Here is a 144,179-nt window from a genome sequence, read left to right as displayed (position 1 = left end):
ACACTTCCAAGTTCCGTTATGTTGGTCAGAATTATCTATGTAAACATACCTAGAAGTATGCTAGTGACTCTAAAATCTCTACAAGTTGGAGGTTTTATGCAATTTTTTTTTTTAAGAAAATGCTTAACCACTCCCCCACACTTAAACCTTACATTGTCCTCAATGTAATTGAATCCTCCTAGTAAAGTCAAGGTGGAAAATCCTAACATGATATGGAACAAGAAAAATAAATAAAAAAATAAAAAAACAAAAGGATAAGAAATACTAAACCAATGGGTTGCCTCCCACGAAGCGCTTGTTTTAAAGTCGACGGCCCGACTTAGCTCATGCTTCACATTACTCCTCCAGAGGGAGCACATCTCGAAGTCCAATCACGTCCACATGATCCATTGGAAAGTTTTCATAATATGGCTTCAACCTATGGCCGTTGACTTTGAAAGGTTTTCCTGTTTTGTCGCTAACAATTTCAACTGCACCGTGATCATAAACATTAGTAACAATAAATGGTCCCACCCAACGGGACTTAAGCCTACCGGGAAATAAACGTAAACGAGTATTAAACAAAAGAACTTTTTTTCCCACAACAAAACTTTTCCGAGAAATCATCTTGTCATGAAAAAGCTTGGTCTTTTCCTTGTAAATCCGGGCACTCTCGTAAGCATCATTACGTATCTCCTCTAACTCATTTAATTGCAACTTTCTTTTCTTCCCCGCTTCATCATACTCCATGTTGCATTTCTTTATCGCTCAATAAGCCTTATGTTCAAGTTCAACCAGGAGATGACAACTTTTTCCATAAACCAACTGATATGGAGACATACCAATCGGTGTCTTGTACGTCGTTTTATACGCCCAAAGTGCATCATTGATCTTAAAGCTCCAATCTTTCCTTGTTGTATTCACCGTTTTCTCAAGAATGGACTTGATCTCACGGTTTTAAATTTCTGCTTGTCCACTAGTTTGTGGATGGTAAGGCGTACCAATCTTGTGTGTTATGTTGTACTTCTTGAGGAGAGCGTGGAAAGACTTCTTTAAATGTGAGCCTCCATCGCTTATCACCACTCTTGGTTTACCATGCCTAGTGAATATGTTTTCTCTTACAAAATCACAAACAATTTAAGAATCATTAGTTTTTGGTGGCTCTAGCTTCCACCCATTTCGAAACATAATCTACGGCAAGAAATATATAAAAGTTTCCATTCGAATTGACAAAAGGGCCCATAAAATCAATACCCCACATATCAAAAATCTCAACGGCGAGAATTGGTGTGAGTGGAATTTGATTTCGAGCACCTAGATTGCCCGTTCGTTGACATCTATCACACGATTTACAAAAAAACATATGAATCTTCAAACAAGGTGGGCCAATAAAATCCACTCTCGAGAACTTTGAGAGCGGTACGTTTAGCACCAAAATGGCCACCATAAGGAAGAGTGTGACAAAAAGAGAGAATGGATTGAAATTCGGAGTTAGGTACGCACCTTCGTATTATTTGATCAACGCCATATTTCCATAAGTATGGTTCATCCCACACATATTGTTCTTAAGTTTCATCTTTTGGAAGTTGGACATTATACTAGGTACCTTTCTTGTCACCAAATAATTCATTATATCCGCGTACCAAGGTGTTGTTTCTTCCAAGGAGAAAAGTTGTTCGTCCGGAAAGCGGTCTTGTAATGGAAGTTCTTCTTAAGACATAACAAGTCTACTAAGATGATCCGCAAAAGTATTCTCCACACCTCTCTTGTCTCAAATTTCTATGTCGAACTCTTGTAGCAATAGGATCCACCGGATTAGTCTTGGCTTAGCTTTTTTCTTCTTTATTAAGTGTTTTAGTGCGGCATGATCGGAATACACAATAACCTTTGTGCCCACCAAGTATGATCAAAATTTTTCCAATGCAAAAACTATAGCCAATAACTCCTTCTTTGTGGTAGAATAGTTGATTTGTGCATCATTAAGGGTCCTAGATGCATAATAGATAACATGGGACAACTTTTCCACTCTTTAACCCAAAACGGCTCCAACCGCATAATCACTAGCATCACACATTAATTCAAATGGAAGATTCCAACCCAGTGATGTTATAATTGGTGCACTTGTCAACATTGCCTTCAATTTGTCAAAGGCATCCTTGCATTCCTTGTTGAATTCAAAAGGTACCTCCTTTTGTAATAACTTGCACATCGGCATGGAGATTTTGGAGAAATCCTTGATAAATCGCCTATAGAAACCTGCATGGCCAAGAAATGAACGGATCTCCCTCACCGAAGTGGGATATTGTAAGTTTCTTATTAAATCTATCTTTGACTTGTCCACTTCGAGCCCTCGAGAGGACACAATGTGACCAAGTACTATGTCGTGGTTTACCATAAAGTGATATTTCTCCCAATTAAGGACAAGGTTTGTGTCTATGCATTGTTTAAGAACTAGTTCAAGGTTGTCTAAACAACTATCAAAAGAATTGCCATAAACACTAAAATCGTCCATAAATACCTCAATGATGCGCTCCACATAATCCGAGAATATACTTACCATGCATCTTTGGAAAGTAGCAGGTGCATTGCAAAGACCAAACGACATCCGTCTATATGCAAACGTTCCAAACAGACAAGTGAAAGTGGTCTTCTCTTGGTCCTCCGGTGCAATAACAATTTGGTTGTATCCCGAATAACCGTCCAAGAAACAATAATGAGAATGCCCTGCTAACCGCTCCAACATTTGATCAATGAAAAGTAAAGGAAAGTGATCCTTTCGGGTTGCGGAATTAATCTTTCTATAGTCAATGCACACTCTCCAACCGGTTTGAACTCTTGTAGGAACAAGTTCATCGTCTTGATTTCTAACAACCGTAACACCGTACTTCTTTGGTACCACTTGTACCGAACTAACCCACTTGCTATCGGAAATTGAGTAGATTACCCCACACTTAGCAATTTGAGTATCTCTTTCTTCACAACCTCCATCATGGGAGGATTAAGCCTACGTTAAGCATCACGTACTGGCTTCACGTTCTCTTCCATTAGAATCCTATGCATGCACATGAAGGGACTAATACCCTTGATGTCCGCAATTTTCCACCCAATAGCCATTTTATGATCTTTCAAGACTCTAAGCAAACGGTCTTCTTGTACCGGTGTGAGTTCTTTGCAATAATCACCGGAAGCTCATCTCCATCTCCCAATAACGCATATTTCAAATGGTCCGGAAGTGGCTTCAACTCTAGTTTAGGCGCCTTCACAATAGATGGTACAAGTATTTCATCATTCACGGGTAAAGAAATATATGAAACATTACCCATTTTAGCTCCTTGTAATGTCGCCAAGGAACCACACATCTCCACCAATTCCTTAGAGATTTCAACATCCAAATTAGACAAGACGTGGACGTCCAATTCAATGCTCTTTTGCAACACCATATAAAGTTCGTCCTCTTGACTCAATTCCACCATTTGTTGCGCTAATGAACTAATCACATCAATGGAGTAAACGGAATGCACATCACTTGGGTAGCGCATGGATTCAAATATGTTAAAGTGTATTATTTCCTTGTCGAATTCCATAGTGAGTGTACCCTTATCAATATCAATCTTCGTCTTTGCGGTCTTCATAAATGGCCTCCCAAGAAGTAAACAAGTAGACGACCGGTTCTCATTATTGTCCATATCCACCACGAAGAAATCAACCGGAAAATTAGCTCATTCACTTGTACTAGCACGTCTTCTACAAGTCCCTTAGGATATATGTTAGACTTGTTTGCTAATTGGATAATAACTCTTGTCTCTTTCAAAGGTCCAAGATTCAAGGAGTCATATATATCGGCCGATATGACACTAATGGAAGCTCCTAAGTCAAGTAAAGCATGTTCAAACCTTTTAATACCAATAGTGATTGGAACCGTGAAACCACCGGGATTCGTGCACTTTGTAGGCATCTTCTTCAATAGCATAGCCGACGCGCTCTCGCCAACTTTAGTAATTTCATTATCAAGCAACCTATCCTTCTTTGTGCATAATTCCTTCATGAACTTAGCATACCTTGGCATTGTCTTGATGGCCTCGATGAATGGGATGTTGATTTCAATCTTCTTGAAGATATCCATGAGTGCCTTGTCTTGAGCTTCTTTCTTGGATTTAGCAAAACGACTAGGAAAAGGAGGTGGAATAGTGAAAATAGGAACCGGTTCCTTAGATTCGGCGGTTGGTGTTGAATCCTCCCTTGGTGCGACTTCCTCCTTGTCTTTGACTAACTCTTCACTAGCTTCTTCATGATGACTTGGATTCTCCACTTGTCTTCCACTCCTCAAGGTAACCAAATTTAACATTCTCTCTTGCATTCACAAATGGTTATGAAGGAAGCTTTGTAGATTCTTGAGATTTCAATAGGTTCACATCGGTTGCCAATTGTCCCATTTGAGTTTGTAAATCCTTGATGGACGAATCGGTCTTTTGTTGATTTTGTTGAAACAATGACGTAATACCTTGCATCATGACATTAAGCTTATCATCTATCTAAGATCCTTGTTCCTTCACTTGAGGTTGGAATTGTTGTTGAGGATGAAAGCGTGGTTGTTGGAAACCACCTTGGTGCACATATGGATTAGGAGCCGCCAGTTGCTTGTTAGCATAACTAAAATTAGGGTGATCCTTCCAACCGGGATTGTAAGTATTGGAGTATGGATCGTACCTTGGCCTTTGATTTGGAAACAAAGTATTTGCTTGTTCCAACTCTTCATCATATGAAGGTATGATAACCGCAGGCATCCTTTGCATCATTATCTCCATGTTACCCATCCTTTGATCAAGGTGTGATGATGAATCACTAACTTCATGCACTCGCCTAAACATTGGTTCTTCTCTTGTGTAGAATTGTTGCGAGTTTGCAGCCATACTTTCAATCAACTCTCTAGCTTGGTCCAACGTCTTGTTCATTAGTGCACCACCACCCGCGGCGTCAAGAAGAGATCTATCACTTGGGTGGAGAGCTTCGTAAAAGTATTGGAGGATCATAACGTCACTGAATTGATGGTGTGGACAGCTTGCCACCAATCTCTTGTATCGCTCCTAACATTCATACAATGACTCTCCCACATTTTTCTTCAATCCACAAATCTCCTTGCGAATTTGAGTAGCTTTTGATGCAGGAAAATATCTCTCAAGGAAAAGTTTCTTCATCCCATTCCATGTTGTGATGCTTCCGGAAGGCAAATAATACAACCATTCCTTAGCATTGCCCGCCAAAGAGAACGGGGAAGCTTTCAACATTGCTCCATCTGCATCAGTCTCCGGTGGAAGCATGGCCATGACTATGGTATAGAAGTCCATAAGATGTTTGTTTGGATCTTCGTTCACCATGCCATGAAACTTTGGTAACTCTCTAATCAACCCCGGCTTGATCTCGAAGGTTGAGTTAGTTTGGACACACCATTGTTGTGTATCGAGCTTGTGAGAAGCTAGGTCCTTGAGTGTACGATCACCCATTGCTTCTTCTTATATGTTTGAATCTGCGAATTCACTTGATGAAGAAGGAGGAAGCGGAGTGTTAACCGCTTGAATGAAGTCCTTCAGTAGAGTGTCGGATCGAAGACGTATACCAATTGGACTCGTTTTGCCCTCTTTAAACATTCACCAAAGATATAGTACCTGAAACAAGATTCTCAAAAACTAAGTTAGATACGATATAGAATCTAACAAAGCAAGAATAAAGCAAAAAGAAAAAAATAAAGCAACTAAAATCGTCCGCTGCTCCACGGCAGCGGCGCCAAAATTTCGTGTCGTAACAACAACAAATTAATTAATATTTTTTCACTTAATTAACAAGTAATATAGTGTATCCAAATTCGTTCCTACGAGGAGCAAGAGGTTTTAGTTGTTTAATTGTCACAAAAAGGGAGGTTTGGGTTTTAGAATTTATAAAGAAAAAGAAAGTAAATAAAGCAATCAAAAGTGTAAGTTGAAATCAATAAGACAAGTTCGATCAAGGAATCGTTCTTCGTTGCAAAACAATGATTCAAGTTATGTTCTTTTCCACTTTTTATTAGTCACAGATTATCACCAACCGTCGGATAGCAGGTTCGCTTAGCTAACCCCAAAATTCCTTGTTTAACTGAGTAACAGGTCCGCTTAGTTATCAGATTCTATTCAAAAGAACCACATTGAGGTTCGCTTACAAGATGTAATTCCCCGAATGCATTAAGATTTATGAATTTAGGTTTGGTACTAGTAGTTAGACTCGGTTCGCTTGGTCCACTTTCTAGCGTTGTTTTCACACACAATAGCTCCACAGAATCCCTCTGCAAGGTCTCGTGTTTTCTACTTGTGTAAAGTGTCGAGAATGATTACGTTTTTCCTAACTTCTACTAGCTTTAGGTCAAATTAACAAATCAATTTAGCGTGCACTCTAAACAATCTATCAGTCAACCATGAATGTATAAACATTCCTATTAGTAAAAACAAACGATAATCATGTGAAAACTTCAAAGTAGAATTGAAACAAAAACTCAAATTATATGTTAAGAACTAGGAATTCATCCTCAATCAATAGAAAATTAGCTACTCATGCTAAGGAGTTCACACAAAGAATAAAGAAAAGAGAAGTGTTGTGTGTGTAGAGGTGTGCAAAAGTATCTAGAGAAAAGAAGAGAACTTCTATATTTATAGGCTTCAATTTCCTTGCAATCCTCTTTGGAATAGAATCCCTTTCCCTTTCTAAGTCTTCTTTCCAAATCCTTGTCTTTCTCAAATCTTCCATCTTCACTTTCCAAATTCAAGTCCAATTCCTCAGACCCATGAGTCTAGATGAGTCTAGAGAATTCTTCACAAATTTCTGTGTTTTTGGCCGCCTGAAAAGTTCTCGGGACCACCGGAATTCGGTCGGAAAAGTCACCATCGGTGACCTCAAATCTGTCGCCGGCAGCCTGAGTCAAACTAACAGTCTTTCTGGGTCACCGTCTTCTTTAACAGTATGAATGACGACGCCGTTATTTTGTCGACTCACCTGGATCACCGAGTTGACTCGCCTGAATCGAAACTCGGCCGAGTTCTGTCTATTTACAGGATTTTCTCAGGCCAAGTTCAGTCCTTTCTTTCTTCACCTGTTAAGAAATCCTATCATACATCTAGTTTAGCAGTTCACAAACCATTCCATCATTCCCTGTAACTCTCAGCTGCAATATCATCTTCATCTCCCAATTGCCTGCTCTTGCAGCATAAACTCCACCATTGTAACAGCTCAATTCTTCATTACAAACTCAAACTCCATCTGATCTTCTTTGTTGCTTAGTTCCTGCTACTATAAACTGGAACCATTTCTTTCTTTAGTTCAATCTTGTATTCAAGCTGCAATAACACCAACATGAACTGCATCTTGAACCCCATAGCAGCACACACAATTTCATTCCTTCTCAGCATTCATCTCTGAACTCAGCAGCGTCATCACCATCTCTTCTATTAATTAATCTTTCTCTTCAATCAATAGAAACTCGAAATGAGTTTACCCATTTTCAATTAAATGGAAGCTCTCGTATTCACAGATCGAACCCATCTCAGACCATCTTCAATTTCAGCGCAAACCCAATCTCAATCTCTTCTTCTCTGTTCAATTGATCAACAGCAAACCCTCCATCTCTATCTTAGATTCAGAAGCAAACCCTCAATATCTTCTCTATCGATTCCATCATCTCTGTCTTCAGAAACCCTGTCAATTCATAATTTCTTCATCTGATTTACCAGAAGAAGCAAACCCTAACTCCATTCATTCACTGCAACTTTCAATTTCATCTCTCCACATCAATCTCAGATCCCCTTCTCGGATTTACAGCAGCCTCAGTTCCTTCTCGATCTAATTTCTCCATTACCAACACCATCTTCTTCGTTCTTACACTTTCCTCTCGAATCGGATCAGCAGATGAGCTGTTGTTTTCTCCTCTCTCTTTTTCTTAAATTCAGGTGCTAATGATTTGGGACGAGACAACGTTTAGGGTTAGTTATCATTTGGGTGATGGATTCAGACAACCCACCTGTTTAGATAAGGTCCACCCAGATGGCAACCTCCTTAACCTCAGCTATCATGTGTTTAGTACTCCTCCAAATAAAGTTGCCCCTTAACCTCGACTGGGCTCCATATAGTGTTCCCTTTAAAATGACAATTGTGCCTTTCTTGCTCAAATTGGGTAATTTCTTCTACTTTTCCTCCATGCGACTCCAGATTACCTAATAACTCAAAAACACGCATAAAATACATAATTCACAAGAAAAACAACAAAGAAAGCATAAACAATAGATAATAAATAGGGTGTATTCTACACCTATCATTTAGATTATATAACCAATGTTGGATATAAGGCATTGTGTGGCAACACATATATGTATAAGTCCTTTTTCTTGGAACCGAAGTTTGCGAACTTTGTTGATCAAGAGAACCTGAACAAGAGCCGTGAACTCAGTCCGCGAACCCAGTCCGCGAACTGGCGGAAGTTTTCGACCCGAGAATATCTGTTGGAGTTTGAGAACTCCTTCCGGAAACTTAAGTCCGCGAACTAAGTCTGCGAACTTAAGTTGGTTATATCTAAAGACGATTGTTTGTGAACTTATTTATATTAACTAAAGAATGCTAAATGCAAACCGTGGCTATAAAGTTCATGAACCGATTCGAGTGAATCAAATCGTTTTTGCTTCGATTGTGTCTTGTGTAGTTACATAATATTTCCTTGCAATTGAACAACTCTCTAACTAGTTCATTTGAGTCATTTGAACTAGTTATGGTGAAGAAGAATATGGTTGATATGAAAGTGCTCATATTGCTAACCATTTTGTTAACTATTATTGAACCAACAAATGTACATGTTTGGGTACGGGACACAAACCTAAAATCATGCATCTCATTTGTGTGTAACAAGCTAAGTTTTCGATCCAACGGTTGAAAGATATTAACTTGAATCTAATCAGGTTTTCATATAACGGTGAATATTGAATGCTTTGTTACCAAGCTAACATTGATTGCAAACCTTGATTTGAAAGACTATATAAGGGATAACTCTAGCAACTGGGAAACCTAATCCCCGCACCTCCTATGTGATACTAGTTGTATTAGCTAGAGTCGATTCTCCTTTAACCTTAGGTTTCTTCTTGTAAACCAGGTTAACGACTTAAAGACTTCGTTGGGATTGTGAAGCCAAACCGATACTACTTTCTCGTAGTTGTGTGATCTGATCTTGCATCTTCTATCGTTTTGAGTACAATCGTAACGATTGTCTTGAGGTTTATATCTCCGATAGGCAAGATAGAAAATTAATCACAAACATCTTCGTCTCATCGTTTGTGATTCCACAATATCTTCTTTCGCCGCGTCAATTAAGATTGTTGTGAGGTGATTGATAATACTAGGCTGTTCTTCGGGAATATAAGTCTGGTCTATCAATTGGTTCCTGTTCACCTTGATTTATCAAAAGACGGAACAAAAACTTGTAGGTATTTCTGTGGGAGACAGATTTATCTACTCCTGTAGACTTTTCTGTATGATAGAGATTTGTTTATTAAAGTATTCGAATTTGGGTCGTAGCAACTCTTAGTTGTGGGTGAGATCATCTAAGGGAATCATGTGCGTAGTATCCTGCTGGGATCAGAGACGTAGGAGCATACTGTACCTTGGATCAGTGTGAGATTGATTGGGGTTCAACTACAGTCCAGACTGAAGTTAGTTTGTAGTAGGCTAGTGTATGTAGCGGCTTAATACAGTGTGTGTTCAATCTGGACTAGGTCCCGGGGTTTTTCTGCATTTGCGGTTTCCTCGTTAATAAAATTCTGGTGTATGTGTTATTTCTATTTCGGATTATATTTTGTTATATAATTTAAATATCACAGGTTGTGCGTTAAAATCAATCAATTGGAAATCCGACCTTTGGTTGTTGATTGAAATTGATTGATACTTGAACATTGGTCTTTGGTACCATTCAAGTGATTTCTCTTGTATTCAATTACACTCGCAGAGTTCTATTTGCTTGAGAAAGAATTGAATCAAGAAAGAGAGATATAACTCTTTGATATACTTTATTAAGATTGAGTCTAGTTGATTCTCTTGAAAGTATATTGGAGTTTGTCCATACAAATTGCTAATAGAAATATTGGGTGTGGTTGTTGTACCCATACTCTTTCAATTGGTATCAGAGCAGGCAAACACGTTCAAGACCTTACAAGTCTGTGTTTGTAGCGATCTGACTCTATGGACAGTAAAGTCTCTAGAAACTCTTCCCCAGGATTAAAAAACAATCGTAGAAGAAGTTCTAATAAACTGGTTATTCTCCAGAAAAAATTGGATGGACAAATCCGGATCAACTCTGATATCATAGAAGAAATTGCAATGCTTAAGGATTTGAAATCCATCAAAATTCCTTTGGTGGATCTGAATAACTCCAGTTGTTCCTATCTGAAGAACAGTCGTAAGTCGGATAATAAACAATGTTCAAGTGTTGTGAAAACTGATATGACTCAGAACTTCTCTGACTAATTTAAAAGTGTTGGCCCATGTTTGTTTTGTGATTCCTCCAATCACTTTCAACATACTTCTATGTCCTTTCAAAAAAGCCTAAAAGTTGAAAGTAATCTTCACACGAAAACTAAACAACTTAGTGCTTCTCTAAAAGGACGTACAAAACTATTAGGAAACCCTAAACAGGAAAGTACTAATAGTATGGGAGCTTTTGCTTTAAAATCAACATCACCCTTTCAATGGTTTCTTGACAGTGGATGTAGCAGACATATGACAGGTGATCTCACTTGGTTTGTTTCTTCAAACGACTGTGAAGGAGGACCAGTAACATTTGGAGATGAGAGTTGTTGCTACATAAGAAAGAAGGGAATGATCAAACTATCCGGCGTACCTGAAATCCATAATGTAGTATTCGTAAAAGGTATGACTGCAAATCTTCTTTCTATTAGTCAAATCTGTGACAAAGGACATCGAGTGGTCTTCAATGCAAATGGATGTGACATTGTAGACAAAACTGGGAAAGTAATTTTTCAGGGAACTCGTGGTAAAAACAACTGTTATCTTCTGGATACTCAGTTCAGCAATCGTCTTCTAACTAAGATCATTAACAAAGAACTTGTTAGAGGTGTTCCCAAAATCAATGCAAAGATTGAAGGTGTATGTGGTGCATGTCAAAAGGTTAAACAAACTAAAGTTCACCATAAATCATCTCGAGATATTATCACTAAAGCTCCACTTGATTTAATTCATATGGATCTCTTCGGACCGATTCAACAACCTATTGTTGCTGGTAAGAAGTATGCTTTGGTTATGGTAGATGATTACACCAGATTCACTTGGGTTGCGTTCCTATCTCATAATAATGAAACCCTTGATGAATTCAAGATTATTGTTAAAAGAATCCAGAACGAACAAGGTCGCAAACTAAAGAAAATTAGAAGCGACCGTGGAACTGAATTCAAGGACACTAAAGTGTTTGAATTTTGTGATGAACTGGGAATCATTCAACAATATTCTCCACCTATTACTCCTCAAGCTAATGGAGTTGCAGAAAGAAAAAACAGAAACATTCAGGAAATGGCCAGGGTAATGCTCCATAACAAAAACTTACCTTTAAGGTTTTGGGGAGAAGCTGTCTTTACAGCATGTTATTTGATCAACCGTGTCTACCTACGGTCTAAAACCCCAAACACTCCTTATGAGTTGTGGTACGGTAGAAAACCCAACTTGCATTATCTCAGAGTGTTCGGAAGTAAGTGCTACATCTTAAAAGATCGAGAACAGAGAGGGAAATTTGATACCAAAAGTGATGAAGGTATCTTCCTTGGCTATGCTTCTGATAGTCGTGGTTTTCGAGTGTTTAATCTCAGAACCCAGGTCATGATGGAATCTGCTAATGTTATCATTGATGTTATTAGTGATTTTCATTATGATAATCCTCCTGCTGAATTGCCTCCAACTGAGACAATTGAGAAAGTCAAAGAAACACCCGAATCAGTTAAAGTCATCCCAACTGTTGTTGATCCTGATATTAGTGACGAGGAGAAGAGCATTGATCAGGCTACTCCGGACGAACAAGAACGTGTCCCTCCACGACACCTCTGGGTTCAAAGGAATCATGATCCCAACAGTGTTATTGGGGGAAGAGATTCTACAGCTAAGACTAGAGGACAACTTCAAAATATTTGCAATTTTGGTTGTTATCTGTCACAAGTAGAACCAAGAAATATTGATGAAGCTCTTAGCGATCCCGTTTGGGTGAATTCAATGCATGAAGAGTTAAATCAATTTCAAAGACAAGACGTATGAGAACTTGTACCGTGTCCCTCCAATGTTAATATTGTTGGTAGAAAACGGATATTCAAGAACAAGTCTGATGAATTTGGCACAATTGCCAGAAATAAAGCCAGACTTGTCGCTCAAGGATATTCCAAATTGAAGGTATCGACTTTGACGAAACCTTTGCTCATGTGGCACGCCTTGAGTCCATTAGACTTTTATTAGCTCATGCTTGTTTTCTCAAGGTTAAGCTTTTACAAATGGATATAAAATCTGCATTCCTAAACAGAATTTTAAAGGAGGAAGTCTATGTTGCTCAACCTAAAGGATTTGAAAACCTTGATTTCCCAGATCATGTTCTTAAGCTCAAAAAGGCATTATATGGATTAAAGCAAGCACCTAGAGCCTGGTTTGAAAAACTTACCACTTCTCTTATTAGGAAAGGTTTTTCAAGAGGCGGAGCTGATAAAACTTTGTTTACCAAGTGGAGTGAGAAAGATGTTGTAATTGCTCAAGTCTATGTAGATGATATCATCTATGGTTTAACTTCTGAGAAACTTGCAAAAGGTTTCCAAGTTTCACTTGCTAAAGAATTTGAAATGAAAAATGTTGGTGAATTGAAGTTCTTTTTAGGATTACAAATTCAACAACATAAGGATGGAATTTATTTATCTCAAGAAAAATATTCAAAGGATCTTGTTTCAAGATTCGGTCTGGATAAGTCAACTCCAAAACTGACACCTATGCCATCTACTGGTAAACTGCACAGAGATGAGAAAGGAGTAAAAGTGAATCAAAAGTTATATCGATCTATTATTGGTAGCCTTTTATATCTTACAGCCACTAGACCTGATATTTATTTTAGTGTTGGTTGTTGTGCTAGATTTCAGGCTAATCCAAAGGAATCTCATCTTGCAGCTACAAAAAGGATCATACGATATGTCAATAACACAGTCGGGTATGGTCTATCCTACACTTTTGATACTAACACTAACCTTTCTGCTTATTCAGATGATGATTGGGCAAGATGTGTAGAAGACAGAAAAAGTCCATCAGGGGGATTCTACTATGTAGGACTGAATCTTGTGGCTTGGCATAGAAAAAAACAAAATTCACAATCCCTGTCTACATGCGAAGCAGAGTATATTGTTGCTGGGTCATGTTGTAGCCAACTTCTATGGATGAAAAAAATGCTGGCTGATTATGGAATTGATACCGGAATAATGAAGATCTTTTGTGATAACTCTAGCGCGATTCAAATCACTGAGAATCATGTTGAGCACTCAAGAACAAAGCACATTGATATAAGGTACCATTTTATTCGAGATCTCTATGAAAATGGTATCATCAATATGGAATTTTTTCCTTACGAACAACAGTTGGCTGACATTCTCACCAAACCATTAGACACTGATATATTTAAACACTTACGACAGTCCATTGGTGTTGTTTTGGTTCATTAGTTGCTTCCATAACTCTTGCCCCTGTGCTTATCTCGATCTTTTAGGCAATTGAGTTTGGAACTCCAGTGAGTGTTTACTTCAATTCTGCATTTGTTTCTGTAGGTTGATTTTCTGTCAGGTTATATTTTAGTGTGTTATGTCCAAAGAAATCCTTCTTTTCTTTTGAAATTAAGGTCGCTCTTGTCGTTCCTTCGGGAATGACATATAATGGGGGAGAGTTCTTAATTGAACTTGTGCTTAATTGCCAAATCTTTGTGGGGAGTGCGGCTATGGAATATTATAGGGGTTATCTTGTATTTTTATAAACTCCTTGATGAATGCATTTAGCTCCGGCTTTATGATTGCGACTAAACAAGTTGATATATGCTTTCTTTTGGTCATGAAATGTCTCTTTTGGAAATTTCATTAGGATCCCGTTTTCGTACCTTTGCCAATTTTATTGACAAAAAGGGGAGAATTAAAATGTAGTTCACACTATAAATACATATGGTTTTCGGATCATTATGTAAGGGGGAGTGGTTTCCATGTGAAATGGAGTATTGACTAAGGGGGAGTGATACATATCACCGTAGTAGTATTGTTAAAGTCGTGATACAATTGAACTTTGATGTTATATAATGATACTATGACACTGTATAACAATGATTGAGAACTCTTGTTTTCTCGTTGTTATAGATATGGATTTTCAACAACGATGATGCTGAACTTACAACCTTTAGGATCATTGGAGTACTTGGAAGTGACGAAGATTTCGAGTAATCTTGAAGATTAGGCATGTGGAATAGGAGCTACAAAAGTTAATTAATTTTTTTTTTTTTGTATTCCATTTAGGCATGGGGAGATTGTTAGAGCATTTCTCGGTCGAACTCGCATGCGTTGCTATCTCAAGCATGTTTGTCAATGTTAGTGATCAAAACTATAAGTCTTGATTTCTAGTCTACTATATCAAAGTCTCGGACTAGGATATAAAGTGTAGTTGAGCTCAAGAACTTCATGGAAATCATCATAAAAGACGAAGGACTACTCAAGGAACTGGTGGAACTTCATCGACTAAAAGGTATGTGGAGACTTGAACTTATCTATCACTCAAAAGTCTATCTACTATATCTCCTATCTTGAGACAAAATTTGTTTTGCTATATAGACTTTGATTATACACATTTGCTATTTCGAGCCGAGTTTATCTCTCCTATCTATTTCTCGAAATATGTGTTGGTAAGCTTTCGCTTTGGCCAAGTTCATCTTTACCTAGTGACGAAAGTCATGATATGTTTCAATCACTTTGAAAATTGTTTTGCCGAAAAATGGTTTGTGAATAACAACTATATAACGTCCTCTAAGAATGTTTCAATGATTGAAATGAAAGTTTAGATTATATAACCAATGTTGGATATAATCATCGTGTGGCAACACATATATGTATAAATTTTTTTTCCTTGAACCGAAGTTTGCGAACATTGTTGATCAAGAGAACCAGAACAAGAGCCGTTAACTCAGTCCGCGAACTGGCAGAAGTTCTCGAACCGAGAATATCTGCTGGAGTTTGAGAACTCCTTCCGGAAACTTAAGTCCGCGAACTAAGTCTGCGAACTTAAGTTGGTTATATCTAAAGACGATTGTTTGTGAACTTATTTATATTAACTAAGGAATGCTAAATGCAAACCGTGGCTATAAAGTTCATGAACCGATTCGAGTGAATCAAATCGTTTTTGCTTCGATTGTGTCTTGTGTAGTTACATAATATTTCCTTGCAATTGAACAACTCTCTAACTAGTTCATTTGAGTCATTTGAACTAGTTATGGTGAAGAAGAACAAGGTTAATATGAAATGCTCATATGGTTGACCTTTTGGGTTACTATGTTGAACTAACATACACGTACACGTTTGGGCACGGTTTTCACCAACCCAGTAAACGTATATCTCAAGTGTGTGTGACAAGCTAAGTTTTCGATCTAACGGTTGAGAAATATTAGATTGAATCTGAATCAGGTTTTCATCTAACGGTGAATATTGATTGCTTTGTTACCAAGATAACATTGATTGCAAACCTTGATTTGAAAGACTATATAAGGGATAACTCTAGAAACTGGGAAACCTAGTCCCCACACCTCCTATGTGATACTAGTTGTATTAGCTAGAGTCGATTCTCCTTTAACCTTAGGTTTCTTCTTGTAAACCAGGTTAACGACTTAAAGACTTCGTTGGGATTGTGAAGCCAAACCGATACTACTTTCTCGTAGTTGTGTGATCTGATCTTGCATCTTCTATCGTTTTGAGTACAATCGTAACGATTGGCTTGAGGTTTATATTTCCGATAGGCAAGATAGAAAATTAATCACAAACATCTTCGTCTCATCGTTTGTGATTCCACAATATCTTCTTTCGCCGCGTCAATTAAGATTATTGTGAGGTGATTGATAATACTAGGCTGTTCTTCGGGAATATAAGTCTGGTCTATCAATTGGTTCCTGTTCACCTTGATTTATCAAAAGACGGAACAAAAACTTGTAGGTATTTCTGTGGGAGACAGATTTATCTACTCCTGTAGACTTTTCTGTATGATAGAGATTTGTTTATTAAAGTATTCGAATTTGGGTCGTAGCAACTCTTAGTTGTGGGTGAGATCATCTAAGGGAATCATGTGCGTAGTATCCTGCTGGGATCAGAGACGTAGGAGCATACTGTACCTTGGATCAGTGTGAGATTGATTGGGGTTCAACTACAGTCCAGACTGAAGTTAGTTTGTAGTAGGCTAGTGTCTGTAGCGTCTTAATACAGTGTGTGTTCAATCTGGACTAGGTCCCAGGGTTTTTCTGAATTTGCGGTTTCCTCGTTAACAAAATTCTGGTGTCTGTGTTATTTCTATTCCGCATTATATTTTGTTATATAATTGAAATATCACAGGTTGTGCGTTAAAATCAATCAATTGGAAATCCGACCTTTGGTTGTTGATTGAAATTGATTGATACTTGAACATTGGTCTTTGGTATCATTCAAGTGATTTCTCTTGTATTCAATTAGACTCGCAGAGTTCTATTTGCTTGAGAAAGAATTGAATCAAGAAAGAGAGGTATAACTCTTTGATATACTTTATTAAGATTGAGTCTAGTTGATTCTCTTGAAAGTATATTGGAGTTTGTCCATACAGATTGTTAAGAGAAATATTGGGTGTGGTTGTTGTACCCCAACTTTTTCACATTCTGTGAACTCTCGCCTGCATTACTCACTAGCGTATGGTTTATTGAGTATTTTCCTATGCTATATTCCCTGGCTGAACCCTTAGTATTGGTACGACATGACAATTAGTCTTCACTCGCAGCTGGGTAGCATGAATTTCCCGAAGTATCAAAATTAAGGTCTGCATGAAAATGCTCAATCAGAAGACGCGCTAACTGCTCTCTGGGAATAAAATAATTTTGTGTCAACGCACATAATTTGTTAAATTTGTTCATTTTTGTGATAACTCACAAGATTCAAGTTTTGGCCCAATTAATGTACAAACATTAGGTCTTTTGCGCATTGTGCAAATATCTCGAACCCTATTGGTCGAGGCCAAACCTAGATAAACTGGGAACTAATCCGCCATGGAGCTAGTAGGAGCAAAGTCCTACCAAAAAATGAGAAATAAAGAAGAACTGTGGAAAATGGGAGCGACAACAAAACAGGCACGACCACGCCACATAACTGGTCGGTCCGCTCCAACAGGTGCCGCCTGTGGCCGCTAGCCACGCTCCATGTTGCCCTTGCCAATCTCTTTTTATATCGACCAATCAGGCCGCCCTAAATATGCCACACACATTTAGAATGAGGCCGGCCCCACATTGCTTGCCGACCCTCTTTCTTATCAACCAATCAGGTCTCTCTAAATGCGCCACATGCACATGGAATGTGGTTGGCCCCATACTTGCAGACCCTCTTTCGTATCGACCAATCAGGTCGCTTTAAATGCGCCACACGCACTAGAGATGTGGCCACGCCACATGATTGGCCGGCCCCCTTTCCTGTCGACCAATCAGGTCGCTCTAAACCCTCCACACGCATTAAAAAGGGCAAGCCGCACCAAATGGACGCCATGCCAATTAGCTAACCAACTCGGCAAACCGCGCCAACATGATTATTGGCAGGCCACGCCATTCCGTGGCAGCAACATGCCAACATGCCATTCTGTGGTAGCAACATGACAACATGCCATTTCGCGGCAGCAACATGCCAACATGCCACAACAAGCACAGCTACGTGCTAAACCCACTTTTTGTTCATGGCCAAAGCCATAAAGGACTTCAATCAGGGTATTCTAATCAGAAACACGACTTTTGATTTAGTGGCATTAGTCGAAACCCTAATTTCTAGTTGCGGCACAAATTACGCCACTTTGGCCCCACAACATGCCACGAGCCATGCGGTGATCGAATTTTATATAGTGGTAAAGGTTCTCGTTCACTCATACTTGTTGGGAATTTGTTTTAAGACTTAATACATAAATAAGGAAATTATATACAAAAATCGTGACGGGATGAAGAGATGACTGGGACTCGGGATTCCACCAATTCTCACATTCATGCGGTTCAACTATTAATTCCGGACAATTAAAGCTCATAAAATAATAAATATCGACTCTACATTTTTGCCAAGGTAGATTCTGTAATGAATTATATGTAAATCACAAGCATGACGCATCAAAAGTACCTAAGACTAATCATAAGGGACTACTACATCGGCTTCGTAATCATAAGGGACTACTACATCGTCTAATACGGTGGTATCTCTAGTCAAATCCTCGTCCTTTTGAATAGGTGAATAATTATTAAAATTGTTTGGATTTGAACTAGAAATAATATTATCATTGTACAACTCAATTGGAGTAATAAATTCCTGATCACTATGCCTATATGTGTCCGATTCTTCATCAACACTGTCCTCATCATAATCATTATAATAACATGAAAATGGTCGAACCTCATCTAAAAAAGTAGTGTTACCAATTCTAACCTCGTCATCTTGATTATGCAAATAACTATCCTCATTTTCAAAGGTACTATTGGAAACACTGTATTGGAAATTAAGATTATTTCGAGCAGTTCTGTTATGGGCCTCTAACAAAAGTTTTTGAGTCGACTCACATGACTTCCTGATTGAATCTAGGAAAGAAAGTTCACTCGTTGCATTGCTTTCGTCCATAACTAAGTTATTCATTTCTGCTAACTTACGTGTCGACTCAGCTAACTTACGAGTTGACTCTAGTAGAGAGGAATTTTGCTCGTATGACCAGTTGGCGTGTGGATAGTAATTGGGCTCACCATGGTATGAACCATAACCTTCAAAATATTGGCGTTCCCAACCACTATCCACACCATGGCGGAAGTAATATCCATTTTGAAAATCAGTCTTATATTCGTTGTATGGGCTATTGTAATACCAGTTCGACATTCTCAACACAAAATAAACCCACTGACAGGGGATTCGCGGGTGTTCAGAAAAAATTACCTCCCGTTCCAGACGGGGGCTGAACCGTTGAAGTCGACTCGGGCCACGACTCCTATGTCATGTACGAACCCGAGGGGACGAGACGGTATCGTAACCGTCGTCCTTCCCTGCAGCAGTTTTATTTAAACGAACCCTTCCTTAGGGTTTTAAAAATAATAATGTCCAATGTCCAAAAATAAAGTCCAAAAAGTGTCCAAAAATAAAAAGAAAAATTACAACAAATAAAATCCTAATTACAATTTCAAAAAGAATAAAAATAAATAACACTATATACAAAATTTTCTTCTTCACTCCGTTCAGATCTCTCTTTTCTTTCCTATTTTGGCTTTGCTTTTGTTTTCAACACTTTTTCTTTTTCTTTCGCTCCGTTACAAATCTGAAAGCAAACAGAATGCCAAAACGCGTAAAAAAGAACAAAAAAAAAAAAAACCTAAAAACAAATCTATACACAAGTCCGCGTCGTCGGCGCCAAAAGTTGATCGAATTTTATATAGTGGTAAAGGTTGTCGTTCACTCAGACTTGTTGAGAATTTGTTTTAAGACTTAATAAAGAAAATAAGGAAATTATATACAAAAATCTTGACGGGATGAAGAGATGACTGGGACTCGGGATTCCACCAATTCTCACATTCATGCGGGTCAACTGTTAATTTCGGACAATTAAAGCTCATAAAATAATAAACATCGACTCTAAATATTTTCCAATGTAGATTCTATAGTGAATTATACGTAAATCACAAGCATGACGCATCAAAAGTATCTAAGACTAAGCATGCGACATCTAACGAAATCACAAATAATCAAGAAAAATCATAAATCAATTATAATAGTGCAAATATTCATAAAGGAATTAAATAGAATTACCACACGCATGAAGAATGGATTCCTCCGTCGTCCCAGTGTTGGGGTTTAGCTCCTCATGTCGCAAACACACCCAAAAGATAGAAACATGGATCAAAAGGTGTTTTTATTGGAAATAATATAATGCAGCGAGTTTGTAACAGGGATAACTTTACAAAACCAACCGTTACAGAGAAACCCTAGCAGTACTGTTGCGAATTCGAAATAATTGTTACAAAAGTTGTTACAAAGATAATGAATTTGAAAGATAAGGTAGCACTTTATGTGACTGTCTTTGCCTGTTGTTATCTGGTTTTCTTCTCTACAACTCCTTCTGTTCTTCACTGCAACTTCCCAATCGGTCCCCTCAACTCCCCAAACTCTCCATCCCCTTACTTTGAACCTCAACACTTTATTTATACTCAACAGGGATGAGAGATCACGCGTAATAACTCTATCTGATCTTCTTTTCTTTTCTGCTGTTGCATGGGAATAATTTTCTTTTTCTTTGATCTTCACGCGTCTTCTACAACTCAGCACACTCCAAACAAGATTCTGCACGTATGTTTATCCAGTATAAGTCGCCTCGGCACACAAAATCCTCCAAACATATCTCAACTGACTCATGGAAGACTCGAGATATCTACGTGTCTTGTTTTTCTCCAACCGTGAAAATATTCTTCTTTCCTTGAATCCAACTGACTTACCTATCCTGTTTCAGCATAACAGGATATCTCCAATTAAAATCCTCGAAAAAATCTCACGGAATCACCAACAAATCTTCCACAGAAAATCACGGAAATTTGAACCATTATATCTCGTACTCCTCTGTTTATATTTATCTGAATATCCAGCCAATTTTAATCGTTTTTATCACTCTTACCAACCCTGTTCGTCCGAATAGAATAACCACAGTAAATTCCAGTGATTGAGTCTCTTTAAATCACGACTAAAAACTCAACCCTAATTCTGGTTCGTTGCTGCCATATTTTCCCGCCAGTTTTCTTTTCAAATCAAGGAAGAAGATGGAGTCCCCTTAACCAGTGACGGGGTGTGATTAGCAGGTGCCCAACTAAGGTGCCCCTTAGTAATTGAGTTGCCCTTATCCAAAAGTGAGAGTCCGAATAACATGCGCCCTCCGGGTGCCAAAATCAACTTTTCGAGCCGAATTTTCCAAAAATGTTTATTTCCCAAAAATGCCTACAAACACATAAAATACCAAAATTTAGTGCTAACAATATAGAAAATTGAGGACAACTTAGACACAAAAATGTGTCTATCAAATACCCCCAAACTTTTTATTTGTTAGTCCTCGAGAAAATTTATTCTAGAAAATAGAAATCATTTGAACCCCTGGGTGGCCCTAGTAGAGGAGTGTTGTCTCCGGAGGGTTTACCAGAGGTGTACCCACAAAACCTTTACTCCAGACCCTAGCTATCTACGCAGAACCTTGGATGGCACTAAAGAATCTCCTTGGTTGGCATACTCTCATTGACTACAGAAGGAAGTACCCTGATGCGAAATTCCAATTGTTGTACACGAGTTTGCACTCAAGCATACTAAAATTCATATAAAGTGACAGAGCTCTACGCAGATAGTTTTTGGACATCATAAACCGGAGTCAACCAATCACATGGATAGATTAAGAAGATGGATGTATAGAAAAACGTAGATGATGTTGACTAAGGTGAACATATCCTAATGGGCTGAAATACTGGTCTGGACTAATATCAACACACTGGCATATACAAGGGAACCAGTGGTCGATAATCCTAACTCTAGGTCAACTCAACTGGCATATACAAGGGTACCAGTGGCCGACTTTATTGTATTTATTCCGGTTGGTCTGGTGGTCTGGTCTCAATTTTTTTTTTTTTTTTGTATCTCAGTCACTATATTTCACCCTAGCAATGGTAAAAAGAAAAATAAAGAAGTGATCAGGATTCTTTCGATGTTTCCATCACGAGGATATGGCGAAACTACCATGTTTTCTTTTCGAACACCTGAGCTCTGTGCTTTTATGAATAGACTCTTCTAGATGTTTCCATCTAATCAGATTGGTTCCTCAACTCCTACAACCAAGATGTTCCCATCCACTTAGATTAGTTAGTGCCAACCTTAATAAGCATAAATTTCTAGTCTCTGGAGTTTAATTATTGCAACTAAGAAGTTTCTCCCATACCCCCAAACTTAAATCTAACATTGTCCTCAATGTTCTAAAGATGAAATTAAAATCATGAACAAGGAGAAACTGTTACCAATTGAAGCAAAAGAGATAAGGAAAGATATTACCATGTCGTATGAATATTGGGTTACCTCCCAAGAAGTGCTAAGTTTAAAGTCTTCAGCCAAACTAAGCAAGGATTAGTCACCACGAAGAATCATTTAGCAACAGCCGGAATAATTGCGGGTCATCTGAATCAAAAAGTGTTACCCAAAAGAAGAGATAATCACAACAAACCATGAAGATACTGAACATACCATTATTTAACTTTAAGACAACAATATCTAGTTGTGGTTCAGGTTCTATAACTGGGTCTAGATAAAAGGTTTTCATCAGGTGGACTTCCTCAAAGGCAGGATCCTGAAGGTCAGGTTGTAGAGTCTGGAAATACTCAACTAAGAATTTAGAAGCACATAAAAGTAACCTGAATAACTGGGGATCCTCTAAGTCAATCAAATTTGACTTACACGGCTGACCATAATGAACGTGGTGGTCTTCCTTAAGCAAATGTGTCGACCCTAATCTCCTAAAGTAATTAGGTTTAGTCTCAAAACTCAATATCTGACACATCTGTAACTCATATGTTCCCACATTTGGTTGAAAAATATTTGGTGGGAAAACAAAGTCAATCTTGGTATCATAGCCTGGGTTAACCACATCAACCAGAGGATGGGTTTCTAATAACTGAACTTCCTTATGGACATCACTAGGTTCTGGAGAGCTAGTATGAAGGTAATCTGGCACAATGGTTGAGGCACATATATCAAGTCCCAAGTAAGGGATCTCTACAAGAGTCAAAGGTGAAGCAAATGGAGAATGATAATCACCCCCAAACTTAGAGTGTTCAGTGTCTCTAGATAGACCGGTCACAATTTCCCTAATTTCTAGGTCATCAGATTCCTGAAAATGGTCAATTGATTCTTCTAAGTTATAATCGGGAGGTACATCCTCACTCATATTTGAACTCTCTACGAGCCTATATTCTTTGTCTAAGACTAATGTTTCTAAATCGCTAGACTCTAAAACACTATTCTCAAAAGAAACTCGTTCCTCAAAACTATCATCGGCTTCGTAATCACAAGGGACTACTACATCGTCTAAAACGGTGGTATATCTAGTCAAATCCTCGTCCTTTTGAATAGGTGAATAATTATTAAAATTATTTGGATTTGTACTAGAAATAATATTATCATTGTACAACTCAATTGGAGTAACAAATTCCTGATCACTATGCCTATATGTGTCTGATTCTTCATCAACACTGTCCTCATCATAATCATTATAATAACATGAAAATGGTCGAACCTCATCTAAAAAAGTAGTGTTACCAATTCTAACCTCGTCATCTTGATTATGCAAATAACTATCCTCATTTTCAAAGGTACTATTGGAAACACTATATTGGAAATTAAGATTATTTCGAGCAGTTCTGTTCTGGGCCTCTAACAAAAGTTTTTGAGTCGACTCACATGACTTCCTGATTGAATCTAGGAAAGAAAGTTCACTCGTTGCATTGCTTTCGTCAATAACTAAGTTATTCATTTCTGCAAACTTATGTGTCGACTCAGCTAACTTACTGATAGACACATTTTTGTGTTTAATTTGATCTCAATACTATATATTGTTGGCACTCGAGTTTGTACTAATTTTGGTGTTTTATGTGTTTGTATGCACCTTTGGAAAATAAACATTTTTTGGAAAATTCGGCTCGAAAAGTTGGTAAAAGCCCCGGAGGACACGTGTTATTCAGACTCTCACCGTTGGATAAGGGGCACCTCAATTACTAAGGGGCACCCCAGGTCACCCCAAAGGCAGCTTCTATTCGCACCCCAGTTCTGGTTAGGGGGAGGACATCTTCTTCCCAAATTCAAAAACCAAAAATTGGCGGGAAAAAAATACTATCAACTGGCAGATGTTTTGTTGGAATTTTTGAACGTGTTCTAGGGCGATCCAATGGCTGATTTTCGGTAGGAAGTTGTGATATGTCCTAGAAAACACGTTTTGGGCTTTTGGTTCGATCAAATTTGGCCAGAATTAGCTGGATAATTCACGGAATGAAAAACAGGGAAACACGGGTTGGACACGGGATTGGAGAAGATTTGAGCGTGTTCTGCTAATGCATGATGGCTCTAGCAACATTGTGGGTCGTGTGTAAACATTTCTAGAGTGACCAGGATGGAAATATACGCGTGAGAAGCTAAATCAGGGAAGAAAATATTCCCAGAATATTTTTTCATCAAACCGAGTTAAGAGAGAATTATCTCGAGTTATAGCGAGACTTCTTGATCCTGTGGAGTATATATAGAGTGCTGGGGACTCATAGAAGGGGTGTCGAGAGTCTGGGGGGCTGAGGAGAGCCAAAGAAGAACAAATTCGAGTTTTCCCAAACTCGGTTTCTGCTGCTGCTGATGAACATGAAGAACACGAAGAACGGACCTGCACCAGCAGTCGTTTTTCTACAGTAATAACGACTCACACCTGTGGGTCGTACATCAGGCAGACTTATTTGCTATAGCGTTTGCGACACAGCTGCAGCAGTCTTATTTTGTCACTGAGGGTCGTAGTTCTCTGGTTTGTAACAAATATAATTGTTACAAACCCAGTTTTATTGTATTTCTCATATTCTCATCATTTGTAAACCATTTTTGAGCATCAATGAAATTCTTTGAGAGGTTTTCCAACATGATGAGCGGCTAATTATCTCGTAACCAAGGCAATGGATGAAGCTATTCACACATGAACAATGGGTAACTATTTCATTTTCTCTAATATTTAATTATAATTCACTCAGTCACTGCATTTGCAGAGTTCTTAAAAGTTTACATAATTTTCTTCATTAGTTGTGATTCAATTAGATAGGTTATGCTTTGGTTAGATAATCTATGCTTAAGGGATACAATTAATTTTTGAGAATATGTTTGATTATTTGTGGATTAAGAAATAAAGGATTAAAAGGATAATTAGAGTTATGAAATATTTGACATCATTCATGTGTAATAGTGGATTCTAGTGTCTTGGTTACCTCTCGCCCACTTTGTTAATATTTTTGTCTATAATTTTATTAAATCTTTAAATTTAATCTTCACAAGTCCGAGAGTTTGAACCTCATTACTACAACATCAAAAAAAAATCTTAATCATCTTGGCGCCGCCGACGCGATTTGTGCTTAGGTAGAATTTTTAGGTTTTTTTTATTTCATTTGTTCTTTTTACGTTTCTTTGGGTGTGTCTTTGTATTACAGGTTTGAAGTTGGATACTAAAGACTTGGAATCAAAGCTTAAAGCCAAAAGAGAAGGAAAAAGACAAAGCAAAAAAAAAAAAAAGCGAAAAAAAATTAAAAAAAAAAGAGAGAATTTATTTTATTTTTTTTAGAGACCTTCCATTTTTTGTAATTATTTTTTTTTCTTTTCTTTTGCACTTTATTCGGACTTTGGACTTGGACAAATTTTTTTTTAAACCCTAAGGAAGGGTACATTAAATATAAAACCGTTTGCAGGGAAGGACGACGATTACAATATCGTCTCGGCCCCTCGGTTTCGCACATGACATAGGAGTCATGGACCGAGTCGACTTCAGCGGTTCTTCGCCCGTATGGTACGGGAGGTAAGCTTCCGAAACACCCGCGAATGCCCTATCAGCGGGTTTATTGTATGCCTTAAGGTGAATATATGCTGAGGATTCAAATACGGTTGTTTTAATTTCCTAGTAAGGGGCAAGGCCTGGCCAAATTAAGATAAGGACTCGGATTTCATCACCGTTTCCTTCTTGCCCGCCTTAGGAAAACGAAACCAAACGCGAACCTAAGCTTAAAATTTTGACTAGAACGAGACTTATAGGGTAACGAGCTTAATAGGAAAGTCGTTCGAAAAATATTGGTTACTCTTTTGAGCATACTTTGAAGTTCATGATGGTTTCTGCGAGTTGAATGCGTGACTGTGCCGCCTTATAATACCGGTGAGACCTTAAGTATCAAAGCTCCTCGCATCTTCCCTCGTCTCAATTCAACTTACTTAAACTCGGATTGATTCTAAAGAGGTTTGCTCAGATTGTAACGAATTCCTTTCGAAAGATTAGAAGCTGGTCTAGAAACAATCTAAGTGGATCCATCATGCTTGTTGTTTGCTAGATTTTATAGGTTTGATTTGGTCGAGTCATCCTTGTTTGTGATTGTGTAGAATTCCCTTGCGGTTAGGATGTCGAACTGGTATTATAATAGCCAATACAATGAGTATCCGACTGAGCAGCTTGGACATTATCCTTTTTATGACCATAGTGTGAATAGAGATTGGGAACGCGAAACTTTTGAAGGTTATGGTCCATACCATTGTGAGCCCAATTACTATCCATATACCCACAGGTCATATGAGCAAAACAATCCTTCTATTTTCTCTAGAAGAGTCTCTCAAGAGTTTCAATGAGTCAACACGGAAGTTATTTATGAAAGAGACTTATAATATTCTTCTCCCAGAAGAGTCCGTAGAGCGGTCAACTAAGATATCTCTAGAAGAGACCCTCAAGAAATTTACTGAGAATACAAATAGGATTGTGGAAAAACTTGCTCAGGATAGTCTTGATTTCCAGTGTAGTTTTCCTAATACCACCCTCGAAAATAAGGATAGTTTTTATTCACATAATCAAGATGACGAGGTTAGAATTGGTAACACTACTTGTTTTGATAAGGTTCAATCATTTTCATGTTATTATAGTGATGATTATTATGAGGATAGTATTGATGAAGAACATGAAATATGTAGGCATAGTGATCAGGAATTGGTTACTCCAATTGAACTTTACAATGATAATATTATTTCTAGTTCAAATCCAAATAATTTTAATAATTATTCACCTATTCAAAAGGACGAGGATTTGACTAGAGATACCCTCGTTTTAGACGATGTAGTATTTCCTGTTTACAAAGCCGATAATGATTTAGAGGAACGAGTTTATTCCGAGAATAATGTTTTAGAGTCTAGCGATTTAAAAACAATAGTTTTAGACGAAGAAGATGAACTCGTAGAGATGAGTGAGGATGAACCTGACTTAGAAGAATCAATTGACCATTTCCAGGAATCTGATGACCTAGAAATTAGGGAAGTTGTGACTAGTCTTTCTAGAGACACAGAAAACTCTAAGTTTGGGGGTGATTATCATTCTCCATGTGCTTTAACTCTTAGAAAGTTCCCTCGTGTAGGACTTGACATTTATGCCTCAACCATATTACAAGATTATCTTCATACATGTTTTCCCGAACCTAATGATGTCCATAGAGAAGCTCAGTTGTTAGAAACCCATCATCTGGTTGATGTGGTTAACCAGGCTATGATACCAAGATTGACTTTGTTTCCCACCAAAAACTTTTCTTCCAATTGTGGGAACATATGATTTTCAGATGTGCCGGATATTAAGTTTTGAGACTAAATCTAATTATTTTAGGATATTAGGGTCGACACATTTTCTTAAGAATGACCATTATTATGGTCAACTTTGTGAGTCAAATCTAATTGACTTAGAGGATCTCCAATTATTCAGGTTGTTATTATGTGCTTCTAAATTTTTATTTGAGTTTTTACAGACTCTAGGACCTAATAATTCAGATCTCACTTTTGAGGAGTTGCAGCCTAAAGAAATTTATTTAGACCCTTTTATAGAACCTGAACCTGAACCACAATTAGATGTAGTTGTCTTAATCAGGAAAATAGGTAAGGGCATGCTAGTCTTGTTCATTTTCTTGGTTTACTGCAGTTTCCTTTGGTCAGCTCTATTTGGTTTTGAAGACCCGCAGTTATTCCGGCTACTGTTATACGGTTCGAGTTGACTAATCCTTTCCTAAGTCTGGCTGAAGATTTTAAACTTGGCACTTCTTGGGAGGTAACCCATGCTCATGCAACATGGTAATATCTTTCCTTAACTCTTTTTCTTCAAGTGGTAACCGTTTCTCCTTGTTCATGCTTTTAATTTTATCTTTAGAACATCGAGGAAAATGTTAAATTTAAGTTTGGGGGTATGGGAGAAACTTTTTAGTTGCACTTTTGAAACTTCTAGCGTCACATGGTATCCGGTTAGCTAAGTTTACATACTGTTTCTCACCGAAAAGATAGAAATTGGAATGCTAGAGATAACAACTTATTGAGACATTAGAGAAAAAGACATTGAGATCCTTGAAATTCAGGAGAGAACTTGTTCCTTTTAGAGGGTAACCGTGATGGACCTAACCATACATGATGTAAAGGCAAGTAGGTAAGGAAAATGGCAGAAGGACAAAGCAACCTCACAATGTAGTCTTAGTTATTGGATTGCGACTCTCTCTCAGTAGAAACTTATCATCATCAACAAGCGGAGCGACATCAAAATCTATGAAGAAAGTTGAAGACGTTTTAGGTTTAGAAGCAACAATAGAAGAGAATAATTCAAAAATCAAAGTTGAAGTTATAAGAGCAAATGATATAAGTTGTTAGAATCCATGATACCAAGACATCACAAGTTGCGAAGATCCAAGTTTTGAAAGTCCTTCTCTCATGGCCATGTAAATTTTTGTCTTGTAATTTTTTGTTTTCAAAAAAAAAATGAAAAATGAAAAATAAAATAAAATGAAACATCATTACGTTCTTTTTGTTCAATAAGGCCATAGGGAAGAATAAATTTATAAGTCAAACAAGAAATCAAAGAGAAGAGTTAATTTTCAAGGTTCTATGAGGTTCGAGAGTTTATCATCAACAGTTGAAGACCGAAAAGGCGTTGTTTCTACTGAGCACTGTGAGAGAGTCGAAGAAAGATGCATTTTGGCTGCTTTGTTAGTCTGCTTTCAATCTGGCACAAAATCTTTCTAGCACTGGTTTAACTCATCACACGTGATTAGTCCAGCTGTGTAGCAGATGTCCCTCTCATTTTTATCTCTCTCCTAATCTTATCCAGCTGTAAAGCAGCGGACGCATCTTACAATGTTTATCTAGTTGTGTAGCGGATATCTCTTTATCTAGCAGTCGTGTGGATGTGTCTCCCCTTTTCTTAAGTCAGCTTTAGAGCTGACACCTTTAATTTCTCTGGCATTCTACTTACTTGGAGATAAGTTGAGAATATGTATGTCCTCATAGCTCTTTGGATACTTGTGACCAATTAGGAGTAAAGGTTTTGTGGGTACACCTCTGGTAAACCCTCCGGAGACAACACTCCGCCGCTAGGGCCACCTAGCGGTTTAACGGCCTGCTGCACGTGCTAAGTGTAGTCTTTTTATCTTTTCAAAAATAAATTTTGCTCGAGGACTAGCAAATAATAAGTTTGGGGGTATTTGATAGACACATTTTTGTGTTTAATTTGATCTCAATACTATATATTGTTGGCACTCGAGTTTGTACTAATTTTGGTGTTTTATGTGTTTGTAGGCACCTTTGGAAAATAAACATTTTTTGGAAAATTCGGCTCAAAAAGTTGGTAAAAGCCCCAGAGGACACGTGTTATTCGGACTCTCACCGTTGGATAAGGGGCACCTCAATTACTAAGGGGCACCCCAGGTCACCCCAAAGGCAGCTTCTATTCGCACCCCAGTTCTGGTTAGGGGGAGGACATCTTCTTCCCAAATTCAAAAACCAAAAATTGGCGGGAAAAAAATACTATCAACTAACAGATGTTTTGTTGGAATTTTTGAACGTGTTCTAGGGCGATCCAATGGATGATTTTTGGTAGGAAGTTGTGATATGTCCTAGCAAACACGTTTTTTGGGCTTTTGGTTCGATCAAATTTGGCCAGAATTAGCTGGATAATTCACGGAATGCAAAACAGGGAAACACGGGTTGGACACGGGATTGGAGAAGATTTGAGCGTGTTCTGCTCATGCATGAGGGCTCTAGCAACATTGTGGGTCGTGTGTAAACATTTCTAGAGTGACCAGGATGGAAATCTACGCGTGAGAAGCTAAATCAGGGAAGGAAATATTCCCAGAATATTTTTTCATCAATCCGAGTTAAGAGAGAATTATCTCGAGTTATAACGAGACTTCTTGATCCTGTGGAGTATATATAGAGTGCTGGGGACTCATAGAAGGGGTGTCGAGAGTCTGGGGGGCTGAGGAGAGCCAAAGAAGAACAAATTCGAGTTTTCCCAAACTCGGTTTCTGCTGTTGCTGCTGCTGATGAACATGAAGAACACGAAGAACGGACCTGCACCAACAGTCGTTTTTCTACAGTAATAACGACTCACACCTGTGGGTCGTACATCAGGAAGACTTATTTGCTACAACGTTTGCGACACAGCTGCAGCAGTCTTATTTTGTCACTGAGGGTCGTAGTTCTCTGGTTTGTAACAAATATAATTGTTACAAACCCGGTTTTATTGTATTTCTCATATTCTCATCATCTGTAAACCATTTTTGAGCATCAATGAAATTCTTTGAGAGGTTTTCCAACATGATGAGCGGCTAATTCTCTCGTAACCAAGGCAATGGATGAAGCTATTCACACATGAACAATGGAAAACTATTTCATTTTCTCTAATATTTAATTATAATTCACTCAATCACTGCTTTTGCAGAGTTCTTAAAAGTTTACATAATTTTCTTCATTAGTTGTGATTCAATTAGATAGGTTATGCTTTGGTTAGATAATCTATGCTTAAGGGATACAATTAATTTTTGAGAATATGTTTGATTATTTGTGGATTAAGAAATAAAGGATTAAAAGGATAATTAGAGTTATGAAATATTTGACATCATTCATGTGTAATAGTGGATTCTAGTGTCTTGGTTACCTCTCGCCCACTTTGTTAATATTTTTGTATATAATTTTATTAAATCTTTAAATTTAATCTTCATAAGTCCGAGAGTTTGAACCTCATTACTACAACATCAAAAAAAAATCTTAATCACTTACGAGTTGACTCTAGTAGAAAGGAATTTTTCTCGTATGACCTGTTGGCGTGTGGATAGTAATTGGGCTCACCATGGTATGGACCATAACCTTCAAAATATTGGCGTTCCCAACCACTATCCACACCATGGCGGAAGTAATGTCCATTTGGAAAATCAGTCTTATATTCGTTGTATGGGCTATTATAATACCAGTTCGACATTCTCAACACAAAATAAACCCACTGACAGGGGATTCACGGGTGTTCAGAAAAACTTACCTCCCGTTCCAGACGGGGGATGAACCGTTGAAGTCGACTCGGGCCACGACTCCTATGTCATGTACGAACCCGAGGGGCCGAGACGGTATCGTAACCGTCGTCCTTCCCTGCAGAAGTTTTATTTAAACGAACCCTTCCTTAGGGTTTTAAAAATAATAATGTCCAATGTCCAAAAATAAAGTCCAAAAAGTGTCCAAAAAAAAAAGAAAAATTACAACAAATAAAATCCTAATTACAATTTCTAAAAGAATAAAAATAAATAACACTATATACAAAATTTTCTTCTTCACTCCGTTCAGATCTCTCTTTTCTTTCCTATTTTGGCTTTGTTTTTCTTTTCAGCACTTTTTCTTTTTCTTTCGCTCCGCTCCAAATCTGAAAGCAAACAGAAATTCCAAAACGCGTAAAAAAAACAAAATAAAAATAAAAATAAAACCTAAAAACAAATCTATACACAAGTCCGCGTCGTCGGCGCCAAAACTTGATCGAATTTTATATAGTGGTAAAGGTTGTCGTTCACTGAGACTTGTTGAGAATTTGTTTTAAGACTTAATAAAGAAAATAAGGAAATTATATACAAAAATCTTGACGGGATGAAGAGATGACTGGGACTCAGGATTCCACCAATTCTCACATTCATGCGGTTCAACTATTAATTTCGGACAATTATAGCTCATAAAATAATAAACATCGACTCTAAATCTTTGCCAAGGTAGATTCTGTAATGAATTATACGTAAATCACAAGCATGACGCATCAAAAGTACCTAAGACTAAGCATGCAACATCTAAGGAAATCACAAATAATCAAGAAAAATCATAAACCAATTATAATAGTGCAAATAGTCATAAAGGAATTAAATAGAATTACCACATGCATGAAGAATGGCTTCCTCCGTCGTCCCAGTGTTGGGGTTTAGCTCCTCATGTCGCAAACTCACCCAAAAGATAGAAACATGGCTCAAAAGGTGTATTTATTGGAAATAATATAATGCATCGAGTTTGTAACAGGGATAACTGTTACAAAACCAACGGTTACAGAGAAACCCTAGCAGTACTGTTGCGAATTCGAAATAATTGTTGCAAAAGTTGTTACAAAGATAATGAATTTGAAAGATAAGGTAACACTTTATGCGACTGTCTTTGCCTGTTGTTATCTGGTTTTCTTCTCTACAACTCCTTCTGTTCTTCACTGCAACTTCCAAATCGGTCCCCTCAACTCCCCAAACTCTCCATCCCCTTACTCTGAACCTCAACACTTTATTTATACTCAACAGGGATGAGAGATCACGCGTAATAACTCTATCTGATCTTCTTTCCTTTTCTGCTGTTGCATGGGAATAATTTTCTTTTTCTTTGATCTTCACGCGTCTTCTACAACTCAACACACTCTAAACAAGATTCTGCACGTATGTTTATCCAGTATAAGTCGCCTCAGCACACAAAATCCTCCAGACATATCTCAACTGACTCATGGAAGACTCGAGATATCCCCGTGTCCTTTTTTTCTCCAACCGTGAAAATATTCTTCTTTCCTTGAATCCAACTGACTTACCTATCCTGTTTCAGCATAACAGGATATCTCCAATTAAAATCCTCGAAAAAATATCACGGAATCACCAACAAATCTTCCACAGAAAATCACGGAAATTTGAAAAATTATATCTCGTACTCCTCTGTTTATATTTATCTGAATATCCAGCCAATTTTAATCGTTTTTATCACTCTTACCAACCCTGTTCGTCCGAATAGAATAACCACAGTAAATTCCAGTGATTGAGTCTCTTTAAATCACGACTAAAAACTCAACCCTAATTCTGGTTCGTTGCTGCCAGATTTTCCCGCCAGTTTTCTTTTCAAATCAAGGAAGAAGATGGAGTCCCCTTAACCAGTGACGGGGTGCGATTAGCAGGTGCCCAACTAAGGTGCCCCTTAGTAATTGAGTTTCCCTTATCCAAAAGTGAGAGTCCGAATAACATGCGCCATCCGGGTGCCAAAATCAACTTTTCGAGCCGAATTTTCCAAAAATGCCTACAAACACATAAAATACCAAAATTAGTACAAAATTGAGTGCTAACAATATAGAAAATTGAGAACAACTTAGACACAAAAATGTGTCTATCATGCGGGACCCATTAAACCCTAAAAATGGCACTATGTTATGGCCACCCATGGCTATTCTTGCGCCTGTGGCCGTTCCCACACGCGCTAATTAGGGTTTTGGCATGCCAAACCCTAATTTAGGTAAGGTTGCTACGCCAACCATGCCAAATAATGCTACCTAGGGCATTAAGTTTGATACGGAGAGCCAATATTGTCGAGCCATATTTGGGTCCAACACCAATATGCTAAGATATAACGACCACGGCTACGCCAGGCGCTATCGTGCCACTACGCCACTGGCATGTGCCAATCGCGCCACTACGCCACTGGCATGTTCCAATCGCGCCACTGTGCCATTGGCGCCGCTATGCCATCACAAGGTGCCAACAGGATGTGGCCATAATCAACGGCAACCTTCTCTCATAAACTGCAATCTCAGCCGTCCAACTTCGCCACTGAGTTAAACGGCCTATAATAAGTCTCAGGTGGACAACCAAAACTAACCTAATTGCATCACACACCATTTTCCTACGGCAGGTATCATGACTTAACTTGCCACACATGATTATCCGCCATTTAGCTGGCGTAGGATTAATCATAATAGCCAAGTATTGCACACAAGACCCACTCAGCAATCTGCTGCACTTTTTCCACGAAAATACTCAAGACATCAAACATGTCACAAACTGGGGGATGCTCATCAGGGTATTGGTCTGGCGGTTTACAGCGTGCGGCGTACAACACGCCTATTATAAGAATGTGTCAGGAAAGCGGATAGTTAGTGGCGGCATAAAGTAGTGGGTGTAAACTAACCCGTTTCCCTTCATAGTGGAGACGTGGTTCCTAACATTTACACATTACCCCACTTCTCCATCACTCAACCACTTCCACTTCCTACGAGATCAAGGTGCATTCAATTATGACTTGTATAAATAGGTTTCTACCTATTTCGACCAAAGGACAAGAGAGTTTTGGTTAACAACAACACAAGTATCCAGAAAAACACTAAGAACTGATAACTTATATTCCTCAAGTCAGTTCCAAATTCTGATACAAGTCATAGAACAGTCACACCCTCAAAATTCAATATTTTAATCTCAACACCTTCTTCGCTTCCCTACCTAAGATCAACCCTTCTCCTTCACTTTGTGACCGAAGTAAGACTGGAATGACCATTTCTTGGTTTAGGCCAGGATTGTACAGATTGATCTCTCAAATCTAAAGCACTCCCGTGCAGTGCATTTGTTTAGGATTTAGATTCGTTTCTCGGCGGCACTCCCAAATTTACTAAAACCATCAGGATCAGTTTTTACCCATAAACACTTCCTTAACCCCACAAAGAGATTACTCCATTACAAAATTAAAAAAGAAAATCCTAAACTAGTACAACACTCGAACTCAAACCAAAAATGGCCATGCCATAATGAATTCTCTTTCCCTCTGCTTTCACCACTATTTATATAGCTTTCAAAGGAAACCACTTTCATTTTCCATTTCCACTGCCACATTATCGTCCAATAAAAATGTGTCACATGTCAAATAATCTAATTCTCGTGCACTTATAATTTTCCTTATTTGAAAATTATATTATTTTTTATTAACTCCAACCATAAAGAGTAATATTATTTCCATATATTCTTCATATATTTAATCCCATCAATTACTTCATGTAGATTTCTTACCTATAACATATTTATTTGCTTTTTTATAAAAAAATATCTTCAAATATCTTATAAATGATGTCGACATAATTAGCCATATTTGTGAATAAATGGGCTCCACACTTTCTACACACGCATTGGCACGTTTACCAAACCAATGATATAATTCTCCATGCTCTTCCTTTCGGGCTTAGTCCATTCAATTATAAATCACTTTATTTCCTCCATTTTACCAGCAAAATTATGTTTTCTAGTTTATCGAACTTTATTTCCTAAAAAATGCAATAATATCCATACTTATCAAATATGTACAAAATGGAGAACTAATAAATATAATTTGAGTAGTAAATACGCAAGAATTAAGCACTTATCACTCACATGAAACGTAACATGACTAGAAGATCCGAACTCTTTAAAACTCTCACTAATGATCATAATCAACTTAGAATATAGCTCATACCAATGCGTGACGGTGACCTTCCAAACTATCAAGTTCAAACTAAGAACTTGTGAGTTGTATCTCTCTCGTGATAAGGATTATATGCAACCAAGGTGGAGAGCACTACCATCACACGTCCAACAAGACAAAGGTCAAGAATTTTATCGGAAGATAAAGATCATCCAAAGTTGCGCATTGCACACAATACAAGTTCAAGTCAAAATCAAAGACCAGGCATCAATTCCCGCAGTTAGGGGACTATACATAGCCATAAAGTCAAGATGATATCAATTTCACATCTGGTCAAGTTATGCGTTAAAAGTTGTTCACCCCATAATACTTGCTACCATGCCCTTAAATAACGCAACCAACAAAACCAGAACAGTAAAGTTCAGCTGAAACCCTAATCATGAGCACATATCCGGAGAATCCCAGCAACAAAGGAACACGTATAATCATAGAACAATCAGAAAACAATCAAGCACATATCCGGAGAATCCCAGCAAATGGAGTTGCACCATTTATATAATCATCAATCATAGAACAATCAAGGCTCTACTATGAGTATGATACTTAATATAGATGGTGAAATTTCGACAAAGGCAAAAATGATCATTTAGATAATTTTTCGGACTAGGGAAATCATTTTACCTGTTCTCGAACCAAGGGCAAAAAGTGATTCTAATGAAATTTAATAAATTGGAAAAATGGTAATTCCATAGTTATCCTCAAGACTTACTATAAAGCCAAAGCTCGTGATCTGGATCTTGAGTAAAATACAAGCTCAGTCTGAATCTCTCGAATCTCTGTCTAAATGCCCGGAGCCTCCATTCCATATGGTAAGCCTTAACCCTTACGTCATGAGCTTCAATCATCTAGGATTAAGCTCAGTACTCATGGGCCAAACTCAACTCTCATGAGAGAGACTCGACTCTTGGTTTACATAAACAACCTCAATTACTAGCACATACCCGCGATATACGCCAGTCATATCCTCTATGAAGCCTCATGAAGCGTCCACAATTGACTCATAACTCACTCCTACCCAAGCGTATAAACTGATTGCTAGTACATCCCGCGAGATACAACTGGTCATGTCTACTTTAGAGGACGACTCAAGTATTACCTCGGGTTAATGAGTATTACAGTCTCGCATGATACGCTGGTCATTTTTTCCCAAGGCCTTGCGACAGACTCCTAGAACATCCTTTCGAGATACACTGGTCGTGTCTGCTCCATAATATTGACACAATCACGACTAAATCCTAGCACATCTCTGCGAGACACGCTAGTCAAATAAAAGTGTTTTCATACTCTCTTATAAACAAAAGACATTGTTAGGCATGTAAGCCACACCTTTAGTATCTTGAACACGTCTCAGCTGACTCTATGAGACTTGAACTCCAGAAGAAATCCCAGTCATCCTCATGAACTCTGAGCACTACTACCTCATCTTAAAGTCCCATACAGACATGAGACTCATGCACAAGCCTCTTCCTCACCCCACCCCCACCCCCCAAACATGCTGACGACTGGCAAGATGAGTCTGAGTCGCACGAACTTACCAAAAAACGTGGATAAACCTCCTTGAGCTTCGCGTGCTCATCATAGGGACCCACAATCAAGGAGCCGGCCTCCACAAGCCATATGTAGTCGTTCACACATAACTCTCACGTTCAACATACGATTTTGAGCATTTCTTGACCTTATCTACATAGAACATTCGAGGCAACAAAAAACTCTCCCAAACCGACCACATACACATTAGAACGCGATTTGCCTCCCAAAAACTAACATGATGGACTATTTGGGTGGGTTGTGTGTGCGGTCAGTTTTGGGTAGTTTTTGTTGCGGTTTGCTAAATATTTTAAAAATAAATTGAGATTTCATTCGTTTTGAGTTACAAAAATATTGATACAACAAAAGCATGTGATTTCATATAAATCCTAAGGTTACTTACAAGGGAAACTCTTCTTTGCCAGTGAAACTTACCTTCCCTCAAAAACGAAACAACTAGCTTGACCCTTTCGATCAATAGAGAATTGTGCACAGCGAGAAGCACATCCATAAAATTCCTTTTAAAGATTTGAATACACCTTAATAAATAATATTTGGAATTCTATAACTAAAAAGTTAGGTTGGGAACAAAAATGAAGAATGATATCTACAAGCAAAAAAGTTAATGGTGTTTGGATTCACCTTAAGAAGTATTTGTTCTACTTTTAGAAGCAAAAAGAGTCAGAAGTTATTCTGGGAACAAATTTGAGAACGACTTCCAAAAAACAAAAAAGTTAAGCATTACGAAGCATTATTTTTTACTCTGACTTCTAGGATTGGATTCTTCTTCAGGAGCACTTCTACATCTGGTATCCAAATATCCTCAAATTTTGCTGATAAGGCGTTTGGATACACCCAGAAGTCGAAAATCCAGAAGTTAATTTGGCAATAGAATTTAGAATGATTTATAGAAGAAAAAAAGTTAACTTTCGCGAAGCATTTTTTTTTTTTGCATCTAACTTCTGGGATTGACTTCTGCTTCTGGTATCCAAACAATCTTACAGGGTGTTTGGATGCCATTTTAGAAGTTACTTTTCGACTTAATTAATTTTGGGAACAGAATTTCAAAATGACATCTAGAAGCAAAAAAAATATACTTTTCGCCAAACATATTTTCTTTAATTTTGACTTCTGGGATTGACTTCTACTTCCGGAGAATCTGCTTTTGATATCCAAACACCCTGCTTTTTGTGAAGCATATTTTCATTGCTTTTGCTTTTTGAGATTACACTTCAGCTTCCGGAGAAGCGAAAATACTTTTGCTTCTGGTATCCGAATACCTTGTAAAAGGCACCAATAGGTCTGCTTGTAAGTTTTTTTTTGTGCATTTATAAATTCCATTGTGTTATAACAACCGTTGGATGGTGGTGTTCTAGAGTGTTCTTATTATTTATAGCCGTTGATAATTCCATTGACTCCCATAAAAGAAAATGAAATGTCTGAAGAGAGAAGTTTTTTTTTTTGGTTTCCTTCTCGCTGCTCAGAGTCTTCTCTTTTTCTCTCTCTAGAGAGAAACCCAACACTTGGTGGTGTACTTGGTACCCTATCCTTTTCAGACTAATTCAATTGTTACCGGAGGATTAAAAATTTAGTTTAGTAAGAAGAAGTTGATCAAATTTAATAGATTCCAAGCTGAATTAGGGAAATCAAAAACTTTTGATCCGATTACTTCTATCAAACTGGAAAATAAGTTGCAAAGTTTTGTATGAGATAGATTGAGTTTCAAAGTTTTGTGTGAGATAGATTGCATACGTTTAATGTCCAAACACGATATATCTATTTCCCAAGATACCCTCGTCTCAGTTGGCTCGTCTACGCTTGATCTCGACCTAGTCAAGCAAGATTTCCGGTCAAATTTCGTCTCGGCGATATTGCACATTTTGTGTCAATTAAATGGCAAGACTGGAATTCTCGGCGAGATCTCGACCGAAACAGACGAGATCGACTACACTGGTACACCTTGAGAATTTACTTTTCAATTTTAATCGAAAGATTAGAAGTTAGTTTGTCGACAACATTTCAAAATGACTTTAGAAACAAGTAACCTAATTTTCTGCGAAATAAAATCTTTTTGCTTTTGACTTCAGTAATTGACTTCTGCTTCCGGCATCCAAACATGAAAATTTTTTATTTTAGTTTTTTGCTTTTCAGTTTTAGATTAAGTTTTGCTTCCGGCTTCCAAACATGAAGAATTTTTTTTTGGGACAATTCTGCTTCTGGCATCCTAACACCCTGTAAGAGGCACCAATAGGTTAGCTTATAAGACTGTTTTGGGTGCCTTTATAAATTTCATTCTGTTATAACAACCGTTGGATGGTGGTGTTCTAGAGTGTTCTTATTATTTATAGCCGTTGATAATTCCATTGACTCCCCATAAGAGAAAATGAAATGTCTGAAGAGAGAAGTATTTTGTTCTTTTTTTGGTTTCCTTCCCGCTGCTCAGAGTCTTCTCTTTTTCTCTCTCTAGAGAGAAACCCAACACTTGAGATTCTTCTCTATTTCACACATCTGAATCGAGTATTAGTAAGTAATTTCTTCTACGTCTGTTAATTTTTTCTTCATTTTGTTGATTCAGTTTGTTATTTTATATCTTTCAATTTTTAGGTTTTCTTTTGTTGTTGTAAAATTCTAGGGTTTGTGCGTAAAGTCAGTAAGTTGTTGGTTTTGAGTGAAGAGTCTCAAAGGGTGGTTTAATTCTACTGTGTCTGCTGCACAGGGCATGTTGTTGTTGTTGTCGTCGTCGTCGTTGATATTGTAGTTATTTTGATTTCAATTTTTTTTTTACCGAATGGGGTTTTTCGATCTGTTTTTGTATTTAGTGAGTTGTTTACAATGCTGGGTTGGACTTTGTTATGCTTGGCCAAAATTGGGTTTTTCTACTTTTTTTGTTTTATTTTTTTGTTGGTGGATTTGGGGATTTTTTGTTGTTGTTGGTGATGAAGAAGACTCAATTAGGTTGCTGATATGTGTTAGGGTTCAAGGGTTTTTATTGTTTTATCCGTCTCTTGTGTTTTAAGTATTTGCATGTTAGTTTGTTTCTGTTTTGTGTATAATGGTGTGTATTTTTGTGGTTCTGTTTATTAGTGCTTACACTAAGTTCTTGTATCTTATCAGGTTTGAAATCTAGACCGGGGGTTGGGTTTCTTTTGGAATTTGGAGTGTCTTGGATCTAAGGTTGCTTCATTTTTGAAGGTAAAACTCTCATTGTTTATAGTTGTAAAAAAATTGCACCCACTGTTTGTCTGCTTCCGGTTCTTTCCTTGTATCAATAATCAATATGGACTTTGCACAGGTGGGCTGCATCTTGGTTCATTAATAAGACTTTGGGAGGACAGATATGGGTGTTGATCTGTTCTTTCAATTGTGATACAGAAGTTTTGTTTTGCGCCGACTGGTTTGAACAATATATAAAGCAGTAACTACCAGTGTTTTTCAGCTCCTGAATTTATCAATGGAGTGCAACAAAGAAGAGGCTGTAAGAGCCAAGGAATTGGCTGAGAAGAAGATGGATAGCAAGGATTATGTGGGTGCTCGAATGATGGTCTTTAAGGCCCAAAAACTATATCCAAGTATTGAAAATGTCAGTCAAATGCTAACTGTATGCGAAGTACACTGTTCTGCTGAGCACAAAGTAGTTGGGTCGGAACCAGACTGGTATGGCATCCTTCAGATTGAGCAAACTGCTGATGAGGCATCCATTAAGAAACAGTTCAGAAAGCTTGCCCTCCAGCTTCATCCTGATAAGAATAAGTTTCCCGGTGCAGAAGCTGCCTTTAAATTGATCGGTGAAGCACAGAGGTTTCTTTGTGACCAGTCAAAAAGGTCACAGTTTGATCAGAAGCGTAAGACTATGAGACCTGGTCAACAGAGGCAGTCTCAAAATCAGCCAAGTAGGAATAACTATCCGAGCAAACAACATTCTAATCCTGTGGCTACTGGTACAGCCGCACAGTTCGCACGCATGAATCCTCACCAGCAAAAACAGCAGACCCAACCATCATATGCCAATGGCCAACAGACATTCTGGACTGCATGCCCTTTTTGCAGTATAAGGTACCAATACTACAGAGACATTATGAACAGAGCTCTTCGCTGTCAAAGTTGCATGAAACCTTTTATTGCTTATGATTTGAATAATCAAGGGATACCTCCTGGAGTTAACAACCAGCCAATGCCCCAAAAGAAAGAAGCCCCGAGTCAGAATGGTCAGAAGTTTACGTCAGTAAATCTACAGGGAAATCGTGGCAATGTGCCACCAGTACCACAGCCACCCACAATGACGGGAAGGGATACCGCGGCTGGTAGGGCACCTAAACCCTATGCAAAAGAAGACGTGAATGTCCATGTGGAAGCTGGAATGAAAACTGAACCTAAACCTCTGGGTACCAAAAACAGGAAAAGAGGAAGAAAGTCCGACTCAGAAGAGGAAAGTGACAGTTCTGAAAATGAAAGCAGCTGCGACATGGAAGAAGATGGTGATCACAAATCTGGGCAGAATCCTGGACTCAACAGTGGTCGTGATACTCGCAGATCATCTCGGCAAAAACATGATGTTAGTTACAAAGAGAACTTGAGCGATGATGACGATGTAGCTAGCGGATCAAGACGAGAGACTACTAAAATGAATGAGCCAGTGGATAAAGATAAAAGGAAGGTCCTTGAAGAAAGTACACCAGATGGAAATGCTGAAAACTGCAAGAATAATGGAGAGGAAGTAGCTGAAGATGATGGCAACCATGAAGGATCTGAACCCACCGTCCTTGAAGTTGCTGATCCAGATTTTTATGACTTCGACAGGGATAAGAGTGAAGAATGCTTTGCTGTTGATCAGATGTGGGCCATTTTTGACGATTTAGATGGTATGCCCAGATTCTATGCTCGGATAAATAAAGTATATTCGCCTTTCAAGGTGGATATCACATGGTTGGAGTTTGTTGCTGGGGATCCAGGTGAGACTGCTTGGAAGAGAAGTGGGTTACCCGTTGCCTGTGGTAAATTCAAACACGAGAAGAGTGATACAATTGAAGATGTAGGTACATTCTCCCATAAGATTGTCTGGGAAAAAGGTGTTCGAAATACTTACAAGATCTATCCCCGAAAAGGTGAAACATGGGCCCTCTACAAGAACTGGAACATCAAATGGAGCTCTGATCCGGACAACCACAGTGAGTATGAGTATGAATTTGTAGTTGTCCAGTCAGATTACACCAACGAGTCAGGCATTTTGGTTGCACAATTGGTTAAGCTAAAAGGTTTCGTATGCCTTTTTAAGCCAACCAAAACCAATGGCATGTCTTCCTTCCAGATACCATCTAATCAAATGTTAAGATTCTCTCACAGGGTTCCTTCATTTAGAACAAATGGTAGAGAACGAAAAGATGTTCCTGAAGGTTATTTTGAACTTGATCCCGCTTCCTTGCCCAGCAACCTTGAAGAAGTTTCTGATCACATTGATGGGAAAGCTGAAACTGTTGGTGGTGAAATTAATGGTTCCTTAAAATCTGTATTAGAGGAGAAGCCTCATATGCCGAAGAATGACGTGACGGCAAAAGCTGAATCTAATATGCCGAAGAATGGGGTGACAGCAAAAGCTGAATCTATGACACCAGGTACTTCAGATGGTGTGACAGCAAAGGCAGAGAGAGCTCCTGAGCAAACTCCTTCTTCGCCTACTATAGACCCTCAGGAACTTCCAGAGTCGGTCTTTTATTCCTTCGAAGATGACAAAACTGAAGAGAAACTTCAAGCTGGTCAGGTTTGGGCTTTGTATTGTGAGTTGGATGGCTTGCCCAAGTACTATGGTCTGATTAAAAAGGTTGAATCGACCCCGGAGTTCAAAGTGAATATACAATGGCTTGAAGCTTGCACCCCACCAAGGGGTTTGTTGCAGTGGCTTGACAGTAAAATGCCCACATGCTGTGGAGTTTTTTCTAGTGGTGACGAAATGGAGTTTGATGACACTGCTTCTTTCTCTCATCTTTCAAAAGGAGCCGCACCTGTAAAGAAAAACAACTATGAGATCTATCCAAGGAAAGGGGAGGTGTGGGCAATATACAGGAATTTGAGTTCCGAATGGTCTTCTTCTGACCTCCAAACATGTGAGTATGACATAGGCAAGGTTGTAAACGTGGAAGGTACAATGAAGGTGTTGGTTTTGGAAACGGTTTCTGGTTATGACACGATTTTCAAGGGTCAGATGAAAGCAGGCTGTGAATCCATACTTGAAATACCACGACGTGAATTGCTTAGATTCTCTCATCAAATTCCTGCAATCCAGTTGACTGATGATAAAGTAAGAACCTTGTTGACTGATGAAAAAGTAGGAACCTTGCCTGGATGTTGGGAGTTGGATCCCAAAGCAATGCCTATCTGTTTATTTAATTGCAAGTGAAGAGTCAAGACTGTTAGAGACATGGTGACAAATAGCCCATGTGCTTGCTCCTTTTTTCTTCCTCATACATATCTGTCATGTTAGCCGACCTTGTTTCTCCATTGAATGGGTCTTCAGTTTGTTTATGGAAGCCATAGATGGTGGCTTCAACCATCGATTTTCTTTATGTAGAAACCTGATAGTATCAAGCAGAAGAGTGAAGGTTGTTTGGGCTGGTTTTACATTTTGGTGTACAAGGTCCGTGTTCTTTTCGGTCTGCTGCTCAGGATTACTAGTTGATTTCTTGCAGCAATACGGGGTTTAGCAATTTATCGTTTTTTATACGCGGTATGGAGAGAATGTCTTCTGTCAGAATGAGGTATCCATCTCATCTGCATCTTCATGTGGCTTTATTTTATTTGCTCTTCATTTGTTTCACCTCATGTCTTACTGAAGTATTATTAGTTTTAGTAGTATGTAATCAGTATGCTGGTAGCGTATTCTGTTATGCTTCCTTACTTTAGGTGTTACTTCAGCAGATCTATCTCTGCTGGGATTTCCAGCACATGATTACTTTAGGGTCAGTTGTACATGTGAAAACTCTGAAACTTTTCTATGAAATTTTAGAAGTTTTTTGAATTTAACTGGATGTAATACATGTGAACAATCTTTCCATTTTGGCTTTTATAAGTCGAATCTCCTAATACATGGATAGGGTTCCTATTCCGACCAAGGAAGAGCAAACTTGGTGAGTGATTAATTGGGGATCAGAGATATGAGGTGGTATTTTACAGATTGTGGCCTGACATCAGCCCTGACTTGGTTAGGTCATGGCATTTATCAATTCTGTAATTTGATTAAACTATCTTATTGCGAAAGAACTAATGTTGAGCATTCATATGGAGTCATTGACCCTTTTTTTTTTTTTTTTACTTTGCTGTAACTTTCATGTGTTTGATATTGAAGTCACACCACAAACCCTCTAAGTAGCAAGTTTGAAGAAGACACTTTCATGGTTTGTTGATTATGGGCTATAGTTTAGTACTTCTTGGAAAATTTTGGGTTTTTGTATTTGGTAAAGGCACTAATATTAAACCTGTGTGTGTTTTCTTGGATAAAATTGTTGATTTATTGTGTTCCCTTTTAATGACTTCAATGAACCTGGAACACTTGCACCAACTGCAAACATGTCGTGGATTTTTTTCTAGCATCAGTTTCGGATTTTTATCCATCACTTGTATGCTCCCCCGAAGCCAACAAGCTTAGTTTGTTACCTAAACTGGATGACAAGTATGTCATCTAAAATAGAAGCTCTGATCATAAACGAGTTTTTTTTTGAAGCATTATAAACGAGTTAAGTGATAATAATCACCTATACCATGCGATCCATCCACTGCTGCGAATCCTTGTGCAGTTGATTCTAGCACATGCCTTCCCAGAGGATTTTTTCTGCCAATTGAATATTACTGCCGGTGGGTTGGCATCAACAATCATAAACTCGTTTAGGTTCTTTATGGCGTCACATAATATACGTCTGCACACTTAGAATTGGAGCCGGAAAGATGGGTCAAATCAACACCCTGGGCTTGGCCAGAGAGGACAACTAATCTTCGCTGTTACCATCTATTCTTTTTGAACGATTTTTTGAAATCATGATTTTTTTGGGACCATGGTTCTATTTTTAGTAAGACATTTAGAAGTAAATCTAGGTCACCCCTTATCTAGACATTTATATTAATACCTAAACTATCCTCCTGATTAATTTATATTAATACCTAAACTATCCTCCTGATTAATTTTGGGTAATGATTAGTGAAATCATTAGTGAAATGATTAAATTAAAGAAGTAGAATTATTGAGAGAGTAAAGTTAGAGAAGATGAAGATGAAAAACATGGAAAATAATTTTTTTTTCCAATTCACTAAGCTTGAGTATTCAAGTGATGATAGCTCATCCGATTCTTCATCTCCATCCTCTCCTAGAGTATTTGTTAATCGTCACAATGATTTAGATATGAGTTATTTCTTAGATGGTGAGTGTATTCTTCTACAAACTCGATCTCAAGATGAAAATGATGGATTTTACCGACCACAACCGGAGGAAGAATATTTGGGTCCCCAAGTATGCTTCAAACTTAGATAATGGTGGTTGAATTGGTCCAAATATTCATAAAACTGTAAATTTTTGTAAAAAATTCCTGCTAGGTTTAGGTAGTTCGGTTACCAAGTGTGAAGAACATGTAACCGAACTCGGAGTTCGGTTAATAAATGTCAAGAACATATAACCGAACACAGAGTTCGATTTCTTTCTTCAAACACGCAGGTAGCCGAACTTTAGTAATAAGATTTACAGAAGTATGTTCGGTTAGTTCGCAAACTTCAACGCAACCAAGTTCCCAACCGAACTGCAGGTTAAAAGTAACCTAGTGTTAGAAGTTCGGTTGGTTCACAAACTTCAACATATTTTGCGAATCAACCGAACTAGGCTTATATATGCATATATGCAATTAGGCAAACGTTCGGTTACTACGAAATTTATTTCTTGGCAAATTAGGTAGAGTTCGGTTACGAAGTTTCAAAGGTAGAGTTCGGTTACAAAGAAAACTTAACATTTTTGCGAACGAACCGAACTTTTGAACTTCTCATTATTTTCGTAAAGTAAAGTTCGGTGATATTATTTTGCGAAGGAACCGAACTTATGGACTTGTGTTGTTCTAATAGAAGGAGTTCGGTTAAAAGTCTTTTTTCTAATCAACCGAACTCTGAGTTCGGTTAAGAAGAAATTAATTCGTGATAACCGAACTTTTTGCGACGAAACCGAACGTTTTGCGAGGTAACCGAACTAAAAGTTCGGCTGAGACTTGTTTTTTGCGACGTAACCGAACTTTTCTCTGAAAAAAAACCTCCATTAAACCTCTCTGCAACTTCCATTTTCAACTTATTTAGATGATTACTTCTCATTTATTCGACCAAAAACGAATGACAAGTAATGGGTTTGTGTGAATATCTTTGTTAATGTTTTGAATTAAGTTATATATATAGAGGTGGTGGTGGTTGGTGGTGGTGGTAATCGGAGGTGGTGGTGGTAATCGGTGGTTGGTGATGGTGATAATCGGAGGAGGTGGTGGTGGTAATCGGCGGTGGTGGGCGGTGGTGGTGGGAGGAGGTGGTGGTGGTAATCGGTGGTTGGTGGTGGTGATAATCGGAGGTGGTGGTAATCGGCGGTGGTGGTGTGAGGAGGTGGTGGTTATATATAGGTGGTTATTAGGTTGGTTTTAAATTAAATTAGGTTAAGGATAGATTAGTCACTTCAACGTTTTAGGACACCCTTATAACTATAGGAAAGGTGGCCTAATAAAACCATGATCCCCTCAAAAAAAACCATGACCCCTAAAAAATCATTCTTCTTTTTTCATTATTCATGTTTCCGGACCTTTTTTCTTGTTATAGTTTTCTTTGCTATTATTTGTGAACTTCCTAGAAAAACCACTTGTGACCTACTAGTCTAAGCCAGAAACTAGATTCCGGCACCTGAAACAAGTTATTATCAGCCAGAACCAGCAGCTACGTGGTTATTAATAGAAACACCACAATTGATAGTGGTTCTGGAACTGTTGGTAGAGGGACGGATCATAGTATAACATTGCAACATCACCATCACCACCACCATTATTATCATCTCCGTCGTAGCCACCATAGCCCTCGCCGTTGTAGACCTGTGGAAGGGACAACAGACAGGTACGGCCGATACAAATGAAAACATGGATGACTTGAGCAATTTATCATCTTCTGCTGCTTTAGCTGTGGGAAGTGGAAATGGTTCCCTAAGAAGGAAAAGTAGTTCATTTGCTGGTCTCAGATAAGAATCGTTTTGGAAACCCGACCCTGAGAGGACTGTTGGAATATTTTCAACGCCGCTAACCAAAGGGGGGTCCTGGGGGGCATCGCCCCCCAGGCTGTGGTCGACCTGACAGGTCAGGTCGTGGGGGTCCAGGGGAGACTCAAATTCCAAGTCAACTTCTGGATGGATTTTTACATTAGGGGGTGCTGCTGTGTCTTGGAGTTCCAAGAAGCAGACTTGTGTTTCTGATTCAACAATGTTGTCAGAATTGATAGCTTTAACTGATGCATGTAAGGAGGCAGATTGGCTTAGAAACCTACTTATGGAAATTCCTTTTTGGAAGAAGCCAACTCCGGCGGTCTTGATTAATTGTGATAATCAAGCTACAATCTATAATGTCTCTAATAAGACTTATAATGGAAAGTCTAGACATGCAAGTCTTAGACACTACATGGTTAGGCAACTACTCAAGAGGGGAGTAGTTACGGTTAACTTTATTGAATCAAAGAGAAATTTGGCAGACCCATTTACGAAAAGTCTACCAAGTTCAGTGGTTTCAATAAAAAGGAAAGAAATGGGACTAAGGTCTGTGAAGGAAGTTTGATCTCCCATAGCAGAAACCCAACCTATGTTTTGAAAAGGATAAACAAGGTTCAATGTGGTACCAACAAGTTATGGATGTGGATTATGGAGCACTAATATAAAAACTTCCCATTTCTTATTAGTGCTGGTTTCTGCAAGAAAATAGGATGGATGTAAATCCTTAATGAGTCTATGATTAGTAAAAGGTGTATCGCAGAAACACCTTCGAGACTTACCTATATGAGTATGGAAATAAGGCCGTTTCCTAAGAAAAGAAGACCGTTCTCTAAAGAAGACTCATGAACAAGGATATAAGCACATGGCCATTAACGTGCTTGGCTACAGAACACATGATTTTATGAAATCAATATGTGTGGAGACTCCGGTTTTATCATAAGGGGTACTTGGTTCAAGACTGGTTTCACCATAGAACCTCGATAAGGCTTTTAGTTTCTTACACTAAGTGAAGGTTCAAATCCAAAAGATACCTATCATTTATGTGTTGATTTCAACGATGATGCTTAGTCTCAATTGTGCTTGAACTACGTTGGCTTGATCCCACTCGGGTACGTAGGCAGTCACTTCGGTGATGCAGTCACTCTGATTTAAAAGTTTTAACTTTGTTTTATGGTTTTTGAAAATAGGGGGAGAATGTTGGAATATTTTCAACGCCGCTAACCAACGGTTTTATTTGGCCGATAAAAGCCTGTTCGAAAATTTCGAATCCAAAAGACACCATTGATGTCTGTTGATGAAGGAACCTGACGTTTCGTGAATAGAAACCTGTTGGCGAATAAAAACCTATTCCCAACAGAAATCAGAAATCTCTTTGTGTGTTCTTGATTGAATCAAGGGGTACAAACCTTGAATTCAGTTTTCGTTGCAGGGCTTTCATTGTATCCTGAAGGCAATATTTCGCATACCTGTTGTAATCGCCAATTGTTATTGGGAGGGTAGAAATATTTGTCTAAAAGAAATTTATACAAGCCTTGAAAGTTTTGGAGTGCAACACTTTCTTCTCTGATTCATTCATCCTTTGTGAAACCCATTTTTTTTCCAACAAGGACACAGTATCAATATGGGGAAACAAGTTACCCTTATCAACTTCAACCATCAGCTCCGCCAGTACCTGAAATATACTACACCAGTAATTTACATCAGCATCCGGAACCATCACAACCACCCCCACCTCAAAAAACACGGTCACCTCCTCCACCTGCAGCAGAGCGGAGAAGAGCAATCAGATGGAGAAAACGTATAGAGATGCCACCAGCACCTCCATCATGGCGCCGTTTCACTTTCTATCATTGCCTCGAGCAAAGAGATTCATGGACTACTATTGTAAACCAATACGCCGATAAATTTGATTGATTTTGTAATCCATTTGTTACGAATCCAACATGACTACAACTACTCTACCCCAATTGATTAAAAATTTCAGTCAAACCCTCAAAAGAAAAACTAGGCATGAAGAGGGAGATACTTGGTCAGCCAAGTGTGCCACCAACGTGGCACATATAGAAGGCCAGATTCATCTAACCCTCTGCAAATCGATCTGGTTTGATATTCAGTGTGCCACTACCAACTTACTCTCAAGTCTCAACTTAAAAGGAGGATTCTACGTACAACACCACAACATACTGAATTGGGTCCAAGGAAACAGAACGCGAACATCTTAACATAATTTCAATGTGATTCTTGAAGTACGATGATATTAAGTTACCACAAAATTGGTTACAAAGACCAAAAACAATAATTCCTGAATAAAAAAGACAAACAAAAAAAAAAATACTGTTTAAATATCCAAGCATCTTTAAGATACTGTGCAAATAACTAAACTTGGATGTTGCACCCAATCTTTCATCTTTTACATAACTAAATTTAATGCAACTACCTGAAATACCCTTTTAACTTTTTTTGGCACGTCACCCATATGAAAACAGAATACTGTACGTTTATTACACTGTACAGTACCCGCCAATATTTACTGAATAGTTTCCATTACGCTTCACATGTTTATTAGTACTCATCTTAGAAGCAGTTACAGAAAATTTAGAACTCAGTAACACAGAAAAATTGTATTATATCCTTCCAAAAGATATTATATAACAACGAACTAATGGCTTATAAAACTGAACCTTGACCTAAATTACCAAGAACGCAAAACGTAAATTAACTTCTGTGATAAGACTTCTTACTTGCCTTGACATCTTTGCACCACTGAAACAACCCCTAATCCAAACTCTTATAACATCTGTGTGTTGTTCCTTGTCTTAGCTGCCAACGTAGTTCCCATGTTAGAACTCTAGCCATATCTCAATGCCTTTGTCATATCTCCTTCCTTGACTCTTTGGAAGACTCATCAGCATCCATGGAAACTTGGAGAAATCAATCGATACAGTGCTGAACTTCAAGTTTTGCAGAACTACTCACTCAGACCTTTTGACAAACACCTAATATGTATTTGTGATGGGAGCAAAACTCAACAGAACAGGTTAGAGCAACTGTAACCGATCAAAACCCTTCCTCATAAACTTAACTGAAATTCAATTATGGCTGGAACTCTTCTTGCCATTCTTCTTCAGTCACCCAAAAATAGCACCACATTTCCTTGTTTTCATTATTCTGAACGAAAAGACATAAGCTAAGATCAGTAACATATGTATGTCTAAACTCTAAACCAAAATTATATACTAACAAATATATATGCAAGCGGTAAGCGCTATTTTACAACAAGTGAATGCAACAAAGACTGAAATTGTGAATCTCATTTGTAGCGGCAGTACCGTCAGGACAATGAACACTTTTCCTAGTGGTAGTAAGATAATCAACATAGATTGTCGTTAAGAAAGTAGGACTTGTAACAAACCATAAAGTATTCCATCATTTGCGGTTTTATGGCATGCTTAAATGAAATAATCAGTATTTTCTTGAAATTGCTCAAGCACTTCTGAATAGCCTTTTGCTTTCCTTTGCAACACAAACTTCAACCAAAGCAAACTCAAGTATATATTATGCTTAACGAAAAGAGTAACCATGAATTTAAAATTTGGTTACTGGCAACAAAAAAATCATTAAAACATATTGGAACTTATCCGCTCAACTATTCAAATGGGGCTTTAAACTTCAAATATGGTGGACATTACTATAAGATAGGATGTAACTATTCGAATAGGGTGGATGCAACTGGTTACATCAAGTGTTACTACCATTCAACATAGGACGTAACTGGTTACATCCAGTGTTACTACTATCCGACACAAGACGTAACTCCAGTGTTACTACTATTCGACATAGGACGTAACTGGTTACATACAGTGTTACTAACATTCGACACAGAACGTAACTGGTAGCATCCAATGTTACTACTATTTGAATATAGTGGATGTAACTGGGTACATCCAGTGTTACTACTACTCGAATAGAGCGGATGTAACTGAGTATATCTAATGTTACTAGTATTTCGGCACAAGATGTAAAACATAGGTGAAATAAAATTCAACACAATGTAAAACAAGATAAAACTGGTTTCATCTTAGTTTAAACATGATTGAACTCGATTAAACCCAATTTTAACAAAGATGAAACTAGTTTCATTTTAGTTTAAAAATAGGTGAAACCAAATTCAACCCAATGTAAAACAGGATGAAACTCGTTTCATCTTCGTTTAGATATGAATGAAACAAAATCCAACACAATGTAAAACATGATGAAACTGGTTTCATCCCAACCTAAATATCAGTGAAACCAAATTCAACAAAATTTAAAATATGATGTAACTGGTTTCATCCTAGTTTAAACATTGGTGAAAACAAATTCTACCCCATGTAAAACAAGATGAAACTGGTTTCATCCACATCAATCAGTATAATATAAGAAGCTATTAATTCCATCAACCAGATATAAACAAGTTTCATCTGATACAGATAATCATAAAGTCATTACAACAACACCCTAATTTCAGTAGAATTAGGTTAGAATCATCATGGTACTGCAAGTATATATCTCAAATCAGTTTGTACAAAAATAAAGAAAAACAAGCCAATTAAAATCAACCATTCAACAAATCAATCATACAATTCAGAGAATAAAATCAAAACACAGTTAGGGTTTCAAAACTTACGATTCTTGGAGGCATTTTGTGGAAATAATCGATTGAAACTTTAAAAATCTTTCATGTTGTAGTTAGTGTTGGTGTTTACAGTCGGAGGAGAAACCAATTTCAATTTCAATAATGATGACGATTTTACTGTTGACGGTGCAGACGAAAAGATGAAGTTACTGAATTTTGTGATGTTACTTTTGATGGTGAAAGATGATAATACTGAAAGTGGACGAAGATGGTGATGTCGTTGACGGTGGAGAAAGCAATTTCAACAATGGAGAAGATGATGGTGGTGGAGAAAGGTAAGATGACGGTGGTGGAGAAAGAGAACGGTGGTGGAGAAAGATAAGATTTCTTTTTGGAATGGCGGAGAGAAAAGAATATATATGCTTTCTACTGCTGGTGGTAATTGGCTTTAGATCTGGTTTTAATTTGTTTCTAGAGACGACGGAGAAAACGAGAAAAAAACATAAAGTATTGTGATAGAAAGGGTATTTCAGCCGGTTTTGATTTTAATTAGGTTTCATCCATTTCACCCAAACCACTATTCTACCCGTCCATCTTAACCAGAAAAAGAATTTTTTTGGCCAAATATCCCATTTTCTGTTAAGTTACTAATACATCATTCTAATGTTTTACCGGTCAAATAAATAAAAAAAATAATACTCTAATGGCATTTGTAGGCTATATGTTGCGAAAGACTAGCTAGGCGAACAAATCTCCCGTGGGCCCCTAGATAATAAAATGCCCTAGGCGCAAAAATGTGAATAAAATGCGTCGCCTAACACAAACAAAGCCCCAACTGGTCCAACAGAAGCTATTAAGTTGGGCGGATGAGTTACAGCTGAACAAAGTGGAAGTGGAACGAGACTGTCTCTCCGCCTCCGACAATAACATACTGTCATGATACCAGAATGTCTACAACTATTTTTTGGCTGTATTTAGCTTTTAGTAAAATTAGTTAGCCGTTTTTACGTCGGTTAATTCTGCTGTAAGTTTTACTTGTACGGATTCAATCCTAGCACGCGTGCAATCCGTGATGTTTAGGGTTTCGTCTAGTCCCTTTCTCTTAGATAACCTGTACCTGAAACACAGTTAGGAGATGAAGATTAAGTTAATGAAGGCAGTACAGTGATATTGAGTTACTTGAATGCTTAGAATACCATCTCATCTTCTTTATTATCTCATAAAATAACTCAGTACATCACACATACAAATAGGGTAACCAGGAAGCTGATATATGCTCTGTCCCGCCATGATGAAAATTCATATTTTACATGGACCATATCAAACTGTGCACCTTCATCCGTACTTGCATGAGCCTAAGGCTGCTCGGTTTTTTTTATTAGATTGTTCGAACAAAAAAAAAACAAAAGAAACTGTTGTCGTCCCATGGATAAGCAATAGCATCCATAGAAATATGATTAACACAAGATGTTATAGGCTAGCTAGCAAATGGTCCACACTCCAAACTGACCAACGAAATTAATATCAAGGAAGAAAATTGCAAATCAATAATGTGATTGTGAAGATTAGTCAAAATAAAAAAAATAATTAACTCATCACTGCCGGTTCTGAACCAAGTTGCATGTCAATCAAAAGAATTAGAGCAGAAAAAAAAATTTCTTGAATTTATTCGGTTAGAACAATTTATAAACACACAACTTGTAACTACAGGAAATCCGATAATCACACCCAAGTGATAATATGAAACAGATAAACTCTTAAGTATTGTTATTAAGAAATGAACTATTACACATACAAATGCAAGTAAACCCCAACTTGGAGAACAAATGATTTTCTCTCTCTTAAGTTTTTCAGACAAACTCTTAAAAAGATGTCTTTCTTTTACAATGACCTCCGGTCCTTTTTATAGGGTTACATAGTGGAAGACAACTAATAAAGTCTTTTATTTTAAGTCTATTAGGACGGTACGATCACACCATTTTGTAGTCATCGCCCTTTCCTTCAAATGTTTGTGTGATTCTTGTGACGTAATCAGTAGTGACATAATGGATTTATGCTCCTCGCCCTTGAAATCACGTTGTTGAGTGTCTTTTTCGCTTTCTCATTGGTTGAGCTATATTTTGTGTCCACATTTTGCCTCTTCTCGCACTGATTTTTCAGAAGAAAGAATGGTGAGAGAAATCTAATTTATCGCATCAATCCTGTCCTTTGGTATTCTCTAGATCCACTGACATTATTCTGCGATTCATGTGCAACCGCCTACTCGTGTTGACTATGTTCTTCCCTGATTGACACATCTTTAATTTCTCCCCCTTATTACCGGTAACCGCCTTCTCCTGTTGGTTTTCTAATAAATGCGAATGAGAGATAAAATATTTCAAATTTTTATCACGCTTTCCAATTATTTTTTTTTACCTTATCTTCTCTTTCATCTTTTGCAATTTTCTTTTCCTACTATTGTTGCTGATGTTGCTAATCCGTCTTCCCACATATATTTCTGCTTACTGAATCTCAGATCACGATTATCAATTTCCTTCCACGGTTCCGATTCTGCCCTCTTTTATTATTTCTGTCGCTTATGTTCTGATCTGAACGAAATCTTGATCATCAAAATTTCTAAATCAAAGCTTCTTGATTGGATTTTCTTCGTTTCATTATTCCCATACTAGATCGCCCCGAGAGCAAGTAAAAGGCCACAAGGGGATATCCAAAGATTTAAGAATGAGTTGGAGCCAGAAGGGATTAGGTTGATGGTTCCTCCAAATTCGACTCACACCACAGAATTGCATCTGGAATGGATCGCTATTGAACAATGGAGTGATAAAATGGTTATTATTTCGTTGGAACAACTTCGCGCTGGTTTGCCCATTCCTCTCTTTAGTCCGAAGCTTCCCTCTTTTATGATATTCTGTCGCGCATGGAAGACCCTCAGGAGAAATATCAATTGTGTGCGGATGCTATCAGAATTTTGGTCGAGTATTCTCGTCGTGCTGCTGGTTTAGGCTTTCTATATCCAAAATATGCGAAGTCTTATAATCATGAAGAATTTACTGTGCAAAATTTCTTCAAGCATTACTGTGTCAATCTTGTCGCCCATGAAGATAGGCGTTGGAGAATGCGCTTCATGCGACAAAAGAATATAGCTGAAAATGAAAGAATTATGAGGGATGTTGATTTTCATAGCGCCTCCAACGATTCCGCTCGTTTCTCCGGTGATCCCTCTTGGATGAATTTTCCCCTTATCATTGAGGGTCCTTACATTTGGGGTAGGAATGCAGTTGGATCTGATCGCATAGGACCTCCTGAAGGCTTTCCATTTCCCAATTATAATCCCTGGGTGTTCAACTGGCCTGAGGAGGCTAAAGAGGTAATTATTATTAATATTCGCATTTCACTTGTTTATCTTCGCGCTTTGCTCACTGATGTTGTCTATTTTAAATGAAAAAAAGGAAGAAGAAAGAATTGCGCAAGGTGAAGTCCCCGCGCTCCAAGAAAGTAAGAAATAATTTATGTCTCGCTTTTAAACAATATTTTTCTCTGTTTCTTACTTATCTTGGTGTTTACAAGACAAGTCTGAGGATGATTCTCCTAGCTCTGAGATCATGGTTCCAAATCCAAGAAGGATCGTCTTAGTTCCATGGCAAAGGACAAGGATCAAAGTTCAATCCCAAGTCCTAAGAACAAATGCGCTTCTAAAGGGAAGAAAGGTGCTCTGAAGGCCAAAGATTTTCAACCGAGTCCTTTGACCAATCAGACCCCTTGTCTGAATACTCCTTCTACTGATGTGTTTGTATTGCATGAAGATATCCATTTGACTTCTCACCTAGGAGGTCCTGGGAATGAAATTCTTCTTAATAGATCTTCTGGATAATTGCCTCGTGCTGGCACATGCCCATTTTATTCTCAAGATAGAGTTTTTGCTCTTAATGATGGTTGCCCGAACACTGAGCTTCTTTCAAGGATCTTCAGCTCCGCTCTACCGGTTGTTAATGATCCCGCACTTGCTCAGATATGCGACGCGATGATGAAGCTTTGTGTTGATCCTTCTTTGGATCCTGATTCTTTGCGCGATGTTGCCTCTGTTATGAGTCCGGAGCTTCATTCTGCCTTTGAGATTTTGGTAAGTCCTTTTTGTTGTCCATCTTGCTTTCGATGGTTGTCATGATTTATATTACTAACCTTTCCATGTTGATTCAGAATTCTCGACGATCTGAGGTCCTGATTCGATATCAACGCGAAAGAATCCGTAATCTAGAGGGAGAGGTTTCTAGAGCTCAAAGAGAAGTAGCTTCTCGTGATGCTACTGTGGTTAACCTTCGAAAAAGGAATTCCCAACTCTTGGGTAGGTTTTCCATTATCTTCGCCTTTGATTAATATCGCGTGTTTTGATCTTGTGTTTTTATTCCTGTTAATAATCTTTGCCTGCAGAGGTTTTCAACCTATCAAATAAAGCGTTTGACTTCTCTATTGAAGATTCAATCCTCCTAGAGCACTTCAACTCTATGCCTGATCGTTAGATATTTTTGACTTAGAAATTGATAATATGGAGGATGTCAAATTGAAATATGAGGATATTAAGTTTGAGTTTAGAAAAACACTATCTATCAATGAGACTCTTAAAACCCAACTTTGCTGTAAGAAGGGTATAATTAAGAATTTGAAAGAGAAAAGAGATGCTTTGTTAACTGAAAAGGATCAAATAATCACTAAGCGTACCCAACTTCTAAAACAAGTTCAGGAGGAAACCTTTAAGGCAATCATTTCTAAAAAAGAAGGTTGTTCCGGCAGATTTCCTCAGCCAGCAAATGCAATATTTTTAGTTGTTTTAATTGCATATGATGCTAATCTCTTTTACTTTCCTTTGCAACGTCTGAGAAGAATCATCTTCAGAAGATTGAGGATCTTTCCAGAGAGTTGGACTCGCTGAAATTAACACTTTCTTCCAGGAATTCCAAATATTCCAAGCTTAAGCGCACAATGATAGTTTCTGTTGCCAATACCATGAGGAATGCCTTGCGAGAGAGAAACAAACATTCTCGATCCATTGCTGACCAGATTTGCACCAAGTACGGGCATCCCGACTTGACCTCAAGCACCCTGAGGTTTCAGAAAATGAGGAGGTGGAAGATATCTCCAGCAACGATAATGAGGAAGATGAAGAAGAGGAAATGGAGGGTGAGCATGAGGAAGAGGAAGAATTAGGAGAAGATGATGAAGAAGAATGTGACGGAACGGAAAATTACGCCTGGCGCGCCTGGGCGCGCAGGCCATAACTCCACAGATGCGCCATGATGATGCTACAATCGGGGCCTTAAAGCTAGGAAAATTCACATTCATTTTCTTTGCAAGCATGCTCATGGAGCATGATGCAACTAACCTAGATTCCACACCGTTCCAACTTCTCCTTGTTCTGCAAAGGGTGTAAAGACTTGAAGGCTATGGCCGAGGCACCTTACATGCATATCTGGCTTCCGAGGCACCTTACATGCATCTATCTGACTAACTGTCATACTGCCGAGTCTTGTCCCGGCATAAGGCATGCCTTGAACTTACACATAAGCCATTGAAGGCCCAATACCCCTTCTTTATTTAGATTATGCATTACTGAAAGCATGAACTTTTCTTGATCGTTCCAAGGGTGCTGTGACTACTAATTTTCCCATAATATGAACAACTCAGAGAATCTAATAGTAAGTAGTATCGATACCTCAGTTGAACTGATACTGTTGAGTAATAAAAGGTACGTTCGTAATGAGATCTGCTCAGAAGATCATATACTAAGTAAGTAAAGATACTTCGATAGAGAAGATGCTAAGAAAATAATGGTATCTCTGTAAAACAGAGACAAGTAAGCAAATAAGCTAAATAAAGAGATATCTCAGATGAACAGAGACAACCCAGAGAACAGAGATAACTCAGAAAGCAGAGATAACTCTGAGAACAGAGACAACTCAGTAAGTAAATAGTTAAGTGAGAAGATAATATAAGTGCAACTAAGTTAATAAATCACACAAGAGATTACGTGGTTCGGTTAATCTTAACCTACGTCCACGGGTAAAGATGATAAGTTTATTATTGATCTTGTTACATTTGGGTGGAAGAACTCCATTAAAGAATGTATGCAACTCTAGTAAATAAGAAAGAAAGTAGAGATATGAGTCTTTTCTCTAATCCTAGCTCACCCAAAAGTCCCATTTCTCTTGAGATGATGATGGGTATTTATAGCTCCACATGCATCATGGATATATTTGGTATCTTATGTTCCATCGAGATCTGATGGTCCTTGGTGAATCTAGTACCTTCGTTGTCCCCCCACCATTTCCAATCAGACGATGCCGCCTTAGCTTCCCCCACGTGCCATTGTGAACTGTGAAACCTCCGTACAAGTTATACCTTCGTTGGACGCGTACCTTCGCCAATCATAGGATGCCACGTATTATGAGCCCACGTGGTTGACGACTGCGCCTTCGTACTAAAAGCTTTGCAGACTGCTCAGCTACCTATGACAGACAGACACACCCATGTGCCTATACTACAACCTATTGCTTAATAACTAAGCAATCTTGGTAGTGATTTGGTGTACTCCGTTGTAGCGTACTTTGATACTCCAACATTTAACATTGCGCCACACGTTGATAAAGATAACTTCATAACGTAGCATTCTAAGAAGAGATGTAGTGTGCGTTGTTGTAACATAATAAGTTACTCCACCTTTAATGTTGTGCCATGTGGTACAAATTTTTTTTGGTATCTATAGTTTTCCCCTTTTCTTGAGGGTTGTTTGAAGAACGATCCTTAAGAAAAATTCCTTATCCTCATTCGTTTATTTCACTGAGATATCATCGAAGTATTGACTTGGTTAGATGAGATACCTTCGGGTAAATTTTTGAGGTACCCGTTAGTATCAAAATAATTCTCTTAGATACCATCGAAGTAAACTCGTTGTAGTACTGTTAGAGCATAGCTCGGTAAACCTCGCATGCGTTGCTATCTCAAGCATGTTTTTCAATGTTAGTGATCAAAACTATAAGTCTTGATTTCTAGCCTACATAGCTAAGTCTCGGGCTAGGATAGAAAAGTGTAGTTGAGCTCAAGGACTTCATGGCGATTCATCATACAACGACGAAGATCTATACAAGGAACCGTGGAACTTCATCAACAAAAAGGTATGTGGAGACTTGAACTTATCTATTACTCAAAAGTCTATCTCTTCTATCTCCTACTTCTTATGAGACAAAAGTCATATGCTATATAGACTAGATCATAAACATTTGATATTTCGAGCTGAGTATTCATTGCTTATCCTATTTCTCGAAATCGTGTGTTGGTAAAGCGTTTCGCTTTGATCAAGTTTATCTTCACCTAGTGACGAAAGTCATGAAAAGTTTCAATCACTTTGAGAATTGCTCTGACGTGAATCGGTCTGTGAATAACGGCTACATAGCGTCCTATGAGAATGTCTCAATGATTGAAATGAGAGTTTCGATTACATAACCATGTATTCCTTGAACCGAAGTTTTCGAACTTTGTTGATCAAGAGAAATCGGGAGGATTGTGGAATTGGCTTTCCAAGTCCGCGAACTATCGGAAGTTCTCGACCGAGAATTTCTGCTGGATTTTCCAAAACTCGTTTGTGTGCTAAGTCTGCGAACTCAGTCCGCGAACCCAGTACGGGAACTGGCGGAAGTTCTCTTTCCGAGAATTTCTGCTGAGTTTGGAAAACTCAACCGATTAACTTAAGTCCGCGAACTTGTTTGTGAACTTAAGAGGTTATGATCTAAAGATGTGCCCTGAACATGAAACATTAAATTACTAAAGAATGCTTTATGCAAACCGTGGCTATAATGTTCATGAGCCGATTCAATCGAATCGAATAATCTTTTTTTCAATTGTGTCTTGTGTTACATAAGATCTCATAGCAATTGAACAACTCTTTAACTAGTTCATTTGAGTCAATTGAACTAGTTATGGTGAATAAGAACAAGGTTCATATGAAATGCTCATATGGTTAACCTTTTGGGTTACTATGTTAAACCAACATACACGTACACGTTTGGGCATGGTTTTCACAAACCCAATAAACGTCTACCCAAGTGTGTGTGACAAGCTAGGTTTTTCGATCTAATGGTTGAGAAATATTAGCTTGAATCTAAATCAGGTTTCCATCTAACGATGAATAATGATTGCTTTGTAACTAAGGAAAAATCCTGATTTGAAGGCTATATAAAGTAGATATCTAGCATTGTGCAAAACTAATCCCCACACGTCTGTGTGCTACTAGTGCGCCCGCTAGAGTCGATCTCCATTAACCTTTGTTTTTCTTCTCTAAAATCAGGTTAACGACTTAAATACTTCATTGGGATTGTGAAGCCAGACCGATACTACTTTATCGTAGTTGTGTGATCTGATCTTGCATATTCTATCGTACGAGTACAATCGATTGATTGGCTTGAGATCGTGAGAGTTCTCCGATAGGCAAGATAAAGAAGTCACAAACATCTTCGTCTCACTATTTGTGATTCCTCGACAATCCTCTTGTGTAGTCAGGAAGGATTGTAGAGAGGTGATTGATTAATCTAGGCTATTCTTCGGGAATATAAGACCGGATTATCAATTGGTTCCTGTTCACCTTGATTTTATATCAAAAAACGGAACAAAACCTAGGGTTTATCTGTGGGAGACAGATTTATCCTTTGATAGACTCTTCTGTGTGAGGCAGATTTGTTTATTATCAAGTATGCGATTTTGGGTTGCAGTAACTCTTGGTTGTGGGTGAGATCAGCTAAGGGAATCAAGTGCGCAGTATCCTGCTGGGATCAGAGGCGTAGGAGTACAACTGTACCTTGGATCGGTGGGAGACTGATTGGGGTTCAAGTATAGTCCAGTCCGAAGTTAGTTTGTAGTAGGCTAGTGTCTGTAGCGGCTTAGTACAGTGTGTATTCAATCTGGACTAGGTCCCGGGGTTTTTCTGCATTTGCGGGTTCCTCGTTAACAAAATTTCTGGTGTCTGTGTTATTTCATTTCCATATTAAATTTTATATAATTGAAATAATACAGGTTTTGCGTTCGTGATCATCAATTGGAAATCCAACCTTTGGTTGTTGATTGATATTGATTGATCCTTGGACATTGGTCTTTGGTACCGTCCAAGTATTCCTTGTATTTGATAAAGACTCGCTATTGTTTTTATCTTGAGTAAAAATCAAATTAAGAGAGGGATATTAACTCCTTGAGAAACTTTTATCTAGATTGAGTCTGACTGTCTAGTTGATTCTCTAGCAAAGTATTTCAGAATTAGTCCATACAGATTGCTAAGCGAAATATTGGGTGGTGTTTTTAGACCCCACTTTTTCAATAGGTATCAGAGCAGGCAAACGCATTTAAGACCTAACAATTCTGTGTTTGTAGCGATCTGACTCTATCGACAGAGGTGTTATCTCTATTAATGTACGACCAGTCTTCGATGGCTCCAATCACTTTTGGTGGAAAATTACTATGCGATATTTTCTTCAATCGCGTGATTTTCAATCATGTGTATATGTGGTGAATGGTTATGATGCGCCCGTTGTTGCAGCTGGAGACGGAACTGTTCCCAAGAATATTGGTGAATATAATGCTGCTGAGATTCTTGCTACAAAGCAAAATTCTGAAGGGTTAAATGCTATCATACATGACATTGCCCCAAGTCTTCAACACCACGTGTCTAATTGCACTAGGTCTAAAGATGCTTGAGATATCTTAGAAACCATATTTGAAGGAAACTCCAGTGAAAAGGAAGCTAGGCTTCAAAACCTTAATTCCGATTGGGAGAACCTTCGTATAGAAGATGAAGAAACATTTGATGAGCTTAATCACAAAGTGTCTGAAATTTTTAATGCATCTTTTGCATTGGGTAAGACTATTCCTGAAAAGGACATTGTGATGAAAATTCTCAGATCGCTGCCATCTAGATAAGAGTCTAAGAAGCATGCCATCATTGAGGGGAATAACCTCAATAATCTTTCCAGAAACACCTTGATTGGGAAGCTAAAGATCTTTGACCATGAGCATACATCCAAAGTCGGTAAGGATGTTGCCTTTAAAGTACAAAAGATCTCTAAATTACTTTCCAAAGGTAAAAGTGTTCATGTCTCTGAGGATGATCAGTCTGAGAATGATTTTTCAGATGAAGACCTTGACAAGTCGGTCTCCTTGATCACAAGACAGTTTAGGGATCTTCTATTGAAGAGAAGTAAATGGTTTTCAAGAGACAAACCTAGGTCATCAGACAAACCTCACGGTCGCGTACCTCCTAAAAATAGGGATGCTGACGAGGATGATGACGAGGACATGCCTCAGTGCTTTAAGTGTTAGGGTTTTGGCCATTTTGCTAACGAATTCCCAAATCGTAGAAAATACACTGGGAACAAAGGTCTAGCTGTAACACTTGATGAAATGTCTGAAACCTGTGATTCCGATGAAGATAGGAAATCAAGTGTAGGGCTCCTTGGTGAAAACATCGATTTTGATACTTGTAGAATTACATATATCAACCTCAATGGGTTCGGAGAAGAAGGAAACCCAATCAAGCTGGAAGATTCTCTAACTGGAAACCCTGTCAGTAATGTTTCAAGATCTATTGTATGTATAGTTGCTTGCACATCTCAGATGCCTTAATACTATCCAAGTTTGACGTGCTCGTTTTGTTCGATGAAGGGATACAAACTATCAAGGTGTTACAAGTACAAGCACCAAATAAGGCACTCCAGCAAACTTCAAAGAAGAGCAGATCGATTAGCAAGGAAGCTGAAACTTGCTCAGAAGACCGCCGAGGTATGTAGGATCTTATCTTCGTCTAAGAAGTTGGTTTCCAGGGATAGAGTAAGACCATTTGAAAAGAAAGTATGGTCGAATCGTTTTGATAGACATAAGTCTGAAGATTTCTCCCTTGAGGAAAAAGATGGACAAATCGTTGTTCATCGCAACACAACTTGATTGTGTTGTTGGGAAAATCTTGTCTCATGTGCCTGATCGAAAAGAGACAATATTGAGTGCTGATTCAGGCTTCAGTAAAGTTTTTCCTTCTTTTCTTAGATTTGTTATTTTTTCTGTCTATCAAATAAACTAAAGGGTTATTATCGACAATTATACTCTTTATAGGGTTTTAGAGTTGGGCGTATACGAACATGTCAATAGGTTTCGAACCCTACATTCCTTTTTCCTTTTTGACATCCTATATAATATTGCTTGTTGATTTAGGTGATTCAATCACACAAATCCAGTTGTTTATAACTGTTCTCAAAGCACCATGTCAGATGGAAAGGATGTCAACATGATTGTTAAATCTTCAATCAAGGAAAAAGAAAAATCTTCTGTTTCTAAGTCCCTGAAAAGAAAAAGAAGGAATACAAGAAATCCCAGGGCTGTGCCTTCTAACTCTCAGAAGTTTTCCGATGTTCTTGATGAGTTGAAGGAAGTAAGAAAGGAGATTCGTGAAATAAAGGCTTTTGTGTCAAAGTCCTTAGAAATTCAGAGAGCCTTGGTACGACATAATCAGCCAAGACAGATCGTTGATATAACCTCCTATCTTCGTGAACCGTATGTTCCAATGGTTGTTGACAACAAGGAGTTCGGGAATGATGTTGAATTTCTCAAAGGCATTGTCGCACAGGATGTCTTCTTTTTGTATTAGTTGGAAGAATAACTAGTGCTTTGAATATCGATGATTGTGACTACACATAGCTATTTTTGTTTTCATCTTCTTATGTTATTTTTTAGGTTTATTGGTTTTAAATTCTAAAAATATTTAGAGGATGATGTTTATTGCAATATTTTTATGGGATATGTATTGTTTGCGTCGGTGAAGTTGAAGGTCCCATATTGCGGTAAAAAATAAAGTCGTTCATGAATCGATATTCGTATTGATCAAAGGACGAATGAACTTTTGACATATACAAAAGTTATGCCTATGCAGTCATGTATTTGATGGAAAATAGGATAAAATCTTTTGTTGAACAAGGATAAAGTATATTATGTCGTTATGATGGAAAATAGAATAGATCCTTGTATGTTATCCATGGTATTGATCTTCATTGATCCATTTTATTATGTTTTACCATGAAGGCTCCATTGGGTGTCTTATGTTGAGCACCTTACAACTAAGTCGATTTACCTTGGCTTTGTTGGTTGTTCCATAAGATGCTATATGTCGAGCATTAGAAACTAAATTAATCAACTAGTTTGGTTATTTAGTTAGTACTCCATAATTTTTCTTTCTTATGTTGAGTACATGTACGGTTAAGGTTGTCATATTCTATGATGAACTTAGTCGGGGTTCCATAAGTTCTTTTATGTTGAGCCCAAAATAATTAAATTGATTACTTCGGTGATTAGTTTGGTTATTTGTATTCCAAATAGATTAATTATAGTTTCTCTTGTAATTAATCTAGTCGAGTTTTCATATATTCCACAAGTTCTTGTGTTGAGTATATGAAAGGCTACACTATCATGTCCTTTGGTTAATGTAGTCATATATTCCGTAAGGTTTTCCTTATGTTGAGTATTTGAACGGTTAAGTTAGTCATCTCCGTGTGATTGACTTAGTCGTAGCTCCGTGAGTTTACTTATGTTTAGCACTTTCAATTAAATTGATCACTTTTGTGGTTTGATTTAGTTGCGTATTCCAATTGAATTAATCATGGGTTTACTTGTGATTAATTTGGTTGAGCTTTGGATATAGAAATTCATTCCTATGGTTTTTGGTGTCCAATAAAAAAAATCCTTCTTTTCTTTTGAAATTAAGGTCGCTCTTGTTGTTCTTTCGGGAATGACATCAAATGGGGGAGAGTTCTTTTGAACTTGTGCTTAATGGTAATATCTCGCGGGGTGTGCAGCTGTGGAATTTTATAGGGGTTATCTTGTATCTTAAAACTCCTTGATGAATGCTGTTAGCTTCGGCTATTAGATTGCATCTAAATGAAGTTGTACCTTTGCCAATTTTATTGACAAAAAAGGGGGAGAAATATTGTAGTTCACACTACAAATACATATGGTTTTCGGATCATTGTGTAAGGGGGAGTGGTTTCCATGATCGAGATGGAGTATTGACTAAGGGGGAGTGATACATATCATCGTAGTATTATTGTTAAAGTCGTGATACAATTGGACTTTGATGTTATATAATAATACTATGACACTGTATAATAATGATCGAGAATCTCGATTTGTCTTAGTGTTATAGCTATGGATCTTCAACAACGATGGTGCTAAACTTACAACCTTTGGGATCATTGGAGTACTTGGAAGGACGAAGATTTCAAGGAACGTTGAAGATTAGACTATGGAATAGAAGCCACTAAATTTTATCTTTTTTGTATTCCATATGTATTAATAGTTTTGTCACTAAAATTGACAAAGGGGGATATTGTTAGAGCATAGCTCGGTCAACCTCGCATGCGTTGCTATCTCAAGCATGTTTTTCAATGTTAGTGATCAAAATTGTAAGTCTTGAATTCTAGCCTACATAGCTAAGTCTCAGACTAGGATAGAAAAATGTAGTTGAGCTCAAGGACTTCATGGCGATTCATCATACAACGACGAAGATCTATACAAGGAACCGTGGAACTTCATCAACAAAAAGTTATGTGGAGACTTGAACTTATCTATCACTCAAAAGTCTATCTCTTCTATCTCCTAATTCTTATGAGACAAAAGTCGTATGCTATATAGACTAGATCATACACATTTGGTATTTCGAGCTGAGCATTCATTGATTATCTTTTTTCTCGAAATCGTGTGTTGGTAAAGCGTTTCGCTTTGATCAAGTTTTGTCTTCACCTAGTGACGAAAGTCATGAAAATTTTCAATCACTTTGAGAATTGCTCTGACGTGAATCGGTCTGTGAATAACGGCTACATAGCGTCCTCGGAGAATGTCTCAATGATTTAAATGAGAGTTTAGATTACATAACCATGTATTCCTTGAACCGAAGTTTTCGAACTTTGTTGATCAAGAGAAATCGGGAGGATTGTGGAATTGGCTTGCCAAGTCCGCGAACCCATTCCGTAGACTCAGTCCGAGAACTGCCGGAAGTTCTCGAACGAGAATTTCTGCTGGATTTTCCAAAACTCGTTTGTATGCTAAGTCCGCGAACCCAATCTGTGAACTGGCAGAAGTTCTCTTTCCGAGAATTTCTGCTGAGTTTGGAAAACTCAACCGATTAACTTAAGTCCGCGAAATTGTTTGTGAACTTAAGAGGTGATGATCTAAAGATGTGCTCTGAACATGAAACATTAAATTACTAAGGAATGCTTTACGCAAACCGTGGCTATAATGTTCATGAGCCGATTCAATTGAATCGAATCATCTTTGTTTCAATTGTGTCTTGTGTAGTTACATAAGATCTCATAGCAATTGAACAACTCTTTAACTAGTTCATTTGAGTCAATTGAACTAGTTATGGTGAAGAATAACAAGGTTAATATTAAATGCTCATATGGTTAACCTTTTGGGTTACTATGTTGAACCAACATACACGTACACATTTGGGAATGGTTTTAACAAAACCAGTAAAAGTCTACCCAAATGTGTGTGACAAGCTAGGTTTTTCGATCTAACGGTTGAGAAATATTAGCTTGAATCTAAATCAGGTTTTCATCTAACGGTGAATAATGATTGCTTTGTAACTAAGGCAAAACCCTGATTTGAAGGCTATATAAAGGAGACATCAAGCATTGTGCAATACTAATCCCCACACGCCTGTGTGCTACTAGTGCGCCCGCTAGATTCGATCTCCATTAACCTTTGATTTTCTTCTCTAAAATCAGGTTAATGACGTAAAGACTTCAAGGGGATTGTGAAGCCAGACTGATACTACTTTATCGTAGTTGTGTGATCTGATCTTGCATCTTCTATCGTACGAGTACAATCGATTGATTGGATTGAGATCGTGAGAGTTCTCCGATAGGAAAGATAAAGAAGTCACAAACATCTTCGTCTCACTGTTTGTGATTCCTCGACAATCGGTTTGTGTAGTCAGGAAGGATTGTAGAAAGGTGATTGATTAATCTAGGTTGTTCTTCGGGAATATAAGACCGGATTATCAATTAGTTAATGTTCACCTTGGTTTTATATCAAAATACGGAACAAAACCTAGGGTTTATCTATGGGAGACAGATTTATCCTTTGATAGAATTTTCTGTGTGAGACAGATTTGTTTATTATCAAGTCTGCGATTTTGGGTTGCAACAACTCTTGGTTGTGGATGAGATCAGCTAAGGAAATCAAGTGCTCAGTATCCTGCTAGGATCAGAGGCGTAGGAGTACAACTGTACCTTGGATCGGTGGGAGACTGATTTGGGTTCAAATATAGTCCAGTCCGAAGTTAGTTTGCAGTAGGCTAGTGTCTGTAGCGGCTTAATACAGTGTGTATTCAATCTGGACTAGGTCCCGGGGTTTTTCTGCATTTGCGGTTTCCTCGTTAACAAAATTTCTGGTGTCTGTTTTATTTATTTTCCGTATTATATTTTATATAATTGAAATAATACAGGTTGTGCGTTAAGATCATCAATTGGAAATCCAACCTTTGGTTGTTGATTGATATTGATTGATCCTTGGACATTGGTCTTTGGTACCGTCCAAGTATTTATTGTATTTGATAAAGACTCGCTATTTTTTTTAGCTTGAGTAAAAATCAAATCAAGAGAGAGATATTAACTCCTTGAGAAACTTTTATCTAGATTGAGTCTGACTGTCTAGTTGATTTTCTAGCAAAGTATTTCGGAGTTAGTCCATAAAGATTGCTAAGCGAAATATTGGGTGGTGTTGTTAGACCCCCGCTTTTTTAGGTACCATTGAAGTATTGAAGTATTTTGCCAATGTAGAGAAGTATCGAAGTATTTTACTGAGGTACCTTCGAAGTATTGAAGCATCGAAGTAATTTACTGAGGTACCTTCGAAATAATTTGCTGAGGTACCCTCGAAGTATTGAAGTAATTTGTCGATGTAGAGAAATATCAAATTAATTTGTTGAGATACCTTCGAAGTATATAAGTATCAAAGTAATTTACTGAGGTACCTTCGAAGTATATAAGTATCAAAGTAATTCACTGAGGTACCCTCAAAATATTGAACAAGGTTCTGATGCTAATATTATCACACAAATATATGAATGTTTGTATGTATGCAAGCATGTACGTATGTATGTATGAATATGTGTATATATGTATGTATGTATGTATGTATGTATGTATGCATGTATGTATGTATGTATGTATGTATGTATGTATTTGTTTACGAAGTCCACACCTTCGTTAATAAAAGCTGAGACTGGGATAATGGTTTTCACCCCTTTTAAAAGCGGAGCCTTCGCTCGCTGCTTAGGTATTTTTGCCATCATTTTGACCAGTCGGCACCCGAGCAAGATATAACGTGGCCAGAAGGTATCCCCTCATAGCATGTAGCTGAGTTTAAGCTAAGTTTGAACTTATTGCTCAGGTGTATATTATTTACCTTTTAGTTTTTCTATCGGCTAAGGTGACTCTAAGATGTCTCTTTACTTGCCTGGTATGAAGTTGTCTCCTGGTGTACCTTCGTTGTTGTAATTTGACTCCTTTGCAATGGAAGTATACCTTTTGGAACCTTTGTCGTTGGTTAAGCTTTTCGCGTATTGTTGTACCTGCGTAAATAAAAATACATACATAAGCCATTTGGTATTTTTCACCTTTTGGTAATGTGTGTTATAGCATTTTGCTTGCTTTGCTGCATGATATTTATGACATAGTGTGTCCAGTTTGTTGCACAATCAAGCCATCGCTCGGTGCTAAGGTATGATTAACCTTGGTGGAACATTCAACGTCCTACCAGAGTATCCTTTGGCCAGAAGGTACCATGGTGGCGAGGGTCCCTATGTGGGCAATAATTTTCCTGTAACCCTACGCGTTCAACGCGAAGGCTGCTTTACTTCGATAGGGTATCTCTATAGGGGATATATTATTTTTTTCTTATGCCTCATAAAAGGAGCAATCGCCCCGAGGATCCGAGATTGACATGCACAATTATGCCTTGGATTGCCTCATCGTCAATTCTGATGGTGTCATTTCTAACCCTTCGTTTTTGTCGTCAATTCTGACGGTGGGTGTCAGTTCTAACCCCTTGTGTTTGTCGAAATCCAAGCTTTATATTGATTGCTGAGACTTATAATACCTCTTTCCAGGGTATATCACAGTTACATATATAATTATACTCCCTCCGTCCTAGTTTACTTGCCAAAATTGGTTTTTGCACACATATTAAGAAATGTAGAGAGAGTATATTTTTTTTCCAAATTTACCCAAGCTAGTATTTAAGATGCATAGTTTTTACATATCTAGTTGTTTGGTTTTTACTTGAAGAATTCAAAACAAAGGATATATATAGAGAGGAGAATTTAAGATTGTGTATAGGAAATAGAATTACACAATTCTCAATACTAAAACCTGATTCCAACATAGGGGTAAATTAGGATAAAAAGTAGAAAAATATGAAACTTGGCAAGTAATTTAGGACAAAAAAAATCCCCAATTTTGGCAAGTAAACTAGGACGGAGGGAGTATCATATAAAGATAGCATACCTTAAAGTTGTATTATCTTCAACATGTATTTGTTGTCTTTGATTGATGTTGTAGAGGCGCCATGATTGATGTATGTTTTCCCCTTTTTGCTTTTGAAAGCTGGGTCTTGTAGATTTTGAAAGGAAAAATATTTGCATTTATGGAGCCTTCGTCCTTGAGGTTGCCTCCTTGTCTGTATCAGCTACATGTTTGTCCTAGGTGTCACAGGGTACTTTGCTTGTAGCAATATGCTCCTTGTAGGCTTCGTTATGGTTGTAGTGAGTTGCTCTTGCAGGCTTCGTTCCCTTGCACTAGTCTTTGGCACTTCATAGGTTCCTCAGATGGGAGAGTCGGGGTATTTCTGAGGCTTGGGGTATGCGTATGTATATAGACTTTGTTCATCGTTGTGTCTGAGTTGTGCACTTGTAGGTATACAAATGTATAATGCTTCGTACATTTCTAGGCTGGGAGCATTGCAGTAGTGGTGGTTGAGAGGTTGTGTCTTCTTATGCGTCTTTGTGTGACTCCTCGTAGCTGAGTATGAGTTATATCCTGGTTGAGTATGCATACACCTATACACATGGGCTTTGTTGAGTTGTACATTCGTAGCTTTGGATTGAATAACATTCTTTGTAATGGTGAGTCTGCCTTTAACAGGATTCGCTCACATGTATGCCTGACGGTGGTGAGTCTTTCTTTAAGGGGCTTCGCTCCCATGCATGCCTTCGGATTCAGACTTAAGTTGTAAACTACAACCATTGCTGATGTCTTTAGCTCAAATTATTATGACCTCCACCTTCGTTTGTAGGTCCGGTTTGGGGGGATTGACCTTCGTTGATGATGTTGATGCTACATACCTTCCTTTGATCCCGGAAACTCGAAAAGCGATAAGCTTAAGAATTTCAGACAAACGAAGCTTTGTCCTTCCACGCGAGGTGTATTTTGAACCTTCGTCCTTACACTTCGTATTCTTCCTTAATTGCTCACACTCAGATTTGTACGAGCCAAGGACAGTCTTCCGATGACCTTTCGTTTCTGTATTTTCATTTGGTGGAGTTATCACCCTCCTGAGCGTTGTTAGTGTTTGTATCCTTAGGCGAGGGAGCTCCGGGAACCTTGAAGTCTTCGTTCTTCACTTCGTTGGTATTCTCCCATCCTCTTTTCCTTCCATGTTGTTGTTCGGCGGCTCTTTATTCGTTCATCCTTACCTCCGCTAGATTGCATAGCCTTGCATCCTGTTGATCTCCCTTGATTTCCATATGAATATACTCGAGCCAAAGATAAGCTCCGTTATTGCCCCTGGATGCTCGTAGTTAGATATGTACGAGCCAAGGGCATCCTTCATAATTATCTTTGGCTGTTGAGAATGTGTATAGATACATTCGAGCCAAAGATAAGCTCCGTCTTTGCCCCTGTATACTCGTACTTAGATGCGTACGAGCCAAGGACATCCTTCTTAACTGTCTTTGGTTGTTGAGAATGTATATAAATACATTCGAGCCAAAGATAAGCTCCATTTTTTCCCATGGATGATCGTATTTAGGTATGTATGATCCAAAGACCGCCTTCGTAATTGTCTTTGTCTGTTGAGAATGTTTATGAATACATTCGAACCAAAGATAAGCTTCGTATTTGTCATTGGATGCTCGTACTTAGATATGTACGATCCAAAGGCAGTCTTCATAATTGTCTTTGGCTGTTGAGAATGTATATAAATACATTTGAGCCAAAGATAAGCTCCGTCTTTTCCCATGTATACTCGTACTTAGATACGTATGAGCCAAGGGAAGCCTTCGAATTGTCTTTGGCTCTTGAGAATGTATATAAATACATTCGAGCCAAAGATAAGCTCCATCTTTCCCCCTGGATACTCGTATTTAGGTACTATGATGCAAAGTCAGCCTTCGTAATTGTATTTGGTTGTTGCGAATGTATATGAATACATTCGAACCAAAGATAATCTTTGTATTGCCATTGGCTGCTCGTACTTAGATATGTACGAGCCAAAGGAAGCCATTGTAATAGTCTTAGAGAACATGTATGGACACGTTCGATCCAAAGATAACCTTAAGAATTTCCCTTGGATTCGCGTACTTAGATACGTATGAGTCAATGTCACTCTTTGTAATTGTCTTTGGTTGTTAAGAATGTGTATGAATACACATAAGACAAAGATAAGCTCCATCTTTGCCCCTGTATAATCGTACTTAGATGTGTACGAGCCAAGGACAGTCTTCGTAATTGTCTTTGACCGTTGAGAATGTATATGAATACATTCTAGCCAAAGATAAGTTTCGTCTTCTCCCCTGGATTCGTTTACTTAGATACGTATGAGCCAAGAATAACATTCGTTTTTGTCTTTGGCTGTTGAGAATGTGTATAAATATACACAAACCAAAGATAAGCTCCATCTTTGCCCATGTATACTCGTACTTAGATACGTACGAGCCAGGGGAAGTCTTCGTAATTGTCTTTGGATGTTGAGAACGTGTATAATACATTCGATCCAAAGATAAGATTCGTATTTTCCCTTGGCTGCTCGTACTTAGATATGTACGATCCAAGGACATTCTTCGTAATTGTCTTTGGATGTTGAGAATGTATATAAATACATTCGAGCCGAAAATAAGCTTCGTATTTTCCCTTGGATGCTCGTACTTAGATATGTATGAGCCAAAGGTAGTCTTCGTAATTATCTTTGGCTGTTGAGAATGTATATAAATACATTCGAGCCGAAGATAAGCTTCGTATTTTCCCTTGGATGCTCGTACTTAGATATGTACGATCCAAAGGCAGTCTTCGTAATTGTCTTTGGATGTTAAGAATGTATGTAAATACATTCGAACCAAAGATAAGCTCCATCTTTACCCCTATATACTCGTACTTACATATGTACGAGACAATGGCAGCCTTCGCAATTGTCTTTGGCTTGAATGTGTATGAATACATTCAAGCCAAAGATAAGCTCCGTCTTTGCCCCATGATGCTTGTACTTAGATATGTGTGATCCAAGGGCAGCCTTCATAATTGTCTTTGGTTGTTGAGAATGTGTATAAATACATTCGAGCCAAAGATAAGCTCCGTCTTTGTCCCTGGATGCTCGTACTTTGGTATGTACAACCAAGGACAACCTTCTTGTTTGCCTTTGGCTGTTGAGAATTTATATGGATACACTTGAGCCAAAGATAAGCTTCGTTTTTTCCTCCTGGCTTCGTTTATTTAGATATGTACGAGTCATGAGCAGTCTTCGTTTTATCTTTGACTGTTGAGAAGAACCAAAGATAACCTTCGTCTTTATCATTGTCCTTGACTCTTGAGAAAGTATAAGGGTACGTTAAAGTCAATGACAGCCTTCGTATTTTTCTTTGGCTGCTGAGAACGTATATGGACATGTTCGAGCCAAAGAATAACCTTCGTCTTTTCCCCAAGCAGTTCGTACTTAGGTACGTATGGACCAAAGACAATCTTCATTTTTGTCTTTGGCTGTTGAAAATGTAAATAAATACGCTCGAGCCAAAGATAAGCTTTATTTTCGCTCCAAGGTTTCGTAATTTTGACCTTCGTATTTCCGTTTTCTAAGAGTAAAGAGAAAAAGGGGTAGGGTACGTTCATAGTAGCCCCATTATGGAAATAAAAAAAATTAAGAGTTTAGTATAAAACTTAACAGACATATGTTTGCTGAGTTCATATTTAATAGAACTGTCCAATGTTTGGGACTTAGTTTCTAAATGAACCTCATATTCAAAGACGGCAGAGAGTATTGCAAGCTGAGTAAAAGAAGGCGTATGCGAAAGAAAACAACCCTCAACGCAAAAATAACCTTAGGGATTTTACTCCAAAACATTTACTGAGGTACCTTCGGAAACAGAGGTATCCAGATCCAGAGAAGGTTTTCTCATGAGCAAGCAAATAACAATAAAATAATAGTTTTTTTTAAGCTTTGAAAAATGTTTTTAAAGGTGTTTCTTAACCACTTTTTGTAGATCCGTAAGATTTCAAGATTTCTTCGAGGTTTAATACTCGAAAACTTGTCAAAGAATGATAAATATTCACTAGGAAGTGAGATCTATGCCTCTTATTCTTAGATCTGATCTTCTAAAGAAGATGTAAAGAAAAAAGATGATGAAATGGCAAATATAACGAAAATCGAGAGCTTTTCGGTCCAGCTCGTTTCTAGCGCCAAACTGTGACTACTAATTTTCCCATAGTCTACGTAATATGAACAGCTCAGAAAATCCAATACTAAGTAGTATGGATACCTCAGTTGAACTGATACTGTTGAGTAATAAAAGGTATGTTCGTAATGAGATATGCTCAGAAGATCATATACTAAGTAAGTAAAGATACTTCGATAGAGCAGATGCTAAGAAAACAATGGTATCTCTGTAAAACAGAGACGAGTAAGCAAATAAGATAAATAAAGAGATATCTCAGATGAACAGAGACAACCCAGATAACAGAGATAACTCAGAGAACAGAGATAACTCAGAAAACAGAGATAACTCTGAGAACAGATACAACTCAGTAAGTAAATAGTTAAGTGAGAAGATAATGTAAGTGCAACTAAGTTAATAAATCACACAAGAGATTACGTTGTTCGGTTAATCTTAACCTACGTCCACGGGTAAAGATGATAAGTTTATTATTGATCTTGTTACATTTGGGTGGAAGAACTCCATTAAAAAAAGTATGAAGCTCTAGTAAATAAGAGAGAAAGTAGAGAGATGAGTCTTTTCTCTAATCCTATCTCACCCAAAAGTCCCCTTTCTCTTGAGATGATGATGGGTATTTGTATCTCCACATGCATCATGGATATCTTTGGTGTCTTATGTTCCGTCGATATCAAATGGTCCTTGGTCAATCTAGTACCTTCGTTGGTCGCCCACCATCTCCAATCAGACGATGCCACCTTAGCTTCCCCCACGTGCCATCGTGAACTATGAAACCTCCGTACAAGTTGTACCTTCGTTGGACGCGTACCTTCACCAATCATAGGATTCCACGTACTCTGAGACCACGTGGTTGACGACTGCGCCTTCGTACTAAAAGCTGTGCAGACTTCTCAGCTACCTATGACAAACAGACACACCCTTGTGCCTATACTACAACCTATTGCTTAATAAGTAAGCAATCTTGGTAGTGATTTGGTGTACTCCGTTGTAGCGTACTTTGATACTCCAACCCTTAACATTGCGCCATACGTTGGTAAAGATAACTTCATAACTTAGAATCCTAAGGAGAGATGTAGTGTGCGTTGTTGTAACATAATAAGTTACTCCACCTTTAATGTTGTGCCACGTGGCACAACAAATTTTTGGTATCTACAGGTGCATCAATTAGTCTCATGCCGTACTTTTCTTAGGCTTATGCAAGCTCCAATAACTTGTATATCGATGTAGCTTACTTTCAGGGTCATGCCTAATGTGCCATTGGTACATGCCTAAGTCGAACGCCTTGATAGGAAGTTTTAGCATCCAAGGAATGAAATGAAACTTGCCTCATCAATTTCCCAAGGCCAATACGCCTATGGAACATGCAATACTCCCAAGGCCAAGGCCGATACGCCTTGACCAATATTCCCATGCAATATGTCATTTTTGGCAGCGTATTGGCTTATGGCAATGTTCCTTTTACTACGCAAAGAAAGATTTGGATGAAGCTTCATCTCAGGCTATGGCGCATCTTTGAGCGTGCGCCATGTTAAAAACACAGAGTGTTATAATATTCACCCTTTAAAGAATTTCTTCCCCGAAATTCAAAACAGAAACTATTGTGAACAAGCCTTTCGGTTTGGAAACCTGAACAAAAGTCCCATACCAGATGCTCAGAAATCATGTATTTCTTCAAGTTGTTGTGAACATCCATTTAGACCTTATGAACTAACGTCCCATACCACATACTCATGAATCCAAAAAGAGTCCACAAGGTTACCAAGAATCTCAATTGGCCAGTTGTCAAAAGGATATCTCAATAAGGTATCCTAGATGACGTCCCATACCACCACCCAGGAATCCCTAAGATTCACAAGGTTAAATATGTCATCACAATGACAAGATCTTAGCGCAGTACTGCGTGGAACAAAATCTAGTTTCCCACCGTCCCTGACGATCATCCAAGTTTCCACTCGTAAGTGGGATGCTAGCTGGGCCTAACAACGCACACCATTAGTCAGTTGCTAACGTGTTGGGATGATCGGTCCCATTGTCTACCCACCGTCCCAGACGGTCTTCCGCATTTCCACTCGTAAGCGGGTGTCGCTTAGGCCAGGAAAACTCACAGTACTTAAACAAACTCAACTCGAATCGCAAAGTAACTGGCATAACAGTTACAAACTCTTTCCGTGCAAAAGTTGGCATACTCTCCAACTTCATTTCCTTTTGTAGGAAAATAACTCGTTGACGAGTCCACTCTGCAAAGTCCCTAGAGTTATCTCGGAACTTGCTCTGATACCAACTGTGACAGACAGAAAATTAAGCCTCGCGCGCTTGGGCGTGTAGGCCATAACTCCCCAGATGTTCCATGATGATGCTACAATCCGGGCCTTAAAGCTAAGCAAATTCACATTCATCTGCCTTTGCAAGCATGCTCATGGATCATGATGCATCTAATTTAGCTTCCACACTATTCCAAATTACCCTTTTTCTGCAAAGGGTTTAAAGCCTTGAAGGCTATGGCCGATGCACCTTACATGCATATATGTCTTCCGAGTTCCTTTCTTCAATGTAGGAAATTTGAATTTCCTATCTAGCTGAGCAACCTTCATACTGCCGAGTCTTTTCCAGGCATAAGGCATGCCTTCGACTTACACATAGGCCATTGTAGGCCCAATGCCCCTTCTTCACTTAGATTAGGCATTGCTGAAAGCATGCACTTGTCTTGATCGTTCCAAGGGTGCATCAATCAGGCTCATGTCGTACTTTCCTTAGGATTATGAAAGCTCCCTAACTTGCATATGATGCAGATTACTTTCGGGGTCATGCCCAATGCGCCATTGGTACATGCCTAAGTCGAACGCCTTGATAGGAAGTATGAGCATCTAAGGAATGAAATGCAACTTGCCTCATCAAGTTTGGCCACAATCATCTCTTGCATCGATATACCAAGCTAGATGATATGAAAGGCCAGTATATCGCAATCATCTCACAATTAGATCATATGAGCGACGAATTACTGGACCAGCAATGTTGCAACTCATCCCTACTCTAAAGGGATCAAGCACTGGCGCATCTCATCCATGAATGGACAGAAGCTTAATCCAACTCGTTTGGAAGGCCGTGGCCAAGCAATAATGGTAATGACCTAGTCCGTATAGTCCGTTCCGTCAAAATGCATCCAAGTGATGCATATCTGGCCCGCGGCATGGCATAGTGATGCACATGCTTAATATGCTCCATTGGAAAGGCTATGCAACTATAAATGAAGCCTAAGCATCATTTATACTCTTCCGACTAAGCTATGAAGCTTAATTGGTGCATGATACGCATATGCACCTCCAACCAACTACCCCTCCCTATATATGTTAACTTGACATTTTTACAACTTAGATTAGGGGAGAAAAATGATTTCACCAAGTCCCAAGGCCGTGATGGCCGCACATGACTACCCTGGACAAATACAATGTACGATAGTGATGGCCGTACATTCAGTTCTGGTCACATGCCAGTTCCAATGTCTGGTCATGATGGCTGAACATTTCCCGAGCCAGGTCCAGTGAAGGGCCGTGATGGTTGTATTTCTGGCTTTGGTCCATAGGCCACTCCAATGTCCATCCGTAATGGCTGTACATTTCCAAGGCCAGCCTTCTCTGGTCTGTTGCACCATTGTGGTGCGATATTGGCCATAGGCCAATGACACGGTAGTGTGCTATGTTAGCACTAACTTTCCTCAAGGCCATCTACTCAACTGGCTTAATGCATCCTTTGATGCGAGATTGTCCTTTGGCCAATATAGCTTACAACTTATACTCTCTTGGTGCCATATTAGCCTTAACCAATATGCCATTTTTGGCAGCCTATTGGCCTAGGCCAATATTCTTTTTGCTACTCAACGGAAGCTTTGGATGAAGCTTCATCTCAGGTTATGGCGCATCTTTGAGCATGTGTCATGTTAAAAACACGTGGTGCTACAAAAAAGGTCATTCTGCTGATGACGATTTGGATGGAGGTAAAGGGATCTCTGAAGATACACTGGGTGGTAGTGGAACTAATGTTGATGGCGAAAATATTCGCGATAATACCACCATTCAAGTTATATCTCATGTAAAGACTGATATAGTCATGTTCTCTCTACTCATTCTTAAGCTCGCATTAGATGTGAGATGCGACTTTCTTTTTGATTCTCTGTTTCTACTTCTCCTTTAGTCATGTATGTAATAGCTTTTCTTGGATAATTATCTGGGCACTCTCAAGCTTTGGGGGCTTTGCTTTTCTATCAAGATACTTCCTCTTTTCTTACCTTGTGTTATAAATTTTTTCATCCCCCATTTGATTATCAGTAGAAAAATAACTCTACTATATCTTATCTTAAACATTATAACCAATCAATTTCATATTGGATACACTATCACTAATCATATTAGGATTTGCATAACTCTTATAGTATTCAAATGTATTTTTTAATTCTGACTGAAAAAGTGAATAACATTTGTATTCCCATACTTGCCTCTGTTTTTCGCCTTTGAAAGAAGAATTTAATTGAATTTATTCTAACTCGATGATTGTTCAATGCAGATTGTATTCATGAAATCAATAAATTGGGGAGATATTTTCACCCCTTTGACTAATAATATAAAATTAGATTTAAAATTAGGTTCGTACCTTCCTCAGCCATTTTCATTCTTTCGCACTTATCTGTTTCTAATTCGCTTATATTTTCTTGATATGTGCCTGAATTTTTCATTCTTTTCTTCGTATGCAGTGTGTCCGCCTTCACATTTTCCATGTAATGTGTATGCCTTTCATTCTTATATTAGCTCGCATTTTTATTAGAAATATGTTTCCACAACTTTATGTTGCCTCTGCGAGACTTTCACCTGCAAAATAATAATCATCGTATGGTATGTTTAGGGTTTCTTTCGAGATCTTATTATACCTCCCTAAGTAGAGGTCTTATTTATCCTCCCCCTGTTTAATATGTCTTATATTCTCCCCAGGGTATTGATTTTGGTCGGGAAACGAGATTGCAGGTGATCATTACCTTCTCAATCAATAGTCCATTGATCTCGTCTTATCATATTTTTTCGTATTATTGCATCTGCAGGTTGTTTTCGCGACAATGTGGTAGTTCTAAGGGCAATTCCTATGGGAATCAACAAACCCATATCTTTGTTGAGCCAGGTGGATGGCCAAACTGGTTTTTCTACTATGGTAAAGCACTGGACGTTGGATGACTTAGCGCGCGAGCGATAGAAAAACGCTGGAGATTGCAGGTAAAGCGCCGACGTTGGAAGGACAAGCGCTGGAACTCAAACCTTCAACGCCGCAATATAATCTATGACGCTCGCGTTTGTAGCAAAAACGCCAACGGGTAGTTTTTTAAAATTCAAAATTCACTTTTTACCTCTATAAATTACCATCAATTTCAAACAATTCACTGACACCAAAATTCGCTTCTTGAATTTTCTCTTCTAAAATCTATTTCTCAATGACTGAAAAGGCGATCACACTTTTTTGCGATGCAAAACTTGAAGCTGTTGTTTCTAAGATATGTGGGAGTTTTTAAAATATTGAAAATTGTAAGAAGGAAGTGCAAGTTTTTGAAGTTTCTCCAAGAAAATGTTCCGCTAAAAGGCAAAGAAGAGCTCCAGTTTTGAAAGTTACCAACAAAAAATTCAAAAACAAAGGCGAAACTATCAAAGAGCGCGTTGAATGGAAGATACGTCAAATGAAGATAAACAGGAGGCCAAAACTTGTACTCGATTTTTATTGAATTTTTTTAGTACGTTTTAGTATTACCTAAGTTTATATCTTGTAAAAGAATTGGCATCATTGAATGAAAATATTTAGATTTTGAAATACAGATTTCCACTTCAGATTAAGCGAAATTTATTACAATTTAAACTTGAAAATAACATCAAACTACTTTTAATAAACCAAAACAAAAACATCAAACTACATCAAATCCAGCGACATTCTCTTTGTAGAGTTCATAACATTCAAAATGCTTAAACTCTCTTCCGCTTTCTTTAGTAAACTTGGTATGAGCGATTGTTTTCTGTAAAACAGATAAACAACAAGTTCAGATATTTATGATACAATTGATCAGTGAGGACAAAGGTAAGATATTCACCAGTTCTTCGTTGGATAATCCATAATATCTACGGTGAACCATCCACAAACCTTCTGTATAATGATTGACTTCCTTAGTGATGAATGCAATTCTTAGTTCTAGGCTCTTGTTGTTTCTTATTGTTTCGGTCCGCGATGCTACAAAATGTCCCAATACTCTTTCCCAGAAATTGTCACTGTTCATTGATCTCATCAAATGATGTATCCAACATCGAACAAGAGTAACATCTTCTTCCATTGTAAAGACCGGGAGCGGCATTCGAGTGCAGTACAAATGTACTTGAGATGGACCATCTTTTAGAATTCTAAAACACGCTTCGTAACGAAAAGGTTTGCCATGAGCTTCCTCCAAATTACGAAGAGCTATTTGGATCACTTCATCTTCAGTTACACCGATGAACTTTTCTCGATCAATTTCCATTTCCAAAGCAACAAATGGTTGGACTGTAATCCTAATAGATTGAAAACGAGCACGCAATCGATGAGCATCTCGGTTTCCTGGGTTTCCCGTTAGTGAGACGAACATTGAAAAAACGTTCTCCCAAAAAGAACCTCTTGAAAGCATATACCAGTGATTACCCTATGAAAAAATATGCTTTGCGTATAGTTATATCCTTTTCTTCAGTAAACTTGGGACCACGATTTCTAACAGACATTTCTGCAGAGTGAGAGAGATTAAGAGTTTTATAAAAGAAGAAGAAGAAGAAGAAGATTTGATTTCGGAGATGGGAAGAATGGAATTTATAGGTCGAGAAAGAAAATCGAGTCGTTGGAAATGTAACCGTTGGCGTTGGCAGTAAAACCGCGCGACTTTCCATTAAGCGCCCGTTTGAATTACCAACGCCTATTTTTTGTTATAAATACAACAATAGGGGTGGCCTCTCAACCAAACCAACATATTTATTTCTCAACATCCACCATGTTTTCTAAAGGAAAAGCGAAGCAAATATTATGTGTCGAAGCAAAAGAGGTTTGTCCATTATGTTTCTTGGATAACCAAAGTCTTATGCAATTCCCTTGGATGTATTCAAAGTGTCTGCGGGAAGGTTGTTCGCGCATCAGAATGGTGATTGAATCACAACCGGAAAAGCTCAAGTATTTGCAATGTCAATATCCCAACTGTCCAGAGGAACCACATATGCTATATGATGCTATGGAGATTAAAAGGGAAGAAAAAGAAAAAACTGCAACACTCTGCAAAAACTTCAAACTTAAAGACAAATTGAAGAAGAAGTTATTACACTGCAAGCATTTTGGATATGGAGATCACGAATACAAACATTGTCCACAGAGAATCAGTGCATGCTCAAAGCCTGATTGTAAGACTTTTATGCATTTTCGGACTTCTTATGAAGAAGACACATATGGAAGGCATTTCTGGAAATGTCCTAAGTGTTTTTTGGTGGAGTGGGATGATTGAAGTTGAAGGACAAATTGATTCACTATGGTATTATGTTATTTAATTTTTTGTTTATTTTTTGTTATTACGATTATCTAAAACCATCAATATCAAGTAATTTAAAATTTTCCTCGATTAAACATTGAACCATCAATTTCATAAATAAAAACATACTGCATTGAACACCCACATCATACATGAGAATAAAAGAAATACATTAGATTAAAACAACCACTACATAGGTGTCAATTATCGGCGGGTGGTGGAATTCCTAGGGCGATGTAGGGATCGTATCTATTGAGCACCCTAAGAATGTTGAAACAAGCATGGAAGTCGAAAGGACTACCGCGATGAGATGCTTTCCACATCGCTAGAGTTCTGGGAAACACTTCATGTTCGGCTTCACCGTTGAGATTATTTTGGTGATTCTCCATTAGTTGGACGATGAACTCCAATACATTCATAATATTACACTAAAACGATGCTGCAATCCGTGAGAATCATGCCCATGGATGTTCCCAGTTTCAGCGGTGAACATTCTGTAAACTTTCTCCCAGAAATTTTCGGTCGAATCGGCTACATTACCCATGACAGCATCTTGTGTGTGAAAAACAAAGGCTCTACAAATAACTAAATCCTCTTGTTTAGTGAATCTAACACCACGGACTCTGGGAGGCATTTTTGTAGATGATTTGAGAGTGAAGAATTTGTAAAATGTGTGAATTTGGAGTTGAAATGAAGAGTATTTATAGAACTCAAAAATTATAGCCGTTATATCACAAGAGTTTCTAGCCGTCCAGATTCATCCGTTAGCGCTTCAATGACAGACGCGCGATGGAAGGACAACCTCTGGCGATTTAGTAAAGATCACGCATTGCCAAGTAAAGCTCCAGCGCTTGTGTCTCAAATGCCAGCGTTCGAGGTAAGCTCGCCCGACCTATCATTAATCGCCCGCTACATCATCCAACTCAATGAACAAACCAACAAATTTGTTGGTTTGAACATCCATTTTTCATGTTTGTTGAGCCCATAGTGGGAGAAAAATCAACAAACTTTCAAGTTTGTTGAGTCCATAGGAACTTCTCTAAGTACCCCCATAAGTAATATCCCCATGACATTGATTTCTTTGACACAATTCAGTTCCCTAGTGTAGGGTGTCGTCCCTTATGTTCCTCATGATTTCCCCTTCAAGGACGCGTACCCCTAACGGGTTAGGTTGGACTCTTCCCATCCGGTTTTACCAAAAATCAGTTGTTTTCGCGATCTCTTTTCCCTCCACTGATTGGGATTTTGGTTATGAGATTGCACCCTAAATGGGGTTTCTTGAGGACTGAGTGTATCGTATTTAAGACTTGCTAAGGATGTCCGAAAACGCTCCAGACGCCCCAGGCACCCTTAGCTCAACCGTGTACCCTGGCGCCCTGATCGTATTTCTACACCCTTTTACAGAGAACTTATTGTTAGAGCATAGCTCGGTCAACCTCGCATGCGTTGCTATCTCAAGCATGTTTGTCAATTTTAGTGATCAAAACTATAAGTCTTGATTTCTAGCCTACATAGCTAAGTCTCGGACTAGGATAGAAAAGTGTAGTTGAGCTCAAGGACTTCATGGCGATTCATCATACACCGAAGAAGATCTATACAAGGAACCGTGGAACTTCATCAACAAAAAGGTATGTGGAGACTTGAACTTATCTATCACTTAAAAGTATATATCTTCTATCTCCTACTTATTATGAGAAAAAAGTCGTATGCTATATAGACTAGATCATACACATTTTACATTTCGAGTTGAGCATTCATTGCTTATATTTTATCTCGAAATCGTGTGTTGGTAAATGGTTTCGCTTTGATCAAGTTTATCTTCACCTAGTGACGAAAGTCATGAAAAGTTTCAATCACTTTCAGAATTGCTCTGACGTGAATCGGTCTATGAATAACGGTTACATAGCGTCCTCTGAGAATGTCTCAATGATTGAAATGAGAGTTTAGAATATAGAACCATGTATTACTTGAACCGAAGTTTTCGAACTTTGTTGATCAATAGAAATCGGGAGGATTGTGGAATTGGGTTGCCAAGTCCACGAACCCAGTCCGCAGACTCAGCCCGCGAACTGTCGGAAGTTCTCGATCGAGAATTTCTGCTGGATTTTCCAAAACTCGTTTGTGTGCTAAGTCCGCGAACCCAGTCCGCGAACCCAGTCCGCGAACTGGCGGAAGTTCTCTTTTCCGAGAATTTCTGCTGAGTTTGGAAAACTCAACCGATTAACTTAAGTCCGCGAACTTGTTTGTGAACTTAAGAGGTTATGATCTAAAGATGTGCTGTGAACATGAAACATTAAATTACTAAGGAATGCTTTACGCAAACCGTGGCTATAATTTTCATGAGCCGATTCAATCGAACCAAATCGAATCATCTTTGTTTCAATTGTGTCTTGTGTAGTTACATAAGATTTCATAGCAATTGAACAACTCTTTAACTAGTTCATTTGAGTCAATTGAACTAGTTATGGTGAAGAAGAACAAGATTAATATGAAATGCTCATATGGTTAACCTTTTGGGTTACTATGTTGAACCAACATACACGTACACGTTTGGGCATGGTTTTCACGAACCCAGTAAACGTCTACCCAAGTTTGTGTGACAAGCTAAGTTTTCGATCTAACGGTTGAGAAATATAATTTGAATCTAAATCAGGTTTTCATCTAACGGTGAATAAGGATTGCTTTGTACCTAAGGCAAAACCCTGATTTGAAGGCTATATAAAGGAGACATCTAGCATTGTGAAAAAACAATCCCCACACGTATGTGTGCTACTAGTGCGCCCGCTAGAGTCGATCTCCATTAACCGTTGATTTTCTTCTCTAAAATCAGGTTAACGACTTAAAGACTTCATTGGGATTGTGAAGCCAGAACGATACTACTTTATCGTAGTTGTGTGATCTGATCTTGCATCTTCTATCATACGAGTACAATGGATGATTGGATTGAGATCGTGAGAGTTCTCCGATAGGAAAGATAAAGAAGTCACAAACATCTTCGTCTCACTGTATGTGATTCCTCGACAATCCGCTTGTGTAGTCATGAATGATTGTAGAGAGGTGATTGATTAATTTAGGTTGTTCTTCGGGAATATAAGACCATATTATCAATTGGTTCTTGTTCACCTTGATTTTATATCAAAAGACGGAACAAAACCTAGGGTTTATCTGTGGGAACAGATTTATCCTTTGATAGACTTTTCTATGTGAGACAGATCTGTTTATTATCAAGTCTGTGATTTTGGGTTGCAGCAACTCTTGGTTGTGGGTGAGATCATCTAAGGGAATCAAGTGCGCAGTATCCTGCTGGGATCAGAGGCGTAGGAGTACAACTGTACCTTGGATCGGCGGGAGACTGATTGGGGTTCAACTATAGTCCAGTCCGAAGTTCGTTTGCAGTAGGCTAGTGTCTGTAGCGGATTAATACAATGTGTATTCAATCTGGACTAGGTCCCGGGGGTTTTCTGCATATGCGGTTTCCTCGTTAACAAAATTTCTGGTGTATGTGTTATTTATTTTCCGCATTATATTTTATATAATTGAAATAATACAGGTTGCGCGTTCGTGATCATCAATTAGAAATCCAACCTTTGTTTGTTGATTGATATTGATTGATCCTTGGATATTGGTCTTTGGTACCGTCCAAGTATTCCTTGTATTTGATAAAGACTCACTATTGTTTTAAGCTTGAGTAAAAATCAAATCAAGAGAGAGATATTAACTCCTTGAGATACTTTTATCTAGATTGAGTCTGACTGCCTAATTGATTCTCTATCAAAGTATTTCGTAGTTAGTCCATACAGATTGTTAAACGAAATATTGGGTGGTGTTGTTAGACACCCGCTTTTTCACTTATTACCCTGAGTTTTCGGCCTAAGAGCCTCTGCCGGATATGCTTTTTTTTCGCCCATAATTCCAGGCCTCAAGGTTGTTTTCCCCTGATTCATGTTTTACTAGATTTTCCCCAATGTGACACGCGTTAGGTCTTAAGTATTCTCCTCTTACATTTTATGCGAACTAGGGTGCACACCATCATTGGTGAAAAAGCGGGGGCTAACAACTTGTTTTGGGGTAAAAACTTATTCTGCTGTTTTTGGTAATTTGGGGTGTGTTGATGAGAAATGAGTTCAAAACCTAAATAATGCACTGCATGGGAATGCTTTTAGGTTCGATAAATCAATCTCTAAGATTCTGGCCTAAACCAAGAAATGGTCGTTCCAGATTCAATTCGGTCACAAGGTGAAGGAGAAGGGTTGATCTTAGGGAGGGAAGCGGAGAAGGTGTTTGAGATCAGAGTGTTGAATTATGAAGGTGTGGTTGTTTATGACTTGTGTATCAGAAAATGATTTCTGGCTACTTGTGTTGATAACACTTGTTTTTGTTTTTGTTTTTGTCGAAAATAGGTTGAACCTATTTATACAAGTCATTTGAGCGCAACCCTTATCTCGTAGTAAGTGGAGGAGGTCAAGTAGTGGAGTAATGGAGTTGTGTAAGAGGTGGTGATTATTGTGTGGTCACACCTTCACCCACTACTCCATCATTGTTAACCGTCCGTCTCTTCCTGGCACGTTCTCATAATGGGCGCGTTGCACGCCGCATGCTGTAAACCTCCATACCAATACCCCAATAAGTATCCCCCAGTTTGTGACATGTTTGATGTCTCGAGTAGGTGGGCCAAGTCGTGGGACTTTCCGCGGAGAATAGCATGTGATGCTATTAGGTAAAACAACTAAGTTGTTTATGAGGACAATATAAAATATGTATGTATTCGATACATGTGAAGCATCGCTTTTAAGCAGCTCAAACTAATCGATGTGTATGAAGCATCGTTGTTTTAGAGCTCGATTGAATAAGTCGTGGATAAGCGTCTTAAAGGAAGGTAGCATGATCGGTCACCTTTGGGTGATCGTTTGGTGGCTCTAAAGACACGACATCACTCAGTCGATCAATGCTCGTGGAGGAGGGGTGACTGGTGATCATGGCGCCACCTTCATGTCCATCTAGAACTTGATCTAAACCGTCCGACCAAGCTAGCAAAGTTCTGTTTGGGCGAACGTTCTGGGACATCGAGCGCTAGTTTGAACAGACCGGTCGGTCACGTGTAGAGGTGGGTCGATAGTGATCATACTGACATCTTCGAGGTCGCCTGAGATTGAATCTAAGCCGCTTGACTAGGCCGGAAAAGATGGATGGTCGCGATCGATTTGCGACAGTAGGGTGTTGCCGCAAACGCAATCCTTAGGGTTTTCAAAGCAGCGCGTTTAAGCCACTTTGGGTAAACAATTTGACATGCTCTGGTTTTTCCATGAAGAGGTCGATCGAGCAAGGGATGAGTTGGGACGCCAATGTACATGCTGGCGCCTCTTTGATCATTTCAGGGAAGATCTCGGTCGTCCAACAAGGCTGGCAAAGTCGTCCAAGAAGCACGACTTAGTTGGCGTTGAATCCTCCCTTATCATATGAATCTTGTTACAGCTTTCCAGTCTCGTTTTAGGGTTTCTGTCATATATATACAGGGACGCCCTTATCATGTTGAGATAAAGATTCTCTTGCTGAAACTCTTGCTTTCATCATGTCATATAGAAGTGGATCATCTTCTTCGGCTCAGCCAGACTCTTCTGCTAGACGCAAGCGACTTGTATCCAGAGTATGATTTTAAACATTTTCTGATTTTGAAATAATAGTTCTTCTTTTTCCTTTGGCATCTAACCATTGTTTTCTTTCAGAGCGGTCGAATCCCTGAGCCTTGCGACGGTTCTCCTGTTTGAATCATGCGAGTCAAGAAGATTATACCGGTATATTTTCCACTGGTGAATATGTATCCCTCTGCAATATCTAGTTGGTGATGCATCCTTCCCCCTTTTTTTAGAGGTATCCTACTGGGACGTGTGTAAAAGTGGTCGATGACGATGATTTAACCACTCCTCTCCCTTCAAGCTCAAACACATTTGTCGCTGATTTGGAAGACGCTGATTTGGGCATCTCCTCCTACGAGTACCCTAACGCAGGCTCACGTTTCGATGTTCATATGAGATGTTTATCTTCTAGTTACCGGGTTGTCGGCGGTTTTATAGTGAGGAAGGAGTCCATGCCCTTGTATAAAAAAATATGGAAGAGGTACGACCATATTGCAACCAGGAACGTGGTGCGGCATTGTTCATCTGCTTTGGTTACCACAGTGAACTGTCTCCTACCCATGATTGTCGAGATGGAAAGTACATCCATTCGTGATGTTGCTGAATAAACTATTGAAAAGTGGGAAAACATGATATCTACCTGTGAATCCATGGAGTTCAACGTTGGCTGGTTGCGGCAGCGTCTTGATATTATCAAAGTTGATCGAGCTGGTATCATCGCCAATGTCGTTCCTGCTACGAAAGCTATCTTGGAAGAGTAAAATGCTCTGGCTGCAGAATCTGAGAAGGTGGAACAGGCGATCCAAAATTTGAAGAGTAGGACTGAAAGGTATCAAGAGAGACTGAAAATGATGCTTTCAAGGAACTACAACTTGTTGGATGGCCTTTTATGAGCCGTACTTATCATTTTAAGTAGGCACCATGAAGTTTGACCGTCTCTCCCTTTCTTGATTTTGAACATTGTTCTTAGGAAATGAATTGCATTTGTTTTGGTAGTTGAATGGAATTTTACATTAATATTTTTTGAAGAAACTGATAACTTAGATGTGTAAAGTATGGAAAATTCCTGTGTTGTCGTGTCGTGAGGCAGCGGGAGGCGGAACAATGATCAAGCGTAGTATGCCTTGAGCCATTTTCCATTGATGACTGCTTCTAATTTTCCTCCATCCATTTAAATAATCTTGTAGTATCCAGTGTTGTAAGCCTTGGTGATCACATAGGGACCTTCCCATTTTGGAGAGAATTTTGGTGCTGATATGTCTTGTTGAATGTGCTTGGCAGTCTTCAAAAATAGATCTCCCACTTTGAAAACTCGTGGTTTTAAAGCTTTGTCGTACGCTCTGGAAACCCTGCCTCTGTATGTTTGAGTACGTTCCTATGCTTTATCTATCCTGGAGTCTATGGTGTCCAACTCGGCAACTCTGGAGCTTGATACTTCGGCTTCATTCTAGTGGACCCCACTTGCTGCTGCAATTCTGGCTGACGGAACTTTAATCTCTTCTAGGAGAATCGTGTCCGCACCGTAGACGAGTGAGTAAGGAGAAACTCTGATAGAACTCCTAGGTGCCGTCAATGCTATTGGTAGATGTTCGTGCCATATCCTGGGATGATCATGCACTGTTTGACTGAGAATCTGAATTAAGGTTTTGTTGGTGCTTTCGGCTTCCCCATTCCCATGGGGGTAGTAGATGTTGGAGAAGACCTGCTTAATTACATATTCTTCGAGCAACTCTCGTACCTGTTTGTTGGCGAAAGGAGTGCCATTATCAGTAATGATGTGTTTAGGCACGCCAAATCGACAAATGATGTGTTCCTTAATGAATGTCGTCATTGTTGCTCCAGTAGTCCCTCGTAAGGGAATGGATTCAACCCACTCGGTAAAATACTCTGTTACGGTTATGATATACTCGTGTTATTTTGGCGATGGCGGGTTGATCTTCCCAATGATGTCAAGTCCCCAGCTGTAAAACGGCCACGGGCTACTTACCGAGTGTAAAGGAGTAGAAGGTGCATGAATAAGATTTCCGTGAATTTGACATTCGTTGCATCTTTGAACAAACTCAGCTGCATCGTCCTCCATGGTTGGCCAGTAGTATTTCTCGTGTATCTGGAGAAATAGCTTCTTCTTCCCCTAGTGTTCGCCTTCATGCATTTCTTTCATCAGGATCGGGATTTCCACCTCGGCTAGGCACCGTAACAGGTCATCCCCAAAGCTTTTGCGGTACATGATTCCTTCATGAAATACGAATCTCTTGGCTCGTTGCTTTATTTTGGTTGCATCCTTCTTGCTGGCAGGGAGTACTCCGTCACAAAGGTAACTGACATATGGCTCTCGCCAGTCCCCAGCATGGCTCACGTTGAAAACCTCCAATTGATGCGGCGGTACTTGAAAATTGGAGCAAGACCCTTGGAGTGATCGAGATTGAGTCTTCATATACGGCCAGTAGAATCTAAGGCGTTGAAGATGTCGGTAAAGAGTCACTACCAACTTTGTCCGCAAATCTCGTTGTGAATACGATCAAGTTGTAGTTGCGCTTCCTCGTATCCAAGATATCTTGACAGAGACCATCTGGATTCTGGTGGTACAACACTCCATGAAGCATGAAAAAGCTTTGCAGGGTTTTGAGACTGACCTTCCCTTGGGAAAGAGAACTGTGCAGCTCTTGAATAATTGGAGTCCTCTAGTCGTCGGTTTCATCAACTTTAGATTGTGTGATCCATGTTGACGCTACAGTCTGTATCCTCACGATCAAAGTCTCTTCCAATCCTTCGAATTGCATCTTCGAGGCCAATGTGGCTAAGAAATCGGCGTGTTTGTTGTTATTGCGGCCAATATGGGTTATGGTCGCATCAGCAAAATAGTTCAATAGCTTTTGCGCCTCGGATCTATAGGGGGCCAGCGTTACCTCCTTGAGTGAGTAGACCCTATTCATCTGATTGACCAACAACTTAGAGTCGCCTCTTACTTCCAGGTGTGTGGCTCCTGCTTGTTTGGCTAGTGACAATCCTATGAGGAAAGCTTCGTATTCTGCCGAATTGTTGGTGCACTGACAGTACAACTTGAAGGAATGTGAGAAGACTTCGCCTGTTGGAGATACTAAAACTATACCCGCTCCTCTGGTATTATTACTAGGAGTAGCAGAGCCGTCAAAATATAATAGCCACGCTTCCTCTTTGATAAAAGAAATTTCTGGAAATTCCCCAGGAAGGTCTTCATGCAGTGCGGTAGTTCCTTCTCCTGAGAATGCTGCTAGCAGGTCTGCCACCGCTTGTCCTTTGATATCTTTTGGAGGAGCGCATGTTATATCAAACTCTGATGTTTGGAGCAGCCATCTGGATGGTCTGCCTATCAAGGATAGTTTTGAGAGTAAGAACTTGATAGGATCAGCTATGGATATTAACACCACTTTGTTCGACAGTAAGCGAAAAAACGGGGGTCTAACAATACCACCCAATATTTCGCTTAGCAATCTATATGGACTAAAATACTTTGCTAGAGAATCAACTAGACAGACAGACTAAATCTAGATTAAAGTATCTCAAGGAGTTAATATCTCTCTCTTGATTTGATTTTTACTCAAGCTAAAAACAATAGCGAGTATTTATCAAATACAAGGAATAACTTGGACGGTACCAAAGACCAATATCCAAGGATCAATCAATATCAATCAATCAACCAAAGGTTGGATTTCCAATTGATGATCTTAACGCACAACCTGTATTATTTCAATTATATAAAATATAATGCGGAAAAGAAATAACACAGACACCAGAAGTTTTGTTAACGAGGAAACCGCAAATGCAGAAAACCCCCGGGACCTAGTCCAGATTGAATACACATTGTATTAAGCCGCTACAGACACTAGCCTACTACAAGCTAACTTTGGACTGGACTATAGTTGAACCCCAATCAGTCTCCCACTAATTCAAGGTACAGTTGTACTCCTACGCCTCTGATCCTAGCAGGATACTGCGCACTTGATTCCCTTAGCTGATCTCACCCACAACTAAGAGTTTCTGCAACCCAAAATCGTAGACTTGATGATAAACAAATCTGTCTCACACAGAAAAGTCTATCAAAGGATAAATCTGTCTCCCACAGAAAAACCCTAGGTTTTTGTTCCGTCTTAAGATATAAAATCAAGGTGAACATGAACTAATTGATAATCCGGTCTTATATTCCCGAAGAACAGCCTAGATTAATCAATCACCTTTCAACAATCCTTCTTGACTACACAAGCGGTTTGTCGAGGAATCACAAACAGTGAGACGGAGATATTTGTGACTTCTTTATCTTTCCTATCGGAGAACTCTCACGATCTCAAGCCAATCAAATATTTTACTCGTACGATAGAAGATGCAAGATCAGATCACACAACTACGATAAAAGTAGTATCGGTCTGGCATCACAATCCCAATGAATTCTTTAAGTCGTTAACCTGGTTTTAGAGAAGAAAACCAAAGGTTAAAGGAGAATCGAATCTAGCGAGCGCACTAGTATCACACAGACGTGTGGGGATTAGTTTTGCACAATGCTAGATGTCTCCTTTATATAGCCTTCAAATCAGGGTTTTGCCTTAGTTACAAAGCAATCCATATTCACCGTTAGATGAAAACTTGATTTAGATTCAAGATAATATTTCTCAACCCTTAGATCGAAAACTTAGCTTGTCACACACACTTGGGTAGACGTTTACTGGGTTTGTGAAAACTATGCCCAAACGTGTACGTGTATGTTAGTTCAACATAGTAACCCAAAAGGTTAACCATATGAGCAATTCATATTAACCTAGTTCTTCTTCACCATAACTAGTTCAATTGACTCAAATGAACTAGTTAGAGAGTTGTTACATTGCTATGAGATCTTATGTAACTACACAAGACACAATTGAAACAAAGATGATTCGATTCGATTGAATCGTCTCATGAAATTTATAGCCACGGTTTGCATAAAGCATTCCTTAGTAATTTAAGTTTCATGTTCAGAGCACATCTTTAGATCATAACCACTTAAGCTCACAAATAAGTTCGCAGACTTAAGGTAACCGGCAGAGTTTTCCAAACTCAGCAGAAAATCTCGGCAAAGAGACTTCTGCCAGTTCGCGGACTGAGTTCGCAGACTAAACACGCAAATGAGTTTTTGGAAAATCCCAGCAGAATTCTCGGCAAGAGAACTTCCGTCAGTTCGCGGACTGAGTTCGCAAACTGAATTCGCGGACTTGGCAAAGCCAATTCCTCCGGTTTCTCTCAATCAACAAAGTTCGAAAACTTCGGATTAAGGAATACATGGTTATGTAATCTAAACTCTCATTTAAATCATTGAGACATTCTCAGAGGACGTTATATAGCCGTTATTCACAGACCGTTTCACGTCAGAGCAATTCTCAAAGTAATTGAAACTTTCATGACTTTCGTCACTAGGTGAAGATAAACTTGATCAAAGCGAAACGCTTTACCAACACACTATTTTGAGAAAAACATAAGTAGTGAATACTCAGCTCGAAATGTCAAATGTGTATGATCCAGCACGAAAGTATACGACTTTTTGTCTCATAAGAAGTAGGAGATATAATAAATAGACTTTTGAGTGATAGATAAGTTCAAGTCTCCACATACCTTTTTGTTGATGAAGTTCCACGGTTCCTTGAGTAGATCTTCGTCGGTGTATGATGAATCGCCATGAAGTCCTTGAGCTCAACTAAACTTTTCTACCCTAGTCCGAGACTTAGCTATAATAGACTAGAAATCAAGACTCATAGTTTTGATCAATAACATTGACAAACATGCTTGATATAACAACGCATGCAAGGTCGACCGATCTATGCTCTAACAATCTCCCCCTTTGTCAATTTTAGTAAAAAAACTATTAATACATATGGAATACAAAAAAAGATAAACTTTAGTGGCTCCTATTCCATAGTCTAATCTTCAACGTTCCTTGAAATCTTCGTCCTTACAAGTACTCCAATGATCCCAAAGGTTGTAAGTTTAGCACCACCGTTGTTGAAGATCCGTAGCTATAACAATGAGAGAAATCGAGATTCTCGATCATTATTATACAGTGTCATAGTATCATTATGTAACATGAAAGTCCAACTGCATCACGACTTTATCAACAATACTATGGTGATATGTATCACTCCCCCTTAGTCAATACTCCATCTCGATCATGGAAACCACTCCCCCTTACACAATGATCCGAAAACCATATGTATTTGTAGTGTGAACTACATTATCTCTCCTCCTTTTTTTCAATAAAATTGGCAAAGGTAAAAGAACGGGATCATAATGAAATTTCCACAAGAGACATTTCATAGACTAAAAGAAAAAATACATACCAACTTAATTTAGATGCAATGATAAAGCCGAAGATAAATGCATTCATCAAGGAGTTTTAAGATACAAGATAATCCCTATAAAATTCCACAGCCGCACACCCCACAAGATATTACCATTAAGCACAAGTTCAAAAGAACTCTCCCCCATTTGATGTCATTCCCGAAAGAACAACAAGAGCGACCTTAATTTCGAAAGAAAAGAAGGATTTTTTTAATTGGACACCAAAAACCATGGAAATGATTTTTTATATCCAAAACTCAACCAAATTAATCACAAGTAAACCCATGATAATATTAATCGGAATACGCAACTAAATCAAACCACAAAAGTGATCAATTTAATTGATTGTTCTTAACATAAGAAAACTCACGGAGCTACGACTAAGATAACCACACGAAGATGACTACCTTAATCGTTCAAATACTCAACATAAGGAAAACCTCACGGAATATACGACTACATCAACCAATAAAGCATGATTAGTATAGTCGTTCATATACACAACACAAAAACTTGTGGAATATATGAAAAACTCAACTAGATAATTACAAGAGAACCTACAATTAATCTAATTGGAATACACAACCAAACTAATCACCGAAGCAATCAATTTAATTGTCAAAAGATTTTGCTCGACAAAAGAAGACTTTCGGAGCAAATAACTAAATAACCAATCAAGATGATTAATTTAGTTCAAGAATGCTCAACATATAGCATCTCATGGAACAACCAATAAGGCCAATATTAATCGACATAGTTGTAAGGTGCTCAACATAAGATACACAATGGAGCCTTCACGGTAAAACATAACAAAATGGATCAATGAAGATCAATACCGTGGATAACATACACGGATCTATTCTATTTTCCATCACTATTTGCATAACGACATAATAGACTTTATCCTTGTCAAACAAAAGATTTCATCCTATTTTCCATCAAATAAATGACTGCATAGGCATAACTTTTGTAATTGTCAAAAGTCCATTCGTCCTTTCATCAATACGAATATCAATTTATGAACGCCTTTACTTTTGACACAATATGGGACCTTAAAGTTCACGGACACAAACAATACATATCCCATAAAAATATTGCAATACTTCAAAACAGATTAATACTGCAATAATATCATCCTCCAAATATTTTTAGAATTTAAAAACCTAAAAAATAACATAAGAAGATGAAAACAAAAATAGCTATGTGTAGTCACAATCTTCGCTATTCAAAGCACTAGTTATTCTTCCAACTAATCCAAAAATAAGACATACTAGGCAACAATTCCTTTGAGAAATTATTTATCATTCATGAACTCCTTGTTATCGACAACCATCGAGACATAAGGTTCAGGGAGATAAGTGTCAATACCCACGAACTGTCTTGGCTGAAGAGGTCGAATTAGGGTCCTCTGAATTTCCAAAGATTTGGACACGGACGTCTTTATTTCATAAATCTCTCTTCTTATTTCCTTTAACTCATCCAGAACATCGGAAAACTTCTGAGAGTTAGAAGGAACAACCCTCGGTTTTCTTGTATTCCTTTTTTTTCTTTTCAGGGACTTAGAAACAGGAGATTTCTCTTTTTCCTTGATTGAAGACTTAACAATCATGTTGACATCCTTTCTATCTGACGACATAGTGCTTTGAGAACAGTTATGAACAACTGGATTTGTGTGATGGAATCTCTTAACTCAACAAGCAGTCTTATAAAGGATGTCAAAAGGAAAAAAGGAATGTAGGGTTCGAAACCTATTAACAGGTTCGTATACGCCCAACTCTAAAAACCCTATAAAGAGTAGAATTGTAGATAATAACCCTTTCTTTTATTTGATAGACAAAAAAATAACAAGTATAAGAAAAGAAGGAAAACTTTTCTGAAGACTGGATCAGCACTCAATCTTGTCTCTTTTCGAACAGGCACATGAGACAAGATTTTCCCAACAACACAATTAAGTTGTGCTGCGATGAACAACGATTTTTCCATCGTTTTCCTCATGGGAGGAATCCTCTGATCTCTGTATATCAAAACGATTTGACCATATTTTCTTTTCAAATGTCTTATTCTATCCTTGGAAACCAACTTCTTAGATGAAGATAAGATCCTACATACCTCGGCGGTCTTCTGAGCAAGTTTCAGCTTCCTTGCTAATCGATCTGCTCTTCATTGAAGTTTGCTGGCGTGCCTTATTTGGTGCTTGTATTTGTAACACCTTGATAGTTAGTGTACCTTCATCGAACAAAACGAGCACGTCAATCTTGGATAGTATTCAGGAATCTGAGATGTGCAAGCAGCTAGACATACAGTTGATCCTGAAACATCACTGATAGGGTTTCCAGTTATCGGATTCAGTGAATCTTCCAGCTTGATTGGGTTTCCCTCTTCTCCGAACCCATTGAGGTTGATATATATGTATTGCTACAAGTATCAAAATCGATGTTTTCACAAAGAATCCATACACTTGATTTCCTATCTTCATCGGAATCATAGGTTTCAGAAATTTCATCAAGTGTTACAGCTAGACCTTTGTTCCCAGTGTATTTTCTACGATTTGGGCATTCGTTAGCAAAAAGGCCAAAACCCTTACACTTAAAGCACTGAGGAATGTCCTCATCATCAGCCTCGTCAGCATCCCTATTTTTAGGAGGTACGCGACCGTGAGGTTTGTCTGATGACTTAGGTTTGTCTCTTGAAAAGTTGTTTACTTCTCTTCAACAGAGGATCCCTAAACTGTCTTGTGATCAAGGAGACTGATTTGTCAAGATCTTCATCCGAAAAATCATCCTCAGACTGATCATCCTCAGAGACATGAACACTCTTACCTCTGAAAAGTAATTTAGTGTTCTTTTGTTCTTTAAAGGCAACATCCTTACCGACTTTGGATGTATGTTCATGGTCAAAGATCTTAATCTTTCCAACCAAGGTGTTTCTGGAAAGATTATCGAGTTTATTCCCCTCAACGATGGCATGCTTCTTAGACTCGTATCTAGATGGCAACGATCTGAGAATTTTCATCACAATGTCCTTTTCAGGAATAGTCTTACCCAATGCAAAGGATGCATTAACAATTTCAGAGACTTTGTGATTAAACTCATCAACTGTTTATTCATATGCCATACGAAGGTTCTCCCATTCAAAATTAAGGTTTTGAAGCCTAGCATCCTTTTCACTGGAGTTGCCTTCAAATACGGTTTCTAAGATATCCCAAGCATCTTTAGATCTAGTGCAGTTTGTCACATGATACTGAAGATTTGGGGTAATGGCATGTATGATAGCATTCAAATCGTCGGAATTTTGCTTTTCAACAGTTATCTCAACAGCGGTGTATTCACCAATAGGTTTGGGAACGTTTACATCACCAACTTCCACAACGGGAGCATCATAGCCATTAACCATATATACCCATCATTGAAAATCACGCGATTGAAGAAAAGCTCGCATAGAAATTTTCCGCCATAAGTAATTGGAGCCATCGAAGACTGGTGGTACGTTAATAGAGATAACACTACGTCCATAGAATCAGATCGCTACAAACACAGACTTGTTAGGTATTAAACGTGTTTGCCTGCTCTGATACCAATTGAAAAAGTGGGGGTCTAACAACACCACCCAATATTTCGCTTAAAAATCTGTATGGACTAACTCCGAAGTACTTTGCTATAGAATCAACTAGACAGTCAGACTCAATCTAGATTAAAGTATCTCAAGGAGTTAATATCTCTCTCTTGATTTGATTTTTACTCAAGCTAAAAACAATAGCGAGTCTTTATCAAATACAAGGAATAACTTGGACGGTACCAAAGACCAATATCCAAGGATCAATCAATATCAATCAACAACCAAAGGTTGGATTTCCAATTGTTGATCTTAACGAACAACCTGTATTATTTCAATTATATAAAATATAATGGGGAAAAGAAATAATACAGACACCAGAAGTTTTGTTAACGAGGAAACCGCAAATGCAGAAAAACCCCGGGACCTAGTCCAGATTGAATACACACTGTATTAAGCCGCTACAGACATTAGACTACTACAAGCTAATTTCGGACTAGACTATAGTTGAACCCCAATCAGTCTCCCACTAATTCAAGGTACAGTTGTACTCGTACGTCTCTGATCCCAACAGGATATTGTGCACTTGATTCCCTTAGCTGATCTCACCCACAACTAAGAGTTGCTGCAACCCAAAATCGCAGACTTGATAATAAAAAAATCTGTCTCACACAGAAAAGTCTATCAAAGGATAAATATGTCTCCCACATAAAAACCCTAGGTTTTTGTTCCGTCTTAACGGTCTTATATTCCCGAAGAACAGCCTAGATTAATCAATCACCTCTCAACAATCCTTCTTGACTACACAAGCGGTTTGTTGAGGAATCACAAACAGTGAGACGAAGATGTTTGTGACTTCTTTATCTTGCCTATCGGAGAACTCTCACGATTTCAAGCTAATCAAAGATTGTACTCGTACGATAGAAGATGCAAGATCAGATCACACAACTACGATAAAAGTAGTATCGGTCTGGCTTCACAATCCCAATGAAGTCTTTAAGTCGTTAACCTGGTATTAGAGAAGAAAACCAAAGGTTAAAGGAGAATCGACTCTAGCGAGCGCATTAGTATCACACAGACATGTGGGGATTAGTTTTGCACAATGCTAGATGTCTCCTTTATATAGCCTTCAAATCACGGTTTTGCCTTAGTTACAAAGCAATCCATATTCACCGTTAGATGAAAACCTGATTTAGATTCAAGCTAATATTTCTCAACCGTTAGATCGAAAACTTAGCTTGTCACACACATTTGGGTAGACGTTTACTGGGTTTGTGAAAACCATGCCCAAACGTGTATGTGTATGTTGGTTCAACATAGTAACCCAAAAGGTTAACCATATGAGCAATTCATATTAACCTAGTTCCTCTTCACCATAACTAGTTCAAGTGACTCAAATGAACTAGTTAGAGAGTTGTTCAATTGCTATGAGATCTTATGTAACTACACAAGACACAATTGAAACAAAGATGATTCGATTCGATTGAATCGCCTCATGAACTTTATAGCCACGGTTTGCATAAATCATTCCTTAGTAATTTAAGTTTCATGTTCAGAGCACATCTTTAGATCATAACCACTTAAGCTCACAAACAATTTCGCGGACTTAAGGTAACCGGCAGAGTTTTCCAAACTCAGCAAAAAATCTCGGCAAAGAGACTTCCGCCAGTTCGCGGACTAGGTTCGCCGACTGAGTTCGCGGACTAAACACGCAAACGAGTTTTTGGAAAATCCTAGCAGAAATTCTCGGTAAGAGAACTTCCGTCAGTTCGTGGACTGAGTTCGCAAACTAAGTTCGCGCTTCGGTTTCTCTCAATCAACAAAGTTCGAAAACTTCGGATTAAGGAATACATGGTTATGTAATCTAAACTCTCATTCCAATCATTGAGACATTCTCATAGGACCTTATATAGCCGTTATTCACAGACCGTTTCACGTCAGAGCAATTCTCAAAGTAATTGAAACTTTTCATGACTTTCGTCACTAGGTGAAGATAAACTTGATCAAAGCGAAACGCTTTACCAACACACGATTTCGAGAAAAACATAAGTAGTGAATACTCAGCTCGAAATGTCAAATGTGTATGATCCAGTCTATATAGCATACGACTTTTTGTCTCATAATAAGTAGGAGATAGAATAGATATACTTTTGAGTGATGGATAATTTCAAGTCTCCACATACCTTTTTGTTGATGAAGTTCCACGGTTCCTTGAGTAGATCTTCGTCGTTGTATGATGAATCGCCATGAAGTCCTTGATCTCAACTACACTTTTCTATCCTAGTCCGAGAATTAGATATAATAGACTAGAAATCAAGACTCATAGTTTTGATCACTAACATTGACAAACATGCTTGATATAGCAACGCATGCGAGGTCGACCGAGCTATGCTCTAACAATAAGTAATTTCTGAATTTCTACACAGCGTGAACTAGGGCTATGCATGCTTTCTCTGCTTTGGGGTATCTGAGTTAAGCATCCCTCAAAGTATGGCTGAAGTTGTATATGAGGTGTTCAATCCCCTCATCATCTTCTTGGGAAAGGAGGACCCCAACAACAGCGTCACTAGAGGAAGTGTAGAAGCATAACGGTCTTCCTTGCATGAGAGATTTCATAACAACGGATGATGATAATATTTGTTGAATCTTTCGAAATTCCTCTTGTTGCTTTGTGCCCCAAATAAAACTTGCTCCTTTCTTCATTAAGGGGGTGAATGAAGCGATAAGTTGAGCCAAACCAGGTATAAAACGTCGGATATAGTTTACCTTTCCCATGAAGCTCTAGAGTTCTTTCACTGTTCACGGAGGCGGCACCGTGAGAATAGCTTGGGTTTTGGTCGGGTCGACCTTGATTCCTTTAGATTTGACCTGGAATCCAAAAAATTTGCCGGAAGAGACCCCGAAAGCGCACTTCAGAGGGTTCATCTTCAATTTGTACTCGCGGCACCTTTCAAACACTTGGCTAGGACGTCCGCATGGGCTCCTCGAGTCTTCGACTTGACCACTATGTCATCTACATAATCTTCAACTTGCTTGTGCATCATATCGTGAAAAATTGCAGTCATGGAGCGTTGTTAAGTAGCACCAGCATTTTTCAAACCGAAAGGCATCACCGTATAGTAAAAGTTTTCGAGAGGAGTTCGAAAGGCTGTCTTAGTTGCGTCGTATTCATACATATTTATCTGATTGTAGCCGTTGTACCCATCCATGAAAGAGAATATGCCATGTAAGTTGGTGGCGTCTACTAGCATGTCAATGTTGGGAAGGGGAGAATCATCCTTTGGGCAACATTTGTTCAGATCTCTGAAATCAATACAACACCTGATTTGGCCACTTTTCTTCTTTACAGGAACCACGTTGGCTAGACAGGTAGGGTAGTGAATGGGCTTGATGAAGCCAGCAGTCAGCAGCTTTTGAATCTCGGTCTTGATATGCTCCTCTACATCGTGCCTGAACTTCCTTGGAGATTGTTTGATTGGTTTGGATCCAGGTATTATATGTAAATGATGAGTGACCAATTTTTCATCTAAGCCGGGCATCTCCTCATATGTCCATGCAAATATGTCTTGATTCTCTTTGAGAAGATCCACGAGCTTTGTGCGTTCGTCCGTACATAGAGTCGAACTGATGGAGATAGGTCTTGGAAATTCTTCATCCTCGATGTTGTTGACTTCGAGTTCATCAGTTGTGGAGTCAGTGCCATCCTGTAACTTTCGCGGAGCATCTGGTATTTTTTCTTGCGGCCTGCCGTTGTTGTTGTATTTTATTGGGCGGAAAGCCTGAGTAATAGTCTCTCATGCTAATTGCTAACAGCGGCGACGATATACAGTTTTCCCTTCCTGATATCGACTCGCCATAAAGGTCCGTTCCCTCTTAGTATGGAGATGAGTCGAGCCTTCGTTTGATGAAGAAGAGTTAACGTGTCTTGTTAGCCCCACAAGACTTAGTCTTTACAATCAGTGATGTGAGCCGATCTTCCCCTTCGATCGACGTTCATGCTGGGAGCGGAGTGCAGTATACCTTGCTTGAAGAACCGTTTGGATTGTTCTTTGGATCGAATAGTTCCACACTACAAATAGGTGCATATGGAGACAATGACGTGGGGATGCGAACAACTTCTTCATTCAGCATGGTTTTCAGGCACTGGTGATATGTTGAGGGGATGATCTTATTATCATGAAGCCATGGTCTATCTAGTATCATATGGTAATCTGGCTCCTTCTCTATCACTTCGAATTTTACTTTTGATTGGACAGGTCCTACTGATATATTCAAATTAACATACCCGTATGTGCTGGTCTGGTTTCCTTCGAAGTCCGTCATCATGGTAGGATGTCGTATGATTTTGTCTGGTCGAACCCTGGCTGTCCTGAGGGTTTTAAGAGTAATGACATTCGAGGATGCTCCCGTGCCAAGAAGATCTCTTTTTAATTCTAAATCCTTGATGCGTGTGTGATAAGTGAATAATTCATATGATTTTAGTGTCCATTCTATACTTGTTTAAGCTATTATTCTTGCATGTATTCGTATTATTACTCTTGTTTTCTCTTATTTTCCTCCAATAGGTGAATCATCCAAAAAGGAGGTACAATATGCTGAAATTATCTAAGGAGAGAAGTATTCCAAGTATCCAAGTGCCAAGTCCAAGAGAAGTGGAAGAAAAGCGATGAAAAGGAGCAAAACGCTCAAAATCAAGAGAAGGGCCAAATACCTATCCTAACTCATTCAAATTAAGGATTTCTCATCATCATCTGGAATTGAATTGAAAGATAAAAATAATTCAAAAAGAATGAGGTCATTCCGAGTTCGGATGAAGAAGTTGTGGCCAAAACAAGCTTTTATTGAATACCGAAGACAGTAAAGTTTGCAGACGGGTTTCATACTTTAATTCCGATAATTTCTGCTGGAATTTGAAGTTCGCGGACTGGGTTTGCGAACTTAGAAAGTGGAAAAAGTGTATTAATACCTTGGAAAGCCTAAGGGCACGTTTGGAGTCGTTACGTCGTATTTTCGGGTCGGGTTCTTGAACCGAACTAAATACTTGATGGACAAGCAATGTAAACCTATAAAAATAGGTATTAGGCCTTTCACATATCATTGAATCTCATATCAAAAGTTCTACATCAAAACCTAGGGTTTACCCCTTTAGGAGGAACCACCATTATTCATCTTCTTTGTAATATGAGTAGCTAAATCCTTTGTTGATTAAGATGAATTCAATGTTCTAAGCGTGAAACTTTATTAATAATACAAATCTATTGAAAGTTTTTATCATCATCGTTTGTCTTTACCATATCTAGGGTTTATGAGTGATTCTTAGATTGATTTGGAGTGCACGCTAGATTGATCTATTGATTGTTCTATCACTAGTAGAAGTTATGAGATAAGTAATCGTCGGTTAACTATCTACACAAGTAGAAATTGCGAGACCTTACAGAGGGATTCTGTGGAGCAATCGTGTGTGAAGACAACACCAGCAAGTAAACCTTGATCTAAGAGTTTAACTACTGGGATCAACCTAAATTCACAAAGCTTAAGGCGTTCGATTGGATTACACCTTGAGTGATATACTACTTGGTGGTTCGTTGGATAGAATCTGGTAGTCGAGAACTTTCGTATCAAGTGATAGAAGGAGTTTTGGAGTTAACACTGATCTAGCTGTTATTCTACCGTTGGTGATGAATGGTTCTTACGAACAATACATAAGTATTCTAATCCTGTTAACGCTTGGTAACGGCGAAGAATTTCTTAATCATCATTTTCTTCGTTATTGTATTTTTATTTATCTTAAAAGAAATCCCCTTTGTTATTTACTTTATCTTGTTGATCAAATAACATATCAATTACACAGCTCTCTATGGTAACGATCTCTTACTACCTCTATATTACCAGTTAATTAGTGGGAAATATATTTATTAATTTGGTGTGCCTACAACAACCCATACAGTGCGGTAACATGCATGGATCTGTTGTGACCTTCTTCTGCCATCATGTCCTCTTCAATAAACGTGACATTATTTATGGACGTTTATGATGTTTTTAGAGCTTGATTGTGTGAAAGAGCCAAATGTGTCTAGATCTATCTGATTGATTGCAGCAAACGTGTTCACTCGTTGATCCTTTGAGAGGTGTAAAAGCTCGTACAAGCTTTCCACTAGAGAAGCCGCCTCCTGGTCCACTGGCCGTTGGTTGGTGGTGAATCTATTGATTTGAGGAGGGTCATCGGTTGAAGAGTTAGTCCTCATCGTTGGAATCTCCGGGGCGAGGAAGCCGCTTAAATCCGATGTGAGCTTGACAAGGAAGTTGAGTATGTTCTCTATCCTCTCTTTCATCACGTCTATGTTCCTCGTGTGTATTTCCTGTACTCGATCCAATTCTATCAGGGTCGGAATTTCTCCATTGGCTGTGCGATCAGATAGAGCACTGGAAGGATGAACATCACCATTTGAAGGGTCCCGCTTGGAGTTTGAAGTTGAATTGATCCTAAGACCAACCATTCTGAATTTGAGAAAATTGTAGTAAAATGAAAATTGATCTTGCAATCGAGAGATTAACCTCCCGCTGTGGTCGCCAGTTGTTTTGGGGTAAAAACTGATTCTGCTGTTTTCGGTAATTTGGGGTGTGTCGATGAGAAACGAGTTCAAACCCTAAACAAATGCACTGCACGTGAATGCTTTTAGGTTCGAGAAATCAATTTGTAAGACTCTAGCCTAAACCAAGAAATCGTCGTTCCAGATTCAATTCGGTCACAAGGTCAAGGAGAAGGGTTGATCTTAGGGAGGGAAGCGGAGAAGGTGTTTGAGATCAGAGTGTTGAATTATGAAGGTGTGGTTGTTTATGACTTGTGTATCAGAAAATGGTTTCTGGATACTTGTGTTGATAACACTTGTGTTCTGTTTTTTGTTTTTTTTTTTGTCGAAAATAGGTTGAACCTATTTATACAAGTCATTTGAGCACAACCCTGATCTCGTAGGAAGTGGAGGAGGTCAAGTAGTGGAGTAATGGAGTTGTGTAATAGGTGGTAATTATTACGTGGTCACACCTTCACCCACTACTCCATCATTGTTAACCGTCCGTCTCTTACTGACACGTTCTCGTAATGGGCGCGTTGCACGCCGCACACTGTAAACCGCCAGGCCAATACCCCAATAAGTATCCCCCAGTTTGTGACATGTTTGATGTCTCGAGTAGGTGGGCCAAGTCGTGGGACTTTCCGCGGAGAATAGCATGTGATGCTATTAGGTAAAAAAACTAAGTTGTTTATGAGGCCAATATAAAATATGTATGTATTCGATGCATGTGAAGCATCGCTTTTAAGCAGCTCAAACTAATCGATGTGTATGAAGCATCATTGTTTTAGAGCTCGATTGAATAAGTCGCGGATAAGCATCATAAAGGAAGGTAGCATGATCGGTCACCTTTGGGTGATCGTTTGGTGGCTCTAAAGACACGTCATCGCTTGGTCGATCACTGCTCGTGGAGGAGGGGTGACTGGTGATCATTGGCGTCACCTTACTTTCCATATAGAACTTGATCTAAATCGTCCGACCAAGCTAGCAAAGTTCTCTTTGGGAGAACGTTCTGGGATATCGAGCGCTAGTTCAAACAGACCGGTCGATCACGTGTAGAGGCGGGTCGATGATGATCATACTGACATCTTCGGGGTCGCCTGAGATTGAATCTAAATTGCTTGACTAGGCAGGAAAAAATGGATGGTCACGATCTATTTGCGACAGTAGGGAGTTGTCGTTAACGCAATCCTTAGGTTCTTCAAAGCAGCGCGTTTAAGCTACCGTGGGTAAACGATTTGACATGCTCTGGTAAACGATTTGCGACAGTTGGGCCGCCAGTGTACATGCTGGAGCCTCTTTGATCATTCCAGGGAAGATCTCGGTCGTCCAACAAGGCTGGCAAAGTTGGACAGTTGTGATCGATTTGCAGCAGTAATATGTTGCCACAAACACCAATTAGGGCTTCAAAGCAGTCGCGTCCACTCTAGTTCAATCGAACGATTTGATGTGCTATTAACTTCCCATGAGCAAGTCGATTGGTAAGGGATAATATTGGGTCGGTGGCGAACGCATTGGCACTTCCTTGATCGTTTGGAACGCAATCTAAGCCTTCCAACTAGGCTGGCAAAGTTGGACGGATATGATGGCTTTTGAGACCGTTTTTTACGGTCTAGCTCGTTCGAGCTACGCAGCGCAAACGTCCATGTTTGGGTCGGCGTTTGAAGCGCTTGTGAATGAGCAACATGGGATTCGATCAACTGGAGGACTAGTGGGCCCACCGGTGGTTGCTAAGGTGATTGCCTAGTTCTACTAGAGTAGTCTAAGCTTGTTAAATCGCGCGGCCAAATTGTGTTTCCGCGATTTTTTATTTTTTTTTGAGACTGATATGAACAGTCCGGATTCTCTTTGTCGGAGAGATGTAGCCTGTATGAGTATTTTGTCCAGATCCCAATACTAGCACTTCGGGAGATTCATGCTAATCTGCTGAGAGTGAGCATTGATCCTCATGTCATGTCAGTATTGAGAGTTCGGCTGGGAACATAGCATGGAAAAAATATCAAGCGAGTCATGCATTAGTTAATAATGCGGCATAAAATAGAATTCTCAGAATATTTGGGATTTATATTATGAGCACCATTCTGAATGAATTTCATATATATATATATATATATATATATATATATATACTGAGTTGTTCAATACATATATAAGTAAAGAGGTTTGAACACTCATCACTTTTAAATAGCTTTTGTTCCTTTGCAGGATGACAACACATTAAATACAAGGTTTTACAATTTTGACCCTGCACTAAAAACCACCATCAACACAACCACACCCAATATTTCGTTTCGACAATCTGAATGGACCAACTTCAATATATTTCCAAGAGAATCAACTAGACAGTCAGACTCAATCAAGGAAAATACATCCAAGAGTTATATCTTTGTTTCTTAATGTAATCAGCAAATCAAACAGATAAAAATACGCACGCCTGATTATTTTGAGAAACAACTTGAAAGGTACCAAAGACCAATGTTCAAGTGTCAATAAATTTATATCAACAACCAAATGTTGGATTATCTAATTGATTGAACTACGCACAACCTGTGATATTTCAACTATATAGAAAATATAATGCGGAAAAGAAATAACATAGACACCAGAAATTTTGTTAACGAGGAAACCACAAATGCAGAAAAACGCCGAGATCTATTCCAGATTTGAACACCACACTATATTAAGCCGCTACATACTCTAGCCTACTACAAGTTAACTTCGGACTGGAATGTAGTTGAGCCCTAACCAATCTCACACTGATTAAGGTACAGTCGTGTTCCTTACGCCTCTGAATCCCAGCAGGACTCTACGCACTTGATTCCCTTAGCTGATCTCACCCACAACTAAGAGTTTCTACGACCCAAATTCGAAGACTTGATAAACAAATATTTCTCACACAGAAAAGTCTATTGAATAGATAAACCTGTCTCCCACAGAAATGTCTACAAGTTTTTGTTCCATCTTTTGATAAATCAAGGTGAACAGGAACCAATTGATACACCAGAATTACATTCCCGAAGAATAGCCTAGTAATATCAATCACCTCATAATAATCTTAATTGTATGGTAGCGGAACAAGATATTGTGGAATCACAAAGAATGAGACGAAGAGCTTTGGGATTACTTTTTATCTTACCTATCGGAGATTGAATCTCGAGCAAATCTTAGAGAAGATAGTAATCAATACGATAGAACAAAGTAAGATCAGAACACGCAACTGCAGAGAAAATAGTTGGGTCTGGCTTCAGAATCCCAATGAAGTCTTTAAGTCGGTAACCTATAATGGTTTTAGAAAAACCTAGGTTAAAGGAGAATCAACTCTAGTCACAACTAGTATCACATAAGAGGTGTGGGGATTAGGTTTTCCAGTTGCTAGAGTTCTCCGTTAAATAGTCTTCAAATCAGTGTTTGTAATCATTGTTACCTTGGTAACAAAGCATTCAATATTCACCGTTAGATGAAAACCTAATTAGATTCAAGCTAATATATTTCAAACGTTAGATTGTCTTAGCTTGTTACACACAAATGAAATGTACATATATTTAGATATAGGTAACCGTACCTAAACGTGTACACTTAGTTGGCTCAACAATTGTTAACCGAAGTTATCCATATGAACACTTTCATATCAACCTTGTTCATCTTAATCACAACTAGTTCAAATGACTCAAATGAAACTAGTTATAGAGTTGTTCAATTGTTTATGTTCTCATAGAAGTATACAAGACACAATTGAAGCAAAATCGGTTTTGATTAACTCGAGTCAATTGATGAACATTATAGCCACGGTTTGCAAATATTTATTTCCTTATTATATAAATGCATTTGTTCACGAATAAACCAATTTTATAACTTCTCAGGTATGCAACACAGGTACGCATACCTAGAGTTCCCGGACCTGGTCTGTTCGCCAGTATGCAAACGGGTACGCATACTGTCGTTCACAACCGAACTCAGTTGAAATTAGTACGCATACGGGTATGCATACTATGGTTCTCAGACTTCAACTGTTGAATCAATACGCATACGGGTATGCATACTAAATTCCCGGACTTGGAATACACTTGAAACAGTTAGCATACAAGTACGCATACTATACTATATCCAATCATGGTTAATTGTTCCAAACTCCATTTTAATCGTTGAAATATTCTTAGAAGACGGGAATAGCGGTCTCATACAAACTATTAGCTTCAAAATAATTTTCAAGTGATTAAATGATCAATACGAAACATTCCGAGTCTACATCAAATGATTATCTCACACATATCATGTAAGATGTTACCAAGCGATTTTCACATGATCATCTTTTGACTTTCGTCAAGAATAAAAGATGAACTTGGTTAAAGCGAAGCTTACCAACACATATTTCGATAAATATGTAAGCGAGTTAAACTCAGCTCGAAATATCAAATGTGTATAAAGTAAAGTTTATATAGTTATACGACTTTTGTCTCAATAGGACATAAAATAGAAATAGACTTCTGAGTGATAGATGAGTTCAAGTCTCCACATACCTTCTGTTGATGAAGTTCCACAAGCTCCCCTTAGTAGTTCTTCGTCTTCAATTGATGAACGCCGTGAAGTCTAATGCTCAACTACACTTTTTATCCTAATCCGAGACTTAGCTATAAGTAGACTAGAAATCAAGACTTATAGTTTTGGAAACTAAACTTGACAACAAGCTTGAGATAGAAACGCTTGCGAGTTCGACCGAGCAGTGCTCTAACAGATGTCTCTCTGATTTCGCTTCTTCTCCTGTTTGCAACTCGTCTACTCCTCCTTGTTTCTATGTCATGTTCTGCTCTAGATGCTATTCTCACCATTCTGGTATCTGAAATGTTATTTTATTTTGATAAAGTATGGTATAAACTCTTGTGAAATCTAGAAGAACAATTTTGATAATGATAAGTATTCTTAGAAACTTGCAAAAACTTTTGTAAAACTCGAAAATACAAGGAGATTCAAAACCTTTTTTCAGATCTAAGTTTCGAGATAGCGAAGATCTTCAAAAATTATTAAATCCTTTGAAAAAAATCTGTTTATAAGTAATGGATTTAAACAAAAGCTTGGGATCTTGAAAAACAAAACAAGTGATGGATTTAAACCATTTTGAAAACTTCACAGGTGAGGATCAACCCTCTTACTCTTCCGAGCTGTTTCAATGCGCCAAAATGTAACTACAGGAAAACCTATAGTCACACCCAAGTGATAATATGAAACAGATCTAAGACATGATGGATAAAACTCTAAGTATTATTATTAAGAAATGAACATATTACACATACAAATGCAAGTAAACCCTAACTTGTAGAACAAATAACTTTCTCTCTCTTAAGTTTCTCAGACAAACTCGCAAAAAGATCTCTCTTTTTTACAATGGCCTCTGGTCCCTTTTATAAGGGTTACATAGTGGAGGACAACTAATAAAGCTCTTTATTTTGGATCTAATATCGCGATACTATCGCACCATTTTCTAGTCATCGCGCTTGCCTTCACATGTTTTCTGTGATTCTTGTGACGTCATCACGTACGTCACTAGTGACGTAATGGATTTATGCTCTTCACCCTTGAAATCACGTTGTTGAGTGTATTTCTCGCGTTCTCATTGGTTGAGCGATATTTTGTATCCACACAACTTATGAAAATACATCAGATTCAGAGGTTAAGAATTTAAGAAAGTTTCTGAAAGGGATTTTGAAAGTGATTTGTATTAAGAATATTGTTCCATGAGTTTCTCGGGATGCATGTAAATTACGACTAGGGGTTGAGTATTAGATCTTCGTTCATACCTTAAAAAAAAATTTGCGAAGATGAAAAACACGTTGTGATGTGTTGTAACATGAGGCGTGCGGGCGTCTCTGTGCGAGATATTTAGTGTATATTCACCTTCATCTTCAGCATAAGGAAACACCAAAACGGGTATTGCATTATGAAATATTTTGTGGTCTTATTTAACTTAAGCCTGACCATATCTGCTTTCGTAGACTACCCTATCTCCTCATATATTCTTGCTATTACCACAACATGCAGTCAAAGCAGACACCTCTAATTTCAGTTAATGAGTTATATTTGTGCCCATCTTTTTTTTTAGGGTGCATAGATTATCAATCTAATCGACACCCTTTCAGATTTTAGAAGGCGTTCTTTCACCCTTAGTCTGGCTATTTCGGTATGTGCATGAGGGCATCGCTGCCTTGTCTGTAAAATATAATATATAATACAAAAAATCGCTTTGGAGAAATTATGAATTATCTAACCCAAAGGATAAAAAAAATACTAAAAAGAGATACAATTATTTTTCTAGAAACCGCGTAGAAAGGATAGAAAAAAAATACAGTTTAATGGTCTTGAGTTAAAAACAATATACTTAGTGTCGGCTCAACACTGTAGATTTTGAGTTAAAATTAACAATCGTGATAAGCACCCAGTCAAGTGTTTAGCGAGGACCAATAACATTTGAACGAACGTATATTAATTAAAGTTAGCAAGTGCTGCGATAAGTGGCATCATTATCTGTTGGGGAGGTATTAGTCATATTCGAAATTTCAATTAATATGTCTCAACGAGAAATTCCAAATATTTGATAACTTTGAAAATTTAACACAGTAAATTGAACCTCGACAAATAAATGTTAGTTGTGGTTGCATTTACTTCCGAACTTTACAACTATAAATAACATAAGGAACCTTACGGATTTCTCGTGCCATCTCGAAATCAAGTACTCTGTACTCTTATAAGCACACTGCGCGCGCTCCTTGAAGGGTGAAGGGGCATGGTCGCAGAGTGATTAGACAAGGTGAAACCAGCAAGACTATCGCATCTTTGTTGCCGCATGAGCAGCAACCGGGATTGCGCTTCTTCCTGATAAAGCCTGTCGTCGTACACTCGTGGAGTGTTGATACAGTTTCCTGATCAAAAGAAACCATGAAAGAAGCACGACAAATCCAACCATTTCGTCTGCAAAGCAGCTCATCATCGATAAGTTATGGATGCTCAGTGATCAATAATTTCTTTGCAGATTCAGTAATTATGATTTTATTTTTGCATATTACAGCACTTTATTTCCAAAATGGATTTATATTAAAAAAAATTAATTACAGATCTAATGTTAAGAATCTGGGCGTTCTGAATCTTGTTTTGGTATTCTTTGCTATTATTTGTCGATTACTTCCCAGGAGCACCACCACTGACGGCGGCCATGAACATATTCAGAGGGACAATAGTTTTTCAATTGCTCAGCAAGCAGCGGTGGAGAAGGATGAGGACGGCGAGGAGGCGGAGGAGGTGCTGGAAAAGTCAAAGGAAGAGACGGAGGAGGAAGAGGAGGAGGTGGTGGAAAAGAAAAAGGAACCACTCCTGAGAAGCGCGCAGAACGAAGCAGTGGACGAGGACGGCGAGGAGGCTGAGGTGGTGTTAGAAAAGTCAAAGGAAGAGCTGGAGGAGGAGGTGGTGGAAAAGAAAAGGGAATTACTGCGGAGAAGTGCGCAGCAAGCAGCAGTGGAGGAGGATATGGACTGCAAGGAGGTTGAGGTGGTGCTAGGAAAGTCAAAGGAAGAGCCGAAGGAGGAGGTGGTGGAAAAGAAAAAGAAAGATCTGGAGGAGAGCGAAAAGGTGGAGGTAAAGGCAGAGAAGAACGAAGAGAATGGCCCTCGGCCTCACAGATCCAAGACAAAAGGAGAGCACCATCATCTTTACCATCATCATCACTATCACCGTCTTTGCCATCGTTATCATCAAATAACCATTAATCAACAACAGCCAAGTGTTGGAAATGAAAGAAGTAACAAGAATTCATCCCAAGATCCAAGAAAAGAATCATTTCCAGCACCAGAAGAGCGAATATTCCACTATAACCAGGTCAACAGATATCAATATGCACCCCTTCATCGACCTGATCCATCAACTCCACCGGTACCGGAATCTTACTACACCCAATATACCAGCAATCCAAGAACTACACGGCGAGGTGATGCATCAACATCACCCCCGAAACAAACACTACAGTCTAAAAAAAATCCACTACCACTGCCACCACCGCGAAGAAGAAAAGAGAGGGAGGAGAGAAGAATAAGTAGTCAATCAAAAAAAGCCAAGAAAGGGGAATCCGGCAGATTTCGGTTCCAGTCTGTTACCCTTCCTAATGCGGGTTTACAACCGCCACAACTACCGGCGCCTCCTTCATCACCGGCACCACCACCGCTTGGGCCATGCAATTTGCATAAAAATACGAGACCATCTTCACCGATACCTCAAAATCTGAAAAGTACGACTAATCAGGGAACACCACCACCAACGATGACAAATACTTCACTGCGCAGGAGAGAGCAAAACACAGATAGTTACCCAAAGAAAGTAATTTATGTGGAAACCGGCAATCAATCTCCATTGAATGGGATAGCACAGCCTCCACCACCACTGCCATTTCCGAACCGTGGGATGAAATTCGTTGCTCACGGGGATCTTGTAAACATCCAAAGCAGTTCATCCGACTCTGTAGATGATCCACCATCAACACCTTGTTACTATTCAAGTTCTGATATTAATAACAAGGCTAAGATTATGATTCCCAGATTTCACATCGGCAGTGATCCCTCATCATCATCATCATCATCATCGACAACAAACTCTAATTACGTGAACTACGAAACCAGTTCCTACCCACCACATTCTCCCCCTGAGTTTTACACCATGCATCCAGTTTTTCCACCATCACGTATTGCCGTATGATTGGTTCTCTGACACCCGGGAAATGATAACAGATAGACCAATGGTGAGTCCTCCTTGGAAAATAATGCGGTTGTGAGTTTTATATGAATACCACGAGACACCCATCGAGGGCTTGACTTTCTATTTTGTTTCTTAGGACTAAGGTTGTGTACCTAGTATTTGTCAGTTTCTCTCTTTGTCCCCTCCCTATAAGAATTGGACAATGCGTACCATTTTCCAGATAAATTCCAAACAAATTATATTCCGAAAAAAATTCATTAGTTAGTCAAATAAAAATGGGAAAACATAAATAAATATTATAAGGTAGGAATTACCTATAGGTACTAGTTTGGTGATACTAGTTAGTGGCAGGTCCACCCATTAAAGCCCAGTAAACATAGGTCCATAATTAAAAGAAAACATGAAATTGGACCTAATTTTTTAAGCCTAGGTCCTGTACACGTGCGGGACACATGTGACGTATTATCATAATTTCCAAAACACCCTGCACTATATAAAAACGGATAGGGACGTTTTTTTCTTTTTCATTCTCTATCTTCTCTTCATTTCTGTAGAGAGAGAAATCAAGAAATCTTTTCAGATCCCCGATTTCTCAAACCCTAAATCACAAAATGGCAACAAAAAATCCATCGAAAACCCTAGTGAATCTCTTCAGATTTCACCGATCTTTGAGTACATCCTCCTCATCATCACCTCAATCTCAAAAGCTTATTGTGAAAACTCAGGCATTCTCATCTTCATCTGATTCATCATCATCAGCATCGGAAGGTTTGATTAGATTACCTGAAAGAAGGAAAGTGTATACAGTAAACAGATCACCACATATTGATAAAAAATCAAGAGAACAATTTGAGATGAGAATTAAGAGTCAATATCAGGTTATTAAAGTATCACCAGGCGAATTGCAGAATAAGTATTTTTGGTTGAAGAGGCAGCGGTTGTCTGGTGCTCAGTTTGAGCTTCAGTTTAATACTAAGACTCGCCTGGATCTTAAACGGGTAAGTCCTAATATGAACCCTAAATCTCTCTTTTCAGCTTCATTGATTTGTGACTTAATTTGATCTGTTGTTATTGGTCTGCGTAATTCTAAATTTGTTGTTAATTCATGATTTGTTTGTGTTTTGTTCAAATTCTTGGGTTTAATTTTAACCAAGAAAGATGAAATTTAGGCTACTGGACTAATCAAATGAAAGAGGACACACTTACTTTGGAGTAATTCAACCAAGAATTTTTAGTCTAGAATCTTTGAACCTGTATTGCATTTTGGATTCTCGTATTCCTTTTTTATTATTTCAGCTTCATGGATTTTGTGGCTTGATTTGATTTGTTGTTATTGTTTTATGTTCTACAGATTTACTTGAATCAGTGGTTTTGTTTGTGTATTGTTCGCATTTTAGAGATTAATTAAGGTAGTTTTAACTAGATGAAATGTAGGTTAGTTGACAAGCCTAATCAAACTTGTATTGAGAACAGACTTTTTTTCGACTAATTCGATCCTTTGTTGTCTTGATTTAATCTGTAATTTCCTTCCTGGAAGAATTCATAATGAAATTGTTAAATATCGAAATTTTGGATCGAAAGACATGATTTGAAAATTAAATTAGTGTCAATCCCGTTTCCTGTTTGGAAGGTGGAATTGAATTGCCATGAAAGGATTTTGTGATTAGTTGTCACATTTTTTAGTCTTATCCGTCAGTACATATACGAAATACTGTAATATTTGTTTCGATCCTCTTATTTTTCATAGATCTATTACCTATTCTTGTCATGCAGTTGATTTGTTGTTCATGAATCTTCAGTACATATGTCGCATACTGATAGGAAATGCTATTTGGATGTGCTTTGTCTCATTTTTTAGTCTTATCCGTCAGTACATATACAAAATACTATAATATATGTTTCGATCCTCTTATTTTTCATAGTTCTGTCACCTATTCTTGTCATGCAATTGAGTTTGGCCACTTCTTTGACATGAAGTTCAGTTTTTAGTTCATGATTCCGCAGTACGTATATGTCAAACTGATATAAACTTTTTCTAATTCTGTTTTATTCACAATTTTGCTACTTCTTTGATCATTGATTAATTTATTTAATTTGTATGATTCTACAACGTATGTGATGTAATACGTTTTCTAATTTATTTATCATTGATTCTTACATATTTGTACTCTATCTGGAAGCAGTGCAGCAAATATGTACTCGAATTTGTAAGCATTCAGATATATAATCGGATTTGTAAGCAGTACGACAGATATGTACTCAGATTTCTAAGCAGTGCGACAGATATGTACTCAAATTTGTAAGCAGTGTAGCAAATATGTACTCGAATTTTTAAGCAGTGTACCAGATATGTACTCAAATTTGTAAGCAGTGTAGATACACACGTTTTGTAGTAATGGGCATTATGGACATTTCCATGTTTTAATTAATTTTGGACCTCCGGATAAAAAAAAATCCGGTTGGACCTTACTATAAATAACTATATGGGCCTAGGACCAAACAAGAAATTTTCCTATTATAAATCATTCTGTAAATCACCCATGAAATTTCTAACCTGGACACAAACTTATACCAAGTCAATTGGTAACGCGGCCAGACATGATGCCAGAAAGTGACACTAATATATGTTGTATCACACTTTACCAACTGTTCCTATATATAATTAATTTTATTTTGCCCAAATACTTTCCTTTCATTATGCACGTTAACGTATTTTTTTATTTACGTGTTTGATCCGTAGTGTCCAGCGGATTTATCAGCATACAGCTAGGTATGGATTCACCATGCATCCATCTGATTCAGACCGAAAATGATAGGATTACTTAGTCCCGCCTCAAACCCCCCAACAAACAACACATGGGGTCCATATTCACTCATTGATAATTCCAATGCAGAGAGGGCTTTCATAACCATCGGATCCATTATCATAACCATCGGATCCATTATCAGGAGATTTTGCGGGAGCCAAAATCGGTAGGTGTAGCACTCCTGGATTCAGACGGCATGAAACTTTCAATAATGGGTCAAAAGACTCAAAACATTAAAAGTAAACAACACCTTAAATAACTAATGTCTTAGTTAGAGTTTGATCAAGTAAGTCGTTATAAAAAGGGCGTAAAAGACTAAAAGTGTTTTATTTTAGGTCGATTCTAAAGCTGTTTCTGGGCTTATTTGTGTTGATCTTGTAAAACCCGAAAACTATCTTGAGATCATCTTAAGCACAATATATGGAAACTCAAGACTAATCTAGATTCAAGAAAGAAACATACATCCTATTTTAATTCGTCGACTTTATTAAACTTGAGTTGGATCAGACAGAGTGTGTTTGTTTTCTGCTCACTCGGCGTATGAATCTGACCCGGCTCGAGTCATATTGTTTTGTTTGTTTTTTTATTTTGAGTCAGATCTGACTCGAGACCTAATCCCTGATTTTGAGTCAGTCGGGGAATAGAATGCCCCTAATTCATGAGACCATAACGCTTATTCTTTGTCTCTCAGTTGTTGTATGCTCAAAGACTCAATAATACATACATTCATTTTTTATTCGGACACCCATATTAAGCTTGAACTGGACATGCTTTATGATAGTTCGGTTAATCTTTACGACTAATTTGAATGCTTTGAACTAGGTTTCAAGCTGGGGAAGTTCTTGAATTGGATTTTATTCGAGGCATATTAAACTCTTCCTATAGGTGCAAATTACCACACACTCATTAGCTACGCGAATTTATGCACTTAGTAAATATGCGAACATGAACACACTATATATATCCAGGATGACGAATTTGATGATGTCACTAAGTCACGATAAAAGTGTGAAGATCTATGCGTCTGCAAAGGATCCGTGCGGCAATATAAATGTCCCAGCGACTTTGACGCATATATGGGCTTTATTAGCTGTCATACACTATGTAAACTCCTATAAAAAAGACCAACCACCATTGTAAAAGGGGGAGATCTTTTTGGTGAGCTAAGGATAGAATTTTAAGAGAGAGAGAGAGAGATAGTTATTTGTTTCCAAGTTAGGGTTTCATCATATCTCCTTTGTATTTGTTCTAAGTTTTTAATAAAGATCTTAAATATTTCATCATGGTTTCTTAGATTACTTCATAGTTCATCATTAGAGTGTAGTTGTGGGATTTCCTGCAACTATATTTTGGCGCTAGAATACAGCTTGGATGATATACCCTTTTGGTGATTCCCATCGAAAAAAACATTTAAAAGTATTCCTAGTTTCTAATCGCTTTATCATCAATCTTCGAGTGTTTTAGAAGTTTAGATCTGAAAAACGTAACCAACAGTTTTCATCTCCGAAAAATAATTTTCACTAGTAACATTTTTCGGTTCTTTAAAAAGTACTTTTTCCTTGTCAAGAGAATATATTGTTACAGGAATTGCAGATGGTGAGACAAGCATTCGCTGGAGAAAACATACCGCCAGTTAGAAGGAGCAGGAGAATCGCAAAGAGAAGAATTGGCGAAAGTGCTGAATCATTAAGAATGGAAGAAGGAAACAACCAATCTCGACAAATCTAGGCACATATCCAACTGATACAGAAGGAAAATAACCACAGAAGCTTGACAAGCGTTAAAGCACAAAGCGAGCAAGAAGAAACAACAAGGATAATCGGGGCAAAAAAAGGCGTATACAGTGCAATTCAATAATAAAATCGATTTTGAATGTTGAAGATTTTCATGCAGGAATTACAGGAAAAATACACAAGCGCGACTATGAAGGAAGGAAGATCCTGATTGTTAATAAAGAAGCACCCCTGAATGAATGGCAAAAGCAGAAGATAACGTTTACAGCAGATGAAATACCAGAAGAAAGCTTACGGCGAACAGATCCATTGGTTGTCACTATATCTGTCAGGCGAAACGAAAACGGAGACGGTGCAAAAGCATCAGAAGAGTGGGAGATAGATCGAACTTTGTTAGATACAGGGAGCTCTGTGGATATCCTATTTTACAGCGCGTTCAGAAACATGGATATAGTGACGCAGACCTAATGTCGCCTACATACAACATCCACGGTTTTAATTAGGCGATAACAAAGCCAAAAAGTGAGGTGATTATACGCATACCTTTAGGAGAAATTGAAACACAAGTAACGTTGTGCGTAGTGGACGTGGAGTCACCATATAACATGCTTCTAGGAAGACCATGGGTGTACGGAATAAAAGGCGTAGCATCAACTCTTCATCAACGCATACTCTTTCCAATGCCAACCGGTATAGGTGAAATCAAAGGTGATACAAGGGGTGCGAAAATTTGCAATCTAATAGATGTGAAGAACTATGAAGGACGCGCAAAGAAGCGAAAAGATCGATGGAGGAAGGCGAAGGAATCAAGAAAAGAAGAAGAATTGAGGATATACATGATAAGAGCACAAGAAGGAAAGGGAATACCGAGTGAGATCCCATAAAGGAAGGAGAACCAGTGCATCAAATAAAGGAACAATCACCATTGGGGGAGCCAAAGGCGAACTTTACCGCAACAGAGCCAACAAAAGAAATAAATGTAGGGACATATGAAGAACCAAAGATGTTGAAAATAGGAACCAAGATGGACAAGGAGGAAGAGGAAAGAACGATTAACCTTCTGCGGGAATATAAAAATGTATTCACATGGAGCATGGACGAGATGTCAGGTATAGACTCTTCTGTTGCATGTCACAGGTTAGATATAAACAAGAATATAAAGCCATTCAAACAAAGGATAATAAAGATAACAGCCGCATATCATCCTCAAATAGAAGCATAATCGCAAAAGATGCTAGACGCAGGAATAATCCGGCCAGCAAAGTACCCAGAATGGATAGCAAACATGGTGGCGATACCAAAGAAAAATAAAAGAATACGGATCTGCATCGACTTTAGCGATCTAAACAAGGCATGCCCAAAGGACAACTTTCCACTCCCAGATATACCCTAAACGGTGGAAGCAGCAGAAGGCTATGACAGGTTATCGCTAATGGATGGACATTCATGCTACAACCAAATCCCTTTGGCAGAAGAAGATCAAGAACACACGGCTTTCTTTGCACCAAGAGGATTATATTGTTACACAAGAATTCCTTTTGGTTTAAAAAATGTAGGTGCAACTTACCAAAGGATGGTGGTGAAAATATTCGCAAAGTGGGTGCATACAACACTGGAGGTCTATGTTGATGACATGTTGGTGAAAAGCAAGAAGGCTGGAGATCATGTTGATAACTTGAAAGAAAAATTCGAACATATGCGACAATTTAAAATGAAGATAAACCCCACAAAATGCATCTTTGGAGTAGCAGCAGGGAAATTTTTAGGTTACATTGTATCAAAAGAAGGAATACAAGTAGATCCAGAAAAAGTGCAAGCAGTGTGTGACATTCCATCACCTGCAACAGTAAAAGATGTACAGAAGTTGAATGGACTACCAGCTTCATTGGGGAGGTTCATTTCGCGCTCGTCCGACAAATGCAAGCATTTTTTCAACATCTTGAAGAAGGGATCCAAATTCGAGTGGATAGATGAATGTGAGAAAGCGCTACAAAGTGTTAAGGACTATTTGATGAATTTATCTATTTTGCAGAAAGCAGAGCCAGGAGAGGAATTGTTGATATATTTAGCATCAACATCGCATGCATTAAGTGTTGTATTATTCCGCTTAGATGAGGGAATTGAAAAACCAATTTACTATATCAGCGAAACTTACAACTCCGCAGAAAAGAATTATACAAAAATTGAAAAGCTTATCCTCGCACTGGTCTATGCAACACAGAAACTCCGCACTTACTTTCAAGCTCACCCAATTAAAGTGCTAACAAAAGTACCGATCGAATCTGTAATGAAGAATTCAAAGAGATCGGTAAGAATATAAAGATGGAATGCACAAGTAGGATAATTCGGAGTCAAATACGAAATACTATCTTCACCAAAATCTCAGGTTATTGCGGATTTCTTGGCAGAATTTCCATCAGAAGAAGATGAAGGCGTAGAAGAAATGATGGACATAGATGAAGAGCAGGAAAATCCCAAAGACCTTTTAACAGAGCGTAACTCAAAAAGATGGGAAATATTTGTAGATGGATCAGTGAATGGAGAAGGAAACTGTATAAGGATAGTGATCATATCACCGCAGGGAGTAAGAGTGGTGCACACATTCAAATTAGAGTGCGCATCCACTAATAATGAGACAGAATATGAGGGAGTCGTACATGCGTTAAGACTCGCAGTAGAAATGGAGTTAGATGACATCAGGATAACTAGTGACTCAAAACTAGTAATACGACAAATACAAGGGATGTATAGTACAAATGAACCATCTTTACAAAAGTACAAACAACTTGTCGCAGAACTTTCAGCAAAAATAAAAAATGTGGACTGGAGGTATATATGCAGAAATGACAATAGATTTGCATACGCACTGGCTTTCATCGCATCTATGTTAGTGGATCCTACCGCACGGTACATAAAGATAGAGACGCTCTCTTTTCCATCCATCAAGAAACATGAATAAGACCCAGACGTTATGATGTTAGCAAATGGAGAAAAAGATAAAGCAGATAGGGAAGCATATTTGAGAAAGCAACTCCACTTATATCTGGAAAAAGGTGAAGTGCCAAGAAACAGATTAGAAGCGCACAAGTTGAAAAGCCGAGCGAAAAATTACGAACTAATAAAGGGCGTGGTTTATAGAAGATCCTACCTTGGACCATCACTCAGATGCTTGACGCGAAAATAAAGAATGGAAATTTTAAAGGCGGTGCACTATGGTGATGCAGGTAATCATAGCGGAGGATGATCACTAGCTTACAAAACAAAGATGCAAGGATGATAGACGCATTTATGTGTCTATTTTGTTCTCAATATTCTGTATTGTTAGACTCGATAAAGTACTTATTGTGTTATTTTGTGTTTTTGTAGATGTTTTTAGAGAAATAAGCCTTTACGGCGAAATGAGCTCGAAAAATAGTGTTTTACACCTCAGGATAATGTACCGGAGGCACCTCAGAAATGCACCGGAAGCGTCTCAGAAATGTACCGGAGGAACCCAGAAAAATTACTATTTTCACCCCAAAATTACTATTTCCACCCCAATTGCTAAAGGGACACCCGTACAGGATTAGGGGGAGGACACTTTTATTCTCATAATTCAAATTTTGGTATAGAGATGTGATATAGGTTAAGGAACATAGTATGGGTGACATGATTGATCAAATTTGGCTGGAATTTTCGGTATGATTAACACACCCAAAACAGAGCACGTGTACTGTAACACGAGCAAAATTGAAGTTCTTGTGTGCATGGGGGAGTTCTGCTGGCGTTGGAAGAGTGTTGAGGCGTGAGTAAGTCGAATGGGAGCGTGCAGGATCAAAGTTAACGCGTGCATGGGATTAAAAATGGAAATTTTCGTTATTATTGGAAGCCGAGAATATTTGGATTAGATGGAGAATATATGCAATCAATGGTCGGATTTTTGGCTCCAATTCACTATAAATACAAGGCAAAACAGTTTGGGAAGGGGTCGAGAGTTGGGAGGAGAAGAGAAGAAGCTGCAGAGGAAGAATCACGAATTCTCTCTGTTGTTGCTGTTGTTCGTGATGAAGATGAAGAACATGAAGAACGGACCCGCCAGAGCAGTCGTTCTTTAACTATAACAGCGACAGCGGAGTGTGGGTCGTAGTTTCCCAAAGACTACAGCATTTCATATGTATCGTTCTTGTGTGACGCTTCCTGTGGGTCGCACATTAGCTGTTTACACCATTTTCTCTTCTTCTCATCATTTGTAAACCATTTTTTAGCCATAATAAATAATTTTGAGAGCATTTTTACTATGATGAGCTAATTCCCTCGTAACCAAGGCAATGGAGGAATCTATTCACGCAACATTAATGGGTAACTATTTCATTTAATTATATAATTCACCTAATCGCTGCTTTTGCAGAGTTTTAAATTATTTGAATGATTGTCTTAATTATTTGTTATTCAGTTTGATAGGTTATCCTTGGTTTAATCTCTTGATAATCTATGCTTAAGGTTTACAAATAATGTTTGAGAATCTGTATGATTGATAGTGAATTAAAGATAAAAGAGGACTTAAGAATTGAATAGAGTTTTGAAATATTTATCACTCAATTTTGCATAATAGTGGAATCTAGTGTCTTGGTTACCTCTCGCACCCATTGTTAATATTTTTATATATATAATTTTATCAAATATTTAAATTTAATCTTCACAAGTCCGAGAGTTTGAACCTCATTACTACAACCCATGAAAAATCATTAATCATTTTGGCGCCGCCGACGCGGATTTGTGCTTAGGTAGAATTTTTAGGTTTTTTTTTATTATTTTTTTATTATTCCATTTGTTCTTTTTTACGTCTCTTTGGTTGTGTCTTTGTATTACAGGTTCGAAGTGGAGCACTAAGGACTTGGAGAGGAAAAAGCTTAAAGCGAAAAGCGAAAAGAGCAGAAAAAGGGACAATTTTAGGATTTAATTTTTAATTTTTAATTTTTTTAGAGTGTGTGAGGAAAACTGTAATTTTTTATTTATTTATTTTGGACTTTGGACTTTAAACAATTGGACTTTATTCTTTTTTTTTACCCTACGGAAGGGTATTATTAAAAAAAAAAATTATATAAAATGTGTGCAGGGAAGGACGACGATTACTATATCGTCTCGGCCCCTCGGGTTCGTACATGACATAGGAGTCGTGGCCCGAGTCGACTTCAATAGTTCATCCCCCGTCTGGTACGGGAAGTAAGTCCATCGAAGCACTCGCGAATCTCCTGTAAGCGAGTTACTGTATTCCTTAAGGTGATTCATTGATTGAGGACGAATTTGGACTGTTTTTAAATTCCTAGTAAAGGGAAAGGCCTGGCCAATACAAGATAAGGGTTCGTATTTCATCACCGCTCCCTTCTTGCCCGCCTTAGGAAAACGAAACCTAACGCGAACCCAAGCTTTAAAATTTGGAATAGAACGAGACCGATAGGGTAACGAGCTTAATAGGAAACTCGTTCGAAAAATATTGGTTGCTCTTTAAGCACACTTCAAAGTTCATGATGGTTTCTGTGAGTTGAACGCGTGATTGCGCCGCCTTCTAATGCGGTGAGGCTTTGGGTATCAATGCTCTACTAAGCTTCCCTCGCCTCTATTCAACTTACATTAGCTCGGATTGATTCCAGAGGGGTGTGCTCAAATTGTAACGAATTCCTTTTCGAAGGAATAGAAGCTGGTCTAGAAAACAATCTAAGTGGATCCATCATGCTTTTTGTTTGCTAAAAATCTTTAGGTTTGTTTTGGTGGAGTCGAGTCGTCCTTGTTTGTGGTTTTGTAGAATTCCCTTGAAATTAAGAATGTCGAGCTGGTATGATAGAAGCCAATACAATGAATATCGACCTGAATTTGAATATGGACATCATCCTTTCTATGACCATGTTGGGAATAGTGGTTGGGAACACCATCATTTGGAAGGATATGGGTCATACCCTGTGAGCCCATTACTATCCACACATGCATCAGTCTTACGAGCAAGAAGATTATAGCACTAGTTCTTCATCTCTAGAGGATACAATCAAACTATTGAAAAGTAGTCATTTTTAGGATCCCTCTGTTCCTATTCCTCCTTTGGAAGAGTCCCTCGGGGAGTTAGCTGAGTCAACGCGTAAGTTAGCTGAGATGAATAGTGTAATTCTAGACGAAAGAACTACAATAATGAGTGAACTTTCTATAGAGGAATCCCTCAAGCTGATGGCTGAGACGAACGAAAGACTTGCTCGAAATAATCTTACATTCCAAAATAGTGTTTCCAATTTTACCCTTGATGTAAATAGTGAATATTTGCTTAATTTAGAGGACGAGGTTAGAATAAAAGACACTACTTATTTAGATAAGGTTCAATCATCTTCGTACTATGATGATGAGGATAGCAGTAATGAAGAATCTGAAATATGTAGGCATAGTGATCAGGAGTCTAGTAATCCAATTGAGCTGTATAGTGATTATATTATTTCTAGTTCAAATCCAAATAATTTTTATGATTATTCACCTATTCAAAAGGACGAGGATTTGATTAGGGATACCACCGTTTTATACGATGTAGTTTTTCCTTTTGATTACGAAGCCGATAGTGGTTTAGAGGAACGGGTTCATTTCGAAAATACTGTTTTAGAGTCTAGCGACTTAGAAACAATAGTCTTGGAAGAAGAAGATAGACCCGTAGAGATGAGTAAAGATGCACTACCTGATAATAACTTAGAAGAATCTCTTGAATATTTTAAAGACTCTGAAGATACGGAATTTCAAGAAATAATTAGAGGTCTATCTAGAGACACTAAAAACTCTAAGTTTGGGGGTGATTATCACTTCCCTAGTGCCTTACCTTTAACTCTCAGAAAGTCCCCACACTTAGGACTTGATATCTCTGCTTCGACCATTTTACAAGATTATCTTCATACATTTTTTCCCGAACCTAATGATGTCCAGGAAGAAGTTCAGTCGTTAGAAACCCATCCGCTGGTTGATGTGGTTTGCCCAGGCTATGATCCCCAGATTGACTTTGTTTTCCCACCAAATAGTTTTCTTCCAACTGTGGGAACGTTTATATTCCAAATGTGTCGAATATTAAGTTGTGAGACTAAACCTAAATGCTTTAGGAAATTAGAATCGACACATTTGCTTAAGAATGACCACTACTCTCATTGTGGTCAATTATGTAAGTAAAATCTTATTGACTTAGAGGATCCTCAGTTATTTAGGTTATTATTGTGCGCTTCTAAGATGATATTTGAGTTTTTCCAGACTCTAGGACCTAATGATTCGGATCCCATCTATGAAGAAACGCAGCCAATGAAAATTTTCTATTTAGACCCTTTCGTAGAACCTGAACCTGAACCACAATTAGATATAAATTTCTTAATCAAGAAACTAAGTAAGGGCATGCTAGTCTTGTTCACTTTCTTGGTTCATTGCAGTTTCCTTTGGTCAGCTCTATTTAGTTTTGAAGACCCACAGTTATTTCGACTGTTACTTTATGGTTCGAGTTGACTAATCCTTTCCTAAGTCTGGCTGAAGACTTTAAACTTAGCACTTCTTGGGAGGTATCCCATGCTCATGCAACACGGTAATATCTTTCCTTAACTCTTTCGCTTCAAATGGTAACAGTTTCTCCTTGTTCATGCTTTTAGTTTCATCTTTAGAACATTAAGGACAATGTTAGATTTAAGTTTGAGGGTATGGGAGAAACTTTTTAGTTGCAATTAATAAACTCCAGAGCCTAGAAATTTATGCGTATTCAGGATAGCACTAACTAATCTAAGTGGATGGAAGCATCTTGGTTGTAGGAGTTGAGGAACCAATCTGATTAGATGGAAACATCTATAGAGTCTATTCATAAAAGCACATAGCTCAGGTATTAGAAATAACATGATAGTTGCACCATATCTCGTTGAGTCCTTTTCATTTCTTTTTTTTTTATTTTATTTTAAACTATGTTTCTCTAAGTGATTAGGTGGGGCACACGATTCAAGTTGTTACTACTGGTAGGATGAATTAGAGTGACTGAGTTACTAAAAAAAAAAAGATAGACCGGACCAGTTAGACCAATCGGAATAAGTATTAACACTTGGATAGCAATATGCGTGTGTTCTCCCTGTTTCCGTCGCCTAAACAAGCGTGGAATGCAGGACCCCTGGGAACTATCGTGTAATCTGCTGACAAGAAGCATGCGCTTGGATCAAAAAGATCATGCCGTTAAGTTAAAAAAAATGGTTATTGTTCTGTGTAGTCAACTGCTGGTTCCCTTGTATTTGCCAGTTTGTTGATCTAGATTTAAGTTATTGACCACTGGTTCCCTTGTATATGCAAGTTGTGTTGATATTAGTCAGACCGGTATCTCAGTCCATTAGGATAGGTTCATTCTGGCAGTGGCCTTCAGACAGATATGTGAAACATCGATCATTTGGTTAACATCAAAACCATCTACATTTTTCTATTTCCATCTCCTTTTTCTATCCATATGATTAGTTTGACTCTGAATATGATGTCCATAGTGCAACTATCTGAGTAGAGCTCTGCCACTTTATATGAATTTTAGTATGCTTGAGTGTAAACTCGTGTACAACAATTGGAATTTCGCATCAGGATACTTCCTCCTGTAGTCAGTGTTTGTAAGCCAACCAAGGAGATTCTTTAGTTCCTTCCATGGTTCGTTGTAGATAGCTAGGGTATGGAGTAAAGGTTTTGTGGGTACACCTCTGGTAAACCCTCCCGAGATTAACTCGGTCACTAGGGACACCTAGTGAGTTAGGATTTTATTTTTGCTCGAGGACTAGCAAATAATAAGTTTGGGGGTATTTGATAGACGCATTTATGTGTCTATTTTGTTCTCAATATTCTGTATTGTTAGACTCGATTAAGTACTTATTGTGTTATTTTGTGTTTTTGTAGATGTTTTTAGAGAAATAAGCCTTTGCGGCGAAATGAGCTCGAAAAGTAGTGTTTTACACCCCAGGATAATGTACCGGAGGCACCTCAGAAATGCACCGGAAGCGTCTCAGAAATGTACCGGAGGAACCCAGAAAAATTACTATTTCCACCCCAAAATTACTATTTCCACCCCAATTACTAAAGGGACACCCGTACAGGATTAGGGGGAAGACACTTTTCTTCTCATAATTCAAATTTTGGAAAAAGGCGGGAAATTTCTAAACAGTTTTGGCAGAATTTCGATCGTCAAAATGAAGGGGTTATGGGTCGATTCAATGGCTGAAATTTGGTATAGAGATGTGATATAGGTTAAGGAACATAGTATGGGTGACATGATCGATCAAATTGGTCTGGAATTTTCGGTATGATTCACACACCCAAAACAGAGCACGTGTACTGTAACACGAGCAAAATTGAAGTTCTTGTGTGCATGGGGGAGCTCTGCTGGCGTTGGAAGAGTGTTGAGGCGTGAATAAGTCGAATGGGAGCGTGCAGGATCAAAGTTAACGCATGCATGGGATTAAAAATAGAAATTTTCGTTATTATTGGCAGCCGAGAATATTTGGATTAAATGGAGAATATATGCAATCAATGGTCGGATTTTTGGCTCCAATTCACTATAAATACAAGGAAAAACAGTTTGGGAAGGGGTCGAGAGTTGGGAGGAGAAGAGAGGAAGCTGCAGAGGAAGAATCACGAAATCTCTCTGCTGCTGCTGCTGTTCGTGATGAAGATGAAGAACATGAAGAACGGACCCGCCAAAGCAGTAGTTCTTTAACTATAACAGCGACAGCAGAGTGTGGGTCGTAGTTTCCCAAAGACTACAGCATTTCATATTATCGTTCTTGTGTGACGCTTCTTGTGGGTCGCACATTAGCTGTTTACACCATTTTCTCTTCTTCTCATTATTTGTAAACCATTTTTGAGTCATAATAAATTATTTTGAGAGCATTTTTACTATGATGAGCTAATTCCCTCGTAACCAAGGCAATGGAGGAAGCTATTCACGAAACATAAATGGGTAACTATTTCATTTAATTATATAATTCACCTAATCGCTGTTTTTGCAGAGTTTTAAATTATTTGAATGATTGTCTTAATTATTTGTTATTCAGTTTGATAGGTTATGCTTGGTTTAATCTCTTGATAATCTATGCTTAAGGTTTACAAATAATGTTTGAGAATCTGTATGATTGATAGTGAATTAAAGATAAAAGAGGACTTAAGAATTGAATAGAGTTTTGAAATATTTATCATTCAATTTTGCATAATAGTGGAATCTAGTGTCTTGGTTACCTCTCGCACCCATTGTTAATATTTTTGTATATATAGTTTTATCAAATCTTTAAATTTAATCTTCACAAGTCCGAGAGTTTGAATCTCATTACTACAACCCATGAAAAATCATTAATCAAAGGACATTACTGGCCTTACATGCATGAGGACGCAAAAGAAGTATGAAGACGGTGCGAAGAATGCCAGAGACATGGGAAGAGGATACATGCACCAGGTGCGGAGTTAAGCTCATCAAAAAGTGTATGGCCATTTGCGAAATGGGGCTTGGACATTGTAGGACCATTCATACCAGGAACCGGGCAGAGGAGATACTTAATTGGTGCAACAGACATCTTCACAAAATGGGAAGAGGTCAAAGCAGTCCAACATATCTGAGATAAAGATGTGTTCACCTTCATATTTGAAAATATAATTTGCAGACTTGGGATCCCTGCCCAAATAGTCTCTGATAATGGAAAGCAATTTGAGGGTGAAAATATCGAGATGCTACTCAACGCGTTCAAGATCCAAAGTGGAAAGTCAACTCCTTTGTATCCTCAAAGCAATGGGCAGGCTGAGGCAACTTATAAAATAATTGAGGATATATTGAAGAAGAAGTTGGAAGGGCACAACAAAGTCTGGTGTGAACAAGTGCATAATGCAGTATGGGCATATAGAACAACACGGAGAGAAGCTACAGGAATGTCACCTTTCTGTCTAACATATGGAGTAGAGGTAGTGCTTCCAACTGAGGTCATCATACCAACCACAAAGAAAGAAGCATGGGAGAAGAACTTAAACACATACTTAATCTTAACAAAGCTTGATGACTTAGAAGAAAATAGAGAAGTTTCTCTACAACATATGGAGAACTACCATAAAAGGCTAGCCCGAGAATATAACAAGCGCGTCAAAGAAAGAGAATTCCAGCCAGGAGAATTAGTATTGAGAGAAATACCGCCCTATCAGATAGGAGTAGATGGAAAATTGGAGAAGAAATGGGATGGACAATACATAATAAAGAGAATAGTTGAGCTGATGGGTCCTGAGGGGAAGAGCACGGGACGCAAACCTGACCATCCATGGAACCGAATATATCTGAAGAAGTACTACCCATAGAACATGCGGCAGAGTGAAGAAAATGATATGTATACGTCAAGAATGGAAACTGTATGAATCAGAGATTCGAATAAAAATGAATTTTTTTTCTTATGCGAAACAATGAATATTCCATAATAAAAAATACAAGCAGAAGAACGAGGCAACAATAAGACCTCGTAAATAAGACCTTACTATGAGGCAACAAAAATTAAAACCTCTAACTAGGGAGGCTAGGCATCCAGTTCTGGCGTGCACCCTAGTTCGCATAAATGAAAGAGGTAACAATAAGACCTAACGCGCGTCATAATTGGGGAAAACCTAGTAATGCAAGACTCGGGCGATAGCCATACCCTCCCTGGAACCTGAGTTATGGAGAATTGGGGCGAAACGAAATCCTATCCAGCAGAGACTCCTTAGTCGAAAGACTAAGGTACTAAGCTTTCTCCTAAGGAGTGTAGAAAATCGATCAGGGCGTCGCCGTACACGGTTGAGTCAAGGGTGCCTGGGGCGTCTGGAGCATACCTGGCCATCCTTGACAAGTCCTGACTCTGATACTCTCGGTCCTCAAGAAACCCCACTTAGGGTGTGGTCTTGTAACCATAAGCCATATCGGTGGAGGGACAAAAGGCCATAAACACAACTGATTTTTGGTATCACTGGATGGGAAGAGCCCATCCTAACCCGGTAGGGTTAAGCTTCCTTGAAGGGGCAGTCAGGAGGAATACAAGGATGACACCCTCCACTAGGGAGCTGAATTGTGTCAAAGACGTCAATATCACAAGAATCACGGGAGTAATTAGACTTGTCGTATTGACGCTTCAACATATCCTGCAGAGGCAATAATACGAAAGATGATAAGGAAAAACTAATGGGTTATTACTTGCAAAGGTAATGACCACCTGCGATTTTTCCGCACGATCAAAATAATACCCTGGGGAAAAGATAAGTTATGTCAACAGGGGGAGGCTGATTAAGACCTCCACTTAGGGAGGCTCAATAAGACCTCACTATAAAACACAAAAACCACTTTAAACATAACACTTATTATCTTGCAGGTGATGAATTTGACACACAAAGCAAGACAGTAAATATTTAAATCATAAAGATCGCATAAGTAAAATCGAGTAAGATGAATAACGCACAAGGACGGAAAGAAGCGCAGAACATGCTAAAAGTTAAATTGACGCACAAGTTAATTCTCACAATGCGAATGACAGAGGTAGGTATGGGAATAACATAAGAGAGGTATTATTCGCCTTCTTAGAAATAACTTTGCATAAAAATAGAAATGTGTTTCTTTAATGTGCAGCAAAACAGATAAACAAGACTCACACTCAAACACTGGAGAATATCCAGAAACATAAAAGAAAAAAGAAGAAAAGAAGCTAAAGATCATTCTGAGGCAAATCATTACTTGGTGCGGGAATTTCAGCTTCTTTATCAACAATTCCAGCATCTTTTTCAACATTAGGAACAACATCAGGATTTGGGTCTTTAGGAAGATTATTACCAGCTCCATCCTCTTTGGATGGATCATCGAGAAGAAGAGCCCCTTCACCATCACAACTATCATAATCATAATTGTTGTCAGGTTCAGCAATTGCATCGTCATCAGCCACATTGAGAGGCTCCACATCCATCAAAGGGAATGAATTATTGAGACAAACTCGATCGACGAGAGGCTGGGATTTGATATGGCATTCCCGTGTGGCAGATCTCTAGGCATTCTCCACATAAACCTCCATAAATCTCTCAAGATACAAGCATCTCCTATTCGCCTGTCACGGGAAGAACAAAGCTCCACGAAGAGCTTCACGCGCTCCTTTTGAGCCTTAGTCAGGTCAGACCTCAACTTCTGAATGATAGACTGGTAGGATCTCTCAGATGTTGCGAATACAAAAGACATCAAATTAACATAAGAGCGACAAAATCGCACCAAACGAGAAAATTACAAAATAAAGCCGAGGCAGTCAGCCCAATGTGACTACCTTCCTGCTGAGAAATAAAATATTGGGACAAGGCAAGACCACTGTTTTTCATATCCTCCATATACTTATCAAAATCATCACCTATTAAACCTTAAAGGCGAGACCGGATTTTCATTTCATCTTGGGAAAGAGAAGTATTCTTCTTCGTCAGAATATCATGAGATTCCTTTAAATGTGTATGTTGTTCGCGCAACTTATTCATGTTCACAGTCACCTTTATTTTACTCTTCATAATTTTATCATTCTCCATAGTTAACTTCTTCATATCCTTGTCATATCGGCTTTCTAATGCGCGAAGAGATTCCTCCTGTTCACTGCAAGTCTTACGAAGAGCATGATATTGGTGTGTAGAGATCGCCTTCTCACTTAAGAAAGATCGCCTCTCTTCGGTAAGGGTGCGATTTTCATCTGATAGAGTTCGATTTCTTAAGTCAGCACTATACAATAACCTTGAAAGGATGGATACTTGGGAGCCCAGAAGATCATTTTGACTATATAGGCGAAGATTTTCGTTCTTTAAATTATCGATTTGGTCAAGCATATATCAGTAATTATTAATTAATTGGTCTAGTTGGCTCTGCAATCTCTCATCATCCGCACAGGCATCCTCGGCAGAATGCTGATAATTATACCTCTCCGCGATGCGCTTCTGGTTTAAATCTTTATAAACGTGCGAAACAATTTAAAAGGGTGCATGCGAAGGAATGTGAAGAATGAACATAAGTGCGGTAAAGTCTTAAAAAAACTGCTAAGACATACCTTTGAGTTCTTGATTTTTATTGCGAAGATTTTCAGTTACAATAGCTTTAGCAAGAAGATCGGTCTTTAACTTAGCAACTTGGCGAGAAAGTTCTTGAATGGTATAACTAGACTCAGAGAACCCTTCAGCATGAACTAAGCAACGACGGGATTCCTAAGAAATAAATAGTTTTAGAAATGAGGGTGAGAAAAGGTAGCACAAGTTGAAAAGATACTGCTAAATAAACACTTACCAACAGATCGAAGACAATATTAACACTAGGGTCCAGCTGAGAGAAGATTTCGCTCCTAGTTGATTTTTTCTGGAGGAGACTCACTTAACAGTTTAGCAATAGCATCACAAAGACGAACTTGAGAGGGATCATTGATAGATGAACGAGCGACACTGATAATATCCAACAGGGGTTTAGTCCCAGAGTCAACCCCTCCAGAAACGTTCTGAGCGGCAGTATCAAGCATAGGAAGAGGAGAAGTAGTCATAACAAGGCTCATAGAGGAGGCAACAGTAATATCCTTTGAAACAGGAATTGACGAATTAGTCACGGGTGCGGAGACATTCACGGAAGCATAGGCAGAGATATCTACCATTGACGCGGTTACATCTTCAGAAGTAGAAACGACATCATACTCAGTTGGCGCGGCTTTCTCAGAAATACTAACCTCCTTTGAAGAAGCAGAAATATCTAAAGAAGCTGAGAGGCAAAAATAGGATCATCAAGAAGGGGGGTACTCATCAATGATGCGAAAATATTCGCAACGGCACTAGAGGTGGCACCCTTGGCGAAAATCAACAGAAGAGACCTGTGGCTGGGAGCGAGGTTTACATTTGAGATCTGGCAAGACAAGAGAAGTATTGATTGTAGGAGGACGGCGCGATTTTTTGACCTTCTTCTTCTCTCCAATAACTTCGCCCTCAGTACCCTTCGAATAACAACGCAGATAAGAAACAGAGGCAACAATATTGTTTTAAAAGAAAGGAAGGTATTTCTTACTACCTTGTCATGCGAAGGATTCCTCTTGCGAGAAGCATCAGCAATATTCCCCTTAGATCTTGAAGAAAAGGATTAGGGTTTCAAACCTTAAAACGGAGAACACCCGATGGGGAATTTTTGATGCAACGAAATCAGTAGGGGAACATGAAGAACAACAGCAGATGTGAAGAACAGAAAGCAAGAAGAACAGTAGCAGAACAACAATGGCGGACTAAAAATCAAAACCAAGAAAATAAGATGACAGTGGTAGTAAGAGTAAACTAACCTTTGTTGAGATTCCATAAAACCCAAAGAAGATCGACACTGGTAAGATTTCTGAGAAAATAGGGATTGAAGAATTCGAGAGGATGAAGATGAAGGAGATTCACAGAGAAGAAAGAGAAAATAAAGAAAAAAGAAAAATCTCTTTCCTCACCGTGGTTAATAAGTAAGGAAGCTGAGGAGAGAGGGACTGCCGGTTGAATCAGAACTGTCGGTTGAAAAGATAAGAGTCAATACATGTAGATGGTTAAGCTGAAAACCAGGGAAAATGTCGGTTGAAAGGAATACGAAAAGATGAATCGGTGCGGCAAGAGGAAAATTAGAGTTTCTCTCATCGCTCCCCCTTCGAAAGTAAGATAAGAGAAGAGGAAAAATGTGGGTACCAATTACCGCACACTCATTAGCTACGCGAATTTATGCATTTAGTAAATATGCGAACATGAACGCACGATATATATCCAGGATGACGAATTTGATGATGTCACTAAGTCACGATAAAAGTGTGACACTACAACAAAACACACGTTTAGTGGCAAAAAAGTTTGTCAGGAAATCTCTTGTTTTTGTCTCAAAATATTTTCTGAGATGGATTTTTTTTTGTCGCGAAGTTGTCTCAAATACCCTGTCTGGGAAAGTATTTCGTGACAAAATTATGAACGGTCACGAGAAAACTTAATTAACAACTAAAAATTTATTGTCAATAAAAGTCTCTTTCACCAAAGAAATAAAATTGTCTGCGAAAGATATTTTAATGACCAAAAAATTGGCCACCGAAAAGCAATTTTTTGCGGGCAATTTTTTGGTCGCAAAAATGTAAATTCAAGGACAAACTAATTTTTCTTTAATGATTACTATTTAAGACCAATTAAATTGTCTCAAAATCGAAAGTTTTGTGTCAATTTAATTTGTCCTTAATGATAATTGTTTAAGACCAATAAAATTGTCTCAAAAACGGAAGATTTGTGTCTATTTAATTTGTCTTTAATGATAAATATTTAAAACCAAAAAAATTGTCCCAAAAATGTAATTTTCGTGTCAATTTAATTTGTCTTCAATAGTTATTATCAAAAACCAAAAAAATTGTCTCTAATTAATTTAATTAGAGACAATATAAATAGCCCCTGAATATCAAATTTTTGGAGACTAACTTGTTCGCCTCAAAAAAAAAAATTTATTGACCAACTTCCTTGCCTTAAAAAGAATTTTTGGAGACAAATTCGTCCTCTCCAAAACTTTTTATTTTGTCTCTAAATTATTTATTAAAGACAATTCATTTTGCCTTTAAAACGAACTTTCAAATACAAATTTTTTTGCCTCCAAAAGCAACATGTTTTGTCCCAAAATATTCCATAAATGACAACTCAGTTTGCCTAGAAATGCTTTATTCAAAGACGAATACTTTCCGTCCAAAAAATCGCCTCTAAATATCATAAAAATGACAATTAATTTTGCCTTAGAAAATGAATTTCTCAGACAACTTTCTTCTTCGTCCCTGACTACTTTATTAAGGACTACTTGTTTTGCTTAGAAGAGAATTTAAAAGACAAAATTATTCGTCTCTACAAGCTTTTTTATAAACAGCAAACTAATATAACTAAAAAAAAATTAATTTAATTTTCGTGATTCGTTTTTTTTATTACAATTAGAAAATCATAACATATGTTGAGCATAAAATATTTATGTTTTATTAAATAAAATATTTAAATATGAGATTAACATTACTTTGGCAAATTTCCTAAAAACAATATATAAATTGAAATTCATCTAGTTCCAAACACTAAAAACTTGAAACCGTGTATTCATAAATTATTCATCAAGATTCAACATTTGAATCGATATCTCTAGTTTGAATAATTCGGAATCTGCTTGTATCTTCCAGATTTTATTTTCTAGGTTTTCAATCAAATCTTCAAAAGACAAAATGGTCATGTCTCTTCTTTTAAATCTTCTTCCAGAAACCTCATTGTAAATATCATCTCTTTGCTCTCCTTCAATGATGCTTTCTTTACAGACCTCAAAAAGTTTGGGTTCTTCTGAATTTTTTTCTGTTCCATGTCAAAGAGAGACTCATAAGTTGTAAGCAAAAGTATAAACTACAAGTGATAGAGTAATTTTTTTTGAATAGTATAGTAAAAGATATATACCATTTTGTGGTGTTTAATGAATGACCTCGACCCTGTGTAAACTTTTTGGCCCCTATTTGAGAGAGTTACCTGTCGTTTCTACAACAATGATAAAATCATTAGCCCATACCTAAAACAAGTATAATTATAATAACTAGTAATAGTTATGCTAGTAATACCTTAGAAGTCATTCTTCAGTTCCTTCTTTTCCTTGAAAACGACCCTTAAAAAAATCCGATGGAAGTTTTAGAATCATAGACCTCCCTAAGATATATACTATATCTAAAATCAGGTAAAATCTTATAACCCTATTAGATTTCATTAAAAAAAAGATTTATAGTAAATCAACTAAAACCCATTGATAATAATTAACGAGATTTGATAAAACAAGTATAATTGAAAAGAAATATAAAACGAGAAGAGGGAAGATTTATTACTTGAGCAGTAGAAGGTTGAACTTCAAAACTTGAAAAACAATGGAGAAAAAAATTGTGTAGAGATTTTGGAGATTTCTTATACTTTATATAAAGCGATAGATCATGAATTTTGAGGGAACTTAAATTGAAACACCATATAAAAGCGGGAATTTCCTCCCAAATCTTTCTTCATTTTTGTTCCTCTTATCTGTATTTTTCTCTCTTATTGCAACTTGCAAACATATCTTCTTATTAGGATCTTTATAATTCCTGAGTTTTAGAATAGTATATGTAAACTAATACTGAGTTGTTTCCGTGTATTTTGAGGAACAAATTTATCTCCTAATAAATTAGGTGAGTTGTTTCCGTGTATTTTGAGAAACAAATTTATCTCCTAATAAATTAGGTGAATTTTTTTCCGTGTATTTTTAGAAACAAATTTATCGCCAAATAAATAGTGGAGCGACATGTATGGAAAGTGGACGAAATCTCTCTTTTAAAAGAGAGATAAAATATCTTGCAAATCTTTTTTATTTTTGGAGAGAATTTCGTGTAAATTTGTTTGTTGATTATAAAACTTAAAATGGGTCACACTACTAATAATAAGACTTTTAAAGTTTTTGCGGTACACTATTCTGGTCAGTTTAAAATAAACGATGGGAAGGACTAGGACTGGTATGACATTCTTCAGATTGGGCAAACGGGACAGTGGACCTATCCACCTGGACCTATCATTAAATTTAGTAAAACAAAAACCACCGGCGTAAGACACTTGTCCGCTAGTATGCTGGCAAGGTGATCTCGTGCCATGCCGAGAAATGAATTGATGCCTGCCACATACGTAAGACTTGATCTATTACGCTCTTCCATCCAAATTTTGTCCATCCTGAATTCAAGAATAAAACTATATATATGCATTAGTACTGGAAAATAAAAAAACACTACCGCATATAAATAGCACTACAGGATTATTGTGATGGCTAAGAATAATAAATAATTGACAAGGAGTGTTGACAACTGTTGTATTTATACAAAACAATGAATCAATGTACTGTGATCTGTCGATAAGCTAAATCCACTTATCCCGAACATTTTAGTAAATGGCCAAAGTTGTACTAAAAGACAATGACGCAGGACAGTCGAAAACAACAGTCTAACTTCTTTGTATATAAGCATAACTCACGAAGCTCCTTGGAATATGATGAATCTCTAACATGATTAAGTCAAGCCTTTGCAACAAAAAATCGAAACCATCCTTAAAGAAAAATACTAAGATGGATCTCTTCAACATAAATCATGGGAAAACAAGCATTTGTTTGAACAAAACAGGACAACACCCAAAATCAAACCACCTAAGAACTGAGATTAAACTGGTGGTTAGACAACAAACTCACCTCTACCATCTTTACAATAAATCTAATGTCTAGAAACACAATACAGGGAGAAAAAGCAAACAAAAAATTGAACTTTTTTTTTGCTAGAAAAAAAAGTGAATCGATAATCAGGATGTTTTAAAATTAGCAATGATAGCTCAACTTAACAAGTTTGGTGTTAGGAATTAGGTCAAATAGAAACATGCAATTAACCAAAACCCAATTAGGTTAATTCAAATTTTAAATTTTAACCAAAACTAAACATGCAATTACATTGATAACAATATCAATTAGGGGATTTGTACCTTAGCTCGCTAATCCAAATCTCCAAAAACACCACACACGAATTTCTTCTCTTAGCTTTATCTTCAAACACCACCAATTACTGCTTATGAATAGAGGAAGGAAAAACAGCTTCCCAACCTTTAATTTGTCACCGGATACTATTGATTACTTCAATTCATAAGCAATAATTGGTGAATAGAACTGTGATTCCTTTATAAACTGATCCATCATCGACATGCAAACTTGGGAAGAGTCTAATTGGTGAATAGAACTGTGATTCCTTTGTAATTGTTTCTTCTATTCCCGAATAGTCTATTTAGAGAATGTTCTGATGAAATTACTTTCTTGCCCTCATGAATATCAAACCAAATGCCCGGTCCTCAAGGGTGGTTTCGTCATCGCAGTGTTGTCTTTAATTTTTTTTTCTTTTAATTTTCCTTATTCGGGTGTTGTTTATTTTCCAAGTTTTTGAGAATGCCTTTAATGAACAGATTGCCGTGCTAACCTCCTAGATCGCATGAAACTTCAGGGAACAAAGATGACCAGCTGAGCTATTGGCTCGGTTTTAAAAAATAGTTATTAGTTAATAAAGATATAAAGTAATTTACATATGAACGATTGTGAGCCTAGTAATATAATTATCATTATTAATATTTTTTTATTAATTTATTTTTAACTGTTATGTAGTTATGAAAGAGTAACTAGTTTGTTTGTTTTTTTGTTTTTTGGTACACAAAAGATTTTTTTTATTATTAATAATAAAGAGTAACTAGTTTGTTTGTTTTTTATTCTTTTGCTTTTTGTTTTTTTGATACACAAAAGACAAATAGAAAAAATATATAAAAAGAACTAATTTAGGTGGTTTCAATCCAAAGAGAAACAATATAAGCTGGGAGCTAGTAGTTGTCCACATACCTTGGACTTTCTGAGAGAAGGCATAATCCGCTAGGGAGTGGGATGCAATGTTGTCCGATTTTGGGACATGCTTACAATAGATCATACTATGCTTGAGCTAAATCTATCTGTTAGACACTTGACTACCAACTGACAATATCCTTCAATGATGATACGATGTAGAAAAATGGCTACATTGAAATATGTTGTTGGGACCATAAAATCTGAACAACTCTTGTTTACAAATATATTTGGGACTTGCCGAACTCTATTTTGTCCTTCTAAACAAGGTTGTTCAGATGTAGAAAAGTGGCTACATCGAAATATGTTGTTGGGGCCATAAAATCTGTACCACTCTTGTTTACAGATATATTTGGGCCTTACCGGATAACGGAACTAAACCTAACGAAAATACACGGTTCCACTACCGTTACGTTAATAATGGATTATCCGTTAACTTATCGGTATCGGATATCCGTTTAACTTATCGGTATCGGCCGAAATCGACTACACTGATTGAAAGCACTGTTAAGAAATTAAAGTGGGTTCAATTTTGTAATGTTGTTCCCTATTACTTAAAATATGAGCACTGTTACTAGTGAAAAATTAATTTATGCAATAAAAAACTAATTTATGCTTTATTTGTAGCCTATACACGTGAAAAAGAGGTACACCACCGCCTAGTTAGTAAGTTCGCGAATTATACTCGTATAATTCGCGAATCCGTCCGTATCGACCGAACCCGTACGTATCAGCCGTATAACTGAAATCCCGACTTAGATTCGCGAATTTCCAGCTAAAAACGAATTATACGCGTATTTATGAATTACCGAATCATACGACTCGTATAATACTTTGCCACATCATCACTAAATTATCATTCTTTATTATATTTTTGACTTTTAAAATTTTACATACATCAATCTGATTCCAATACCACCAACATACATGTTATTTGCTGATTGTAATTCATATATCATATATATAGTTTATGTCAACTATTAAATTACTGTATCGAAGAAAGAGATTATATTAAAAATGACTTTTTAACAGGTTAATATATGCAGAATTTTGTACGCCGGATTCATATCTATAAAACGAATTATACATGTACGTATGCCGTTCCGTATTACTGCCGAATCACGAATCGTTGATCGAATTTGAATTTTACAAATCCGTATAATACTCGTACATATGCCGTTCCGAACGTTCCCGTACCCGAATTGCTAACTAGGCACCGTTCAACAAAAAAAAAGAAGGGTCCCATCAATTTTAAGCCTTAACTCAAACAACTGTTGCTCCCTTGCCTCTAGTAAAATTCAATTTCTAAATGCCCTCGGGGATAAAAGAAGTTTCTAACCATCAGGACTAGCCCCTGCCAAACTACATTAAGGAAAAAGGAACGCACAGAGATCCAGGCGCACAAAGGATATGAAGCATGATGAAATGTAGTAATTATTAAGTGCCAAAAACGCCATACTAAGCTAAACGAATATTATGGCATACTTCATGGCCCATGCCATAACTGGAAAGTTGTAACTTACTGTAATGGAGGTGCTTACTGTACACGCGTAACATCCCACGAGTAAAGCAAGGGATGTGCTTGTCTCTAATTGGCTGTCATGGAGGTGTGTCTGATTGTATAAGGTATGTGCGACTTTCTTGAGATACTTTTATAAGGTATGGATATCTTCGTTTACTCAGTTCTTTCCTTTCTTCCATCTTCCCAAATCATAAGATTTTTTCCGGATTGGGAATGAAATCTTCCATATTAAGAAATTTTGGTATCTTCCTATGCTATAGATTTCGCTAATAATCTCCGATTAAAACTGAGAAAAATCATCTCCCGCTGTCAGCTTCATACATACTCCCTCCAAAATAAATCTAGGTAACGATTCTCGTAAATCAAGCAACAAATTTTCGAGGAAAATTGAGGTTTTAGTTCTTTTGGCGGGATGTTTCGCGCTAATTGTATTTTAGGTTTCAAATTTTATCCAAAATTCAGGCTATATAAACCCTAAGGCATCGATGGAACATTTACATCTCATCTTCTCAGAAATTTATCTCAAATTAAATCCTAAGGTATATTATATTTTTTCTTTTACATTAGATTTTTACATTTTTCCTTGAATCTTATTTTTTTTGGTACTTCGATTGTGAGAAATAAAATCAATTCAATGCTAATATGTGATTATGGTTGTTGATGGGCTCCTCTTCCATGGAATTAAATCAATTCCAATTCTTTGTTTTTGGGTATGGTTGTTGATGGGTTCCTCTTCTATGGAATCAAGTCAATTCAAATAACTTACATCTGTTTTTTTTTGTTTTTGAGTACGGTTGTTGTTATGTTCCTAATCCATGGATTCAAATAAATCCCAATTACTCACATCTGTAATTCCCTAAGAAGATGCTGCTTGTTATGATGTTCCTAATGGTACTTGTAAGTAGGAAGGAAGGATTCAATATGGTCACTATAAACTGTAGCATTATACTTTCTTGTCTACTTTTATTAATCAACAATTAGGTTAAATCTTTAAGCTAAACTAGCTGAGAGGCAGCACTACTATGGGATAGTGCATCTTGGTGGATTGCCTTGACCATTTGTCATGTTGCTGTCTTTTTATTTCCACAAGAATGTTTAGACTTTGATAATCTTGAAGCATCCTTGGTTTTTTATTTTACTTACACTTCTATACTTTTCTTTTCAGTTTGTTCTATTACAAATGGCGCCCCAAATCACTGCTTCCACGGGTATGAAAAATCACAAATATTGTTGAAATATCAAATACTGCTGTTATGTTATGTTTGTTTGTTTTGTGAGTATTCAATATTGACATTTTCAACATGTTTTTTTTTTGTTTCAAGAATCAACTTCCAAAAAACGAAACACAAGGGGGATAAGTCGGGGAGTCGGGCTTGAGAGAATACTAGCGATGACGACGGATCGAAAATTGCCCGTGAAGTTTAAAGAGTCTGCAGGTGAGGCGGTGTGCTTCAACCGAAGCAAACTGGCCACAGAATCTGGGGTCATTGTCAGGTCTTTTGCTCCCTTGGAATACAAATCGTGGATTAAAATTCCATTGCATGACAGAGAAGCCTTAATGGAAAGGGTTAAGGTATGTTTAATAGTGTACAATATTTTACTTGTAAACTACGGGTTGACTTCAGATCCTAACTTTTATCTTGTTGCAGGACAAGTTCTGGGTGGACCTCAACGTCCCCTTTATCTGGGATTACCTACACCGATCAATGGGAAAGAAGTATAACAGTCATAGGAGTTTCATGTGCTCCTATTTCAAGAGTTTGGTCGATTCCTCTCATTCCATCGAACAAATAAAAGCTAAGCCATACAAAGATGTGCCCCATGATAAGTGGGAGTGGCTTTGCAACCACTTCTCTTCACCTGAATTTAAGGTATTACACTGATTTAGATTTGGTGTCTATAAAATTGCTTTACTAATGTATGTACTGATAATTTAAATAAAATTGCAGAAACGGTCGTTAGCTGGATCCAAAAACAGGGAAAAGGTTCAGTACAACCATTGCAGTGGTTCCATGGCATTTGTTGTGCGTCATGAGCAGGTACTCATTTGTACTACTAACTACCGATTTCTGGTTAGTTGAATAGTATGATCTATTGTAACACATGAAATTGCTGAAATTTTTTTGATCTTATTCTTCATGAAACAGAGTATGGAATCGGAAAATCACTCCCCTATCCAAGTGTTCCATGACGCACACACTCGCGTGATTGATAAAACGACTAACAATCGAATCTGGCTGAGCGACAAGGCACGCAGCCAATATGTAAGTTATCATGATGTGAATAAAGGTGTCAAATGTTAAGTTACACTGTTTTTTTTTCATCTGGAACTATATCCTTGCATCATCCATGAAACATAAATGTATTTTTTCCGGGATTTGTTTAGCGTGACTTTGTATCTAAATCTGTATATTTAGGTTCTTCTTATTACTTACACATGATCTTTGTATAGGATCAAATGATCGCTATCAGAGAACAAAGCATGGAAGAAGGATCGGAACCTAGAGATGAAGACGACATCTGTGCTGAGGTCCTGGGGAAGAAAAAATCAAGAAGACGTGTAGCTGTTATGCATTCGAATCAAGAAACTGAAGAACTGCGTGAAAAAGTCCGAAGACAAGAAGAAGAAATTAGGAAAATGAAAGAAGACCAGGCATTATTCCAACAGGATGTACTGAATCGTTTAGGTCTGAATGTCACAGTTACAGACACTCATGATCAGTAGTCTAAGTTGAATTTGGTTTTACTGTTTTAGTTTGTCACTTACGAGACTCATGCTCAGCAGTCTAAATTTTGGTTTTGTTCCTGCTTTGTATTCCCTTCATTTGATGAGAAATAAAATTAATCTTTTAGATTCTCTAAGTTTTCAATCTTCTTCTCTATATCATATCAGTCAATTATGTGGTTATTAGCTTTGATTTATTTAAATCTTGGGAAGCCATATGCTGATGCAGGTAAGTTTCTCATTAGTTTTCATGTGCTTTTAGATTCATGATACACAGTCTCTTTCCCTCTCCCTCAAATTCTAACAAGTTATCTTTTTTGATTGCAGATTGAAAATGATTATGGAACTATCGATAAGGCTTACAGGCTGCTGCTAAATCTTACAGGCCTGTGAAGCAGCATTGATAACAACTGATTCTAAGGAAATTAAGCTTGGTGTCAACTTACAGATAACACTTTATCCCAAAATTGTCAAACTTGGATTGGTTTTTTTCTTAATCGTTTTAGCAATGATGATTACAGAAACTTGGGTTACTAACTATATGGGTTTTTGACAAGCATTGGTCTGGGTGAAATTCAGAAATTTAGAGAATGGGTAGTGGCCGGACTTGGTAATGGCTTGAATTTTGAAACTAGATTTGGTGTTGGATTGGGTCGCAAGTACCCTATTGGCTCGGTCCAGATGGGATACTTTTGCACCACCTATAGAAGTATCAGTGTAGAAAAACATAACTCTCATTTCGTGCATTTTTCTTATGCCAATTACCTTGAACTTTTCTCAGAATGTTCTCAAATATTAGTTGTCTTCTCTTTGTTGGTTTTGTTCTTAATGCATGGGTTCTTAGTGACACGGTTATTGTGAAAGTTAAAACCATTCCTCTGTCTTAGCCAAAATAAAACAGTAATAAGATAAAATAAAGGTTACCTCCATTATGATATGGATGATAATTCTTGCAGGAAAGTTGCATCTGTGTTTCTGCCCATGATGATGGAGCCGAGCTGCGCAAGCTTCCTTGCTGACACCATTTTCATTGTGACTACATTATAGTCATGTTGTTATTACAGTGAGTATTCTGTATCAGTGTTTTTTTTTTGAAGTTGAAGCAGCTAGGTCTACTGTGGACTCTTCACATGCTGCATCAGTCAAACAAGTACATCATCTGGTTAGTTTAATTTCTCCTGTGGTAGACACTATTTTTTTTGTTAGCGCCATCCCTCTCCTTAACCATTTGGTCCAGATTGATACATATTGGACTTAAGATGGAAACTGATGTAACGATCAATAACATGCCAACTAAAAAATTCAGTGTTGATAATAGTCAACATGTGGACCACTACCTGTGTAGGATTTTGAATTCTTGCTGATGCAAGTATAAAACAAAGGATCGGACAATAGTTCAAAGCTGCAAGAGCCAGTTCCTTTGAGGATAATAGTTCAAAGCTGCAAGACCCAGTAGGTAGTCATCTTGGAGGATAAATATGTTACTAGAAACATGTGTTTTAATATGGGAACTGAAGTTAGTCCTGTCAGTTCTGTACATAGTTGTGACAGTGATAAGGATGCTTAGAATTTTTCTCGAAATAATATTTTTTTTGTATCTTGACAGGAAATTTGAATGGAAGATTTTACAATTCATGGGTCTTTTGCATCTCTTGGTAATCAGTGGCATGACAGCAGTTGGTAGACTTTGAAAGATGTACGAAATAAGAGTATAAGGGAAGCCTACATGGTTATACCGCAAGTGCACGGTGTCGGTTGTAGCTTGTGCAAATACGGGTCGAATCCACAGGGACTAGGGTGTGAGTTGAAGTTTCCTAAGCTAATTCTCTGAGCAGTGAACTAATGAAGCAAAGAGTGACAGTGGCAAATGACAGTTACAATGGCAATGAGCCAAAGGCAGTGAAGTATAGAATTTAGAAGCAAACAGTGAAGCAAGAATTTGGAAACAAATGTAAACAAAATACCAAGGTCTTTGAATCCACCTCTAACTCACACTGATTATTCATCACTGACAGTAACTTTGTTTTTCTATAGCCACTAGCAAGAGGGATGTCAATCCTCTATATAGCAAGGGTCATTTTGATATGAAATCTCCTATCACAATTAAGGTACTCCTCCTAAGCATTAACTGTCTAGATAAAGCACAATTAATCAAAAGAACAATATATAAAATTAAGCATGAGTTGCAGTTCAGCAACACTAGATGATTCTAACTACAATGGATGCCTGACATCCAATGTGAAAGGCTAGTGTTGAAGCCCTAAGATGGAGTTTCACTATGAGCATTTAAACACATCATGGATACTGACAAGAGCATGAATAACAAATGTTAAGCTAGGGTTTCATCTAAATCCTGGCAAATTAAACTAGAACATGTTTAACACATTAAATAACTGGAATTGAAACATTGAACATAAACAGAGCATTGACAGAACAAATCAAAACAGCACAGTTGAGGCACTGGCTAGTCCAGTCCTCTTGGGTGAAGCTCTGGCTAGCCCAGGCATGTGTACAACATCCCCATTCACCATCTATTTATACCCAAAGTCTCAATTAGGGTTTATACAATTTTCCCCCAAATCAGTGAAATTAGGGTTTGATTTTTACCTAATTTTGATGTGACAAATCACTCAAGAAGGTCGACCCATTTCTTCTCTTCTTCTCCTGGTCCATTCCCATGCCTCAATTGATCTTCTAGCTCGACCTAATTCATTGATTTTCTCATCTAGGGTTTCAGAGAGAAAAGAGGGAAAATCGATGAATTAGGTGGGAAGAGTGGTAGGGAAATAATGTGGAAGGAGATGGGTTGTAGCCATCATGGCGTTTGGTGGCAGTTGG

General features: G+C 38.1%; 2 protein-coding genes across 2 annotated transcripts; both read left to right on the top strand.

Moving 5' to 3' along the window:
• The first annotated feature begins 39,536 nt into the window (after positions 1 to 39,536).
• Positions 39,537 to 44,246, top strand: LOC113349276. The gene is made up of 3 exons (XM_026593222.1): positions 39,537 to 39,674; positions 40,266 to 40,343; positions 40,444 to 44,246. The coding sequence occupies exon 3, from the start codon at positions 40,603 to 40,605 to the stop codon at positions 43,540 to 43,542; it is 2,940 nt and encodes a 979-aa protein (XP_026449007.1). The 5' UTR covers positions 39,537 to 39,674; positions 40,266 to 40,343; positions 40,444 to 40,602; the 3' UTR covers positions 43,543 to 44,246.
• A 12,312-nt stretch (positions 44,247 to 56,558) lies between these two features.
• Positions 56,559 to 112,135, top strand: LOC113352076 (serine/arginine repetitive matrix protein 1-like). Its single transcript, XM_026595947.1, has 4 exons — positions 56,559 to 56,790; positions 57,071 to 57,190; positions 57,695 to 57,755; positions 110,584 to 112,135. The coding sequence occupies exons 1-4, from the start codon at positions 56,559 to 56,561 to the stop codon at positions 112,133 to 112,135; spliced, it is 1,965 nt and encodes a 654-aa protein (XP_026451732.1).
• Positions 112,136 to 144,179: the final 32,044 nt, after the last annotated feature.

The sequence above is a fragment of the Papaver somniferum genome, chromosome 2, assembly GCF_003573695.1.
Source record: "Papaver somniferum cultivar HN1 chromosome 2, ASM357369v1, whole genome shotgun sequence".
In the NCBI taxonomy this organism is placed as follows: Eukaryota; Viridiplantae; Streptophyta; class Magnoliopsida; order Ranunculales; family Papaveraceae; genus Papaver; species Papaver somniferum.
The sequence above is the reverse complement of the archived record's forward strand: the minus strand, read 5'-3'. Positions and strand labels throughout refer to the sequence as shown.

What these genes read in the sequence shown, in the direction of transcription:
- LOC113349276 (XM_026593222.1), top strand. Translation starts at nt 40,603, where the DNA reads ATGGAGTGCAACAAAGAAGAGGCTGTAAGAGCCAAGGAATTGGCTGAG.
- LOC113352076 (XM_026595947.1), top strand. Translation starts at nt 56,559, where the DNA reads ATGGAGGATGTCAAATTGAAATATGAGGATATTAAGTTTGAGTTTAGA. An exon ending in AATCATTTCTAAAAAAGAAG is followed by an intron (nt 56,791 to 57,070) that starts GTTGTTCCGGCA and finishes ATTGCTGACCAG; the next exon opens with ATTTGCACCAAGTACGGGCA. An exon ending in ATACTGTTGAGTAATAAAAG is followed by an intron (nt 57,756 to 110,583) that starts GTACGTTCGTAA and finishes ATTACTTCCCAG; the next exon opens with GAGCACCACCACTGACGGCG.